The sequence below is a fragment of the Panthera onca genome, chromosome A3 (genome assembly GCF_046562875.1).
Source record: "Panthera onca isolate mPanOnc1 chromosome A3, mPanOnc1 haplotype 2, whole genome shotgun sequence".
In the NCBI taxonomy this organism is placed as follows: Eukaryota; Metazoa; Chordata; class Mammalia; order Carnivora; family Felidae; genus Panthera; species Panthera onca.
Window position 1 is genome coordinate 89,162,214 of NC_138341.1, and position 144,179 is coordinate 89,306,392.

At 38.3% G+C, this 144,179-nt stretch overlaps 2 protein-coding genes across 5 annotated transcripts; one reads left to right on the forward strand and one right to left on the reverse strand.

Annotated features, from left to right (window-relative positions):
* Nucleotides 1-7,665: 7,665 nt before the first annotated feature.
* On the reverse strand, nucleotides 7,666-79,894 carry SEPTIN10 (septin 10). 4 transcript variants are annotated; one of them, XM_078444323.1, is made up of 12 exons: nucleotides 79,370-79,894; nucleotides 53,482-53,550; nucleotides 47,622-47,742; nucleotides 47,022-47,217; nucleotides 42,267-42,453; nucleotides 38,805-38,966; nucleotides 37,127-37,223; nucleotides 35,770-35,938; nucleotides 22,973-23,105; nucleotides 17,443-17,630; nucleotides 16,845-16,927; nucleotides 14,438-15,674 (listed from the first exon to the last, which is right to left on the reverse strand). In XM_078444323.1, exons 1-12 carry the CDS (start codon nucleotides 79,664-79,666, stop codon nucleotides 15,511-15,513), a joined length of 1,866 nt encoding a protein of 621 aa, XP_078300449.1. In that variant the 5' UTR covers nucleotides 79,667-79,894; the 3' UTR covers nucleotides 14,438-15,510. The 4 variants fall into 4 exon arrangements, with proteins under 4 accessions (XP_078300452.1, XP_078300449.1, XP_078300450.1 ...); XM_078444324.1 differs by having other exon boundaries at nucleotides 15,590-15,674; nucleotides 16,770-16,927; nucleotides 79,370-79,891; XM_078444326.1 differs by lacking the exons at nucleotides 14,438-15,674; nucleotides 16,845-16,927 and adding an exon at nucleotides 7,666-14,311 and having other exon boundaries at nucleotides 79,370-79,889.
* A 119-nt stretch (nucleotides 79,895-80,013) lies between these two features.
* SOWAHC (sosondowah ankyrin repeat domain family member C) lies at nucleotides 80,014-84,500 on the forward strand. The gene has a single exon (XM_060610467.2). The coding sequence runs from the start codon at nucleotides 80,196-80,198 to the stop codon at nucleotides 81,834-81,836; it is 1,641 nt and encodes a 546-aa protein (XP_060466450.2). The 5' UTR covers nucleotides 80,014-80,195; the 3' UTR covers nucleotides 81,837-84,500.
* Nucleotides 84,501-144,179: the final 59,679 nt, after the last annotated feature.

Here is a 144,179-nt window from a genome sequence, read left to right on the forward strand (position 1 = left end):
ATGAGATCATGACCTGAGCCAAAGTCGCCCACTTAACCCACTGAGCCACCCAGGCCCCTAGATGTAAAAATTCTTGACAAAATGTTAGCAAACTGAATCCAACAGCACATTAAAAGGATTACATGCCATGACCAAATGCAATTTATCTCTGGGATACAACATATGCAAATTAATAACTGTGGAATACCACATTAATGGAATGAAAGATAAAAATCCTGTGATCACCTAAATGGGATGCAGATAAAGGATTTAGCAAAATACAACATCCTTTCATGATTAAAAACTCTCAACAAATTGGACACAGAAACATACTTCAACATAACAAAGGCCATGTATGACAAACCTACAGTAACATTATATTCAACAGTGAAGTGTTGAAAACTTTTTCCCTAAGATCAGGCACAAGATAAGGGTGCCCACTCTCACCACTCCTATTCAGAGTAGTCTGGAGGTAGAGCTGGAAGTCCTCCAGAGCAATTAGACAGGGCAGAGATAAAAGACAACTAAACTGGAAAGGAAGAAGTAAAATTGTCATTATTTGTAAATGATATAATCTCATATGTAGAAAATTCTAAATATGCAACCAAAAAAGGAAACTGTTAGAACTAATCAACAAATTCAGTAAAAGTGTAGGAATTAAAATCATTATACAAAATTAGTTGTGTTTCTATGCACTGAAAATGACACTGAAAAAGATATAAAGAAAACTATCCCATTTGCACTAGTTTCAAAAAACCAAAATACTTAGGAATAAATTTAACCAAGAAAGTGAAAGAGAAAGAATTGGATGAAGGGGGTCAAAATGTACAAAGTTCTAGTTATGAGATAAACAATTACTGGGCGTGTAATGTATAGCATGATGAGTACAGTTAACACTGATGTACGGTGTTTTTGAAAGTTAAGAGTGAATCCTAAGGGTTCCCACCACAAGGGGGAGAGAGAAAAGCATTGTGTGTGTGTGTGTGTGTGTGTGTGTGTGTGTCTATGAGATGATAGATGTTAACTAAACTTATTGTGGTAATCACTCCACAATATATGAAGGTTAAATCATGATGCTGCTCACCTTAAACTTACACAGTGCTGTATGTCAATTGTATCTCTGTAAAACTGGGGAAAAAGGGAAATATCTAAATAATGAAAACTACAAGACTTTGATGAAAGAAAGTGAAGATACAAATGAAATTTATCATGTGTTCATGGACTGCAATAATTTATATTGTTAAAATGTCCATACTATCTAAAGCCATCTATAGATTCAATAAAATCCCTACCAAAGTTCCAATGGCATTTTTCATGGAAACAGAAAAAACAATTCTAAAATTTGTGTGGAACCGCAGAAGACTCTAAGTAGCTAAAGCAGTCATGAGAAAGAATACAGCTGAGGCATCACGCTTCCTGACTTCAAACTATACTACAAAGCTATAGTAATTAAAATAGTAAAGTACTGGTACAAAAATAGACACAAAGACCAATGAAACAGAATACAGCGCTCAGAAACAAATCCCTGAATTTACTAACATATGACAAGAAGCCAAGAACATTCAGTGGGGAAAGGATACCTTTTTTGATAAATGGTGTTGAAAAACTGGATAACCACATGCCGAAAAATGAAATTGGACACCTATCTTTCCCCACTCAAAAAATTAACTCAAAACTGATTAAAGATTTAAACATAACACCTGAAACAATAAAACTCCTAGACGAAAACATAAGGAAGAAGCTCCTTGAAATTGGTTTTGGCTGTTATATTTTAAGATATGACACCAAAAGCAAGGTAGCAACAGCAAAAACCAACCAGTGGGGCCACATCAAACTTTAAAACTTACACACAGCAAAAGAAACGATCAACAAAACGAAAAGTCAGCCTCTGGAATAGGAGAAAATATTTGCAAACCAAATATGGATAATATCCAAAGTATATAAGGAACTCCTACAACTCAATAACAAAAAATCAAAAAATACAATTAAAGATGGGCAATAGAAATAGATATTTTTCCAAAGAAGACCAAATGGCCAACCAACAGGTACATGAAAAAAATGTCAATATCACTAATCAGCAAGGAAATGCAAATCAAAACCACAATGAGATATCCCCTCACACCTGTTAAATGGCTACTTATCAAGAAAACAAGAGATCACAAGTGTTGGTGAAGGTGTGGCCATAAGGGAATCCTTGTACAGAATTGGGAATGTAAATTGGTTTCAGCCATTACAGAAAACATTATGGAGCTTCCTCAAATAGTTAAAAAGAGATCTACCATATGATCCAGCAAAAACAGAACTGTCATATGATCCAGCAATTCTATTTCTGGGTATACATTCACAGGAAATGAAAAGAGAATATTGAAGAGATATCTGCAATCCCATGTTCACTGCAGCATTATTCACAATAATCAAGATATGGAAATAGCTTAAGTACCAATGGATGAATAGATAAAGAAGATGTGGTGTATGCATATATATAATGGGAATATTATTCAGCCATGAGAAAGAAAGAAATCCTACCATTTGTGACAACATGAATGGACCTTGAGGGCATTATGCTAACTAAGTGAGATAAGTCAGAAAGAGAAAGACAAATAGTGTATGATATCACTTATATGTGGAATCTGAAAAAAGCTGTGACCTTCTAAAAACAGAAGGTAGAATGGTGGTTACCAGGGGCTAGGGACTAGGGGAACTGGGGAGATGTTGGTTTAAGATGCAAACATGCAACTAATAGATGAGTTAAGTCCTGGAGATCTAATGCACAGCATAGAGATTATTGAGAACATTACTGTATTATAAACTTCAAAGTTGCTAGAAGACTAGTCTTAATTGTTCCCACAAAAAAGAAATGATAATTATGTGATGTGACAGAGGTGTTAGGTAACACTACAGTGAAATTTATGTCACAGTGTATAAACATATCAGATCAATACATTGTATACCTTAAACAACTTACACTATGTCAATTATATCTCAATAAAAATACATTTAAAAACTAGGTTAAAAGGGGAAAAAATGATCATTTCAATAAAGAAAGCATTGAACAAAATCCAGCATCCATTCCTGATCAAAACAAAACAAGGCTAAACCAGCATCCTTTAGGCCTTTGGCCTTAGGCCTTTGAGGCCCCACCAAGTCCAAACTGGGCATGCCATTTACAATCTTCAGTAGCATCCTGAGCTTCCTCCATCAGAGTCCTCAAGCAACAGAGCTCTGAGCTCTACCTTCTGGCTGAGTCATCATGCCTCAAACTTCAGCCTGCTATGTGGCTCAAAGGAGCTACACAGATATCTGGAAGCTGAATAAATGGATAAATTTATAGGCTAAGATTTACAAAATATTCCTTAAAGAAGAATAAAAAATAATTAGAAGACCTGTTTCTTACATGTGCTTATTTAAAATGTATGATCTACCAAATTCAAAAACAAAAAGAGATAGAATAAGATTTATAGTAAAAACACATACACATGTAAACATAGAAGTTAATTTTTTAAGCTGTTGGAAACCTTACAGTTAAAGCAGGGAGATAAGTGTACCAGGAATTAAGGACAAGCTTATTACTCCAATGAGGCACTACATTGAACTTTGAGCTCCCTAGTATCCAAAGCAAAAACAGGAATATATCAGAGGTGACTGTAGAATTCTTACTGGCTCATAAAGGAAGGCAGTGCCTGATGAGCAGCAGAAACAAGCTGCTTACAGAGATAAAAAGTTACTCAGGGAAGAATTATATGATTGCCATGCCAACAATTGGGAACCTTTCAGATAGTAATACTACCTACAGATATATGCTTGCTAAATTGATCTGTGCATTCAGCAAGCCCCCCACTGAGCCTGACAAGAAGAGTTTGAGTTGCACAGCCATGGATACCCATAAGGAATGGGTAGAATGGGTAGAAGACTGTGTGGAATGTTGATTTTAAAATGGGCTCTGGAGGCCGATGGGAGAGACTTGATGTGTGGTCTGTTGACCACAGAAGATCCACTACCTAGACAAGGCAAGGCAGGGTTTGAGGAGCTGCCATATTCCCCCAAGAGCAGCAGGTAGGATGGCCTCTGAACTGCATACAGTAGGGGTGCATCCCAGCTAGGTCAGGGAGCCACAGGTAGAGGAAGACCAAAGCACAAGAAACTTGTCTCATAGAGGAAGGATGTCAAGGATTAGGTCAGGTCAGTTCTTCTGAAAGTAAATAGGTAAATAACAACCTAGTTAATAGATCTTGTGTACTTACTGTTTAAATAATATATACTGTGCCAACTCTCAATATACTCTCTCTCAACTTCAAATTCACCCTTCATCACCTACTCATGAAAATTAAGATGGGCCCTTTAAATATTTTTTCTTTGCCAGCTGGCACAATATTAAGTTTTGTCAGTTGAGAGCACTGGGAAAAGGCGTTCTCCTTCCAAGTTCCAGCAGGCTCCTACAGCACTTAGGTGTCTGTGTAATGGAGACACCTCCCTGAGAACAGCCTTCCTGGCCCCTCTAAGGTGGATTTCCAGCAGGTTTCCCATGGTGGCACCACAGAAACCATGCTGTGAGCCCTGCAAGGACTGTGGGCCCAGGGCGCTCCTTCTCAGCCCCAGCAGTAGTAGCTGCTCCTTGTAGCTGCTATTGCTATAGACTCTGGCATTTTCTCTGCTTCTTACTATCCAAATTCTCTTTAATTCTATTACAGTTGGTAATTCTTCATATTAAAATTTCCCTATTCATTGTGTAGTTTCTCTCTCCTGACTACTTCTGGCTGATATAGCATCTGTTAGAAACATTTTCTCCAGCTATTAAAAAAAGTCTTGTATGGAGCTCACAAACACCATTTTTAATGCCCACAGATTGACATCATCCATCCAGCTGACAGCTGAGTGGACTGTGTGCCAGACTCTGAAGGACACAGACCCTAACCTGAAGGATTTTGTGATGTAATGAAAAGCTCAAGCACATAAACCAACAATAAACCATCTAGGCACTCTGATGTAGGAATATATTTTGTGGGAGCTCCAAGAAGGGAGTCCTGTCAACATCAGGACCCTGCTGGTCCAGCTATTCTGTCTCTCCCCCAACCCCAGCCAGCACACCTGCTCAATGCCCAGCACTGTATACTTTGACCCCTGCATTGGGGGTCAGCCACCCCCTCTCCACAGGATGAGAAGAGCTCAGGCCCAACTGGCTCCCAGAACCTCTGCAAATCTCTGTCTTTGGTTCAATCTCCCAGGACAGCCCAGGTCCCTAGGAGTAAGCTGAGGGTTGGACAAGGAACATTTGTGTGTGCATGCAGAGGGGATGAGGGGCAAGTTGGGGCTGTTGGGCAAAAGATCCACAGTCCTGTGCATATAGGACCCTTGGTCTGAATAGAAACAGGAAGGCACTGGTGTCCATTTGTGCTCCTGCCAAAGGCACCAAATCATCCTGAGCCTCTCCCTAAATCCTTATACCCACAGCACTGACTGCTCTCACATCTCCCTGCCTTACATATGGTTGATATGTCCTGCCTCTGTCTCCCACCTGGGAAATTCTTCTCCCCTGCTCCACCTCCCTACCCCAGTAAGATATCAAATAAAAAAATTAAAAAAAACAAATACATGCTTAGTAAGGAAAGACTTTATTCCAAGGATTGTTGCAAGAACTGGAGATAGAGACTGTTGCAATAGGGAGAATGTTCTGTTCATGACATCTGTGTAGCTCAGGGTTAGGCAAAAAGGGCAACAACCCCAAGGACCAGGGAACCCATGTGGAAGCCTCTGGAGATAGGTTTGAGCAACTGGACAGATAGTGTTCCATCAGCCAGACAAGGGTACCCAGGAGGAGGAGTGGGAAGTGGACACGAGGAGGCCCATTTGGGACTGCTGAAAAGTTGGTACCTGTGGGCCACATAGGCAGTATTTCCAGCAGATGGTTAGAAATATGGGTCTGGTGCTTGGTTGAGAGATGAAGGCCACAATACAGATATGGCACCACCGACATGTGGCTGAAGTGAGCACACACAGGGGGACTGAGGAGGGGAAGGGGAAGGAAAGCTGAGGATAGAACACTGGTGACATCATCTTTCAAGTGATTAAGGGAGCAGGTCCAGTGCAGGAGTGGAAGAGAAATAGGTGAGAACAGGGCTTAATCTTCCTGACTTTGTCTCAGCATCTTGAGAGAGATGATAGAAACAACTACCTTTTGGAGCATTCTAAGGATCGATGAAACAATTATGGCAACATAATGCACCTGGATAGTGTCTCACACTTCATTACATTAAGTAACACACAGGTCCAAGGCTCAAGAAAAGCAGGGATTTCTGCTCATTCATTACTGTTACTCCTAAAGGCACTATATAGACAATAGAGCCTCAGGAAGATCTGAATGGATGGCTTCTTCCTTATCTGGATGTGGGCCTGGAGTAAACCATTTGGCAAACGGGTCACAGTCCTGTCATCCAAAAGGAGAGATGCTAATCTGTCCATCTTAAGTCATCAGAGAAAACTATCAAGATCAACAATTTATCTAAAGCTAGAGATTATTTTTATGGTTGGTCTGTCATTGCTTTTGCTTATGCACGCCAGGCACTATTTATTCATGTATTTATTTAAAGTTTATTTATTTTGAGGGGGAGGGGCAGAGAGAGAGAGAGAATCCCAAGCTGACAGCACAGAGCTCAACAGTAGGCTTGATCCCATGAACTGAACCGTGAGATAATGACCGGAGTCGAGATCAAGAGTTGGATGCTTAACCAATTAAGCCACTTAGCTAACCCCCACAAGGCACTATTTAAGGTCATATGTGGCACTGAAGTATAAAGTAATCACACATCTTGTTTTTACCCAAATGATAGATTTCTAAAAGAGATGGAAAATTTTCCTTAAGTCAGTCATCTCTGAGAATATCCTATTATACTTAGGCACACTCTTTAAAACCTCCCAAGTATTTTCTGGACAGTCTCAAATGATTTGCTAGATCTTCACCTCTTTTAAGTTGTCATTACCTACTTTGACACTGGGTAACCCCTACCTTTATTCAGAAATTAGCACAAAACTATTGCTGCTCATTAAGAAGACAGCCATCCTAAGAGCATGACCAAGACACACCGCCACATGCAACTCACAGTGATTATTTAGCAGCACCTGCTGGTGGGAATCATAAACACCCTGGATTTGAAATGGAAATTTTTTTAGTTATGGCAAACTGTATATACTCTCACTAGGAACAATCTAGCACTGAAGGAAGATTTTATTTTTTGTTATTGTTGAATGTGGAGGGGCAAAAAAATGGCCCACGTTTAAATGGATGGTTCTAAGATGGAAGGATTTGAAAACTCGATAGACCAATGTACACTGTGAAGTGTGTGCAAACGTGTGAACTGGGGTCCACAAAATGAATGGCAATACAGTGACCTATCCTATTTGTTATTGTGCTATTCTTCGTATCTTTAAAAGAAATATTAGACACATTTTTCCTCTTGGAAAATACAGTTGAGTTTTATTTGCATCTGCTAGTCAAAAACAGAAAAAACATCTATCTTCTAAAGCAGAAATTTTGATGTGGAAATATTGAAAATATTGATCAAACCATGTACCAAGGCTGTCCAATGGGATGAAATGGGTGTGACATAATGTCTGCATTCCAGTGATATTCTCCACTCAATGTCACATTCACTTATTTTTTTTTACAGAACAGCTTTAAAAACATTTTTTAAAAAGAAGCTCTTAGCAAATAGAAATTGATAAGTATTAGAGTGATACAGTGTCATAGGAACTATGAATTCACTAAATTCATGCAAACACAAGTTCTAACCCCTACCATAAAACACCCTTTACTATGACCAAATTAGAGAAAAGGAGATCCTGAGAGGAGCTTTCAAAAATTTCCCATGTACTGGTATTCCTGAAATCCCATCAAACTTGTTCGAATCTTGAAGAGTTTTGTTCTTTACGCTTCTTTTTAAAGTTAATATTTTTGTCTATGTGGGGTAACACTGTTAAAACACTGAAATTAACAACTCTGCAATAAGAAACCAGGAATGAACAGAAATAAGTGAGGAATACAGTGTAAGCCCTGAAGAATATTACCTGGCTTTGGCAGGGGGAGATAATCTGCCCTCTTTCTTTAGGTGTCTAACCTAAGGGACATTATAAGTGGTTTTCAGTTTCCAGATGCCCAAAAAGAAATTACCCTCAGCTCACTTCTTCCTGGAGACATTCTATTGACAAAGCTGTGTTGGTGTGTAAGACTGTCAGAGCCAAGTCTTGTGGGAAAGACTTAGAAATGCCTGTTGTTGTTGTTGTTGTTGTTGTTGTTGTTGTTGTTTTGTGTTTTATCCTGGAGCAGACGCGTGTTACAGCAGGAGACAAGGAGGGTCAGTAACACCTTTCCACCTGCTTCCTTAGTCAAATAGGCATACAGACATTAGAGCAGTCTGAAAATTACTAAGTGCTTTAAAAGCAACTGAGAGCTCAGAGGGCACCCGAATAAGCAACTGTATGGACCAGTGCACTGAAATGTCTAGGACCAAAAGTTTCTTGTTTTTGTGTTTTACCTGATTGAAGTCAGGTGAGTTGGTAGTAGATATAATTCTGAAAAGACCTGCACACATCAGCACTGCTTGGGGTGGGGTGCGGAGGTGGTGATTCTCCCTAATTCTGGGATTCATTTAACAAGCTCATCTGGCTCTCACATTTAGTCTTTGTCAGCAATAAAGGTGACATTTTGGCCTCCAGCTGCCAGTTTTACTTTTCAATTTCTTTCAGAACTCAGGTGAGGAAAATGGGGGGCTATTTATCAGGCCTCAGAATGTGCTACTTTCCCTCCCTCCCTCCCTTCTTTCTAAACACTTGAAGTACTGCAGAAAGCGTACATATAAATGCACAGCCTGACAAATTTTCACAAAACAGTAGCACCCATGTAACAAACACCAAGATCAAGAAACTTACCAGGACCCTGGAATGTTCCCCCAGGCCCTCCCCCGTCACCATCCTTACCTGGAATAACCGCTATTTGGACTTCTAGCTACACAGATTCAATATGGGTGGGTGTTGTGGCTTGGTGTCTTGTGGGTTTGTTTAGCTGTGCACTTGGCTTTACACTTCTAGACTTGGCAGAATTTAAGATTTAGGGAGCCTGCTGCTTTTAATTTGTGGGTAACAGCTACTTGTAGCTAAGAGAGGCAGGAATTTCAGCAAGGGTCAGAAGTCTCACTTGGGTCTCATGGGGCTAAAATCAAAGAATTAAATCAAAATCAAAGCACAGCTGAGTTCCTCCTGAAGGCTCTAGGAGAGAATCCGTTTCCTTACTTTTCCCAGCTTCTGCAGGTGCCCTGTGCTCTTTGGCTGTGACCCCTTCCTCTGTCATCAGAGCCAAGAGTGGCACTTCTCTCTGACCTGTTTCAGTGGTCACATCTCTCTCCGACTACAGCCAGGAAAGGCCCTCAGCTCTAAAGAACTAAGTGATTAGACTAGGCCCACCTAGTCTGGAGAATCCAGGACCATCACCGCTACTCAAGGTTGTACATCTATTGTCTCTTTTGCCAGCTCAGGCTACATATTCCCAGGTTTGGAACATTAGGGCACAGACATCATTGGTGGTGGGGTTGGGGGCGGGGGGGAGAGGGAAACACTGTTCTATTTACCACAGGGAGAGAAGTGAAAGAATGCTTTCCTCTTTAAATGTCTGGTAGGATTCTAGGGTGAAGCTATCTTGGCCTAAACTTCATGAAGATTTTAATTATGGATTATTTCTTATTATGAAATTTCCTATTAATTTTTTATCAGTAAGCTATTTTTAAAATGAATTTATCATTTCTTCTGTATTTTCAAATTTATTGATGACACTTTAATGCCTAACAGGATCTGTAGTGACATCTTCATTTCCATTGCTTTTGCCTTTAACTTTTTAAGAAAAAATATCAGGCTTATTGAGGTATATGGAATATTTCCACCACTCTAAGAGATTTCCTTGTGTGCATTTGAAGTCAATCTTCCTCCCTCAGCAGGCCCAGCAACCACAGCTGATTTCTGTCCCTATGGTTTTGCTTTGACAAAAATGTCACATAAATGTAGTCATATAGCCGTTTGTGTCTGGTTTGACTTAGCAAAGTACTTCTGGATTTATTCATGTATCTACATGTATCAGTGTGCCCCTTTTCATTGTATGATGAACTACAACTTGTTTATACATTTATCAGTTGATGGACATTTGAGTTGTTACAAGTTTGGTAGATTATGGAAAAAACTGCTATAAACATTTAAGTACAGGTCTTTGTATGGACAAATATTTTCATCTATCTTGAATACATTTTTTAGGACTGGAATTGCTGGGTTTTATGGCATGGCAGGTAGAACAATGTCCTCCTAGAGATCTGAATCCCCAGAACCTTTGAATGTTAGGTTGCATGGCAGAAGGAAACTAAGGTTGCTAGCCAGCAGATGGGGAAATGCTGCTAGTGGGCCCCATGTAATCACCAAAGTTTCTTAAGGTGGAAGAGGGAGGAAGAGAAAAAGGTCAGACTGAGGCCATGTGAGGATTCAACTCACCACTGCTGACTCTGAAGATGGGGGAAGCAATCATGAGCCAAGGAATATGGGCAGCTTCTAGAAGCAGGAAAAGGCAGAGGATTCTCCCCTAGGGCCTCCAGAAGGAACAGATCCCTGGCCACACCTTGATTTTAGCCCTGTGAACCCCATGTCAGCCTTCCAGCCTGCAAGAATGTAATACAGTGTTTTTTAAGTCAATAAGTTTGTGGCAATTTGTTAGAGCAGTTGTAGAAAACTAACACATATGGTGAGGGAACAGGAAGCTGGCCGACTTTCCAAAATGACTGAACCATTTTGCATTCCCACCAGCAATGCAGTGTTCTAGTCATTCCACAACTCCCCACCTTCATTTTCATAATGTCAGGTTTGTTGTTTTCAACTCTAGCCATTCCAAGCCTCTTTCCTTTCTTCTTGGTTGTTCTTCCCTTGGTTTTTTAATCTTAATATATCTTTTAAAAATGTAAGAAATTTGGATTTTTTTTCTATTTCATTAATTCCTGTTTTCATCTTTATTATTTTGCTTTGGGTTTAATTTACTATTCTTTTCCTAACTTCTTGAGATGAATGTGTACAACATTGGTTTTCAGCCTTTTTTCCCTCCTAATACTAGCATTTAGGATTATAAGTTTTAGCCTTTTTTCTCTTCTAATGCTAGCATGGAGAATTATAAATTTTGAGCCTAAGCATAACTTTAGCTGTTTCTCACAAGTTATGATATAGGTTTTCATTATCATTCAGCTCAAAATATTTTTCAAATTTCCTTTTTGATTTCTTCTCTGACCCATGGGTTACTTAGAAGTTTATTTGCTAGTTTCCAAATATATGGGAATTTTTGTTACTACTGATTTCTATCTTAATTATATGATGATCAGTCTACATGTAACTCCTTCAGAAGGTACTCAGGCTCACTTTGTAGTCAAATGTCCTGGTCAGTTTTCATAAATCTTCCCAGTGGGCCTGAAAGCAGTGCGTGTTCTGTGATTTGGGGTATACTGCTCTATAATTAATTGTTCTCCAGGCCAATGTGGTTGAATGTTTTCTTCAAGGCTCCCATATTTGTACTAATATTGGTCCGCTTGGTCTATCATATACAAAAGGTGTATGGAAATCTCCCAGAGTATGGATTTGCACACTTCTCCACATATTCTCATCAATTTTTGCTTTAAATATGCTCACAGAGGCTGTAAGGTACATACAAATTTGTTGTTATATATTCTTGTATTTGAAGGTCTATCTCCAACAATACCTTTGCGTTAAAGTTTTTTTTTTTTTAATATATAGAAAATATAGCTACACATTAGCTTTTGGCTAGAGTCTGCATGATGTACCTTTTCCTATCTTCTGTCTATGAAGACAGAGAAAGTTTCAGGCCTCTCATAAAATGATTATAGCTGATTTTTAAAGACTTTGTCTAAAAAAATTACAGCATGTAATCAATGTGATAACATATTTACTTGGGTCTACATCTATCCCATTTTTAAATGTTTTCTGGTTGTCATACCTGTTTTATTTTCTTTGCTTTCTTTTGAATTATCATTTATTAGACTAGTGTTCCCTCTGCCAGTTTGAAAGTTACACACTTTACTGTGTTTACGTGCACTCTTATGAAGTCTCATGTTACTGGGTTGACTGGGACTCATTCTCCTCCCAGTTAATGGAAGAACCTTAGATGACTTGATTTATCCCACTCCCCCAATTTACATGCCACTCTAGTCTTGTGTTTTAGTTTTCTGTATATTTCCAACTCTTTAAGACATTATCATTGTTTTGCAGTCATTATTCATTTAGATTTATCCATTTGGTTACCACTTCCATTACCATATATACCTTTCTGCATCCGTATTTTTTTAACTACTTATTTATTCTATTACACAAGAACTGCTCACCTGTTTTCAGTATGGAGGTTCCTCAAAAAATTAAAAATAGAATTACCCTATGACCCAGCAATTGTACTACTAGGTGTTTGCCCAAAGGATACAAAAATACTGATTCGAAGGGGCACATGCACCCCAACATTTATAGCAGCATTATCAACAATAGCCAAATTATGGAAAGAGCCCAAATGTCCATCGACTGACGAATGGATAAAGAAGATATGGTATAGAATACTACTTGGTGATGAAAAGGAATGAAATCTTGCATTTGCAACAACATGGATGGAACTAGAGAGTATTATGCTATAAAAAATAAGTCAGTCAGAGAAAGACATACATTATTCCACTCATATGTGGAATTTGAGAAACTCAACAGATGAACACAGGGATAGGGAAGGAAAAAAATAAGAAAAACAGAGGGAGGCAAACCATAAGAGATTCTTAATACAGAGAACAAACTGAGGGTTGCTGAAAGGGAGTTGGGTGGGAGGGAGGATGTGTTAAATGGGCTCTGGGCATTCAGGAGGGCACTTCTGGGATGAACACTGGATGTCATATTTAAGAGTTCAGGTTCTACTCCGGAAACCAAGACTACACTGTAGTCTTGAATTAAAAAAAAAACTTTAATTAAAAAAAAAAAAAAAGAACTGCTCACCTGGACTGCAGTCTCTCTACTGAGTCACCCTGCCCAAGCCAGTTCCAGCTCCTCCAATACATCTTTTCTGCTAACTCTGGAGGAATATCTGACCATGTGAGGTCAAATCTTTCTATGGCTCCTACTGCCTGTGGGATTGGGTTTATAAACTCTTTCTTGATCTGTCCCCTAATTCTAAAATTTCATCCTCACTCTTTTTCCACATCTCCCCTATACTCTCTACTCATAGTTAGCTATTTTCTAGAGTACACAGATATTATCAAAAACATGCTATTCCTTGTACCTGAATTATGGTTCTCCATTCACGTATCTAAAAAACTGCTTCCAATCCTTCAAGACCCAGTCACTTCCTTGAGTGCTTTCTTGTGTTCTGTGGGTGAGATAAAAGCCCTTCTGAGACTACTCTATGCGTAAATTTGCTCTCTTGTCTTGTTACTGTTCTCGTTGCTCCATTAGGGCATGGCTAGCCTTAACCATGTGTATGCCTATTTCCTAGCCCAATAGGAAAATGGGGCCTAAATTGAGTTCTTCTTCAAAAAGGGGATAATAGTCCCTGTAATGTTTTTTTCCCCCTTTGTGTTTTTCTGAAGCTGAAATCATAGTCTATGTGAAAAAGCTTTAAAGATCAGACAAGTATGTAAAGATTAATGGTTGATAATGAGGTAATTGTTTCACATGCTTTATGGAAAACAAATTACCAAAACATGTCTAGCTTTATTTTGTTCCCAGGGAATTTATTAATTCAAGCTTCATTGGATCATAACTCACTTTGTAACCCTGCACCTGGATAGTGAAGAATAAATCAGGTTTGTAAGAAGAACATGAACATTATAGTATATTTGTTCTCAAAACTTTTGAATCTCAAATGAATGAAATAAATTAAAGATCACATTGTCAGTTGAAGCACATGTGGTGAGTCTTGCTTACAGCAGAGTCAGTAGTAGTAATAAATGATTACCCTTCTGCTAAGTTCAGAGTCTTGGGCAGGTTTCCATAATCTTTTCAACTAGAAAATTGAATAATTTTTTTTAACATTGCCAACAACCAATCTGGCATTTAAACTTACTTTATTAAAGTTGAGGATAGCTGTTTAATACATAGTTTGATATAATAAAACTACAGATGACCAGCACTCACATCACATAATTGAGTTTCCAGGATGACACTCCCCTCAGCTAACGCTCAGTGCTGTGGCAGTGGATGGGCTCTGTACGACAGGCTACCTGCCCTCAGGGACTCAGAGGCTCTCTTGCTCCCACCTTCCAGAACTTGGGCATTACTGATCCTGAGAAGAAAGTTCAGAGCTTTTTCTGTGATACTTATAACTTACTTTACTAATGTTTTAAAAGGCTAAGAGACATTTGTGAATTTCAAATGCAAAACTGGAATTTAAGGTGTTTGTTCTGATAAATTATGCTATGAAATGAAAGGTTTTATTTGCAACTTATACAATTTCATGAAAATATACACTGCTCAGAATCTGACATAGGCTAAGTAAAACATTTTGTTTTCTGAAAAATACTGGTAATATACACCTCTGTCTTAAAATAATTCAAACACATGATTAAATGAACTAATTTTGACAAAATGTTTCTTTAAGATGACAGTTTGCAAAAAGAAAAGTTAAAGTAATTTTAAACCAATTTTAGTAAATACGTAGATATATTTTATTTGTCAAGAGGATATTTTATTTAGGATATTCAAGTACAAAAGTGAAAAATTATATACCTATGACTGTTAAGAAAAAGTTAGAAGGCATCCAATTGTTCTAAGAATACTATGAAGGCACTGAATTCAAATATCTCAATATATGAGTTATCTAAATTTTTATATCTTTAATATTCAGATGCTGACAGATATTTTCTTAAGAAGTATTTTTAATAAGACAATTCAACCTTATGATTTTTTTTCCCTGGAAGACAGTTTTAAACATATAAAATATCCTAATGAAATAGAGTGGCAACACCCCAGATTCAAAGGTACTCATCACTAGAAAAGGGATTTATACCTGGATGTTATTACTTTCAAACATATCTTGCTCCATCACAACAATACTTCAACCACAATAAGGTATAGTGAAGCATAGAAGGCCATCATGTTACATAATTTCATACAAAAGCGTAGGATCATGTTATCAATTGGATAATGGTACAAAAATTAAAAACTTCTATAAAACTATTAAGAGATTAGAGCTTCAGGTATATAATACATTTTAAAACATATTTCCCAAATTTTACCTTTGGTATGTACAAAAAAGGAGTTCCTCTTGGAATATAAATGCAATCAGATAGCCATACAATGAATGAGTTCTGTATTTTCAATGTCATTGACACTTTGCTCCATGGTACAATGCATGTAAGTGACAATAACCAGGCAGCAGGAAAAATGATCTACATTCATCACAAACCAGCAACTTGAAAACCTCTAACAACAGTGAATATATAAGTGATATCATTCACTGTGGCTTATATATTAACTTTATACTTAAAAGCATTTAAGTGCCATTTGTGGCCATTTGCCAGATATAGAATAAGTGATACAGAAAATAAAAACAGCAAGAAAATCAGAGCATACTTCTAACATTTTAATAACTTTTGCTTGTGATGACCTTCTATGATCTGGAACCTTTGTTTTACATAAAATTGGAGCTGGAAAGAGAAAAAAAAACCTTTTGATTGGTACAATAAAAAACTATATAGGAAATAAAAATTACTAAAATCATTAGTTTTACAAAGCTTTTACAGAAAGAGCAAATATACATCTAATATACTATAGGATATTTAGCTATGGGACTTTGGAAAAGAAAAAATAAAAATACCTCATCAAACTCTATTTTCTTGAATATTAATTCTTCTGAGCTCTCAAAAAACTATGGGCTTTGCCCTTACTTTATAAACAAGAACACATACTAATGGTTGCTAAGTGGAGCAGGGTGACAATTTTTACAAAGCAAATGTAAGCTGTCTTTCATACATGGAATAAACTTGGGGAATCCAATTTTAGTAACACTGGATTAAGATGAAAGGATGAGAAGGTAAAAGGTCCCTTAACTGTACAATTCGAAGCATATCTGAAAGCGGTAATAAACTATATTTATAGCTTATCTTTTGAAATTCAATTATTGAATAAAAATAGCTATTAAAAATCATATACATTTTTTTGACAAGTAATTGCATGCCCACTATATAGCAGGCACTGTTATAGGCTCTAGACATGGATGCATCAATGAACAAAACAAAGATCCATGCCCTTGTAAAGTTTATATGGAAGGATCACACATGAGAATTCCTTCCTTCTTTCTTTCTTCTCCCCAAACTATAAAATCCACAGGTCGGCTAAATCCACCAAAACCCTGTGGATTTACTTCTCCATAGTTTAAAAATTGGAAAGTCCCCATGGTCCAATGTTAGGTTTCCCTAATTATTTGAAGTAAGTCACAATATTCTGAAAATGCTGGGTTTGAAATAAGATATGATGATAAAATTAAATCAGAAATGTTGCTCTGTGAGGAACATAAGGAGAGCTGGATGCTGCCAAAACAGAGGCAGCTGGAATAAACTAAGGCAAAGAGTCACAGAAAAGCACTCTCAACAGAACAGGTTAATGATGAATTTCAAGAGGAGTCAACTAGGCAAAATGACAAGGGCATTTTAAGTAGGAGAAATAAAGGACATAAAATATAGAAAAGAAAAAAAAAACAACTTATTTTCTAAAATGTTGGTAACTTTGATTTTAACACATACCCCAAACCTATAAGCCTTGAGATTATCATCCAAATGCTACTCATGGCCACCCCATTGTACAGGGGCCCTCTCTACCTTCCTCTGCATCTTTACGTCCACCATTGATTTCACAAGCTCTGACATCAAAGCACAGGAGTTCAAATCGATAGCCTGGATCCCTTATTAAAATAAAAATTCTCACAAAATCATTATCAGTAGAATTTATAAAATAAAAAAAGAGAACCTAAGAATTTGGTCTTTTATCAAGTATTACTTTACTTCTATGATTCCCCAACAAAGTATATACATGAAATTCAAAATAAATATAACCAACGGTAGGTAAGTCAGCAGTTATTAGAAATACAGGCTAGGTGACAAAATAAGAGCAACCATTCTTCCCCCCAGGTAGCTGACCCTTTCTACATTATGATACTTTTTTTTCACTCATTCATTTGCTCAGTTTGGCAAATATTTACTGAGTACCTAATATGTACCAGGTGCTATTCTAGATGCTGCACAAACAGCAGTGAAGAAAAGGGATAGGTCTCTGCTCTCAAGGAGCTGATATTTTAATCACAAGAGGTTGACAAGGAATAAGGAAACTGGTAAGTTCAATGAAGATCAAACAGGGCAATGAGAAAGAAAGTAATGGAGGAATGGGGCCACCAGAGTCAGGGAGTTGGGGATGGCTTACTTCTTACGGTCTTTGTCCTTCTTCAGGTTGCTGCCTGATGCCATGTAGGACTGGTTCTGGTATATCTCTGAAGTAGCTTTCTTTTTTGAGAAAGCGATTATTTCTTCTTCCAAGAGTCTTCTCTTTTCTTCAAGCTTCATTCTCTCTTCTTGGTGAACTCTTTTAAGGTGCTCAAATTTAGCCTGTAGCTGTGAAAGAAAGGTGCAGTTCCCATCAACAACACATTGTGGCAGCACATGCACAGGAATGTTCTCCGGCTTAGCAACAATTTCTAACACTAACCTACACAGCAATCTACAAGTTTTCCTGATGTCTCGAAAGTTCATGCTTTAAGTAAAAATGTACATATGGAACTGCCTTGGTAACTTTAATTATAAATGAGTTCCCATGCAAAAGATGCATGAACAAAAACACATAATAAAAAAAATACAGTCTCATGTAAAATCCTGTTTTTTTTATTCTAATTTTATTTTTTCATTTTTTTTTAAACATAATTGATTATCAATTTAGCTAACATACAGTGTATACAGTGTGTTCTTGGCTTCGGGAGTAGATTCCCATGTTTTTAAAACATTTGACCTTTTCTTAGAGTTTTCATTTTCTTGCTCTATATATTTCCCTGCAAAGCCTCTTCAAATAAAACTCTCTAAAATCCATGCTTAATAAAAGTGAGGGACACAAATTACAAAAGCAAGTTATTTTCCAAATAAAGTTACCAAATATAGTGAAACTGTTAAAAGTTCTATTGGTAATCTTGCTTGGAAAGTGTCAATTGTCAATTTAAATCAAGAACCTTAAAAATCTATTACATTTTCCCACAGTCATTCACCTTCTTGAAATCTAAGCTAAATCAAGAAATCCTAAATTGAGTAAGTTTTATTCATAAAAATAATCACTGTAGTTGAGTTTACAGCATAATGGAAAACATAGCCCACATCTAATAAAGTCAAAAACTAAATTTGTGCTAAATACACTCAATGCAACCATTAAAATCAGTTTGTAAAAGTTTATAACATTATAACATGATATTTCCTTGGTTTGTTTATCTAGAAAAAAGAATCTAGGGACTTTAGTGGATCCTATATCAATCAGCCGCGTGTCTTGCCTGCCAAGAACACACGCACAGCATCCAAAATCTAGATAAAAAAGGTAACTTTTTGAATTCCCTGGTCTAGTTAGATAATGTTTAGTATTTTCAGTTCTGGGTAGCATTCATATAAAAAAGTAGGACTTGGTTTCTAGAAAAGATGGCATATAAGAAACTGAAGAGCTAAACTCCATCCTAATAAAAATTCACTGTTCCAAATATGGAAGAGGTTGTCTTGTGTGCCAGTAAATCCTGACAGGAGATGTATTTAAAAGGAGACAGAACAGGATTGAAACAGATTAAGTAAAATTCTTCTTCCCTAAAATGATTTTATTCCTGAGGATGGCATTTCAGAGAAGCATCAGTTCCTTAGTATTTGCTTATTTCATAGTTCCTGCTTTTACAAAAATTTATGTGTGTGTGTGCATGTGTATTTAAAAAGTGGGGTTCATCTAGTTGTCATTCAAATCAATGGTATACATAGAGTCACAACTGAGTATGTGTGTTTCTCCTATAAATGTGGGAGAGGAGCTGAGTAAAGCCTGGAAAGACAGGATACAGGAGTGGATTTAGATTATGTGTATAGGAGTAGATTTAGATGACATGTACAAAGACATCTCTGATTACTTAAATGTAGGCTGTATACTCTATATGCATAAATATCTTGAAAGGTTATAGACTACTTCATAGATCATTCATGAAGTTGACTAAAAATTGCAGAAATACTTACAAAAAGAAAAGTGTTTTTAAAAGGGAGGCAGAGATAGGTATGACTATTATTTACATAATGTGGAATTCATAACTTTTGACAGCAGCAGTCTATTCCATGTACATAAAGCACTCACTTACGGTTCCACTATTTAATTCAAACATATTTCAAATACTCAGAAGCAGTGTTTACAAAAGATATAGCATATTGGTGATACTGTCTTAAGGGCATTGGTGAGAAGTTATCAACAGCACAAAAGGTCTCCTGTTTTCTTGACCCTGAGTCTAAAGTATTAATGATACTGGCTTTACAGTATTAAAACTAGCCATGAAGTACCTTGTAACATTAATAAGAGAGGCCCAGAATCTACTGCCTATAATGCTATATAGTTAAAAATTTAGGGAGCACCTGGGTGGCTCAGTCAGTTAAGCATCCAACTTCAGCTCAGGTCATAATCTCATGGCTCTTGAGTTCAAACCCCGTGTGGGGCTCTGTGCTGACAGCTCAGAGCCTGGAGCCTGCTTCGAATTCTGTGTCTCCCTTTCTCTGTACCTCCCCCACTTACACTCTGTCTCTCTCTCAAAACTAAATCAACAGTATGGAGGTTCCTAAAAAAATTAAAAAATAGATATACCCTATGATCCAGCAATAGCACTGCTAGGAATTTACCCAAGGGGTACAGGAGTGCTGATGCATAGAGGCACATGTATCCCAATGTTTATAGCAGCACTTTCAACAACAGCCAAATTATGGAAAGAGCCTAAATGTCCATCAACTGATGAATGGATAAAGAAGATGTGGTTTATATATACAATGGAATTCTACTTGGCAATGAGAAAGAATGAATTCTTGCCATTTGCAGCAATGTGGATGGAACTGGAAGGTATTATGCTGAGTGAAATAAGTCAGAGAAGGACAGATATCCTACGTTTTCACTCATGTGGATCTTGAGAAACTTAACAGAAGTCCATCGGGGAGGGGAAGGGGAAAAAAAAAGTTACAGAGAGGGAGAGAGGCAAACCATAAGACACTTTTAAATACTGAGAACAAACTGAGGGTTGATGGGGGGGGGGGAGGGGAAAGTGGGTGATAGGCATGGAGGAGGGCACCTGTTGGGATGAACACTGGGTATTGCATGGAAACCAATATGACAATAAATTGTATTAAAAAAATAATAAATAAATAAATAAATAAACATTAAAAAATTAAAAATAAAAGTCTATAAAGGATCTACTGACAAACGGTCTTTCTCTTTTTCTTTCAACCATGTGATTTGAAATTCAACCCTGAATTTTCAATTTCCTTTTAAATAACACACATTTAAACAAGATAATCTTGTGTCGGATTTTAAAAATTAAAAACTCAACTATAGGGGCGCCTGGGTGGCTCAGTCAGCTAAGCATCCAACTCTTGATATCAGCTCAGGTCATGATCTCAGGGGTCATGAGACTGAGCGCCACGTCAATGTGGAGCCTTCTTAAGATTCTCTCTCTCCCTCTACCACTCATGCTCACTCTCTCTGTCTCTGTCTCTCTCTCTCTCTCTGAAAAAAAAAAAAAAAAGAAAAAGAAAGGAACAACTCAACTGTAAACCACTTCTACATCTTTTCTCCTCACTGGAAAAACTAAGAATCATGACATATGAGAATTAAACTCTTAAATAGTTTCACTCTACTTCTATCTTAAAGATGAATCTACTAATGAAAAAAAAGTCAGCATCCTCATTTCCTGCTCATTACAATTCTTTCTTCAATTTTTATACTTAAAAATAACTCAAAACTAGGGAACTATTCTTGGACAAAAGAGACTAAACAAACAGAATACCCGAATGTGATATGAGACCTACAACTGAATTCCAGTTCAAAAATAAAAAACTAAAAAATCTGTAAACAAATAAAAGAAAAAAAAACAATAAAAGACCATCTTGGACAACTGGGGAAATGTGACTGTGGACAGGAGATCAGGTGAGATTATGGCATTCCCATTAATTTTCTTAGGTGTAATACTAGTACAATGGTTATGGAAGAAAATGTGCCTAACTTCAGAGATGCACACTGAAGTGCCTAGGGATAAAGTGTCATAATGTCTACAACCAGCTTTCAGATGACCAGGGAAAAATGGACACCCCTCTCTCCCAGATGCATACACACACACACACACACACACACACACACACACATACATATATATGTATATATAAAATAAAGGTGGCAAAACACTCATTGCTAAATCTAGGTGTGGGGAGGGACATAGGTAGGTACCCTTACTTTCACTTTCCTGTTTGAACTTTTTCAAAATAAAAAGTTCAAATTCAAATTATAAACAAGATATATTAGACTATTAATTTTATAAAACTACTTACAAGTATACTTGAAAAAATAAATTTGTAAAATTATAAATAATTCAGAAAATCTTGTATTATCAAGTTCACTTGTATTAACATTTTTGTCTTAGAAATTCCTTTTTGAACTCATCCTTTTTGACTCTCATCTTGAATGTGGCCATTTACTTAAAAGTAGCCATTGTAGTTAGGTCTATAGAAAATAGTTTAACTCAAATAAAACTAGTTGCTTGAAGAACTAGAAGCAAACAAAACTATGGAAATAACTGCAATGTTTGTGTGTGCATGTGCACATGTGTGCCAAGGTTATCCAAAAGTGATTTGACCACCTGACTGGTCTAGAAAGCCTGAGTTCAAACTCAGAAGAGTTACTTAATTGTTTTCATAGTTACCTGTTTCATGGCATCAACCCCAACAGCTCTCAAGAACTCTCAAGAAAGGTTTTATTAAGCCACGGCTAAAACATTTCTGGTTCAAAGTTAAGGTATTTATTCTATTAGACATTCTTTCCTGCTTTGCTGAAGATTAGTTGACCATAATTTTACTATTAGGTATTTACCCAAAGGATACAAAAATACTGATTCAAAGGGGTACATGTTCATAGCAGTGCTATCAACAACAGCCAAACTATGGAGAGAGCCCAAATGTCCATTGACTGATGAATGGATAAAGAAGCTGTGGTATGTGTATACACACACACACACACACACACACACACACACACACAGCCTCAAAAAGAATGAAATCTTGCCATTTGCAACAATGTGGATGGAACTAGAATGCATCTACTAAACAGCGAAATAAGTCAATGAGAGAAAGTCAAAAAGCATACCATATGATTTCACTCATAAGTAGAATTTAAGAAACAAAACAGATGAACATATGGGAAGGAGGGGGAAGAAAAAGAGCCGGAAACAAACAACAAGAAACTCCTAACAACAGAGAACAAACTAAGAGTTGATGGAAGTGGGTGGGAGATGGCTAGATGGGTGATGGGTATTAAGGAGGGGACTTGGTGTGATGAGCACTGGGTGTTGTATTTAAGTAATGAATCACTGAAATCTACTCCTAAACCAATAATTGCACTGTATATTAACTAAAGCATAAATAAATAAATAAATAAATAAATAAATAAATAAATAACAAAGTTAAGATACTTAAAACACCTATTAGTGACCTAGTCCCCTTGGAGAACCATTTGTAATGGAAGACGATTTGCTCAAAACTATTTGATTTCAGATTTTTAAAAGTCTGTATCCAAAGACTATGTGTTAAAATAGCTACTTTTTAAAGAACAATAAGTACTCTCCAAAAGCATCTCAGCTAAATTCTTGAGATAAATCTCTCAAACACCTAAAAAACAAATGCAGATCACATCAAACCAGTGTACTTGCCTCTCTTTCAGCTTCTTTCAATATGGCTTCTTTCTCCTTTACTCGCTGCACAAACATCTGCTTCATTTCTTCTTCCTTCCTCTGACGTTCACCATAAAATTCATGTCTTTTGGCTTCATAGGTCTCTTGAAGACTACAAAGTTATTTGTGGTACTCTCATGTTAAAAAACGATGTAGGAAACTTTCAAACAGTCAAACATCTTGGATTAATCCTCATAAGTATACCATACTTTCCAATACCCTCTTACACACAGCAACCCAAAACATGATATTTCCTATAGCAATGAGACATAAAAAGCCACCAGTGACACAGCTAACAGAGAGTACTGGACTTCTGAAATCTCTGCTTTTTATAAGCCCTTTACAAGAAGTATTCTAATTTTACCCCAACTGAATTCCTCTTTCAGTCTTTGTTAATTGGCATCACTGTGTCTGAAAACCTTGAAGTCTTGAAGTCATCCTTGACTCTACCCTTACCTTATCTGATCACCAAAGTCTGGGAGTTCAGTCTGTGCTCCTGACATCATTTCATTCCAATCTTCTGATTTTTACAGATATCCTAGCTCAATCTTGGTCATTTTCTGCTTTCACTATTGCAATATCATAACTGATTTCTGGGCTTTTAGTTCCTCTTTCACTTTCTTCTTTCTTTTCACTCCTAAGATTTTCCAAAAAGTCCCACAAATCTCATCTTTTTTTCCATTGCACTAGTTCTGTTATCTACAGAATAAGGTCCCACCTCCTTTAAATAGCACTCAAGAAACTTCACAAGCTGGCCTAATTCTACCTTTCCAGATTCATTTCTTTTAAAACAAAAAAAACTTTATTTATTTATTTTGAGAGAGAGAGAGAAAGAGACAGAGACAGAAAAAGAGAGAGATGGGGGAAGGGAGAGAGAGAGAAAGGGAGAGAGAATCCCAAGCAGGTTCCCTGCTGTCAGCACAGAGCCAGACGAGGGGATTATGAGATCATGACCTGAGCTGAAATCAAGAGTTGGATGCTTAACCAATGGAGCCACCCCAGATGCCTCTCCAGATTTGTCTCTTAACAAACAAATCCAATGCCCTAAGGTTCCAGTCATAACAGCCTACTCATTGTTCCTAAAACACACCACAAATTTCATGCTTTAGCTTATGCGTCTCCTGTGCTTCCCATGTTATTGCCCACCTCTCAATCCTCATTCTACCCATCTAATCTTCTACTTCTCAAGGTCAAATTCAAATGCAACTTCCTCTCTAAAGCCTCCCCTAGTCTCCCCCATTGGAACTAACTGTGCCTTTGAAGCATTCTCATGGCACTTTGTACCTTTTCCTTGGCATTTATATCCTATCTGCCTCTCTCTTCCAATAGATCATTATCTTTGTAACGTGACTATACAGCAAAGCTCTCTAGACATTTCAGTCTCTTAATAAATGTTCATTTGGTGACAGAAATTGGCAGAAAGTAGAGCCAGATTTAACCAACCAGAGAAAGGACTGTATTGGAACACTATGCCTAGCTGCTCTTTCTTACTTATAGCATTTCAGATGTACTTCTTATACATCAGAAATGCCAAGCCCTTCCATTTCAACTCACTATGAGACTATCCTAAAGATTTAACAGGGAACACAAATGCACCTTCCAGCTGTGTTGCAGTTAGAAATTTCTACTGCTTGGGGCGCCTGGGTGGCGCAGTCGGTTAAGCGTCCGACTTCAGCCAGGTCACGATCTCGCGGTCCGTGAGTTCGAGCCCCGCGTCAGGCTCTGGGCTGATGGCTCGGAGCCTGGAGCCTGTTTCCGATTCTGTGTCTCCCTCTCTCTCTGTCCCTCCCCCGTTCATGCTCTGTCTCTCTCTGTCCCAAAAATAAAAAAAAAAAAAAAAAAAAAAGTTGAAGAAAAAAAAGAAATTTCTACTGCTTACAAAAAAAAAAAAAACTTTACATCTAAATAGATATAAAATGTGATAAATTAAGGCATTTTACAATCTTAAATGTTGTAACTGGAGAAATAAATCTTCCAAGTATAGAATTTTAAAAGTTCATGAAGAAATAGAGTAAGAAATGTTGCATAACAGCTATTATGGCTTATTGTGTGTGGTATGCAAAGCAGGTGTTCTGAGGAGGAAAAGATCCTAAACACTTCCTTTAAAAGCAAAATGTACAAACTGCCCTAGATAAGCACATAAATGTCCCAGATCTCAAGAACATTTTGCTTTTTACCAGGCTTTTTGCTTTTCTGTGGTTGTTCTCATCTTATTTTTGTTCTTTAAACATTTTTTTAATTTTTATTTATTTTTTTAAATTTACATCTAAGTTAGTTAGCATACAGTGCAACAATGATTTCAGGAGTAGGTTCCTTAATGCTCCTTACCCATTTAGCCCATCCCCTCCTCCCACAACCCCTCCAGCAACCCTCTGTTTGTTCTTCGTTTTTAAGAGCCTCTTATGTTTTTGTCCCCCTCCCTGTTTTTATATTATTTTTGCTTCCATTCTCTTATGTTCATCTGTTTCGTATCTTAAAGTCCTCATACGAGTGAAGTTGTATGACATTTGTCTTTCTCTGACTAATTTCGCTTAGCATAATACCCTCTAGTTCTATCCACGTAGTTGCGAATGGCAAGATTTCATTCTTTACTCATTCATTACTCCTCATTACTTGCGGAATAATTAATGAATTATTCTTTATTATTTCATTACTCCGCATTACTTCTGGAGTAATACTCCACTGTACATATATACTCATTGTGGTTTTGATTTGTATTTCCCTGATGATGAGTGATGTTGAGCATTTTTTCATGTGTCGGTTGGCCATCTGGATGTCTTCTTTGGAGAAGGGTCTATTCATGTCTTTTGCCCATTTCTTCACGGGATTATTTGTTTTTGGGGTGTTCAGTTTGATAAGTTGTTTATAGATTTTGGATACTAACCCTTTATCTGATATGTCATTTGCAAATATCTTCCCCCATTCCATCAGTTGCCTTTTAGTTTTGCTGATTGTTTCCTTTGCTGTGCAGAAGCTTTTTATTTTGATGAGGTCCCAATAGTTCTTTTTTGCTTTTGTTTCCCTTGCCTCTGGAGTCATGTTGAGTAAGGAGTTGCTGTGGCCAACGTCAAAGAGGTTTTTGCCTGCTTTCTCCTCGAGGATTTTGATGGCTTCCTGTCTAACATTTAGCTCTTCATTCCATTTTGAGTTTATTTTTGTGGATGGTGTAAGAAAGTGGTCCAGGTTCATTTTTCTGCATGTTGCTGTCCAGTTTTCCGAGCACCACTTGCTGAAGAGACTGTCTTTATTCCATTGGATATTTTCCTGCTTTGTCAAAGACTAGTTGGCCATATGTTTGTGGGTCCATTTCTGGGTTCTCTATTCTGTTTCACTGATCTGAGTGTCTGTTTTTGTGCCAATACCATACTGTCTTGATGATTACAGTTTTGTAATACAACTTGAAGTCTGCGATTATGATGCCTCCTGCTTTAGTTTTCTTCTTCAAGATTACTTTGGCTATTTGGGGTCTTTTCTGGTTCCATTCAAATTTTTGGATTGTTTGTTCCAGCTCTGTGAAGACTGCTGGTGTTATTTTGATAGGTATTGCATTGAATATGTAGATTGCTTTGGGTAGTATTGACATTTTAACAATATTTGTTCTTCCTATCCAGGAGCATGGAATATTTTTCCATTTTTTGGTATCTTCTTCAATTCCTTTCATAAGCTTTCCATAGTTTTCAGTGTATAGACTTTTCACCTCTTTGGTTAGATTTCTTCCTGGGTATTTTATGGTTTTTGGTGCAATTGGGACTGATCCCTTGATTTCTCTTTCTGTTGCTTCATTGTTGGTGTATAGGAATGCAACTGATTTCTGTGCATTGATTTTATATCCTGCCACTTTGCTGAATTCATGGATCACTTCTAGCAGTTTTTTGGTGGAATCTTTTGGGTTTTCTGTATACAGTATCATGTCATCTGCGAAGAGTGAAAGTTTGACCTCATCCTGGCCGATTTGGATGCTTCTATTTCTTTGTGTTGTCTGATGGCTGAGGCTAAGACTTCCAATTCTATGTTGAATCACCGTGATGAGTGGATATCCCTGTTGTGTTCCTGACCTTAGGGGAAAAGCTCTCTGTTTTTCCCCATTGAGGATGATATTAGCGTTGGTCTTTCACATATGTCTCTTATGATCTCAAGGTATAATCCTTCTATCCCTACTTTCTTCAGAGTTTTTATCAAGAAAAGATGTTGTATTTTGTCAAAGGCTGTCTCTGCATCTATTGAGAGGATCATGTGGTTCTTGTTCTTTCTTTTATTGATGTGATAAATCACATTGTTTTGTGGATATTGAACCAGCCCTGCATCCCAGGTATAAATCCCACTTGGTTGCGGTGAATAATTTCTTTAATGTATTGTTGGATCCAGTTGGCTAACATCTTGTTGAGGATTTCTGCACCCATGTTCATGAGGGAAATTGGTCTATAGTTCTCCTTTTTAGTGGGGTCTCTGTCTGGTTCTGGAATCAAGGTAATGCTGGCTTCAGAGAATGAGTTTGGAAGTTTTCCTTTCATTTCTATTTTTTGGAACAGCTTCAAGAGAATAGGTGTTAACTCTTCCTTAAATGTTTGGTAGAATTCCCCTGGAGAGCCATCTGGCCCTAGACTCTTGTTTGGGGGGAGTGTTTTTATTACTAATTCAATTTCTTTACTGGTTTGGATCTGTTCAAATTTTTTATTTTTTCCTGTTCCGTTTTGGTAGTTTATATGTTTCTAGGAATTTGTCCATTTCTTCCAGATTGCCCATTTTGTTGGCATATAATTGCCCATAATATTCTCTTACTGTTTTTATTTCTGCTGTGTTGGTTGTGATCTTTCTTCTTTCATTCTTGATTTTATTTATTCGGGTCCTTTCCTTTTTCTTTTTGATCAAACTGGCTAGGGGCTTATCAATTTTGTTAATTCTTTCAAAGAACAAGCTTCTGGTTTCATCGATCTGTTCTACTGATTTTTTGGCTTCAATAGCATTGATTTCTGCTTTAATCTTTATTATTTCCTGTCTTCTTCTGGTTTGGGGCTTTAGTTGCTGTTTTTTTTCCAGCTCTTTAAGGTTTAAGGTTAGGTTGTGTATCTGAGACCTTTCTTCCTTCTTTAGGAAGGTCTGGATTGCTATATACTTCCCCCTTATGACCACCTTTGCTGCATCCCAAAGGTTTTGGGCTGTGGTGTTATCATTTTTATTGGCTTCCATGTACTTTTTAATTTCCTCTTTAACTTCTTGGTTAGCCCATTCATTCTTTAGTAGGATGTTCTTTAGTCTCCAAGTATTTGCTGTCTTTCCAAATTTTTTCTCGTGGTTGATTTTGAGTTTCAGTGTTATGATCTGAAAATATGATCTCAGTCTTTTTGTACTTGTTGAGGGCTCATTTGTGTCCCAGTATGTGATCTATTCTGGAGAACGTTCCATGTGCACTGGAGAAGAATATACATTCTGCTGATTTAGGATGAAATGTTCTGAATATATCTGTTAGGTCCATCTGGTCTAGTGTGTCATTCAAAGTCATTGCTTCCTTGTTGACTTTCTATTTAGATGATCTGTCCATTGCTGTAAGTGAAGTGTTGAAGTCCCCTACTATTATGGTATTATTATCAATGAGTTTCTTTATGTTTGTGATTAATTGATTTTTATATTTGGGTGCTCCCACATTTGCAGCATATATGTTTACAATTGTTAGGTCTTCTTGGTGGATAGACCCCTTAATTATGATATAATTCCCTTCTTCATCTCTTGTTACAGTCTTTATTTTGAAGTCTAGATTGTCTGATATAAGTATGGCTACTCCGGCTTTCTTTTGTTGACATTAGCTAGATGCTACTCCATCCCCTTACTTTCAATCTGAAGGTGTCTTTAGGTCTAAAGTGGGTCTCTTGTAAACAGCATACAGATGGATCTTGTTTTCTTATCCAGTCTGTTACCCTATGTCTTTTGATTGGAACATTTAGTCTATTGACATTTAGAGTGAGTACTGAAAGATACGAGTTTATTGCTATTGTGTTTCTTGTAGAGTTGGAGTTTCTGGTGGTGTTCTCTGGTCCTTTCTAATCTTTGTTGCTTCTGGTATTTTTTTTGTCTTTTCTCCCCTCAGAGAGTCCCCCTTAAAATTTCTTTCAGGGCTGGTCTAGTGATCACAAATTCCTTTAATTGTTGTTTGGGAAACTTTTAATCTTTCCTTCTATTTTGAATGACAGCCTTGCTGGATAAAGAATTTTTGGCTGCATATTTTTCCAATTCAGCACATTGAATATATTCTGCCACTCCTTTCTGGCCTGCCAAGTTTCTGTGGATAGGTCTGCTGCAAACCTGATCTGTCTTCCCTTGTAGGTTAAGGATTTTTTTCCCTTGATGCTTTCATGATCCTCTCCTTTCCTGAGTATTTTGTGAATTTGACTATGATATGCCTTGTTGATGGTCAGTTTTTGTTGAATCTGATGGGAGTCTTCTGTGCTTCCTGGGTTTTGATTTCTGTGTCTTTCCCCAGGTTAGCAAAGTTTTCCACTATGATTTGCTCACATAACCCTTCTACCCCTTTTTCTCTATATATATATTCTGGGACCCCTATGATTCTGATGTTTTTCCTTTTTAATGAGTCACTGATTTCTCTCATTCTTAAATCGTGCTCATTGCCTTAGTTTCCCTCTTTTTTTCTGCTTCATCATTCTCCATAAGTTTGTCCTCTATATCACTGATTCGCTGTTCTGCCTCATCCATCCTTGCCACCATGGCATTCGAGATTGCAGCTCAGTTATGACATTTTTTTATTTCATCCTGACTAGTTTTTACTTCTTTTATCTCTTCAGGGAGGGATTCTAATCTATTTTTGACCCCAGCTAGTATTCTTACTATCGTGATTCTAAATTCTGGTTCAGACATCTTGCTTTTATCTGTGTTGATTAAGTCTCTGGCTGTTGTTTCTTTCTGCTCTTTCTTATGGGGTGAATTCCTGCTGAGTTCTGTGGCTCAGGTTGTGCAGATTGTTGTGTTAATCCTCCAATCAGTTTTCTAGGGGTGCAGGATGGTTTAGTGTTGATCTGGCTGTATTTCATGGATGTGAGATGCAAAAAGACTTCCATGCTGTTCCGTAATCTTGGCTCCTCCCTGTTTTGGTCTTATTTTAAAGAAGCCTCTAAATCTATCAGGCTACCTTCACCATTGTCAGAAACCTCACTACATTTCACCAGCCCCATATTGGATTTGATAGTCTTTGATGACAAACTTGATTTAAATAATATGTGGAATTTAAGTGAATTTTAAAATGTTTTCAAAAGTTCTCATTATCTGTTCATACATAAGCACTTGAGTTGCTTAGGAGGAAAATAAATCTACCTGGTAAAGAGAAAAGACCTAACATTTGTTGAATAGCTGCTAACAGCAAGGTAATTTTCTGGTAATTCCCGTATCTATCTAATTCCCATACCATCTGTGAAGATCAAGCACTAATACTCTGTTTTACAGATAAGAAAACTAAAGCTCAGAAAGGTAAAGTAATCTGCCCAAAGCAACATAGTTGGTAAGTAGAAAGTTGGAAATTGAACCAGGTCAGATTTTTGGTTTTTTTTAAAGATAAAAATGTACTACTCCTGCATATTTTCCACCATGTCATATGGTTTTTCAACTTTGACAACCAAAAGCCAATTGTAAGTAAAGAAACCTGCACTATCTTTCAAAAAGTCATAAAGAAACTCTTAGAAAATCTGTAAGGGAATGATTTATTAGTTAGTGTTGTAAAACTAAGACAACCACTGTTTACTATCATGGATTTATTCATTAAATGAAAATGAAAAAATGGTTTTCTTGCTATTTTAATATAAAATTCTTGCTTTTTCTAATATAAAAGTAGCTTGCTGTGAATATTCAATGCAACATATTACTATACTTAAAGTATCACTGTTGAAAACCAAAGAAGAAAAAAAATTCTCAGAAATTCATTTTCATCAAGAAAATCACTGCAGTCCCTTCACTTGGGATTTCTTTGTGTTTCATATACAGTTCTAATAAACCTGCTGAACTTTCTCCATTTCTGCTGTAGACTAAATGCAAAAGTTATTTATTTCTTGAGAATTCCAAAGACACAAATTTTGTAACACAAAAAAAATCATGCCAAACACTTAAGCAACTCTAAAATACTACAAAAATCTTCTTTTCAAAACTATAGGTCCCTCAAATCTATAGGTCCCTTCTATTCTCTAATGTTAAAGATGATTAATTTGGGGAATAAGAGTGGTTATGTTAATCTAAAATAACTTGGGGATTTAAGGAGCTTTATAAGCATGTCTGATCTAGCTTAAATAACTAAAGATCAGTTAATTAAGACTAGAGGAGAGTATAATGCCATTTACTGGGACCTCATGATAAGCACCTGAACAGTGTTGGGAGATTAGGATGCTAACTATGACTCAGCATAACTGTTCACAATAAAATGTAAGTGGAAAACAAGCTGACGGTATGGCAGTGAAGAATAAAGGTCATCCTAACAGGTTCACAGAACTATTTTTTATTGATAGATATAATAGGGATGGATTTCATATGCCAACCAAATCACAGTGACTATTTTTACATACACCCCAAATTAAATGGAAAACATTGCCCAGAAAATAGAATACAACGTCTTGAAGCTGTAAAACCTTCCTAAGACATCAGGCTATACTGAATTATAGAAGCTTTATCAGATAATTCATTCACAAATGAGAAAACACCAAGAGAAGAAACATCTGCCATGCCTGACTCAAGAAATCCAGTAAGAAATTTCTTCTCTCTTAAGGATGGCAGAGGACCCATGCAGGCAGAGGTCTTCCTTACACTGAGATCTAGTTCCCCATCTTTTCTTGCTTGTTCCCTATCCAATCTGAAATCTGGCATAAATTGAAGAACCTCCTTTGCCAATTTTCCATTCTTCTTCTGATTTGTGAGCGGATGTTTCCCAGACTGAAGATATGCTCAAAAAAAAAAAAAAGATGTTCTAAGCACTCTTTGATTCCGACTGCCCACCATCTATCTATACCTCCTTTTGGTATTGTTACCTGATTACCTTTTGGAGAGCTACCTCTCCCCACTGGGGATATCGTATGATGGGACAATTAATTAGATTCATGCCCACTCTGGCCAAGACGAGGCAAGACGTCCTAAGGTAGGCCTTTGGACACTCTCTCCTGGGCTATAAATTGTCAAGCAGAGAATTAAAAGTCTGGAAATGGTTTCAATTCATTCACTCCACTTCCAGTATAGAATGAAACTGGTTTCTACCTGTTCTAAGCCTTCCCTTTGAATCTGTAAGTCTTGGCCAATGTAGTCTTCCAACTATTGCCCTTTTTGTTTTAGACGGAGTGGTTTTCATTTTCAAAGAGCTGTAAAGGAAGCAACTGGATTGTATTACACTGCTATACTTCTACAGCAAGAACTTGATCCTCAGCTTCAACACAGCTGACCTCTTCCTTCCTGAAACCCTCTTCATTTGGCTGCCAAGACATGACACTGCTGGCTTTCCTGCCCAAGCCTTCTCAATCTCTTCTATCTGCTTCTCTGGCTGAAAAATATTAGAGTGACTCAAGTCTGTTTCCAAGGTACCTTGCTTTCCAGATATACTTCTCTCTCCAGGCAATCTCATCCACACCCATACATTCAAATAAACATCTAAGTGCTGATAACTCTTAAGTTTATTCCTTTGGCCCAGCCCTCTCCTCTGAGCTCCAGAGAAGTACCCAAAGTGCCTATCAACATTGTTATTTGGATTTTTGAGGGGAAACTCATGTCAGCAGGTCCCAAACCAAGCTTTTGATCTCCATCATGGCCATCACTGCTGCTCCACAAAAAAAGCCAGTTCTTCCAGAGATAACTATCTCAATGAAAGCAACAACCATCTGCCTAGCCAATGAAACCATAATACTAGGAAACCAGAAGTCTTTTTTTTAGCATCTTCTGACATCTCTTGCTTCTTTACCTCATTACACCCAAACAATCACTAAGTTCTTTCAATTTCATCTTCTAGATATCTTGCAAGCACATCTAGTTCTATTTTCATTGCTTTTACTCTCCCACTGGTCTCTCCAAAGTAGCTTTGCACACCCCTTTAATACCTTCTTTGCATTATAGCTAAAAGTGATATTTCAAATGCAAATATGATATAACTCCTTGAATGGTTTTGCCTTTCCCTTGGGACAAAGCCCAAATCCTTACCAGGTCCTCCCCAGTTTGACTCCTATCTACCTCTTCTCTCAATCTTATACCCCCCAACTTGTCTGTTCTCCAGCTACACTGACCTTCCTACAAACTTCAAAATGTTATTCTCTCTGCTTACACAGTCTTTTCATGTCTTTCTCTTATTTCCCCAAATTATTAGCTCAAAACAGTAACTGCCTCAAGAAAGTCTCTAATTTTCCACATTAAATCAGGATACCCCCCCCCCCAATATAACATCTCTCCCTTAGTGTGTATTTCACAACTGTGATTGTGGAATTAGTTATTGATTTTGGCCTCCCCTACAAGAATGTAAACTCCATGACAGCCATGTCTACAGGATCTTATTCAGTATTATATCCCCAGCACTTAGCCCAGAGCCTTGCAAAGAGTAAACACCTTTACAATATTTATGATTTTACATAATGTTATTCACTGTTGATTCCCAAATTATTATCTCAGCATTAACTTCTAAGCACTAGATTCATTTATGCAAGGACCTACTGAAACTCTTCACTGTAATATTTAATAAGCAATTTAAATTTAACATGTCCCAAACCTCTCAATTATCAACCATAACTCCTAAATTGACCCTTTCCCCAGCCTTGCTCATATTAGTAAACATCACCACCATTCAGCCATTTCTCAGGTCAACCACAGTGACTAGAGTTATCCTTGATTCCTCTGTCCTCTACATCCCATATCTGAAACATCAATGAGTCCTATTAACTTTACCTTCAAATTAGATGTCCTAAATGTGTTTCTGACTACCTCTACATTACCACCCTAATCCAAGCCTCTCTGGTCTCACCAGGACTACTACAGCAGTCATCCTGACTCTATTTTCCACACAGGGCCAGAATACCCTCCTCCCACCTCTACCCCAGAAACTCTGTAAGGCAGGGTTTCTGTTTAATCCCACAGTGCATACATATCCATTGACTAGCACTGTGTGGGGCAGATGGGAGACAAAGAGTAAATATCTACTAAATGACTGAATGATAATTTTAACTTAAATGTAGATCCTTTGGCCCATCCCTGGAAATTCTGAACCTGTCTTTCTTAATCTTTCACAGATGCCTGATGACTGACCCACCAGACAACCTGAATCCCTCTTTTCAGAGTATTTCAATGCTGTCCCACTTGCTCTCACTCAGGATCCATGTCTTAGTAATGTACATTGAGACCTCTGAATTTTTTTCATGTTTATTTATGTACTTTGAGAGAGAGAGAGAGAGAGAGAATGTGTATGCAAGTGGGAGAGGGGCAAAGAAAGGGGGAGAGAAAGAATCCTAAGCAGGCTCCATGCTTAGCGAGGAGCCTGATGTGAGGCTTGATCTCACAACACTGAGATCATGATCTGAGCTGAAATCAAGAGTCAAATTTGATTGACTGAACCACCAGCTTGGTGACTGAACCACCCAGGCGCCCCAATGAGACCTCTGAATTGACCCTTAGACTTGAAAGAATAAGAAGTAAAGTCTCATCTGGGAAACAGTGGCAAAGCCAGATCTTCAATAGAGAAAATAATTTTATCAGAACTGACCCATAACCAGAAGCACAGCATGCCTGAAATTGGTGAGGAGGGGTTAAGTACATATAATTCTTAATTTATCATGCTACTAAAGCTAAAACAGTAATTAAATCCATAGATAGAAAAAAAATTGAAAATTTAACCTCATCTATTAAATCTTCCCAAAGGTCATATGCAATAGCAGCATTGATTTAACATTCTCCTCCTCCTTCCTTTTGTGTTTACTCTAGTGCAAATAGGAACAGCCAGGGAAATGACAGAAATGCAAATAATGAAATGAAAAAGGAATCCTTAGTCCCATAACAGAGTTTGAAAGAGTGTTTGTCTTAAAGATCTCATGCTTTCCTCCATGCAAAAACTGTTCTGGAATGCTACATCAAATCAAATTTGATGTAGTAGGTTAAGGATTAGAGTTTCATGTTTACATATCTTAATAAGAAAAAAAAAAGTGAGGAATGTGGCAGCATATAAAATTACCCAGCAAGTTTACTATAACATTGAATGCTATAATCACTGAGCAAGAAGGTCATCAGGCTCTAAAATTCTTATAACTATACTGAAATATTTTAAGAAACAAGTCTAATCTCTGACTTCCTGCAAGCACGTTTATTTTTCCTTTACAAGATAGTTCCCTAAGTTTAAGTCATTCCAAACTTTCATCAGGAGGAAAACCAAGTGGTTTTTTTTTTTGTTTGTTTTACTATGATGCACATTCTAACTTTCTTTTAGAAGAAAGGATAAATATACTTTCATCTTTTTCAGAAAAATACAAACATAGAACCAAATAATGAGAGTTCTTTCCTTTAGTTATTCATTTCAGCATGTACTGAGATAGTGGGCTTTTGCCCCATGTTCTTTCTTAAACACTTCAAGTCAGATGAGGTCTTAGAGACCCTTCAAAAGCAAGAAGGCCTCAACTAATCTGAGAAGCACAATAATTAATCATTAGGAAATGATTCTACTTCATGGTTTGCCTGATTTCTGAAAACCACATTCTCCAACATCCTGGATATATAACATAGTATAGTTCTAACTTCCTCTTTGGTTGGCTTCTCAGAGAAATCCCCCCCCTTACCTGAGCGGCTTATTCTCTGGACCCACATCTGTAAAGCCCATTTCCTCCAGTTTGCAACGCCTGTAAAGTTCATAATGCCTAGTATGGGTCTGTTCTCGCAGATCCTCCATGTTTGTACAAATAAGCATTTCTCGGAGCTTTACAAAGTCAGAGTGGTTTTCATTTTCCACTAGTCCGAAAAACAAGAAAATAGCAACACCAATTTTTAATTCCTGGCACACAGTTAGCATTTGTTGAATGAATGAATGTATAAAAACACATTTGAAATAACAGTAAAATGATCAGTTACCTACAACTATTTTATATAAATAACCAAGGAAGAAACTCTTGAAATATATACACTGAATTACAGGCATGTAAATTAACAGACTGGGAGATTGCTTTAAATTTAGTAGGCAATAGATAAACAGGAAAGAAATACATTACGTTATGTTACCATATGCTCCAGTTATTTCACTAATATTTTGTTAGCAATTTACAAAACCATCCTCAGGACATTTCACAAAGTGCTTAAAAAGAGTCTATAACATTATTATACTAAAACTTCAAAGTACTCAAGATACCACCTATACATGCTATAATTATCAAATTCTTTTTATACAATGTCACATTTATGATGCTATGTTTGACACGATACAGAATTAATGAATAAATACACTGAGTCCTCCTTACATGGTCCTTCATCTATTTACAGTGGCTCAAAGACTACAAATAAATGTGTTACTGAAACGAATAGTTTTAAGTACAATTACTATTTGTATATTTTTTTACACATTAAAAATGTTAAGTTTTGTCAATATTTTTATTAATTACAAATTTGTCAATTTAAAAAAGAAGCAGCACTGGGAAATCAGTACTAGTAGAGGTAATCCATTCCCCATTAATTAGCACCACAAGTAAATGAACCAGATAGTACTAATTACTTATTCATTATAATGCTAGATAAATCCTAAAGTTTCTTAATTGCCTGACTCGTTTGTTTTAGAAATAGTAATACTTTGATGAGTGAAAATATGTAAATGTACAAGATGGTTTACTGTGCCTAGAATTACCTAGTAATTAGTTTATGTATCATGTTCAAACACTAGTGTTTACCCTCAAATTCTGTTCAAAGGACCTGACCAGTGCTTTCTACCATCTGAATGTCTTGGCACACCAGACACGAAATGTGTGTGGGATCATGCAGAAAATAGAGAAGCTCTGCCAGCCTCTACAGAGTTGGCTAAAATAAAACACATTCCACACTCCTGATAAACAAATCATAACCCAAAATAAATAATACCTCAGAATATACTGAATGCTACTTTCAGACTGTTAGGTGACATACATATTCCTAGTCATCATTCATCTCATTTACCTTGTACAACACCCCAAGGGTATTGGCGAGCTTTGACCATCTTATTTCCAATTTTTACCTCATCCATACTTCCTACAACAGCAAATGGCAAATGTCCCTGGAAAGGAACCATGATATCAATCATATCTCATATTACTGTGATAAATGCCTAACTAAAACAAGTTTTATAAAAATAACAGATTAGAGAAAATTTACTAAATAATGAAGTTATTAAAATCAAATGACCTGCTATGCCTCCAATTTTAAAACTTGGCAGTGAATATGTGCCAATTGTTCTCTAAGAGTAAATTTTAGGCCCTATAAAGAAAATTATTTATTGAGCATCCCCCACATGCAAGGTATTACGTAACAGGAATACAAAAAAAAATTCTAGTATTAGTATAATTTCCCTCAACATTATCTTGGTTCTAAAAAACAATGTTTAGGAAATTGCACAAGTACATATACTCACACACACACAAAATACATAACTAAAACATATGTCTATATTTAGTGTGTGCACAGATATATGATAATATGAAGCAATATTTAAGTCCAAAACTAATGCTAAATGCAATAAATGCTACATAAACTTAGAAGAGTGAGGGATTATTGTAAGCAAGAAGATGCAACCTAAACCAGAGATGGATCAAGGAGAGTAAGAACTAACTCTGGCAAGGGGAAGATTTTGAACAAAGACATAAATAGTTAGATTTAGGAAACGGTGAATAGACTGGTCTATCTGAAACTGAGGATTAATACAGGGGAAGAGTCTAATATAAAACGTATTAAGTGTTTTGTTTAATATTTAATAACTGACAGTGTCTTAATTGGGCCTTTCTGGAAAATTATTCCAAGTGGGCACAAAAAATAAAATTGGATTGGAAGACAATATAACACATAGGTATTGAGATCACTTCATTTACATAGTCAGCTTTTTATATATTTAAAGTATCTGAATGAAAAATCAGAAAAGGAAAAGGAGAAATAGCCTGCAGGGTTACTGAATGTCAATGTGTTAGGCAGTGAACAAGGACTGTCTCCTCACAACAACACATACAATAGGTATTAACCCAATTTTGTAGGTAAGTTAACAGTCTCAGGGAGGTTAATAACTCCCAGAAGAACATATGGTTAAGTCTATATAACTCCAAAACCCATGACCCTTCAAAATATAACCAGATATGTAAGAAATTTAGTAGCTTGGAGAAAGTAACACAAAGAAATTAGCCACATTTGGTTATATTAAATTAAAAGTTATATGAATGTTTAATATGTACATGTAACACCGTAAGGGAGAATGAGCTTAAATACCAGATTAGAAACATATCATTAAAGGTTTTAAGATTCTAAAGCATTCCAAGGGAGAGTATAAAGACTTCACATGTTTTTAAAGACAGGATAGAAAGGCATCTTCCTAAGGCAATTAGGAAGTATAGTGCCACAAAAGGAGAACCCTAGCCTCGCTAATGTATCATTCTATTTAGGTAAAAGTAAAGAAAATATGCTCAAAAATATATTCTCTTTATATTTTTCCCAACTCTAGAAAATAAAACATTTTTCTATACTGAACATTTGAAAATTCACCTTGTGTGAAGTCTTTTGAGAAGACGCAAGTGAAAGTGTGTTAGTAGGAATGTCATTTATACATTACTCTTTTCACATGTAAAACAGAATTAACATTCAACTAGGAGCTTACATTCATTGAAGCATTGATTTTAGCAATAGTTTCATCATCTGTTGGGAATTGGTATATCTGGACACCACTGCTAACCAATTCACTCATGAGCTTGATCTTAAACTTCTGTAATTCAGCTTTAGAAATTATATCTGCTTTGGCAATCACTGGTATAATGTTCACCTACCAACAATAAAGAAAAAACAAAATCTCACAATTGAGGATTTATTTTTTTAATTCTATGTTTTTTGCATTCAAAACCACTCAGTCTCGACAAACTTTTAACCTAAATCAGATGAACAAACTATGGTCCAGCTCATTGCCTGTTGATATAAAGAAAGATTTACTGGAACACAGCCAGGCTCACTCATTTACATATTATCCATGACCACTTTCATGCTACAATAGCAGAAATGAGCAATTAACTCAGAGACCATATGGCCTGTAAAGCCTAAAATATTATTTACTACTTGGCCCTTCATAGAAAAAGCTTGCCAACTCCTAACCTAGAAAATCTCTGGCTTGTCATTGTCACCATATTCCCCTATACAATCATTCCTACAGATGCTGGCCTTAATAGTAACTCCTTTTAAAATGCAGAGTTCTTATAAGATTAATCTTACACCTGAATTTAGGGTTATAAATTTTACATTTTCTTTTTCAACGTCTCTTATAATTCTATCACATACAAAATGTAAGCAGGAAGCTGAGACCATCTGCTTAATTCACTAAGAATTTTTTATTTCTTAATAATCTAAGCACTAAATAATAAGAGTAATTGGGGCGCCTGGGTGGCTCAGTCAGTTGAGCGGCCAACTTCAGCTCAGGTCATGATCTCACAGTCCGTGAGTTCAAGCCCCACGTCGGGCTCTGTGCTGACAGCTCAGAGCCTGGAGCCTGTTTCAGATTCTGTGTCTCCCTCTCTCTGACCCTCCCCCGTTCATGCTCTGTCTCTCTCTGTCTCAAAAATAAATAAACGTTAAAAAAAAAAAAAAATAATAAGAGTAATTGATCCCTTGGCAAAACTATGAAGCAGGTGAGTTTCTCCTTCCGCCCCTCATTTCAGCAGGTCCTCTCCCCAATCAATACATCCTATCTGAACCCTGTTGTTAGAGACTCCTACCTAGATGTTGAAGGAAGGAAATTTTATGAATATTAACTGAAAGTTTTCATGACTCAAAGGAATAACACTCTTAGCATTAAAGCCCTATCACTGGCCAAAGAGGAAGAAATCTGGGGTTGTGAAGACGGACTAACTTTACAACATTAGTCCCACAAAAGACTAATGTCTCCACAAATCTAAGGGTTTATAGGGTTTTTGTTTTTTGGTTATTTAGTTGGTTTTAGAGAAAAACTTCAGGCTAACTAATCATATGTATCAAGAGAGTGAGATATCAATGTAATTTTCAGAATGAAAAGTAAAAGTCATAATTCGTACTCTATTCGTAAATTTCTTGCTCTTCTCCAATTTCACAGTGACTTACTATGTATATTCAGATTTATTAGTCTTAATATGCTCCACAGAAGATAAAGATTTTTTCATCTACCCATGAAAACTTTCCAGCAATTATGGGCAAACAGCTTTCATGCTAAATTAATCAAAGTACATAAAAATTTGATGCCAAGTTCTTGGTTTCAATATTGTATACTTAGATTGTCAATAAATTATGCCAAGTTAATAACTTATAATTGCTTCCACAGTAAATAGCAGAAGCATGCTCTAATGTAAGTGCCTAACGTTAAGCTTTTGATTGCCAAGATACTCATTTCAAAGACATCCACGTTGAATAAACATATTGCCAAGTGTATGACACAGCTACTAGCAAAACTGAATAAAGCACAAAGCCACCCCCACCCATGAAGCTCCCCTTTTAGAAAACCTGGGTGACTTACCCAGGTAACTGACCACTTGAGTGAGCCCACTTCTCCCTCCCCGTGCCCTAATTCCACTCTTATCCTTTAAATTTGCCAGGAGTGAACCCGCAAAACCCTAGACACCCGACCCTAAACCCTAATAAAAGCAGAGCCCAGGTTCACTGTCAACTTTATTGTGTGGCCCTCCTACATGTTGTGTACCCTCCAGGACCTGTGAGTAATAGATCTTGTTCTTCAAAGTTCCCTGATGGTATCTGGCTGAAGTGCATCCTGAAATCATAGTAAAAGAGCTATAAGGGCCGGCTCAGCCATGACACTGGTCCTGGGAAGGATATCTGTGGGGCATGCTATGAGTAATATAGTTGGGGGAGTACCTCAGACATTCCTAGCCAAGAATATCACTCTAATTAGACTGGGAGGGTATATCACAGACTGAATGCTACATATCCATTTATTTGTATGTCGCTGGGAGGGAAAGAGATTTTACACTGTTTGCATAAGATAACTTTCCATGTCAAGCTTAGGAATAAAAGACAAGATATCAGTTTAATTAACCCTCACATCTGTCCCTTGAGGTAGGTATTTTTCTCCTTAAATTTTTATTTTAGAGGTGAGGAAACTGAGACTCAGGGGGCTAAACAAACTTGCCAAAAACCACAAAGCTATTAAGGGACAGACCCAGTATTTAAAACCGGCCTCTACTGACACCAAATTCTATAATGTTTATACAGATTACATCATGTTGCTTCTGTCTAGCTAAGACAAACTGGCACATGCTTGATTTTATGAGTTTCCATATAATCAGACTCAACTATTAAAATACTGGGTAAATGGTTACAACATCTAATCAGATGAATAGACTATCATGTAAGCTTCATCAAATTTTTGCTAAATCCAGGGGACTGTGCAACTAGTCAAAAATCAATCAATCTATGTACCATGACCTCACTGGCAGCTTTATGCTTTCCACACGGATTTCTACATAGAGAGTAGTACTGGACAGAATGCCCTTTTCCCTGAATCCTATTTCATAAAATCATTAGGCAGGATAATGAAAACTGCATTTCTCACACCATCAAAGGTTATGGGAAAACTCTGGAGTTTTTTTAGAATAAGATAGTAGTCTTCAACCATCTTCTACGCAGATTAAAAAAAATGAATTAAAAAAACCCCAAAGTGAGTTAATTTGTGGATATTATTTTTATAGCTCCCTGAATTTATATACCACTTCTTTGCTCAGATGTTCAAAACTAGCTTTTCTTGGTATGGTTCAAATTAAAACATAATTACTATAACACATGATGAAACATTAGATCTCAACCTTTGTCAATGAACTTCTTCTCAATAGCATCATTAAGTAAAATCAGTGTCAAATTCTGGCATGCAATTTAATCACTAAAAAAAGGACTAAAGTTTTATGTTAACATATTTTTCTTTGCAGTTCATCTTCCAAATTGAATTTCCCTGGAAAATAACCTAAGATTGAAATTTATCAAATGTTTTTAAAATGCACAGAATAAAAGTTAAGATATATATACATATCACAAAGATATTTTAATAGTTCAAAATAAATATTAAAGCATAAGCTGATTCCTTTTCTAAGCCCACCTTGCTGTCAAGGCTCTTCATTGTTAAGAGATCCAGTGTCTTCAGAGAGTGACCTGTAGGTGAGATGAAGTAGAGGCACACATGGATGCGAGAATCGTGGTAATTAAAGAGAGAACGCTTGATCTTTAGCTCTTCTTGGAGATAGGCCTCAAACTGAGCATCTATGTAGTCAACTACTGGTTGGTAGCTGAAAAAATTAACATTTAAATATTTAATACAGCATATTCATGCTACCGTAATAAGATATTTATGTAATTCTCAAGTGTAAGATGTGTATTTTCACCAATTAATAAACAGCTACTATCTATGCTAAACAGAGAACTTTAGTAATAAAACAAATTGTGCAGAACATGCATATACAAAGGTAGTACTTTAAAACCATCAGTATACCCTGTGCTTTACAGAAATAGAATGAATATACAGACTCACTCTCACCTTCATTTGCACACTGCACGTCTGACAAGGATTCCCACACTTGCCAGACTGCTGAATGAGGACAGGCATCTAACTATAACCAAACTGGACATGACACATTATTTGACTGATAAAAGGTATGAGTACTAATACCTTAAAAGATATCTAAGTCAAATTCTATGATTTCTTCCTTCTTAAATAAGACCCATAAGGCATGAAGAATAGCAACATAATAAGGAGGAAATGCATATATAAAATGAACGTAACCAGTAATGCAGGCATAATTTTATTTTTAATTCTAAAAGCGCATCATACTCTATGCTGAGTCCTTGCCCAAATAAATTCTCCTCTAGCTATTTCATTCTATGCATCCTTCAAGATGCAAATCATATTACGTTGCATGTGCACCAGCATTCACATTAGTTTGTGACTGTTCCACTTCATTCTGATATGCTAAATCACTGTCTACTCAACTCAACTTTCTACTCTTAACCATTCTAGTTAAGTAAATCTGGGTTTCCAAGTGAAAATAACAGCAAATAGTTCCTCTGTCAAATTCCCTGGATACCTTATTAATTATCTTTGTAGTGCAAATGGAGTGGTACTTCATACAGCTGAGATACTCAATACATGTGCACAGAACTGAATTCTTCCATGAAGTTGCCTGACGTTTTTAGTCCTTTAGGATCATCACCTCTTTTAATCTCATAGAATACCTTGTTCTTCCCACACAGATGGTAAACAATGTGAGGACAGAGACAGTATCTTCTATGTTCTCCACAACACTTAGTACAATACTTTGAACATTATCAGAGAGACTACTAGGAACACCAGTATTCACTATCAGGAACACTACACTTGGAAAACTTGTCTAAATGTGACGCAACATGATTTCCTCCCCCAAATAATAAAATACTAAAAATTAATTTGTTAAATACATATTTAACATAAAAAAATCCAAAGCTTTTATTAATGACTTGAAGGAGATGAGTAATATGACCTATTTTATGCCCTAATAGCCATAAATGGTCCTCTACCTGACTGTGTTGCGTTATGCTTGTCAAAATGTAAACCAAAACATTTTCTGCTAAATAGTCTACCATTAGGTGTTCTTCCATAGTAATTTGCTTTAGGTTTCCATTTCCAATACACTGCATACTCATTCTTCCAGTGAAACAAAAGACAATGGCTTAAAATACAAAAATAACCTCCTTGAAAACTTCCAAATATTCATAAAATGGTAAGGAATTAACCAGGTCAAAATTGAAGAGAGTGGAACCTGAGAGAGGTGAGCAGAGGACTTAGAGGAGAGGTAGTAAATGGGCCAAGTCCAGACGATGCTTGTATATTATAAGTTTCACTGAAACACAGCCCTGTTCACTGGTATATGTAATGCCTATGGCTGCTTTTGTGTTACAGTGGCTGAGTTGAGTAGTTTGGACAGAGACCATATGTCCCGCAAAGTCTGGAATATTGACTATCTGGCACTTTGCAGAAAAATTTTACTAACCCCTGCACTAAAAGCATCAGTGCTAGTTTTGTCCTGAGGTCACTTGTCAATCTAGTTCTTGAGCTTTAGTTCTGAAGGACTCACAGGACAAGAAAGAAGAAATCAAAGCCCAGGACCCACACAAAGTGGCAATCTATTAAGAGACTGCCTCCCCACATTGAGCTGAGATCCTGAGAGCCTACACCCTCAGGGTTAAGAATGAACTAGAAGTTAACCTACAATTCCTCCTCTCCCCCCAAGTTGTTGCAGGGAAGGTTGCCCTGGCAGTAAATGAAGTAGGGAAAATAAAAGGAAAGAAGAAAAAAAGTCTTTGAGAACTTGAGGCCACAGGGTCTGCCCTCACATATATCCACAGCCCAGGTTCACAGCCTCTTTGATACTGAAAACCTCTAGCCATGAAACGGATTTAAGGATCCTCAGAGTATTAATGCCACAGGGGCATAACATAAGCAAATCTAAATCTGTTCAAAGGAAGGCATCTTCATCTTAGACCTCAAAGTATCTCTGCAAATAATTTTTCAAAGACCATGATACCTACAATAAAAAATAACCAAGCATATGAGAAAAAAAAAAACACAATGAATAAGACCCAAAGTAAAAAAACAAACATCGGTAAAATAATTTATAATCTTAAGTATGCAAAATGGTATTTAAGATTTCAAGGCTAATTTACCAATGAAAAATCAGTTACTAAAATTCACCTTGCTACAGATTAAACAAGAGAAAGTAAATTCTTTTCTACAGAATGAATAAACAAAATAATATCTGATAATATTTATTCATGAGAAAAAAAAGCCCTTACCAGTAATACAATGAAACTTCCTTACTACAACTAAAATGTTTAAAAAAGCAGGGAAGCATAATACGTGGTAAAAATCAAGCTTTCCCTTTGCATCAGGACAAGGCAAAGATACCCACTAATACTACTGGCTATCCAATATAATACTGTACATTCTATCCAGTGCAGTCAGGTTTTAAAAATGGAAGAAAAAAAAATAAAAACTCTCTGCAGCCATGATGAAGTAACTGGGACTGGATTTACTCTCCCACCCTAAACAATTAGAAACTTGGATAAAATACACGAAAAAGGCTCTCAAGACATGGGACAACACACCGTATAAAACTGTGTTCATTCAGAAGGGAAATAAATGAGAAAAACTTTATAATTCCCTCAGCTTACTCCCTGGATATAAGTTTCCAGGGCACAGCACAAGAGAGCCAGAGCCTGGTGGGCTCACCAAGTTGAGGAGACAGAAACAGGAGTTCAGGGAGGCCAAGGCAAATAAAATTTGTAGGCAAAAACACTAAACAGAAGACAGCTGCACCAACAAAAGTGCTAATGATCTGGACAGCAGTTCCCTCCAGTCTTTGGTGAAGCACTAATCTGCATATATGTCTGAGGAAAGAACCCAAGACTATAGATATATCCTATATTATAGTCCTGGTGGTGGTTATGAAACCATGTATGTGTAAAAATTAACTGAATTGTACACTTAAAAAAATCAGTGCATTTTATTTATGCTATATAAATTATACATCAATAAAATTTATTTTAAAAGGAACAAAAAAAACTGAAAAAAAAGATATATAAATGTCATTATTTGGAAATTACACATTACATACATAGAAAATCTACACAAATTTAGAGATGAATTTTTGGAATTAATCAGAGAATTTACAAATGTCCCTATATGCAAAATCGATTATATTTCTATACACCAAATAGAAAGTGAAGTATTTCTAAAAGATATCATCTATGAAAGCATCAAAATGCCAAATATTTAAGAATAAATTTGAATAAAGCTGTATAAGATGTCTACATAGAAAATTATAAAAAAATTATGAAGATTTAAAGCAACATGTCACAGGCCTTTGACTCTACCACTAATCTTCTTCCTCTAGAAAACCCACATAAATGTGCTGATAGGCTAACATAAGTCACATAAAGGGAGCCAATTATGCAAAATATTTCTCCTCTCAAGCAAACTTTAGGAAACTAAAAAATTACCTCTAATAATGAAAATATATGCATTTTGAAAAGGAAAGAGAACAAAATGTTATTGCTTTACTCCAATCTATTTCCCTATTTCATACTTTAAATTTCATATAGATTCTATAATCATTCTTTATAGTATCATAGGAGAAATAATGATATCCTATAAAATATAAGTAATAATTTATTTATATCAGACCTTTCCTGCAATGCTTAATAATGTACCTGGCTGATTTGGTTAGAATTTCACACACAAAAAATTCAAGCACCATGGATTGGGCCATTATATATCTGCCACTGTATGTCTTGTTATTTTACCCTCAACAAAATAATTTCCTGCCTGAAAATTAGTACAAATCACTTATTATATACCAAATTGGCATATGAATAATTAAAATAATTTTTGCTGAAATACACATTTCAATAATGTGATTCAAATTATTCTAAAAAAATTAAACTGGATAGAAAATGTCAATTTGTTAAGAACAAAATATAGCTGAATTATTAAAAAAATTAAAGTCTGGGAGGAAGGGTTTGAATTTCCATAGTAGAAAACCAAATCATGGCACAAGACAAATGTCTTTTTTTTTAATGTTTTTACTAATTTTTAAGAGAGAAAGATAGAGCGTGAGTGGGGGAATGGCACAGAGAGAGGGAGACACAGAATCTGAAGCAGGCTCCAGGCAGTCAGCTGTCAGCACAGAGCCTGACACAGGGCTTTAACTTGCAAACTGTGAGATTATGACCTGAGCCGAAGTCAGATGCTTAATGCACGCACCTCAGACAATTGTCTTAAAATAAGAAAAAACTTATTTCATTACAATAAGAAAACACATACCTTTCTTCTTTGTTTATTTGGTCACCAAATCCTACTGTATTCACAATGGTCAATTTCAATCGAACATTACTTTCATGGAGTTCATATGTCTGAGCTTTAAGTCTAACATGTGGGAAAAAATGTGAGGATTCATGGTCTGCAAAATTAGTATTAAACAGTGTGTCAATCAATGTTGACTTTCCAATTCCAGTTTCCCCTGAAAGAAACAAAGGTATATCTTCACAGGTGCATTAAGACAAATGAGAAAAAAATAGAACTCCCAGAGTGGTTTCAAGGGATCCCAAATATTTCAAACATTTCAAAGGCTGAGTTGTCTATGAAAGACATACATATAAAGGCTGGTCCACTGAGTCATTAGCAGAACATAAAAGTAAGTATGTATGCTAAGTTACTCAGAACTCTGAAGAAAGTACTGAAATATTTAAAGAACAAAAAAAATTTAAAGCAGAAAAGCTAAGAAAAAACTAATAGAATTTAAATAACTGAAAAAATCTGCGATCATGATATCAAATTAATGACATGAGCATCATACTCTTTGCAAGAATGAAGAGAACACAAGGAATATAAAGGAATAATATAGAAGAAGAGTTTGGCCCTTACCCACACAGAGAATATTAAAACAGAAGCCTTGCTGAATGGATCTATTAACCAGCTGATCAGGCAAACTCTCAAAACCAACATGGCCAGACATAGTTAAAGAACGAGTATTTTCTCTTTTTTGCTGAAAGAAAACAAACACAATGGCAATAATTTAAAAAAAAAAACCTTTTACTAAAATAGGATATAAGCACATTTCAAATGATAAATATAATTTATCAAAGAAACTAAAGATTTTATGATCATTATACCTTCACCAAGATATAAATGTGTTAAGCAAATTTGTGAGAAATCTGTGTCCAGACCCTCAAAACACATCTGCATTTCTTATTTTCTTCATACAATGAGAGTCCAGCATTGTTTATCACGAATATTTGATTTCCAAAAAATAGGAAAATAATCATGTAAACTATGGCATATTCATTCATAAAATGGAATGTTTAAAGTGATTAAATATGTTTATGATAAATATTTAGCAATTTAAATTTTAATTTAAATGTTACATGAATAAAGTACAATACAAAATTATACAGTTTTAGCTCCCAGCAATGGGACAGCAAACTTATGTCACACTAATGTTCCTACTAATTAACAATTATAATCAATTCTTCCAAGTTGCTGAAGTGCAACCAAAGGCCAATAGACACTAGAGGGAATGAGACTTTTGGGAACAGGAGACCATGTAGGGTGAGATGTACATTTTCTAGGTCTTTCCGAGGGCACAACCTAGTCACTGCTACACAAAGAAGATAGACCTCAAGATGGAAGTAGTAGTCTTACTGGGTTGAGTAGTCAGTTGGAAACAAGAGCAGGTAGATCAGCTGAAAATTGAAGAAGAAAATTCCAGAAAGGAAGAAGATTTTGGACTAAAATCTACAAATACACTCCTCTTAAAACTCAGGCTGACTGCTGAACTTGAGTATAAGGGGAGCACAAAGAGCCTAAAGGGGGGAGGGGGATGGAAATTGGAAGGAGCTATATAGAGTTTTCAAGAATGCCATCCTGGGGAGCATAAATTTTAAGTCTATAAGTTAAAGGGGCTCAGTAAACACTTCAGGCTTTCCATTGAAAAACTATATGGACTACATTTTAGGAGTAAGGATCACATCCCAGAAATCAGAAATGTTCCCTAATACACAGCTGAAATAGACCTGCCCTAAAAAAGCCTATAACCAAGGTTCAACATGAACAATGCAACAACCTAGCAATTTACTGCCTGCTAGAACAAAGGTCAACACTCTTCAGAAGAAGAAAACAAAATCCAACACCTCCACAATGTACTATCCACAGTATCTAACATATAATAAAAAATTACTAGAGGAAGAAGTAGAAAAATGTGATTCACAGTCAAGGGGGGAAAAAGCACAGAAAGAGATCCACAAATGAACCAGATGTTGAATCAGCTGATAAGAACTTTAAAATAACTATGATAAATATGCTGAAGAAGAAAACTATACTCTTTTTCTACAGGAAAAAGAGATGGATATAGTGGCTAACATGACAGAATTACAAGAGAGATATAGAAGCTCTCAACAACAAAAGTCAGCAAATGGAATTCCTGGAAGGAAAAATACAACATCTGAATAAAAAACTTACTGAACCATATTAACAGCAGATCAAACAATGGAAGGAAAGATTTCTTCAATAGTTATCATCCAAGCTAAATACCTTTATTTCTCCAAGCTAAAAGTCTCTCATAGAAAAGATAAAACTGCAATAGAGCTCCAAAAACTGTGGAATGATATCAAATGGTCTAACATACCTGTAACTGGAGTATCATATAGAACAGATGGGGAGAGACTGGAGGAGGATGGAAAGAAATATATTAGTAACAGTGACTGAAATTTTTCCAATATTCTAAACATGAACTCAGAGATCCAAGAATTTCAGCAAACTACAAACAGGAAAAATCCAGAGGAACCCACAACTAGCCATATCAGAACAAAATGTTTCAACAAGAGGATAAAGAAAAATTTTATGAACAACCAGATGTGGGGAGACATATTACACACAAATAATACATAAAATGACTACAGTTTTCTCACAAAAAAACAATGCAAAGCATAAGACCACAGAAAATAATCAATAAAATGACAAAAGAAAAAAATGACATGTAAATGTGTGTAAAATAACTTTTCGTTTTAATTTCTTGAAAATATTATCATTTAAAGCAACAACAATATATTGCAGAATTTGGAATCATGGAGAAATAGAATGTATGATAATGACAACACAACAGAGGGAATTGACAGTTATGGTTGTAAGGTTTCTGTATTATACATGAAGTATTATAATATTGTTGGAAGATATGTGTAATAAATTAAAGCGTACATCAACTACTATTTAAAAAAAAATAAAAGACCAAAGAGGTATAGGTAAGAAGTCAATAGTAAAGATGAAATGCAATAAAAAAAACGAATCCAAAAAAAAGGCAGAAAAAGAAGAAAAATGAAAGAACAAATGGGACAAAGAGAAAACAAACAGCAGCAAATTGGCAGACTTAAACCTAGCTATACCTACAGTTAAATTAAATGTAAATGATCTAAACCAACGGTATCTGATAGAATGAACTTCCTGTAATGGTGGAAGTGTTCTGTATCTGATCTATGCAACAGGTAGCCACCAGCCACATGCAGATATTGAACACTTCAAATGGGACTAGTGCAACTGAGGAACTGGTTTTTACATTTTATTTAACTAATTTAAATTTAAATAGCCACATGTGGCTAGTGGCTACCATAATGGACAGTGAATATATAAACATTTCAGTTAAAAGAAGGAAATTGTCAGATTGGATAAAAGAATGACTCAACTCCATGCTGTCAATATAGTAACTGACAAGATCATTCTAAAATTTATATGGAAATGCAGATGATTTAGAATAGCTAAAACAATTATGGAAAAGAACAAAGCTAAAGGATTTATACTATCTAATCATAAAGTTACAATCACCAGGAAGTGTGGTATTGGGATAATCTTATTATTTATATTTTTCTACCTTATCAATATTAAAAACTTGTGATCATCAAGGAATATGTAAGTCACAGACTGGAAGAAAATATTATATATATGACATATATATATGACAAAGCACATACACTCAGAATACATATGATTCAATAATAACAATCTATTTTTTTAATGGGTAAAAGACATGAACAGAGATAACAAAATAGCCAATCAGTGAATGAAAGAGTGCGCAACATTATCAGGCAAATGTGAATTAAAACTACAGTAAGATACCACTGAATAACCACTAAAATGTCTAAAATTTAGCAGGCATATAATGTCATGCATTAGAGATTCTGAAGAACAAATGGAACTCTGATAAATTTTCTGGTACAAAAGCAAAACAGTACAGCCACTTTGGATAACAGTTGAGTACTTTCTTATAAAGTTAAATACACATTACTATACATAACCAAAAATCCCTAACTGAAGGTATCCAAGATAAATAAAAACATGCATCCACACACATGAATGTTCATGGAAGCTTTGGTCCAAATAGTCAAAAACTAGAAACAACCCAAATATCCAACAATTGTTGAATGGGTAAATAAAATGTAGTATATCCATACAACGGAATACTAAACTACTGATACATGCCACAACATGGTTAAGTCTCAAAAACTAAGTGACTTTTTTTTTACTGTGATTTGACTAAGAAAAAAAAGTATTATTTTTTTCATATTTTCTCATATATATGAATATGGATGAAAATGTCCATGAGAGTGGTTATTAATGGAGAATGGATTTGCAGGTTGAGGGAGTGGTCTTGGAGGTGGAGGTGAGAAAGATTCACTTGTTACTGTATATGGTAGGTAGAATTCCAAGATGGACCCCAGGATTCATGGCCTCTGGTGTACTCACAACCTTCTATTTTTTCAACCCAACAGCAAACTATCTGCTGCTATGAAGGGATTTTGCAGATGTAATTAAGGTCCCAAATCAGTTAATCTAAGAAAGGGAGATTATCCTTGGTGGGTCTGAACTAATCAGGTGAGCCCTTAAAATGCACTGGGATCTTTCAGGTGAAAGGGATTTGAAACCTGATTTGACATTAGTTCTCCCCTGTTGTATGAATGACAGAGAAGCATATGGCAAGGACATAAGAATGTTCTCTAGGAGCTGACAGCAACCAGCCAGCAAGAAACTAAATTCTGCCAACAACCTGAAAGAGTCTGAAGGGGAGCTTCAAATAAGAACCCAGCCAGCCAACATCTTAAGTGAGACCCTGAGCAGAGAAGCAAGCTATGCCAACCTAGTCTTATAACCTACAGAACTATGAGCTAATAAATAGGTGTCGTTTTAAGAAGCTGAATTCACGGCAATTTGTTATGGGGCAATAGAAAACTAGTATACTATATTCTCATTTCTGCCCTTTAGATCCCTTTTAGTCACATAAGTATGTTATCTTTATCATTAAGAAAAAGAAAGTAAAGTGGCACCTGGGTGCCTCAGTCAGGTTAAGCGTCCGACTTCGGCTTAGGTCATGATCTTGCCATTCTTGAGTTCCAGCCCTGCATTGGGCTCTGTGCTAACAGCTCAGAGCTGGGAGCCTGCTTCGGATTCTGTGTCTCCCTCTCTCTGTGCCTCTCCCCTGCTCACACTCTGTCTCTCTCTCTCTCTTCCTCAAAAATAAATTTCACATTAAAAGAAATAATAAAATAAAAAAATAAAAACAAAAAGCTTTAAACTTTAAAAAATATATATAATTTTGATATGTCAATCATACTTCCTTAAAAAATATTTAAAATAAATAAATAAACATTAAAAAATTTAAAAAAAAAAGAGAAAGTGAAGAAACACTGTGCTTCCCAGTAATGAAAGTATTCAAGATTAGATACTTGTTAGAGTTTTTACTTGATTAGCACATGCTTATCAGATAAAACTTGAAGTAAATGGCCTGTAGAATCCCTTCTCGTTCTACAGCTGTAAGACTGTTAGGTCATGAAAATAACAGAAGCTTCTCAAAAATGTGCCAGTGGTCACCATAATTTAACGAAGAACAGGGACCAGAGAAAATGAGGACTAAGCAATCCACTCAGTGCATTCATCACTAAAGGATTACTAGTGACTATTGACAGCAGTTTCAGCAAAGCAATGTGTTAGAAGGCAGATAAAGAGTAATTCTAAAAGTTTGCAAGTTGATAAAATAAAGATGGAGCAGACCATTATTACCAATGAGAGAAAAAAGATAAAAAGGATGGTAGTTTGGTGGTCAAACTATAATTTATCAAAACCATGGGGAACTTAGCATTTGTGAAGGAAGAGAGAAAAGCAAGAAGAGGCTTAATGGGCACAGAACTAAAGGAAATAATTTAATCTTACTGAATTACCTGTGCTTGTTTTTGCCATTTTCTATTTAAAAACTCATCAACTCACCTCTTTCACCAAGTTAAACATACTCCCTCTTTTTTAATATATATTTTAATATGAATTACTAAAGCACATCCCTCTTATGCAGGCACACTTAGAAGAATGTTGGAAGCATTAAGAGCTTGATCTCACACTCAGGAAGGCATCTGCAGGTCCACCTGGAGACTTCCTACACCCTGTCATTAAAGGAGTTCTCTATACCCACCAAGTTCTGTAAGCATGCCCAGCAAAAGCAGTGCTAGTCCTCCTACTGAATGCTCTGGAAGCAGTCAAGAGTTTTAATTTGTTTCAAGTCCCATACATCAGTAAGAGACACTGAAAACATTCAACAATTATTCAATCTATTACTGATTTTCAATTTCAATCAACATAAAAGTTAATTTACATTCAAGGTACAAACAAAATGTCAGGTCTCTGAGCAGTTATTTTGAAATCCTATAGGTATGTGGAGTACAATATGGCTCTATTTGAAAGATATACTCACTTTCTGTTCATCATCAGATACTTGTGAGGATGGACAAGTTGTTTTTGTTGGCATGTGAGACTGAAAGAGCTAAAAAAAGAAAAAAATATATTAAAAAAAATATTACTCTAAAAAACCCTATATCTAAATAATATATCCATGTTAAAAAGGAATTTAAAAATTTTCATTATCATCAAGTTGTCACTTGTAATCTACACACTTGACTCATGTTTAAAACCATGGTTTCCTTGCTGGATAAATATATGCAATATATAATATATATTAAAACATTTACCCACATATGCAAAAATATTATAAAAGAGTAAACTCCCATTTACATCCAGGAAAACAAAGAACATTACTTTTACTTAAAAGACTTTACAGGATTAAAAAGGGAAAATAAGCTATTTCACTAAAAAAATACTCTAAGAGCCAAGGAGATATTCAAAATTAGGTACTTGCCACAGAAGCATGCCAGAGTAAATACAATTGTTAACGATCCAATTTTAGTACATTTAAGAAAGCAGTGATTTAAAAATCTGAACAAGTCCTGGGGCATCTGGGTGGCTCAGTCAATCATCCAACTTCGGCGCAGGTCATGATCTCACTGTTCATGGGCTCAAGCCCCACATTGGGCTCTGTGCTGATGGCTCAAAGCCTGGAGCCTGCTTTGGATTCTGTGTGTGTGTGTGTGTGTGTGTGTGTGTGTGTGTGTGTGTGTCTCTGCCCGTCCTCTGCTCGCACTATGTCACTCTCTCTCTCAAAAATAAATAAACATAAATGAATTAAAAAAAACTTAAACAAGTCCTTTAGTTATCCAACTAAAATAGAAATAATTATCATTTATAGAATTCCTATTATATGTCTATCACTATGCAGCTCATTAAGTATATTTTCTTATTTAACTATGTTTATTATTTTCTGAGCTATACATATTCAAGGCTTCTATAAAATTAAATAAATTACTCCAAATCATAAAAGCCAGTATGCTGTAGACATAGGTCTGATCTGCCTGCAAAGCAGATATTCCTTCTACTACTGTCCCAAGTTGTAAACCAAACACATATTCACTGTTTGCAACAGTGAGGAATGGGGGGAAAAAGGTACAAGAGAAGTTGTGGGAATTTCAAATCCATACTACCTCAAAAACTGCTATCCTACTTTTGACTACACAAGATACTAAGGAAATGTGGCATTTTTAAAAAAGCAGTAAAATGGATTATAGTAAGAAAAATGCAAACAGTGCCAATAAGAAAACTGCAAAATAAGTTCCCTTCCTACCCTTGACTTGCTAGTACTTCAGCAAACCTGTGTATACTTCCAGAGACAGACCATACATGTATGAACATAAGTGAATATGCAGGTGTCTTTGTTTATATAAATGGTAGTGGTCTATTGCTCTGCATTGTGATTTTTTTTCCCTTAATCTCTCCTGAAAACTGCTTCTAGTATGTAGATCTACTACATTCATTCTGTGGTATAGTATTCTGTTTTGTATATGACAATATATGATGAAAGGGAGAAGAACCTTACCACTGTAGCAAGAAAATAGTGTTTCTGGCACCATGCACACCCATACACACACCCGCCCCCATACACACACACACTGGGATTGTGAATGCAATCTCACAGATAGACAGGTATATATCATAACTGGATTTTACAGAAAGCTAACAACAATCTACCTCTGTACATTCTGGGTAACAGAAGCTTTTGAAGGCTGGCCTTGTGACTTAACCACTACACATACAACTGAACACATTGTTCCAACATGAAATGACTCCTGTAAGTTGGAAGATGTCCTTATATAAAAGCACACAACAAAAGCTCTGTGATGAACACTTACAGATAATAGCCATATTTTCACAATTTAAAAAGTGAAAATTACATAATGATACAAAGCACATCAAATTGGCCTAAGGTTTTGTTTTTTAATTATATATATACTTCACCTTACTCCCTCCATCCAGCTGTCTCACCTCTGGTCATTGTGTGGCATGTAGGCAGTAGCTCATGTCCCTCTCCTATGCCAGAACAGAAAAGTAAGAAAGAACTAAGGGAAAGAGCAATGGTAGTTACAGACATGTGGAGAAAGAGATCATTAAAGGCCAAAGCAGTTTTCAGAGAAGACAATAATATTGAAATGAGTCAGGAAAGTGGTATATATACCAAGAGAGAAGGTGGCATTTAGGGTAGAAAAAAATCCCTAAGCACTGGAGCGAGGTAAAATTTTGTATTTGGGGAAAGTAAATCATGAGTACAGTAGTTTGGTACAGGGAAAAAAAAAGTTCATTGTCTCCTTTTGCAATTATGAATGAGGTTATGAAGGAGGATGAGAAACAGATTAGAGACAAGAGATGAGTAGCTGACTGAGGAATTTTGAAGAGTCTATCTCAAGAGTCTCACTTGTTGGTAAAGGCAAAGAAGTACCACAGAACACAACTGTTTGGGGACCCTGTTGAGAGCCTTGCCTTAGATAAATCGAGTAAAAGTGTAGAACATCCCATGCTGAATGCTACTTCCTGATGTAAAAAAAAATATGGTAAGAAAGTAGCTTTAGGGTTTTAATGTAATGAATAGCATATTTTTGTTAAATGCTTGCTTAGTAAGCAATTCGGTTGATAAGTAAAATTTGCTTAAAAAAACAGGATAAGTTTTGTACTAGTTCATCATTAAATTCTGACTAATAAAACCTAGGTTATTTTTCTGTCATTTATGTAAGCTCATTTCAAAGATCTGCTTTTGATTATTCACTTCCTGTGTTTCTGAATACCTGCCAAAAAGTCTACTTAATATCTCTGTGGATAAAAGTTTTGATCAGGAAGTATGAATGAGTCACATAAAAATATTATAAATAGTTGTTTTTAATATTTTCCACTGCTGCTACCTGACTAGTCAAATTTCCAAAACAAGTTTTAGAATAAAAAGGTTTTAATAAATTAACAGGACATTATTGAAGGTAAAATAAGAAGGGGACAAGAGCTGACCAAGTCCTTCTAGTGGCAAAACCTAAATTAAAACAAAACAAAACAAAACAACAAACTGGAAGTGAAATTCCAGTCTGCAATATCAATGATCACTTACTATGTGTAAATCACTGTGCTGGGTACCAGGGTCTCAAGAGGAGTAAGACACAGCCCTGACCTTAAGAACTTACCTCTGAGAAACACAAACTCATGACAGGCAATCACAGTCTCATCCTAAGTTAGACTAATGAAACCACTACCTACACTTGATTATGCAGTTTGCTTTTACACTTTGTTTTAAATACATATATACATCATACATTCACAAACACATATATATTTAAATCTATACATACACTACCTAGAAGTAAAAAACATATAGTACCTTTAATTCCTGGCAAAGTCTAACACACTTTTTTTTAAGTTATAATATATAATGAATCATGGGAAAAAAAGTACCAAAACATTGAGATAGCTGAAGGAAATTTCTTCAAAATTTCACTTTGGGGAGTATCGGCAATACAACAGAGGTGGCACACAATTGTTCTGGGTCCCTAGGGAGACATATAGTAGATGACCTTTTTCCTATCAGCCAATTATGGGGAAACATTTGCTGATTCTTTCACAAAATACATTAGATAACAAGTTTCCTTACTTGTAAACATTCTTGAAACTGCCCCTTTCTCTAGGTATAACAATGAGCCTTAGAGGAAAAGAAATGTGACTTGGTTTTAATAGCTTCATTTTAATTTTATTTTCCCACAATTTTTATCTTTATAAAATTAATCAAAGTCTCAGGATACAAAATCAATGTACAGAAATTAGTTGCATTCTTATACACTAATAATGAAGCAACAGAAAGACAAATAAAGAAACTGATCCCATCCACAATTGCACCAAGAACCATAAAATACCTAGGAATTAACCTAACCAAAGATGTAAAAGATCTGTATGCTGAAAACTATAGAAAGCTTATGAAGGAAATTGAAGAAGCTATAAAGAAATGGAAAAACATTCTGTGCTCATGGATTGGAAGAACAAATATTGTTAAAATGTCAATACTACCCAAAGCAATCTACACATTTAATGCAATCCCAATCAAAATTGTACCAGCATTCTTCTCGAAGCTAGAACAAGCAATCTTAAAACTTGCATGGAACCACAAAAGGCCCCGAATAGCTAAAGTAATTTTGAAGAAGACCAAAGCAGGGGGCATCACAATCCCAGCCTTTAGCCTCTACTACAAAGCTGTAATCATCAAGATAGCATGGTATTGGCACAAAAACAGGCACATAGACCAAGGAATAGAATAGAGACTCCAGAATTGGACCCACAAAAGTATGGCCAGCTAATCTTTGACAAAGCAGGAAAGAAAATCCAATGGAAAAAAGACAGTCTCTTTAACAAATAGTGCTGGGAGAACTGGACAGCAACACGCAGAAGAATGAAACTAGACCATTTTCTTACACCATTCACAAAAATAAACTCAAAATGGATGAAGGACCTGAATGTGAGACAGGAAACCATCAAAACCCTAGAGAAGAAGCAGGAAAAAACATCTCTGACCTCAGCTGCAGCAATTTCTTACTTGACACATCCCCAAAGGCAAGGGAATTAAAAGCAAAAATGAACTATTAGGACCTCATGAAGATAAAAAGCTTCTGCACTGCAAAGGAAACAATCAACAAAACTAAAAGGCAACCGCAGGAATGGGAAAAGATATTTGCAAATAACATTATCTGACAAAGGACTAGTATCCAAAATTTATAAAGAACTCACCAAACTCCGCACCCGAAAAAAAAAATTATCCAGTGAAGAAATGGGCAGAAGACATGAATAGACACTTCTCTAAAGAAAACATCCAGATGGCCAACAGGCACATGAAAAGATGCTCAACATCACGCCTCATCAGGGAAATACAAATCAAAACCACACTGAGATTACCACCTCGTGCTGGTCAGAGTGGCTAAAATGAACAAATCAGGAGACTATAGATGCTGGAGAGGATGTGGAGAAACGGGAACCCTCTTGCACTGTTGGTGGAAATGAAAACTGGTGCAGCTGCTCTAGAAAACACTGTGGAGGTTCCTCAAAAAATTAAAAATAGATCTACCCTATGACCCAGCAATAGCACTGCTAGGAATTTACCCAAGGGATACAGGAGTGCTGATGCATAGGGGCACTTGTACCCCAATGTTTACAGCAGCACTTTCAACAATAGCCAAATTATGGAAAGAGCCTAAATGTCCATCAACTGATGAATGGATAAAGGAATTGTGCTTTATATATACAATGGAATACTACGTGGCAATGAGAAAGAATGAAATATGGCCTTTTGTAGCAACATGGATGGAACTGGAGAGTGTTATGCTAAGTGAAATAAGCCATACACGGAAAGACGATACCATATGTTTTCACTCTTATGTGGATCCTGAGAAACTTACCAGAAACCCATGGGGGAGTGGAAGGAAAAAAAAAAAAGGTTAGAGAGGGAGAGCCAAACCATAAGAGACTCTTAAAAACTGAGAACAATCTGAGGGTTGATGGGGGGTAGGAGGGAGGGGAGGGTGGGTGATGGGCATTGAGGAGGGCATCTTTTCGGATGAGCACTGGGTGTTGTATAGAATCCAATTTGACAATAAATTTCATATTAAAAAGAAATTAATCAAAGAACCAAAGTTTTCAAACTGTCCCCTGGTGTGTTTCTTGGAGTCCTTTAGGACCAAAAAAAAAAAAAAAAAAAGTAAGAGACAACGAAAAGCAGAGAGTGGTCAAAATAATTACCTAGGCCTATTGTATGGCTTAGAGTTCTTTGAAAGATTCCACAGACTCATTGATTAAAATCATTTTATTAAATCTTCAGGTTAAGGAAACTTTAAAATAAACTTAAGAGTGTTGATCTAAAATTTTCCTAAAAACAAGTGCTAACATTACCTGATTCTAGAAGTGGATGCTAATTACACCCCAGGGGAAAAAGAAAGAATTCAACTGAAACCAGTGAGACTGGGCAGTGTAAGGCAAAGCAACACATTGGCCTCCTATGTGCACACCTGGATCTCCTCCAGGGCAGTCTCAGTTTAAGGCAGTTTGGGGTGGTCTAAATCCCATCAAAATATCACCTCAATTTTATCATCATCTCCAGTAAATATAAAAGTTAGAGGGTAAATACAAAGTCTAATATTCAGCCTCAAAAGATCAAGACATGTAAATTCTTGATAGTAGTTCATGTGATAAAAAATTAGGGGTATCAAGGTTAACAAAAGTTTACAGTAATACATGGCTGCTTAAAATAATAAATGTAATCTTATCTTGAAGTTACCTTCCTACTCTTAATTAGAAATGGGAGTACTTTATGTTTATTATAGGAAAAAATAGCATTTCTAATCATGTCATTTTAATAACACTGCAATGAACATCCATTTTGTGGTATAGTACTTACATCTCCCTTCCAGCAAGAACTAGCCCTTTGGCTACAAAGAATGCAGTTGGCTGATAGCTTCCAGCTTTAGAGCCTTCAGGATGCACAGTATTCCACCCAAGACCACTCCTTCCTGGCAGCCCCTAGCCCAGGACTGAGCACAAAGAGCGTGTCAGGGCCTGGCCCCTTCTGCACTAGGTGAGCCCCCCCTAACAGGCAGTCAGAGTGGTCTCCACTGGGTTGGCCCAGACTGCCAGACCTGAATATCCTCTGAGGCTCTCTCTGCCAAGTTCTGCTTCAGCTTCTTTCCTTTCACAGCTGTCAAAATCTGCATCAGAGCCTGAAGCCTTTTCCTTTCCAGTACTGCTTCCTCCCTGTCTCCTACAGGCATTACCTCCCCTCCCTGCTTCTCACTCCCAATCTATTTCTAACACTCTTAACTTCAGCATCTGCTTCCCAGAGGACCCAAGGGGACACACCTGTATAAACATCAATCATTTTGTACATCTGATAATTTCCTCATGATAAATTCCTAGTATCAAAGGTATGAACATATTGTCCTGATCAAAGGTATGAACATATTGTCAAACTCCTCCTCAAAAAGGCTATATACCTGCTCACATTTCCAAAATTAGTATGTTCAAAAAAAAAACCAAAAAATAAAATTTGTATGTTCATTTCACTATGAAGTCATCAATACAGTATATTAACACTTTTTAAGTGTTTGTCAAGTTCACAGGCAAACACTGACATCTTAATTTGACGTCCACTATTTTGAGTATTTTTTTCAGAATATTTTCATAAATCTTAAATTCATGTTTTCCCCCATTTGCCCATCGGGGTATCCCCTTTTTTGTTCCTCTTATTAACAAAAGCTGTTAGATATAACTGTGCTTCTCATGTGTATTACAAATATCTTTTCCTGATTTGTCACTGACTCTTTCAATTTTCATAGAGTCCAATCCATGTTTTCCTTTCTGGTTTCTTCCTTAAATGTGAAGCTTAAAAAATCTTTTCATACCCTGAGGTTCAAAAAAATCCATCTGAATTTTTTCCAAGTTCTTTAAGGGTTTCATGTCTTACACATAAGTTTTTAAGCCTTCTAAAAATTATTTTCTAGCACTGCGTGAGTCAAGGCAATCCGAATTTTTCCCAACATTCTTAGCCTATTGCTCTATCAAGGGATAGCAAAGTATATTCAAACATCTCTATAGTCTGTTTTAGGGAAATGAGTTCCCAAGGGAAAACTTAGGATGCATGAATGGACTAGAGAGGTCAATCTGACACAGTGAAGAGAAATTACTGAATGACTAGAGCTGCCTAGCAAGAGTGGAATGGGCTGTCCCCATAAGGATTCAGTTAGTGGCCCGGGGGGGGGGGGGGGGGGGGAGTTTAAACAGTGACACAGTCATCAACTGGACACACAGAGCCAATTCCTTCACTGAGTGAGAAGCAAAAATAATGAACTTCTAAGGTCTCTTTCAACTCAGATTTTATGACTGTATAACTATAAGCAAGCAGTGAGGAAAAAGTATGTGATATGGAGAATGAAGAATGAGCCATGGAAACTGCATGCTCAGACAAGGGGAAGTAAGGACAGGCATGACATAATTGCATCTAGTTGATGTGAAAAGGCTTTTTGGAACTAAATCTCAAAGGCTATTAAAATGAAATGTAGACAGCTTGAATTCCTGGGAGAGGGAGCATGTTCCATGTAGACTCATGAAAAAAAGCCAGTCAAATTTGAAAAGTAAATGGGAAAAGCAAGCAAATGGGAAAAGGAGCTGAAGAAGGGGGGAAGGCAGAAGAAATTCATTAGAAGGACTTAGGGGCACCTGGGTGGCTCAGTTGGTTGACAGTATGACTCTTGATTTCAGTTCAGATCATGATTCCAGGGACATGAGACTGAGCCCCACGTCGGGCTCTGAGCTGAATGGGGAGCCTGCTTAAGATTCTCTTTCTTTCTCTTTTTGTCCCTCTCCTGGGCTTGTGTGCACTCTCTCTAAAAAGTAAAAAAATAGGGGTTCAGTCAGTTAAGTGTCTGACTTCAGCTAAGGTCATGATCTCAAGATTCGTGGGTTTGAGCCCAGCCACCCAAGCCTACAGCCTGTTTTGGATTCTGTGTCTCCCTCTCTCTCTGCCCCTCCTCCACTTGCATTCTGTCTCTCTCTCTAAAATAAATAGACATAAAAAAATAAATTAAATTAAATTAAATTAAATTAAAAGACTTAAAATTGACATGGAATATCTGGGAAAAAAGAATACTGAGGAGTCAGTATGAAGACTATCAATATACTGCTTTTTATTTATTCCACAAATGTACACAATACTTACTAAAAGGTTTTCCATCTTCAGGACAGAATAACAAAGGTGAATAAGCCAATATCCTTGCAATTTAAATTTTAGTACTGTGGGGAGACATGCATTCAACTTATAAACACCACAGTAGCTCGGGGTATACTGAACCCTGCATGGTCAGAGAAGGTACTGCCAAGAAAAGCCTTGAGCAAAGACTTGAAGGAGAAATAGGAATATTCCTAGCAAATGGGAAAAGAAAGTAGAGGAATCAATGTGTGCAAAAGCATGCAAGTATACTAGGAAAGCTAGGAAAACTGCAGTAAGCTCATTATCATTCAAGCCTAAGGAGGCTTAAGGTTAAGTGCAAGGTGGACAGAAGAGGTAAGCCTGGACAAGGAAACAGGGGGCTGGACATCCACTCTGCCTTAGAGTGAAGCCATGCCCACCTTCAAAGGTGGTAATTTGGTAGATGTTACTGTGAGGCAGGAAAGAAAATGAGATAAATCAGCACTGGTTTGATGCAATTTTGGAAATACTGAGTTTAAGGTTTTCATGAGCGCTCTGGATCCCTCAAGGAGATTCTACATAACCACTGAAGTCTTCAGTCAAGTGTATAATTAATCTAGGGTAACTTTTACATGATTATTAAAAATAAATACAGTGGTGGGACACCTGGGTAGCTCAGTCAGTTAAGCATCCAACTTTGGCTCAAGTCATGATCTTGCAGTTCGTTGAGTTCAAGCCCCACGTTGGGCTCTATGCTGACAGCTCAGAGCCTGGAGCCTGCTTCGGATTCTGTGACTCCCTCTCTCTCTGCTCCTCCCCCACTCATGTTCTCTCTCTGTCTCTCTCTCAAAAATAAACATTAACAATAAATAAATAAATAAATAAATAAATAAATAAATACAGTGATAATTCCCATTTCTCTTGAAGTTGCCACTGATTCCCTAAGACTGGAATTCATCCATATTGGTAATTCTTCCACATTTTAGAGCACTAAAAATTTAACCTAACTCACTAAGCCAGTCAGTCTTGATTTTTAGACTGAACATAGTTAATGCTATATATTACTAGTAACAGGCTGCAGTTTAGAAAGTATTATCCTATTTTTACAAGTCAGAAAAAGATAAATCTTTTTTAAAAAAAGGAAGAAGTTCCATATAAGTCTATGTTGAAATACTTTTTTTTACAAAAAATTGGAAATGATAGTTATGAAAATTAAGGTTAATGACATGATGTGATATTAAGTAGCAAAATAAGAATATAAAACTGTATTGACACCATGGTTACAGATTATTTATGCATATGGACAAACACCTGGAGTCTGATTCTTAGAGGGAAGAGAATACTACCTTTTCTTCTTGATAACCATTAATATTATCATTTATGTGAATTTAACAGAGACTAATAGAATATAAGTATTTTTCAAATATCTATAAAAATGCATTTATTCAAAAGGTATGTATTGAATGACTACTATGTTCCAGGAACAATCCTAGGTATGGGGGAAGTATAACTGAGCAAAACAGAAAAAAGTCCTGGCCATCAGGGAGCTTCCATTCCAGTTAGGGAAAGACAGGCATAAAGCAGACACTGCTAATAAAAGAGAATAATAAACACAATAAAGAAAAATAAGACAAGAAAGGGGGACAGGAAATGTGGAGGTGGCATGAGTGAGGAGAGATCATTTTGGTTTTGTTTTTAAAGATTTTACTTTTTTTAAGTAATCTCTATATCCAACGTTGGCTCAAACTCGAAACCCTGAGATCAAGAGTTGCATGCTCTACTGACTGAGCCAGCCAGGTGCCCTGAGGTTAGAGAAGGCCTAACTGGAAAGGTGGTAAGTATGTCCTGAAGACGTAGGAGTTAGGGGACCTGAAGGAGTTAAGGGAGGAGAGCAGATGAAGGGGCTATCTGGAGGAAGAGCATTCCAGGCAGAAGGAATTAAACCATTGCAAGGATCCTGAGGCAGATGTTGCTGTTGGTATGAGGAACATCAAGGAGGCCAATGTGGCTGGTGGCTGCAGGGGAGGAAGGGAGATGCAGAGGGGTCAGAGAGAAATGAGAGCCAAATTATGTAAGGACTGGCTTTGAAGAGTTTTTAGCATAAGAAAGACATGATTTCTCTTTGTATTAAATAGTTCGCTACAGCTACTATGTTGAGAGTAGACTAAAGAATGGCAAGGCAAATGGAACTAGAGTGTATTATGCTAAGTGAAGTAAGTCAGTCAGAGAAAGATAAATATATGATTTCACTCATATGTGGAATTTAAGAAACAAAACAGATGAACATAGGGGAAGGGAAGGAAAAATAAGATAAAAAGAGGGAGGCAAACTGTAGAGACTCTTAAATTCAGAGAACAAATTGAGGCTGGCTGGAGGGGTGTTGGGTAGGGGGAATGAGCTAAATGGGTGATGGGCACTAAGGAGAGTACTTGTTGGGATGAGGACTGGGTGTTATATGCAAGTGATAAATCACTAAATCCTACTCCTGAAATTAATATACTATATGTTAACTAACTTGGATTTAAATAAAATTTAAAAATTCAAAAAAATAATGGCAACACAGAAACAGGTAGACTGGTTAAGAAGCTACTATGTTAATTCAAGAAAAGAGATCATGGCAGAATGTGAATGATGTAAGAGGTAAGACATGGTTAAATTCTGGATCTACCTCAAAAGTAGAACTTGTTGAGAGGCACCTGGCTGGTCAGTAGGTTAAGACTTCGACTTTGGCTCAGGTTATGATCTCACCATTTGTGAATTCGAGCCCCACATTGGGATCTGTGCTGACAGCTCAGAGCCTGGAGCCTGGTTTGGATTCTGTGTGTGTGTCTCTCTCTGCTCCTCCCCAACGTGAGCTCTGTCTCAGTCTCTCTCAAAAATAAACAAACATTAAAAAAAAATTAGAACTTGTTGAATGTTCAATGTGGGATGTAAAGAGATATAGAGAATGGTTTCCAAGTTTTTTATTTGAGCAACATGGAGGAGGGAGCTTCCACTTACTGGAACTGGGAAGACAATAGAATGAGGACTGTGGAAGGTCAGGAGTTCTCTCTGAAACATATTAAATTGGAAATGCCTATTAGATGCTGAAGTGGAGGTACTAGGTAGGTAGCTGGATAGACAAGTTGAGAGTGAAGGATCTCTAGATCACAGGTGAAAATTCTGAAGTCATCAGTACATGGCAAGTAGTCAATGCTACAGGAAGAGATGAAATCACCCACGGAGTAAAAGGTATTTAGAAAAGAAAAGGGATCACAGAAGTGAACGCTGGGGGAACTCCAACATTTAAAGGCTGGGGAACTGAGGAGCAACCAGTCTGAGTGACTGAGAAAGATCAGCCAAAGAGGGTGAAAGAAATCCAGATATATGTGGAATCCTGGAAGACAGGTAAAGAAAGCCTTTGGGGGAGGAGAGAGTATGCCACTATCATTCCTTTACATATTGTGTGTGGTTGTTTTCAGGCCACAACAGAGTTGCATAGTTGTGAGAGACCATCTGGCTTACAACGCTGAAAATACTATTTGACCCTATAAAGAAAACCCTTAATCTAGAAGATCCTTAATCTAGAAGAATTAGAGGGCAAATAAATGAAGAAAATGTGGTACAATTTTCAGGCAGCACCAAGGCCTCCGGAGTCCAGTGGTCATGACTTAAGAGTGAGACCATTCAGCATGATTACCCTCAATCTTATTCAGCTGTGAGGCTGCATGAGCAGAGTCTGGAGATAGTATAATTTCACTGTGTGTGGCTTTTGCCAGTGGAGAATGATGAAGCAAGGAAGGGAACTGAGACACGCAAGGAAATGACTATAAATGTTATGAGGAAGGACTTACAACTGGGCAAAAAGGGGAAAGAGCATGGAAGACATGAAGGAAGGGAAAAGGTAGTAGGAACAACAGGTCAGGTCAAAGAATTGTGGGACTTGGTACCACAGGGAGTAAACAGAAAAGGTAGGAGGTGTGGCTGAGTGGACTGCCTGGAGGGGCCGCATTTACAGGGAATAACAAGGTCAAGATATTAACCACAAGAAGGACAGGTGAAAGCAGGGAACAGAATACAAGACATTGAAGGAGAAGAGGCCAAAAACTGAAAGGCAGGGTACTGAAAGGATAATCCATGTGGATACTGAAATCCCATAGAATTACCACAGATCTAATGTTGGAGAATCACAGGGAGCCAGTACCTACACCATCAAGCATGGAGGCAGATAAGTTTCAGAGATGAATGTAACAGAGAGATAGTGAGTATACAGTGGGATAGCTGATTGAAAGTCACGAGAGAATGTTTAGGGAGGAGAGGAGAATGATCTGGAAGTGGCAATGAGGAGTAAAGGGTCAACCAGGCCATCTCCAGGTTTTGTGCTACAAGAGGTATCCATTAGTGACAGGAATCCTTGAAACGTAGCTCTCGCAAATCTCCTCTGGGAAAAGTTTAGTCACATGTAAATTTAGTAAAACATTACTATATTCTGACTAAAATAACCAATACGTAAGGAAGGCTTAATCCATTTTAACCCAAGAAAAGCAGTGGGCAGAACTCTTTAGGGAGCTGTGAAACATGACACAGGTAATAAATAAATGAAATTTTTTATTGCCGCTCTTTTATACACTTTGGCAAAAAGGAGTATCGCAGTGTGATGATGCCCTGTTCCCTCTCTATGCCAATCCTTTTGTCCTAGACCATAGTCTCCTTTGGTACTATGGCCTCACTAAGGCCCTACAGGATTTGACCACCATCTATTTCTGCAGCTTCATGTTGTTTTTGATGACCCCTTTTGGCATGTTTTCAGACATGCCAAATTTCTACCCCAGCAATTATCATTACCTCTGCTTGGATACCCTTTCTATCCTTGGTCCCATACAAAACCTCCTCCTCTCAAGGAGCTTAATGAAGAGGAGGCAGTTAAACAAGAAAGCAAAGTGTGGTCAATATCATGAAGGAAAGAGAGTGATGTGAGCCAGAGCAGTCAAAGGAGAGGGGGAGGTAGATTTCCAACAAGGTGCAAATGCAATTCAATGTGGAAAGGATAGTGTTTTTTAAAAATGGTACCAGAGGGACGCCTGGGTGGCTCAGTTAGTTAAGCATCAGATTTGAGTTCAGGTCATGATATCGAAGTCCATGAATTCAAGCCCCACATCAGGCTCTGCACTGACAGCTCAGAGTCTGGAGTCTGCTTTGGATTCTCTCTCTCTCTCTCTCTCTCTCTCTCTCTCTCTGCCCCTCGCTCACTTGCACTCTGTCTCTGTCTCTCAAAAAAAAATAAACATTAAAAAAAAAATTTTTAAATGGTGCCAGAATAATTAAGATTCCAATATCTCCCCCCAAAAAACAAAAACAAAAACAAAAAAGGAACCTGGTAACATATACAAAAATTAACTCAAAACAGATTGTATACATAAAACCTTGTGGCCTTAGGTTAGACAAAAACTTCTTAGCTACCACACCAAAAGCATGATCCATAAAAGAAAAAAATGATAAATTGAACCTAATAAACCAAAAAAGCTTCTGCTCTTCAAGACACTGTTAAGAGAATGAAAACTCAAGACACATACTTTGATTGATAAAACATTTGTAAATTATTTATATCATAAAGGAATATGAAAAACGTATCTTTTTAAAACTTGTACAACTCAATAATTATACAATAACTTAATTTTAAAAATGGGAAAATATTTGAACAGATACTTCACCAGGAATACAGAGATGGCAAATAAGCAAATGACAGTAGCTCAACATCATCACTCATTAGATAAAGCCAAATAAATTACAAGATATGACTATATACCTATAAAAATGACTTTTTAAAAAACTAACAATACTGGCAAAGATGCAGAGCAACAAGGGTTCTCAGTCATTAATGTTAGGAAGGCAAATTGGTACAAACATTTCGGAAAACAGTTTGACAGCTTCTTAAATACATACCTACCATTCTACTCAGCAATCTTACTCCTAGATATCAACCCAGATGAAGTAAAAAACTTATATTCACATAAAAGCCTGTATGTGAATGTACACAGTGATTTTATTCAAAACTGTTAAAAACTGGAAACAGCCCAAGTATTCCTCAAATAAAGAATGAACAAACTCAACTGTGATACATCCATACAATGGAGTACTACTCAGCAATAAAAAGGAACATGCAACAACATGGACAAATCTCAAAAGTATTGCTTTCAGTGAAAGAAGCCAGCTCAAGGCTACAATAATTCCATATGTAGGACACTTTGGTAAAGGCAAAACAACAGGAGCAGAAAACTGATCAGTGATTGTCAGAGATGGAGGAGGACTACAAAGAAGCACAAAGGAGTAACAGGGGATGGAAATGGTGATAGAAATGTTCTATATCTTTGATTATAGTTGTAGTTACACACAACTATATGTGTTCATCAAAACTCCTAAGACTTTATAATAAAAAAGGGTAAATTTCACTACACATAAATTATACCTCAATAAAAAAGCTTAATTTATGAAGATATAACAAAATTTTCTAACTAAACATAAGTAATCAATTCACGAGAAAGCAGAAGCTAACAAAAACTTAGAATATGTGAGGATAAACTAGGTCATTGAGACAACAAATGATAATTTGTAAGCAGCAATAAAAAAGTAAATATACACCAAAATAAGCAAATGCAAAAGGAGATTAAAATATTTTCTCCAATTGCTCAAATTACAATTCAGTATGAAGTTCTTTTGGCTCTCAGAGTTAGGTGGAAACTGCAAATTAGATTTCTTTTCTATACAACAGAATCTCTGTTACCATATGACAAGCAGCCTGTCTTCTCCCAAAACAGAGATCCCCTAGAAATGATCTCAATGGCCCATGTCACAGTAGAGAAGAATTGACATGACATCAGTATAAATGTATGGCTTAAGAAGGCTGTTAGAATTAATTGCTTATGGTGGCAACAGACGCAAACTGTTGGAGCACTAAATAACTGCCAAAGCCATGTAGGAGGGCCTGGGACAAGGAGGTACAACAACAACATAAACAAAACAAGACTTCTCAGCAAAATTTGAGAAAGTTAAGCCTCATCCCTCCAAAATGAAAATAACAGTTCTGAGCTCCTAGGGTTGGGAAGATAAATGTGATATTACAACTAAAGTACTTGTCACAGTGAATGCACTTTAGCATTTGGTATTATCCAATTACCCCAGTGGATTTACTCAAAGCAGCAAAGGAGAAAACCATATAAAAATGTATCTTGAATACTTTAACTTTTGCAAAGATCTTTAAAGATTACTAGACCACTAAAAAAAGTAAAAGTATGTACAAAGAAATTGAAAATAATGGGTAAAGTTCACTTTAGTTTTTAAAAAAAAAAAAACCTTAAAAAATTTTAAGTGAATTTTCTCTTGATTGGTAAATACAATTAAAAGGCATCTCATGTTCAGGCATCTGGGTGGCTTAGTTGGTTAAGCATCCAAGTCTTGATTTTGGCTCAGGTCATGATCTCACAGTTCGTGAGCCCTCCCTCGGGCTCCACACTGTCAGTGCAGAGCCTGCTTGGGATTCTTCCTCCCTCTCTCTCTGCCCCTCCCCCCACTCGCTCTCACTCTCTCTCAAAATAAATAAATAAACATTTAAAAAAAAACAACAAAGATATCTTTTTATTTTCAAAACTGATTCAATCATCTCTGGCTTAATCCGCAGTGCAAAGTAACATTCCAGCTAAAAGGTATACATTCAACTAAGGAAAATATTGCTGTGCACATTTTATATTCATCTATGAAAAAAACAGCATACAGATGACTCACAAAATACCTTTCTACACATATCATAATAAACAGAATAACAGGACTCTTTGCTGTCTCTATAAGCATAGCTCACACAGAAGGTAGGATAAACTTGACCTAGTTCTTAAGAGGAGAGGTAAAAGGAGATCAGAGAAGATGTCTCATGGTTCTCCCATCTTCTCTTTGGTAAATCCCTGGGTCATATGACAATAGGCTGTCTGAAACTAGTTTGAAGGGGCTAGAGCACCCATTATGCCTGGCAAGGACCTGCAGGGCCAGATCATCCTCCTGGTCTTACCCCACATCCAAATCTCAAACACAATTAACTTTTCTTTCCCAATGGTAGCCCCTTCTTCTTCCTATGTATATATTACTTTGTTCAACATATGGCATTATTTTAGTTTATTTTTCAATTTAATACATTACTCAAGTCTGATATTCCAGCAAATAATCCTGTGTCTCCTATCTAATTTCTACGTCTGGTCATAAGCATTTCTGGGACCTATCTTTTGTTAACTAAATGATGACTATGCAATCTCTAAAATACTGCCATATATTTACTTTTTTACATCTGTCAGTTGTCTCAGGTTTAGTATCAGATTATGTAGGATTCCTTAAATGGAAAAAGACCTGGGACAGCATTAAATGGAACTTGGCTGAGAGGGTATATCTTTATCCCTCTCCCCTAATAGAGGTTCTACAGCCTTAGCTCTCCCATGTTCCTATCACAGAAACTACCACTTCCTGTCACTTCAGTTTTCAAGCATCTTCCCCTATAAGAGAAAGACGTAGAAGTGAAATTCTAAAGCCTAGGGTCCTTCTCCTCAGCTTGTATCTCCCTTAGGATACATTTCAAAAATCTTTCACATGCTGTTTGCCTTTACCTTCCTTTCTAGCCTCAATACCCAGTTCACTTTTTAAAATTTGCCCCAACAATTTATTTACTCTGTAACTTAAAATGATCTAGTGTCTGAAAAAACAGACTGAAAGAAACTGAAAATTCTAGAATTCCCAATGTAATCAATTCATGGTTACTGAGAGAATATGGTAACCATGTTTCTTCAAACCAAGGTCTAAAGGGATCATGTACTAAGACACCTGGCACTGTTCCAGGACTCAAGACTTCTCTAGGTAAAACTGTAATCACACACCTTCATTTGTCTATGATAATATGGTTTATAGGGAGCCAAAGGGAAACCTGTACATCTGACGTAACATTATTTAAATTGAACAAAACAGAGAAGGAAAAGGGGGCTGCCAAAATATAATACTGAACAACTTTAAGACTGGCAAACAAGGGAGGGGTGCCTGAGTGGCTCAGTCAGTTGAGCATCCAACTCTTGATTTCGGCTGAGGTTGTGATCCCAGGGTCATGGGATATAGCCCTGACTGGGGCTCTGAGCTGAACATGGAGCCCACTTGAGATTCTCTCTCTCCCTCTGCCCCTCTCCTCAGCTCGTGCTTGCTCTCTCTCCCTCTCTCTCTCTCTAAAAAAAAAAAAGACTGGCAAACAAAATTCACCTTTAAAAGAAGCAATGGAATAATACTGGGCAATGAGAAAGAATGAAATATGGCCTCTTGTAGCAACATGGATGGAACTAGAGAGTGTTATGCTAAGTGAAATAAGTCATACAGAGAAAGACAGATACCATATGTTTTCACTCATATGTGGATCCTGAGAAACTTAACAGAAGACCATGGGGGAAGGGGAAGGAAAAAAAAAAAGTTAGAAGGGAGGGAGCCAAACCATAAGAGACTCTTAAAAACTGAGGGTTGATGGGGGGGGTAGGAAGGAGGGGAAAGTGGGTGATGGGCATTGAGGAGGGCACCTGTTGGGATGAGCACTGGGTGTTGTATGGAAACCAATTTGACAATAAATTTCATATATAAAAATAAATAAATAAATAAATAAATAAATAAATAAATAAAATTTAAAACATAAGGAAATAATTTTTTTAAAAAAGAAAACAGAAAGAAAATCCTACAGTTACGACATCTTGAAGGGGGAGGAATTGTTTTAAAGAAGGGACCAGCAACAAGAAATTCTGAAATATTAAATAACTAATAAAATGTGTCCATTAAATTTAGCAATAAAGACGTCTTCCTAAGAAAAAAAAAGAAGAAGATGTTCTGGAATGAACTTTGAGTTCTACTATACTTAAACTATTTTAGCTAAATCCTCAATGAAAAATCTCTAGACTGGGGTACCTGGGTGGCTCATTCCATTAAGCGTTCGACTCTTGATTTTGGCTCAGGTCATGATCTTGCATTTTTGGGTTTAAGCCCCTCATCAGGCTCTGAGCTATCAATGTGGAGCCTGCTTGGGATCCTCCCCCTCTATCTCTGCCCCTCACCCACGCATGGCCCCCCTTTCTCAAAATAAAAAAAAACTTAAAAAAAAAAGAAAAATCTCTATACTTGCTAAGAAATGCAAAAAAGAGCAGTTAATTTCAAATAAGTGTAACTGCCAAAGACAAATTTTCAAAAATGGGAAGAATATTAGAGCACAACATGCATATTTACTAAAGGTAATACTAACAAAATCTAAATGCTATATCCCAGTCTACTACATCATAATATTTATTTTAAAGGTATTTAAAATGAGTTTTTAATCTTTTATTTATGTTATTGAGACTATAAATGTGATTCCTACTTCCCTGATCTTCAAACCAGTAGTAGATACATATCTTACAAGGTGTTAAGTAAATTTTTAAAATACAGCACCATCTAAATCAAATTTCCTTCCAATAAATGACAAGAAATTGTAAAAATTAAAGTTCCCAGTAAAAGAGCTTTTAGAATCAGGTATTTTATATTAGGAATACTTAAAATCTTAAGCAGAGAAAGCTATATTTAATATGATTAAAAATGAGGTCTGATACATATTCCTAAAGAGAGAAAATCTATTTGTAGTAAAATATAAAATTTTAAAAGCACCCTTCTTCTTCCTCCTCTTCCACACACTGAAATACATACATACATACCAGTACAAATAGGTATAGTCTGGGACTATGTTAGGATCAAAATCAGTCTGGAAATACCTAAAAGATATGACACTATCTGTGTCCAGCCTGGATGAAGGTGGAGCTTCATGAAAGCATAAATGTAGACTAAGAAATAGCTCCTGGCTACCTACAAGAATTCATAATTTAAGCATTTAACATTGAACAAGAATAAAATGATTCAAGGTGAACTTATTTTCCATATAAAATGTAATCAACATCTGTCCTAAACAATATAAAATCATGGTATGAAGGATACAAAGAATATTACAGGCTCTCTTCCTGAAGACAGATCATTTAATAGAGGGGGAAAATGCAAGGCTCATTAAAATTTAATTGATGCAAAAAGTTAAGTAACAATACAAACATAAGTTAGGAAGTATTACAAGGTAGCATGTGACTAAGTGGCAAACAAGTAGTATGACAGATTGTCGAGGATTAGAATTCTCTGGAAAAGTTTTAGAGAAGGTGAGAAAGGAACTTGGTCTTTCATTATCCCATAATGATTATAGGATATGGATCAGTAGGAAAGAAGTCTCTCCAGATGACGAAATGAAAATACATCAAGGCACTGAGGTGGTCATTAATTCCAAGACGTGAAAGTAAAGAATTAAGAATCACAACTTTGAAATGGAAAATAAAATGAGCCTCTAAGATACAAACATCCTCACTGAAAGATAACTAAAAAAGAAACATAAGAGTTCTGAAGCATTGCAGCTGAAAGAGGAAATGACAAATACAGATAAGAACTGAAAAAATATGGATACCATTTAAAAGTTTTCGTAAGTGGGAATTTATAGGTGCTTTTCTCAGGAGAAAGGAAAAGGTAGTTAATGTTATTTCAAGATCTATTATCGCAGTCAGCAATATATAACTATATAGTCAAGATCTTTTGAAATAAAACTTATGCAATTACTAATAAGGGGCATCCTGGAGACTGGCAGAAACAATATGCCAAGAGCAGATCTCACCATCACCAGCTATGATTCCATCAGCAAAATACAAAACTTTCAGAGTCTTGATGTCCTCTTCTCTTAAAAAAAACAAAACAAAAAAAACCTGGAAACCTGAGTATCAAGCGAGATTTAATATAACTCTTTAAATAATAAAGGTAGAATGAAAATGAAAATAAAACATACCCAAATTTGTGGGACACAGCTAAAGCCATGCTGTGAGGAAAGTTCACACCATCAAGTCCATATATTAGAAACGAGGAAGTCTCAAATCAATGATCTGAGGTCTGCCGTAAAAACTTAGAAAAAGAGCAAAATAAACCGAAAACAAGCAAATGAAAGGAAATAAAGATCATAAATCAGTTATATTTAAAACAGAAAAACAAGGGCACCTGGGTGGCTCAGTTAAGCATCAGACTTCCGCTCAGGTTATGATCTAACGGTTTGTGATATCAAGCCCTGCATCAGGCACAGAGCCTGCTTCAGATCCTCTGTCTCCCTCTCTCTCTCTGCCCTCCCCTGCTCCTGCTCTCTCTCTCTCTCTCAAAATAAACTTTAAAATAAATGAATAAATAAATAAAATAGAAAAACAACAGAGAAAAATCAATGAAACAAAGCAGGTTCTTTGAAAAGATGAATGAAATTGACAAACTTCTAACAAGACTGACCAAGAAAGGCAGAAGACACAATATAACCCTATTAGGAATGGAACAGGGAGGGATGCCTGGGTGGCTCAGGTGGTTAAGTGTCTGACTTGGCTCAGGTCAAGACCTCACACTCTGAGTTCAGGCCCAGCATCCAGGCTCTCTGCTGACAGTGCAGAGCCAGCTTCAGATCCTCTGTCCCCACTCCACCCCCTTCTCTCTGCCCCTCCCCTCCACCCACATCCTTTCTCTCTCACACAAATAAAACATTAAAATTCAAAAAAAAAAAAAGAAATGGAACAGGGAATATTATTACAGGCCCCAAAGACATCAATATAAGGGAATATTATTAACAACTTCATACACATAAAAATAACAACTTAGAAGGAATGGATCACAAAACCACCCACTACCACAACTCACCCAATATGAAATAATATTAATAGCCACATAACAACTAAGGAAATTAAATTTGTAATTTTAAAACTATAAAAAAGAAATCTCCACGCCCAGATGGTTTCACTAAAGAAGTCTATCAAACATTTAAGGAAGAATTAACACCAATACTATACATACAGTCTCTTCCAGAAAAAGGAGGGAACACTTCCCAATTAATTTTATGAAACTATTATTACCCTGATACCAAACTAAATAAAGACAATACAAAAACCTACAGACCAAAATCCCTCGTGAATTTGATAGAACATCTACAAAAAAATCTACATCTGTGATAAAAGACTGAATGTTTTCCCCCCATCACAAACAAAGCAAGTATGTCTGTTCTCACCACTCTTATTCAAATAATGTTACAAGTCCTAACCAGCATAAATAAGGCAGCAAGAGGCAAACAGACTAGAAAGAAAGAAATAAAACTGTCTCTATGTGTAAATGACAAGATTTTCTATGAAGAAAATCCCAAGGAATCTAGGAGGAATCCCAGTTCCTAGAATAAATGAATTCAGTAAGGTCAAAGGATACAAGATAAACATACAAAAATCAACTGTATTTCCACATGTTAACACTGAATATGTGGACAATAAAATTAAAAATGCAATACAATTTACAATTGCTTAAAAAATGAAATGGGTTTAAATCTAGTAAAACATACAGGACTTGTATGCTGAAAACTACATAATGCTGATGAAAGAAATGAAAGAAAATATAAAGAAATTGGAAGAGATACCATGTCTATAAATTGGAAGATTCAACATAGTAGAGACTTCAATTCTCCCTAAATTGATATACAGATTTAATACAATTCCTATCAAAATCCTACCAAAATTCTCTGTAGATATAGACAAGACTATTCTAAAACTTATAATGAAAGGCACAGTAACTAGAATAGCCAAAATAATTTCTGAAAAAATAAGAATAAAGTGAGAGGAATAAGTCTACTCTATTTCAAAACTTACATAGCTACAAGAATCAAGACTATGTGCTAGTGCTAATAGGGAACCCAGAAATAGATCCACACAGGTATGTTCAAATGGTTTTTTGGCAAAGGGCAAAAGCAATTCAATAGAGGATAGACAACATTTTCAATAAACGGTATTGGAGCATCCATAGGCCAAAAAGTTACACTTGATCTAAGTCTTATACCTTATACAAAAATTAACTCAAAATGGGTCATGGGCTTAAATGTAAAACACAAACCACAAAACTTTTAGGAGAAAAATAAGAAAACGTTTGAGATCTAGGGTTAGGCAATGAGCTCTTAGACTTGACACCAAAAGTATAATCCATAGGAGGAAAAACATAAAATAGATTTAATCGAAATTGAAAATTTTTGCTCTGCAAAAGACTCTGTTAAGAGGATGAAACAACAACAACAACAACAACAACAACACAACAGACTGAGAAAACATTTGCAAACTATGTATCAAGAAAGGACTAGCATCCAGAACATATTTAAAAAGAAAACTCTAAAATCAACAGTAAACAAAATCCAATTCAAAAATGGGCTAAAGAAATGAAGAGACATTTCACTTGAGAATATGCAGATGACAAGCCCATGAAAAGATGCTAATATCATTAGCCACTAGGGAAATGCAAATTAAAACCACATACCTGTGATACATACATACATATATACCTATCAGAACGTCTAAATAAAAAATAGGAACACTAAATGCTGATGATCCCTCATAACATCTCTGGTGGGAATGGAAAACAGTACAGAAACTCTGGGAAACAGTTTAGCAGTTTCTCATTAAAACTAAACATGCAACTGCCATGTGACCCAGCAACTACACTCCTGGCAATTTATCCCAGAGGATTGAAGACTTATGTTTTCTTTTTTTATATATATACTAAATATAATTTATTGTCAGATTGGTTTCCATACAACACCCAGTGCTCATCCCAACAGGTGCCCTCCTCAATGCCCATCCCCTACTTTCCCCACTCAGCCCTCAGCTTGTTCTCAATATTTAAGAGTCTCTTATGGTTTGCCTCCCTCCCTCCCTCTAACTTTTTTTTTCCCCTTCCCCTCCCTCATGGTCTTCTGTTAAGTAGTGAAAACATATGGTATCTGTCTTTCTCTGCCTTACTTACTTCACTTAGCATAATACCCTCCAGTTCCATCCACTGAAGACTTATGTTTTCATTAGGTGACATTATATATTACTATACTGGAATGTTTATAGAAGCCTCCTTCATAGTAGCCCAACAATGGAACTACCAGATGTCCTTCAAACAAAGGTGGTATATCCATACCATGGAATACTACTCAGCAATTAAAAGGAGCAACTCAATGACACATCCAACAACCTGGATGAAAGCTCCAGAGAATTTTGCTCCATGAAAAAAAATCCAATTCCAAAAGGTTATATACTATATGAGTCCATTATATAACAGTCTTGAAATGAGAAAATTATAGAAATTAAAAAGAGATTAGTGGTTGTCACGGGTTAAGGAGGAAGTGAGGTGGAAATGAAGTGGATGTGGTATAAAAGGGAAACCTGTGGGATGCTGTGATGATGGAAATTTACCTTCACAGTATCAATGGCAACGTCCTGGTTGTGGTCTTGTACTATGGTTTTACAAGATGTTATTATTAAAAAAAAACTGGATAAATGGTACAGAGGATCTCATTATCTCTTAACTGCAAGACTGCACCTGAATCTTCAATTACTTCAAAATAAAAAGTTTAATTAGAAAATAAAAGTACACTTACTATTGCAAAATAAGTACAGCAGTTGACAAGCAATCCAACACCAATTAAATGAAGTGATCTCTTCAGCTCAAGTTTAATTCTGAAGATGACTGTGAATGAGTTTATAAAATATTTTCCTCACCCACACATGCACACAAAGCAACTGTAATGCAGTTCAGACAGAAAAACTGATATTTCTCTAAACATGTGACTAGAGTGTCCAGAGACCTGGGCTGAATCAGGGAGAAAAATCCTTGTCCAGGATGTATCAAAGAAACTGGCTGTGTAACCTTCCACACATCACCTAATCTCTCAGGCTACAATCTGAACTCTGTTTCTACAATCTAATTTAAGAGCTTAGACCAGTAATTCCCAAACTTTTTGGTCTCGGGCCCACATAGAGCTTTTGCTTACCTGGCTTACAACCATTAATATTTACAGTGTTATTAATTAAAACAGAAATTTCTTATTTTTTTAAGTTTATTTATTTTGAGAGAGAAACAAAAACAGCAAGCAGGGGAGGGGAAGAGAGAGACAGAATCCGAAGCAGGGTCCATGCTGTCAGTGCAGAGCCCAACACGGAAGGGGGGGTGGGGGGGGGGGTGGGGGGGGGGGTGGGGCGGACAACCATGAGATCATGACCTGAGATGAAACCAAGAGTCCCAGAGACTGAGCCACCCAGGCACCTCTAAACAAAATTTTTTTAAAGGACAAGTATACACATTAGCCCTCAGAATGGTGAGGTCATTCCACATCATGTAGCCTCTGGAAAACTCGTTTTACACTCATAACAGCAAGAGTGTGAAAAAGGCAAATAACAGCTTGGTATTGTTACAAAAATAATTGTGACCACACTTTGGGAACCACTGGCTTACTATATCAAGTGAGGTAAATATATAAGTGATTTTAAAAGTATAAAATATTGTGGGTGCCTGGGTGGCTCAGTGGTTGAGCATGCCACTCTTCCTCTCTGGTCATGATTCCAGGGTCCTGGAATCCAGTTCTGCCTCGGGCCAGAGCTGAGCAGGGTGTCTGGGTAAGATTCTCTCTCCCTGCTCCTCTCCCCTGCTCTCTCTCCCTCTAAAGTAAAAAAAAAAAAAAAAAAAAAAAAAAGTATAAAACATTGAACAAATTTGTCACATACATCATTTTAAGGTTCAAGGGTGCCAAAGCAAAAAAACAAAAACAAAAAAAGGCTCAAATCGTAAAGACTAAGGGAAGAGTATACAGATGTAAAATATTACACTACTATTGCATTAATCTGTGCCTCCAAAACCGTTACAAAAATGATGGATCCACATCCGCTGTTTCAGATTTAACTTTTGGCTAGACAGAGAAGCCGTGCAAAAAACTCCCAGCCACTCCAGCAACGTGGGGTCGGGAGGCTGGGGAGTCCGCCCTGTGCCCCCGCTTCTGGCAGCGGGAACAGCCCCGCTCCCTGCCTCCCGCGCTAAGAGAGAATCCCTTCTCCCAGCAGGGTCGGATCATCCGACCTCGGGAGCCTGGGGATGACCGGCCGAGAGGGCAATGGGAGCTGAGGAGCGGCGCGGCTCACAATCCCGGCCACGACTGGACGGGGCCTGACTGTGTTAAGGGGGCCCCAAGCTCCGGACTGAGGAAGTTACGCTGGGACCCTGGGAAAGGCGGGGCGGCGGCCCGGGGAGTCGGGCCCAGGGTGGAGGGGGCAGCGCTTGGCAGCGGAGGGGTCGTGAGGAGTCGACAGGGACTCACCAGATGCCGCGCCACCTCAGAGGTCATGGTCCCGAGCGGGAGCTGAGCGGAGGCTGGGGTCTCAGCGAAGTGGGGTTTCAGCCCGGGTCCCCGAGCGTAGCGTCCCGACCGCGAAGGGAGCAAAGGGGCGCCGGGAAGAGTTGAACGCGCGGGGCGCGTAACGGGCGAGGCCAGCCTCCGCGGGAGAGGGGGGGTAGGGGTGTCCGGGGAAAGGGGAGGGGCCAAGTCTAGTGGCCTCAGTGACGCGAGGGCAGAAAGCCAGAGGGCTAAGGCCCCGCCAGGCAGGGCGCGCGACATTAATTAACCGCGCCAAATAGTTGCGCGCGTGCGCGAAGGGAGCCTCTCTCAGGAGTATCCCCTCGACGCCTCAGAAGACGACAAACCAGAGCGGAGGGAGAGTGACTGGAAGAGATTCAGGACCTTAGGAGAAGACGCGCGGAAAAATACTCAGCCAGCAGGCGGCGAGTGGGTGCAGTGATTGCCGGCCCGCGCTAAGGCCGGAAGTGGGCGGGCCATGGGACGGGGGGCGTGCCCGCCGACGGCCGGCCTGAAGCAGCGCTAGCGGCCAGCGCAGGGACCGGAAGTGGGCGGTCTTGGGGGGGCGGGGTGAAGCCGTAGGGGCGGGGTTGTCGGGGGGGGGGGGGGTGTTCCCCAGGGGCGCGGCCCCAGTGAGGCGGTGGCGGCGTCTCCTGACGAGGACGCTCTGGCAAGAATCCACTGGAGCCAGGCGATTGGACTCTACGTCCCTCAGAAGCCAGTGTTTTCAAGCGGGCCGTGATGGGGCCGGGTTGAGCCACCCGCCGCGGGAGGAGCAGGGCGGCCACGGATGGAGGGGCCCGTGGAGCTCAGCCCAGAGGCCGTGCTGCGTTTCCTCGCGGAGCGCGGGGGCCGGGCCCGACACGCCGAGCTGGTGCAGCACTTCAGAGGTTCTCTGGGCGGCGAGCCGGAGCAGCGCGCCCGCGCCCGCGCTCTCTTCAAGGAACTGGTCAATGCCGTGGCCACGGTGCGCACCGACCCTGCTGACGGCTCTAAGTACGTGCACCTTAAAAAGAGGTTCTGCGAGGGACCCCCCCAGTCAGAAGCTGCGCCCTCGCGTGACCTGCCCAGCATCTCGGTGACCGTAGAGCCAGAGTCCAGTAGCGGCGCCCCAAGGACGCCCGACGGCCGGGTCGAGACCCAGGAAGGCGGCTTGTGCCCAGAGGTGGCGTCTCCCGAGGCGTCCTCGGGTCCAGACTGCGAGCAGAGCCATGGGGAGACACCGGCTGCCGCGCTTGGGCCGCCAAGCCTCACTGGCGACACCCTGAGCGGGCCGCCACTGAGCGGCGGGGCCCGGAGGAAAAGCTCTCAGCGCGAGGTCCAGCCTTCCCCCCGGGGACCGGACCCCGGGCCCAGCGAGGACCTAGAGCCCCCACCCCATGGCTGCGAGGAGACGGACGCGGGCAGCTCCCCCGGCGGTGGCGTCACCACCCCAAAATCTACGCGCCAGAACCTTAGGGACCTTGTGATGGGCAGCTCACCGCAGCTGAAGAGGAGCGTCTGTCCTGGGGGCAGCAGCGCGGGGACCTCCTCTGGGGGAGGACGCGGCAAAGGCGGGGGCGACTCAGACAGCGCATCCGTCGCTTCGTCGTCGGCAGAGGAGGAGAGCAGCGGTGGCGGCTCCGTGACGCTGGACCCTCTGGAACACGCCTGGATGCTCTCAGCCTCTGACTGCAAGTGGGATAGCCTGGAAGGGTTGCTCACCTGTGAGCCCGGCCTGCTGGCCAAGAGGGACTTCATAACTGGCTTCACCTGCCTGCACTGGGCCGCCAAACATGGCAGACAGGAGCTCCTGGCCATGCTGGTCAACTTCGCTAACAAACACCAGCTGCCAGTGAACATTAACGCCAGGACGAGCGGAGGTTACACTGCCCTGCACTTAGCTGCCATGCACGGGCACGTGGAGGTGGTGAAGTTGCTGGTGGGGGCTTACGACGCAGACGTGGACATTAGGGACTACAGTGGGAAAAAGGCCTCTCAATACCTGAGTCAGAGCATCGCTGAGGAGATCAAGAACCTGGTGGGAGCCCTGGATGAGGATGATGGAGAGAGTGCCACTGGCAGCGGGGGTGGGCGATGGAGGCTTTCAAAGGTGCTGCCTTCACACCTCATCACCTACAAACTCTCACATGTCTTAGAGGATGGAGGGGATCATCACCATCACCATCACCACCACCACCACCACTTGACTGAGGGATGGGCTGGAGGCAAAGCAAAGGATCCAGGTCGCAAGGCCTCCGGCAGCTCTAGTGGACGAATAAAACCCAGACTCAACAAAATCCGCTTCCGAACCCAGATCATCCACACTACACCCTCTTTCAGAGACCCAGAGCAGCTACTGGAGGAAGGAGAGGAGGAAGAGGAGGACCGGGCTCTTAAAAGCCACTCATCTTCATTCAAATTGAGACCAAAGTCCAATGTATTTGGGTAAAAAATAATTTCTTTTAGAAAATTCTAGGTTTATTTGTTTTCAGGAATAGAATACTAGGAGTAGGCAAGAAAGTAAGACCAGATAAGAGGTTAAATTCTGCATTCTGGCTTGGGAAGTTGGAATGGGTGGGAGGAATTACCATAACCTAGCATTCTGGGTGAAGTAAATTTCCAAGTGATTTCATCAAACCTTGCCCTAGGCCTCTTTTCCATATGCCACCCCTCTGCCCTGGAGTCCCTGTTTCTGAGGACTGGAAATGTATTTAAATTGGGTGTACAGAATTGATGATTAAGGGATCCTTTGATTTTACCATTACTGGATGCCATGCAAAGTAAGGAATGTTACACTTTTATGTTTCTGTTTTTAAAAGTGGTTACTCTTCCAAGAGTGACAAGAAATGCAAATTGTAATGAAATTTTAAGTGTGAACAAAACTACATACTGCCCTGATTTTTGTTTTTTGTTTTTTACTAATTGCATTTGCCTTTAGAGTAGATACAGTAGAGATACTACTGAAGGTCAGGTCAAAGTTGAAATACAAAAAGCTATTTACAGAATAATGTGAGTAAAAATGGTATCCTGTTTGTATTAGGTAGTGCTCAGCTATTTTTTAAATAGCAATTTCAACTTTAATTACTGAACTAAAGAAATAGGCAGCATTCACTTTTAAGTTAATCTGTACTCTGGTTTTCTTTTAACTGTCTCTAAGACCACTGCACTTAGTGTTAAGGTACATTATTAATAACTACACAAAATTTTATTTAAAGAAAACACTTGATGACCTATGGTACTTTTAAGTAAAATGTTGCCTCTGGTTCTGATTCTCAGTAATTTGTTTTGCTAGTCTAACAGTCTAAATTTGTCAGAGTTTTTATTCTGGGGATCATTTGTTCTATTTGACATGACCCTATTTGGTGGTGCTTAGAGTTGAATTGCCTACAGAAGCTGTTTCTGGTTTAGAGGACTAGCAAAAATTGGTATAAATGCTAGTCAGCTTATGCTTCTGTGAAGTAATTATTAAATCAACTTAATGATTCTCACATAAGGTACACTTTTTATTTTATTCATAAAATACATTCATAGTCTGTGCTTTGTAGCAATGTTTGCAAATATTTCTAATACTAAGGACTTTGAATTTTTCAGTGTTTCCTTGAATCTATTAGAGACATACAGTGAAGTTACTGAAAAGCTGGATAGTAAATCTACCCAGTTAAAAATAGCACTTTATAAAAGGGAAAAGAGAAGAGATGGAACTATATCTTTATTTAAATGCTGCTGGCTATTGAATTCCTTTGTATGTAAATGAAAAATGCCTTTCATTAAAATTAAGGGTGTAGTCCTTAATTACATTTCATTCAAATTTGTTAGAGTAAATGTCTTTATAATTATTATAAAATTTAACTCACAAGCATATTAAATCAATTTGTAACTAGATTCAAAACTATTTTGTGGGAGACTAATTCTAACAAGTCCTTCTCCCTTAGTCTTTTTGGTCTCATAATTGCTGAAACAATTGCTGCAGCCTCTAGAGATTAAGGAGTGAGTTAACAGCTTGCAGAGTGAGTGAACCAGTATATGAATCAAACTGAATTGCAGAGTTTAGAGAGTTCTTAGATCTTTACTTTCCCAAGTCAAAGAAATTTGTACCAAGTTTGTTACACCTCTCTAGATAGCAATTGAATTTGTTTAAAGGTGTATCAAAAATATTCACATAAAACATATAAACTATTATCCATTTGTGTGCCTGTTTTGTTTTAGGATTATGGAAATGGACTGTGTACATTTGACAAGCACTTTTATGCATACATGTGGGTAAAAACAGTCTAATTTTGTATAAATTAAAAGGGGGCTCTTTGAAGGTGAAAAGCAGCCATTTGTTCTGAATCATATACATATTACCTGTAGTTAGTGCCTCTCAAGCTTTATAACTTCCCACTGAGGAATCTTACATTTCATTGACATGTGTAGTTAAAGTGAACTATAAAAAGTAGATACTTCAGAACCATCTAAATGTTCTATTGAAATCAGTATTAATCTTGAAATGTGTATGTTAGTAACTAATTGCACAAAATCTATAATTTACTGGATCTTTAGAGATTGAGTCAACACTTCATTTAACCTGATTTTCACACTAAGGATATTAGCTTCTCAATAAAATATACTTTAAATTTTCAAATTCATTCCTGAGGGGAACAACTTCTAGCATTCCTTGTCATGATGTGCTTGTGTGCCATAAGTATAACATTTTCAGCTACTTAACTATACATTCCTCTAATTTTTCAGTTTCCAAGTTGAGATTATTAAAAGCAAATTATTCATATAATTTGATTTTGTGGAGTTGTGTCTGCCATTAATGGAAATATATATGTCAATTACTTAGATATTTGTTAATAGGAAGCTGTGTGGTTAAAAAACCCAAGTTGCCCACGTGTCTTATAGGTACATTTGAAACTAGTGAATGCTTGTCACAATTCTTTTCACTTTTATGGTATGTAAAATGCAACTAGCTTATATAAATTGAAAATCTGGTACTGTTTTATTCATGCCTGAAATCTTGGGAGTCCAGGATGCCTCATCTCTTATATTTTAAATGAGTGAAACTTGGGAGTTTAGAGTGTATAATTTGTAAAAATTTGTTTTGTCAAAATAAAAGGTTCACACTAGACTTTTTCTCTGAATTGTCTAAATCTTTGTAGTCCTTTATAGTTCATACAATGCTTTTTGAAGTTCACATTTATTTGATCCCTTTCCTGTCCCTTAAAATTGAAAAGGGAATGAAAGCCGATGACTGTTCAGGGTCACGAAGTAAATAGCAGTTAGTAAGATTTTAAGATTCAGTGCTGTTCCACATTATATTTTCTGCACTTCCAATTGCCTAATTTTGGCAAAACTATTGTAGTTTGTCTTCAATGATAGAGGAATCCACTTGGACAGAAGGTAGTACTTTTACTACTACCTTAAAAAAAAACAACGCTATAGTTCATGCACACACCAGCTAACTATGAGCCCTTCCTACCCAGACCAGATCTTAGGAAAGATATGGGAATACCTTTTTCAATTTTCTTCAATATCCATTAATCTTTGGACATTAATGAGCCCATTTCCTCACCAAGGAAATACTTTGATCTTCATTTTAACGAAATTCACCTCTGTTCTGATGGCAAAGGGATGCATCAGAAACCTTGATGTAATTGTCAGCCATGGCTCACTTGGGAAGATCCCATTATGATTGGTTTTGGAGATTTTTGTTGTTGCTCTTGCTTTATGACAACTTATAAAATATTTTTCAGTGCCACTGAAGAACTGAAGTCTAGTTTCTGTTTCTGGAATGACTTCTTTCCTTAGAAATAGGCATCTTAAAAGGATTCATTGAATAGTCCACTTGAAGATCTCTGCAATTAATCCTGGTGAAAACCTTTTTTTTTTAATTTTGCTAAAGGAAGGCAATTATTTGGAGTTTCTTAGAATTTATTCCTAAAAATAAATACTCTGGGAATTTTCTGCAAAGCATTGTTCCTTCAGTGATTAGCCAGATTTTCGTGAAATAACGTTAGAAGTTAAGCAGGAAGATGACAGTTTGTGAACTCATTTTTCAAGATTCAGCAGTAGAGTTGTTTGCATCTTTTTCAATTATTTTTCTCTGTAGAGTATCACTTTCATGTTATACTTAAAAAAATTTTTTTAAATGTTTATTTATCTTTAAGAGACAGAGAGAGACAGAGCACAAGCAGGGGAGGGGCAGAGCAAGAGGGAGACACAAAATCTGAAGCAGGCTCCAGGCTCTGAGGTGTCAGCACAGAGCCCAACGTGGGGCCCGAGCCCACGAACCGCGAGACCATGACCTGAGCAGAAGCCGGACGGCCAACTGACTGAGCCACCCTGGCGCCCCTCATGTTATACTTTTTTCTCCTTAATCTTCTCTTTAAATCTCATTTTCATCTCAGGAGAGGCTTCCCCATTCAGTTAAAAAAGGTGTCTATTTTTCCACATTTATTGGTGAGGAATATGAGACAAGTTCCAACTCTTGCACAATACCTAGTATATTGAAGATGATAAGTGGGTCTTTTAAAAATAGAAAACGCTAAAGAAATATTTCATAATGTTGCGTCATATGGATAAGTTCAGAGATATGCCCTTCTGCCAAATGAATAAAGGTAAGTATTTTTCATAGGATCTGGCTCCTAAATACCAGTCAACTACCTCATTTGCAGACCAGCCAAAAGAACAGTATTCCAACCCAGGAGGTAAAATAGGCTTTAATAGGATTTTACTTTGTGAGCAACTTAGAAGATTTTCATGAGTAAATTTCATTATAAGAAAGTTTTACCTTACAAGTTGATCCAAGTACATAATCCCTAGGAGAATCTACTTTAACTGGCTTTAAATATTCTAAGTATTAATTATGTATACAAATGACTACTTTGTGAAACCCCAAAAAGCAAAAGAATAGAGATGAAATTTAGTTTAGCTTAGAGAAATTTCTAATAGTCACTTTAAACATGATGTGGACTGTCTTAGGAGGTAGAACATAGCCCTTGGAAATAATTGATCAGAGGTTACATGAGCACCTGAGAAGTTAAAATAGATTTAAGGCATCCTTGTGCCTGATTCTGTCTTGATAAACCTTGCTCTAGGCCATATCTATTCTGACCAAAGGTTTAGCCAAAACTGACCTGACTTTGAATGAAGTAAGTTATCCAGCAAAGTAGCACTATATAATTTTTTAACCCAAATTTATGGTGCTCTAATGAAAGAACCTGGAAGTACCTGTTAGAATACTCTTACAGGTCTCTCAGAAGCTTTGGATTTAATTTCTATAAATATAATTGAGTATTCCTGAGATCTGTCCAGAAGTTTCCAATATTAATAAACGTGATCTTTGAGTTTTGTTTTAGTCCATGCAGGCTGCTATAACAGAATACCATAGATTGGGTGGTTTATAACAGACATTTATTTTTCATAGTTATGGAGGCTGGGAAGTTCAAGACCAAGGCACTGGCAGATTCCATGTCTGGTGAGAACTTGTTTCCTGGTCATAGACAGTAGTATATTCCATGTGCCCTCACATAACAAAAGAGCAAGGGAGCTCTCTGGGGTTTCTTTTACAAGGGCATTAATTCCATTCATGAGGGATCTATCTTTATGACCGAATCATCTCCCAAAGGCCTTACCTCCTAATACCATCACACTGGGGATTAGGTTTCAACATATGAATTTGGGGAGGACACAAACATTGAGTCCATAACAAGTATGCATTCAAGAGGCAATGATTTGGTTTTGGTCAGCAGTTCAATCCTATGGTTGCATGCTGAGTCTGCACTGAGGAGATTCCAAACCCAGCTAAGGGTTCTCTTTGGCTGTATGAAAACAGTTAATACTTCCAGGAAGCTTACTGTGCATGCCAGGCAAGGTTTTAAGCACTTTATAAAAAGTAAGCTGCTGGAGCGACTGGATGGCTCGCTCACTCGGTTAAGTGGCTGACTTTTGATTTCGGCTTAGGTCATGATCATGATCTCACAGTTCGTGAGTTGGAGCCCCATGTGGGGGTCTGCACTGGCAGTGTGGAGCCTACTTGGGATTCTCTCTTTCATCCTCTCTCTGTCCCTCTCCTGCTTGTGCATGTCTCTCCCTCCCTCTCTCTCTCTCTCTCTCAAAATAAATAAATAAACTTAAGAAAAATGTAAGCTGTTTAATTCTCCCATCTCCCTCCCCATTCGGTTCCAGTCTCTCCATTTCACTGATGAGGAACTGAAGGGCAGAAACTGGCTATTTGTCCAAGTTCACAAAGCTAGTTGGTAGTAGACCTGGGCCTAGGGTTTGTGGTAAGCAACAGACTATATGAGACCCTAGGCCTGGACTTAGGGTTTGTGGTAAGCAACAGACTATACTACTTCTCAGGGAACAGAAGTTATAGTCAACTGGCCATAAGTTCACAAGGCTACCACCTAGTGATGTAGAAATGATGTAGAAAATTCATAGTCCCTGTGTAAAAGACCAAACAAAAATCACAACCACGCACTGATGATTGAGACAAATACTGACATTAATACCCTAATATTACTACACAGGAATAAGATTAAAACTAGATTTTTAGGTGTTTAGATTTTTCTGTCTCACCTAGGATAAAATTCATTTGGGTTGGGAAAGAACATTTTCTTAGCTCAGAATGGTGGAGTTCCTAAAAGTATAGGGTGTGGTTATATTTCTTTGGTCAGCCTCCCCTCCCCTCTTCCTAGTCTCTCCTCCCACCTTGTCTGAGCACTAAGCTTTAATGAAAGGATTTGGGCCACTTATACACAATCTTAAGATTGATGATCAACCTGGAAGAAAACCAACAATACATCATCCATTTTCCTTGACATAAATTTAACCAATAAATCTGAACTTTGATAACCCATTTTGGAATAGGCAGACACTTGCCTTTGCTGTATTGAAAAGGGTGACAGTTGAGTGTTTTAAAGAAGAGAATCTTTAAAGATGCACCTGGTTTGCAAACTGCTCTTAACAATGAATCGTTTTTCAAAAAAAAAAAGAGAGAGAGACAGAGAAAGTGGGAGGCAAACAATAAGAAACTCCTATCCATAGAGAATAAACTGAGAGTTACTAGAAGGGTAAGTGGGCAGGGGATGGGCTAAATGAATGATGGACATTAAGGAGGGTACTTGTGATAAGCACTGGGTGTTTTATGTAAGTGATGAATCAATAAATTCCACTCCTGAAACTATTACACTGTATGTTAACTTTCATTTTTATTGAAATTAACTTAGTTAACATACAGCGTAGTCTTGGCTTCAGGAGTAGAACCTAGTGATTCATCTCTTAAACATTACACTCAGTGCTCATCCCAACCAGTGCCCTCTTTAATGCCCAACACCCATTTAGCCCATCCCCTACCCAACTCCCCTACAGCAACCCTCAGTTTGTTCTCTGTATTTAAGTCTCTTATTGTTTGCTTCCCTCTCTGTTTTTATCTTATTTTTTCTTCCCTTCCCCTATGTTCATCTGTTGTGTTTCTCAAATTCCACATATGAGTGAAACCATATGATATCTGTCTTTCTCTGACTGACTTATTTCGCTTAGCATAATACATTCTAGTTCCATCCACGTTGTTGCAAATGACAAGATTTTATTCTTTTTCATCACCAAGTAGTATTCCATTGTGTATATCTAAACTTCTTTATCCATTCATCAATCAATGGACATTTGGGCTCTTTCCATAATTTGCCTATTGTTTATAGCAATGCTATAAACATTGGGGTACATGTTCTCCTTCGAAACAGCACTCCCGTATGTATCCTTTGGATAAATACCTAGTTGTGCAATAACTGGGTCATAGGGTAGTTCTACTTTTAAGTTTCTGAGGAACCTCCATACTGTTTTCCAGAGTGGCTGCACCAGTTTGCATTCCCACCAACAGTGCAAAAGCCTTCTTTTTCTGCATACTTGCCAATATCTGTTGTTTCCTCAGATGTTAATTTTAGCCATTCTGACAGGTGTGAAGTGATATATTATTGTGGTTTTGATTTATATTTCCCTGATGATGAGTGATGTTGAGGATGTCTTCCTTGGAAAAATGCCTTTTCATGTCTTCTGTCCATTTCTTCACCGGATTATTTGTTTTTTGGGTATTCACTTTGATAAGTTCTTTAAAGATTTTGTATACTAACCCTTTATGTGATGTCATTTGCAAATATCTTCTCTCATTCCGTCTGTTGCCTTTAGTTTTGTTGATTGTTTCCTTCACCGTGCAGAAGTTTTGTTGTTGTTGTTGTTTTTCTCTTGATGAGGTCCCAATACTTCATTTTTGCTTTTATTTTCCTTGCCTCCAGAGACATGTCAAGTAAGAAGTTGCTATGGCCTAGTTAAATTCTAGTTAAATTCTGACTAGAATTTAAATAAAAACTTGAAACCAAAAAAAAAAAAGTCATTTCCTAAAACTTTGATACCCAATTAACTACATATATACTTCAAATGAATAAAAATGTCTTGCTTTAGGAAAGAATATCCAATGGAAAAAAAAAACAGCCTCTTCAACAAATGGTGTTGGGAAAACTGGACAGCAACATGCAGAAGAATGAAATTGGACTACTTTGATACACCATACAAAAAAATAAATTTAAAATGGATGAAACACCTAAATGTGAGACAGGAAACCATCAAAATTCTAGAAGAGAACACAGGCAGCAACCTCTTTGACCTCAGCTGGAACAACTTCTTAGTAGACACGTTGTTGGAAGCAAGGAAAATAAAAGCAAAAATGAACTATTAGGACTTCATCAAGATAAAAAGCTTCTGCACAGCCATGGAGACATTTGACAATATTAAGAGAAAGCCTACAGAATGGGAGAAGATATTTACAAATGACATACCTGATAAAGGGTTAGTACCCAAAATCTTTAAAGAACTTATCAAAATCAATACCCAAAAAACAAATAATCCAGTAAAGAAATGGGCAGAAGACATGAATAGGCATTTTTCCAAAGAAGACATCCAGATGGCTAACAGACACATGAAAAGATGCTCAACATCACTCATGATCAGGGAAATACAAATCAAACCACAACAATATACCACTTCACACCTGTCAGAAGGCTAAAATGAACAACTCAGGCAATGACAGATATTAGCGAGGATGCAGAGAAGGGAACCCTTTTGCTCTGCTGGTGGGAATGCAAACTGGTACAGTATGGAGGGTCCTCAAAAACTTAAAAATAGAACTACCCTACAACCCAGAAATAGCACTGCTAAGTATTTACCCAAAGGATACAAAAATATGGATTCAGAGAGGTACATGCATCTTGATGTTTATAGCAGCATTAACAATAGCCAAACTATGCAAAGCACTCAAATGTCCACCGACTAATGAATAGATAAAGAAGATGTAGATATACGGGGTGCCTGGGTGGCTCAGTCAGTTGAGCATCCGACTTTGGCTCAGGTCATGATCTCATGGTTCATGAGTTCAAGCCCCACATTGGGCTCTGTGCTGACAGCTCAGGGCCTGGAGCCTGCTTCAGATTCTGTGTCTCCCTCTCTCTCTGCTCCTCACCTGCTCACACTCTGTCTCTCTCTCAAAAATAAGTAAAGATTAAAAAAAAAATTTTAAAGAAGATGTAGATATAGAAGATGTGTGTGTATACATATATATATATATATATATATATATATATATATATATATATACAATAGAATATTACTCAGTCATCAAAAAGAATAAAATTTTGCCATTTGCAACAATGTGGATGAAGCTAGAGTGTATTTATGCTAAATGAAATAAGTCAATCAGAGAAAGACAAATATCATATTATTTAATATGATTCCACTCATATGTGGAATTTAATAAACAAAACAGATGAACATACCGGAAGGAAAAAAGAGAAAGAGGGGGAAGCAAACATGAGACTCCGAATGACAGAAATTAAACTGAGGGTTGATGGAGAGAGGTAGGTAGGGGTGGGCTACATGGGTGATGGGCATTAATGAGGGCAATGGTTGGGATGAGACCTGGGTGTTATACGTAAGTGATGATTCATTAAATTCTACTTCTGAAACCAATACTACATTACTTGTTAGCTACCTTGAATTTAAATGAAAATTTGAAAAAAATGCCTTGCTTTAATTTATTAATGATTTTTATATAAAAAAATGTGATGTGTGCTCATGGATTTCAACAAATGACAAGATAGAAGCAGATAGGGCAAAAAGTATTCATTTTTCCTATTTACATTCCCCAGAATAACTCCAACTTAATGGTTCCTTCTATACTTTAAGATATTTGACTTTTCTTTAATTCAGACTGGAATCTCTCCTTGGTTTAAAATAATTTATTCAGGGGGCACCTGGGTGGCTCAGTTGGTTGAGTGACCGACTTTGGCTCAGGTCATGATCTCATGGTTTGTGAGTTTGAGCGCCGCGTCAGGCTTTGTGCTGCCAGCTCAGAGCCTGGAGTCTGCTTCGGATTCTGTGTCTCCCTCTCTCTCTACCCCTCCCCCACTCATGCTCTGTCTCTGTCTGTTTCAGAAATAAATGAAAACATTAAAAAATAAATAAAATAATTTATTCAGTTTTTATTGGATTATACCTAATACAGATATTGAAGGAGTGAAAAAAGCTATTGTTTTAAAAAGTAGCTTCACACTCAGTGGGGAGCCCAGTGTGGGGCTTGAACTCAACTCTGAGATCAAGACCTGAGCTGAGAACAAGAGTCCCATGCTCAACTGACAGCGACCCAGGTGCCCTCCCAAAGCTAATATTCAGACTCTCACCGTGGACACCTTAACTACAAGGCTTCTGGGACGACAATAGGACTTGTTACAGTTTGGGTATCACAGGAAGTTTCATTCAGGGACTTGTTCCAGCTCCTCTGCCAGTCCAAGGCACCCTTTCCAAAGGGAGATTTGCAAATGAACATCTGACCATGCCATCCCTGGCTTTGGACTTACAAGGGTTTTACAATCTCCCAGAGTCTACTTTCAACTTTATGTCTTCATCTTCTGCTACTCCCCTCACTGCCTCTCCACCTCACCATGATAATATGCTTTCATCCACTTTGCCAGTTTTATAAACATTATTTACAAATATTTCAAATTTACAGTCTCTTAGACTGTTACTTCAGGTGTCCATCTGAAGTTAGCTGCAAGTTGCCTGGGGAATGTTACTTGAGGTCTGCTCTTCTTTTCTTTGCCTTCTGGGGAGGGGAGTTAATGAGTATAGTCTAGATATGTATAATTCTTATGCTGACTGCTCAGATTAGCTCTCTCCCTGTGTTCTTCCATACATCTCTCACTGTCTCTTGGGCATACACAGAAAATCTTTTCATATTTAGGCTGCATTGAAATTAAGCTCTTAGCTAATTATGAAGTCATATTTTTGTAAGCAAACAAATAGAATAAATGAGTATTTAAGGGAAAGATTGCTAGGTGAAGACTATAAACCACCATCATGTGTGCCTTTCATTTGAGGCTAATACTACCATTAGTGTAGGATATTGAAGAGAGAATTCTTGCAATGAGTAGAAAGTTGGACAGGATAAACTTTGAGAACATTTTAACCAAAAGATTCTGTGATTACAGATGCTTATTCTCATGCCTCAGCATAGAGGCAGGTCACTCCCAGCATTCATTAACACTGGGAACTATGTTGAAGCAGAAATTTTTCAGCCTAGTTTGATTTTATAAATAGAAATTAATTTCACTTATGACATCTTAAAATTCATATTTTTCATCAATTCATGTTGATCTGACCCCCAATCAGTATTGTTTATCGTACTATAAAATATTTATTTAGATATAATTTTTTATATGTTTAGTAACCAATGTGTTTTAAGTTTACTTATTTATTTTGAGAGAGAGAAAGAGCAGGGGAGGGGCAGAGAGAGAGAGAGAGAGAGAAACCCAAGCAGGCTCTGCGCCAGCAGTGCAGAACCTGATGCAGCGCTCGATCTCATGAAATGTGAGATCATGCACTGAGCCAAAATCAGGAGCCGGGCACTTAACCGACTGAGCCACCCAAGTGCCCTGGAAGTGACCACTATTCATTTAAGAAACCAAACAAATGAGGAAAAGAGAGACAGACAAACCAAGAAACAGACTCCTACTGATGGTTACTTTAGAAAGAAGATGGGTGGGGAGATGGGTGAAATAGGAGATGGGGATTAAGGAGTACACTTATGATGAGCACTGGGTGTTGTATGGAAGTATTGAATCAGTATATCGTACACCCAAAACTAACATAATACTGTATATTAGCTAACTGGAATTAAAATTTAAAAAAATAAATCGATCAGTAATTCTTGGTCACTAGAAAATTTATCTGCCACTTATGTGCCATTTAAACTCAGGCAAGCACTGTATTTTGAGTTTCAGTAATCTTCATCTATAAATTGGAGATGATATATCATATAACATATCACACATAGTTGTTTTGAGATTCAAATGATATATCATGTGGATTGCTTCAAATCTGTAAAGTATTGAACACATAACATGTGGAATTAAAGAAGTCCAGTATCAAGGTTCCTTTTTCCTCTTCTCTCACTGAATCAGGCAGTTCCCTCATTTATTAAAGTTTATTTATTGGGGCGCCTGGGTGGCTCAGTTGGTTGAGCCTCCAACTTCGGCTCAGTGCATGATCTCACAGTTTGTGGGTTCAAGCCCCACATCGGGCTCTGTGCTGACAATCCAGAGCCTAGAGCCTGCTTCAGATTCTGTGTCTCCTTCTCTCTCCGCCCTTCCCCCACTCATGCTCTGTCTCTATCAAAAAATGAATAAACGTTAAAAAAAACTTTTTAAAAGCTTATTTACTTTGAGAGAGAGAGAGAGAGAGAAGGGTGAGGGACAGAGAGAGAGGGAGAGAGAGAATCCCAAGTAGGCTTCAAGCTGTCAGCATGAGCCTGTTGCAGGCTTGATCTCAAGAACCTCAAGATCGAGTGCCGGAAGATGGCGGCGTAGGAGGACCCGGGGCTCACAGCGCGTCCTGCCGATCACTTAGATTCCACCTACACCTGCCTAAAGAACCCAGAAAACCGCCAGAGGATTAGCAGAAGGGAGTCTCCGGAGTCAAGCGCAGACGAGAGGCCCACGGAAGAGGGTAGGAAGGGCGGCGAGGCGGTGCGCGCTCCACGGACTGGCGGGAGGGAGCCGGGGCGGAGGGGCGGCTCGCCGGCCAAGCGGAGCCCCCGAGTCTGGCTGGCAAAAGCGGAGGGGCCGGACGGACTGTGTTCCGACAGCAAGCGCGACTTAGCGTCTGGGAGGTCATAAGTTAACAGCTCTGCTCGGAAAGCGGGAAGGCTGGAGGACAAAGGGAGGGAGAGCTGCTGAGCCCCCGGACGGCAGAGCTCAGCTTGGCGGGGAACAAAGGCGCCAGCGCCATCTCCCCCGCCCATCCCCCAGCCAAAATCCCAAAGGGAACCGGTTCCTGCCAGAGAACTTGCTCGCTCCGCGCAAACACCCAACTCTGTGCTTCTGCGGAGCCAAACCTCCGGCAGCGGATCTGACTCCCTCCCGCTGCCACAGGGCTCCTCCTGAAGTGGACCACCTAAGGAGAAGCGAGCTAAGCCTGCCCCTCCCGCCCCCGTGCACCTTGCCTACCCACCCCAGCTAATACGCCAGATCCCCAGCAACACAAGCCTGGCAGTGTGCAAGTAGCCCAGACGGGACACGCCACCCCACAGTGAATCCCGCCCCTAGGAGAGGGGAAGAGAAGGCACACACCAGTCTGACTGTGGCCCCAGCAGTGGGCTGGGGGCAGACATCAGGTCGGACTGCAGCCCCGCCCACTAACTCCAGTTATACACCACAGCACAGGGGAAGTGCCCTGCAGGTCCTCACCACGCCAGGGACTCTCCAAAATGACCAAACGGAAGAATTCCCCTCAGAAGAATCTCCAGGAAATAACAACAGCTAATGAACTGATCAAAAAGGATTTAAATAATATAACAGAAAGTGAATTTAGAATAATAGTCATAAAATTAATCGCTGGGCTTGAAAACAGTATACAGGACAGCAGAGAATCTCTTGCCACAAAGATCGAGGGACTAAGGAACAGTCACGAGGAGTTGAAAAACGCTTTAAACGAAATGCAAAACAAAATGGAATCCACGATGGCTCGGCTTGAAGAGGCAGAGGAGAGAATAGGTGAACTAGAAGATAAAGTTATGGAGAAAGAGGAAGCTGAAAGAAAGAGAGATAAAAAAATCCAGGAGTATGAGGGGAAAATTAGAGAACTAAGTGATACACTAAAAAAAAATAATATACGCATAATTGGTATCCCAGAGGAGGAAGAGAGAGGGAAGGGTGCTGAAGGGGTACTTGAACAAATTATAGCTGAGAACTTCCCTGAACTGGGGAAGGAAAAAGGCATTGAAATCCAAGAGGCACAGAGAACTCCCTTCAGACGTAACTTGAATCGATCTTCTGCACGACATATCATAGTGAAACTGGCAAAATACAAGGATAAAGAGAAAATTCTGAAAGCAGCAAGGGATAAACGTGCCCTCACATATAAAGGGAGACCTATAAGACTCGTGACTGATCTCTCCTTTGAAACTTGGCAGGCCAGAAAGGCTTGGCACGATATCTACAGTGTGCTAAATAGAAAAAATATGCAGCCGAGAATCCTTTATCCAGCAAGTCTGTCATTTAGAATAGAAGGAGAGATAAAGGTCTTCCCAAACAAACAAAAACTGAAGGAATTTGTCACCACGAAACCAGCCCTACAAGAGATCCTAAGGGGGATCCTGTGAGACAAAGTACCAGAGACATCACTACAAGCATAAAACATACAGACATCACAATGACTCTAAACCCATATCTTTCTATAATAACACTGAATGTAAATGGATTAAATGCGCCAACTAAAAGACATAGGGTATCAGAATGGATAAAAAAACAAGACCCATCTATTTGCTGTCTACAAGAGACTCATTTTAGATCTGAGGACACCTTTAGATTGAGAGTGAGGGGATGGAGAACTATTTATCATGCTCCTGGAAGCCAAAAGAAAGCTGGAGTAGCCATACTTCTATCAGACAAACTAGACTTTAAATTAAAGGCTGTAACAAGAGATGAAGAAGGGCATTATATAATAATCACAGGGTCTATCCACCAGGAAGAGCTAACTATTATAAATGTCTATGCGCCAAATACCCGAGCCCCCAGATATATAAAACAATTACTCATAAACATAAGCAACCTTATTGATAAGAATGTGGTCATTGCAGGGGACTTTAACACCCCACTTACAGAAATGGATAGATCATCTAGACACACAGTCAATAAAGAAACAAGGGCCCTGAATGATACATTGGATCAGATGGACTTGACAGATATATTTAGAACTCTGCATCCCAAAGCAACAGAATATACTTTCTTCTCGAGTGCACATGGAACATTCTCCAAGATAGATCATATACTGGGTCACAAAACAGCCCTTCATAAGTTTACAAGAATTGAAATTATACCATGCATACTTTCAGACCACAATGCTATGAAGCTTGAAATCAACCACAGGAAAAAGTCTGGAAAACCTCCAAAAGCATGGAGGTTAAAGAACACCCTACTAACGAATGAGTGGGTCAACCAGGCAATTAGAGAAGAAATTAAAACATATATGGAAACAAACGAAAATGAAAATACAACAATCCAAACGCTCTGGGATGCAGCGAAGGCAGTCCTGAGAGGAAAATACATTGCAATCCAGGCCTATCTCAAGAAACAAGAAAAATCCCAAATACAAAATCTAACAGCACACCTAAAGGAAATAGAAGCAGAACAGCAAAGGCAGCCTAAACCCAGCAGAAGAAGAGAAATAATAAAGATCAGAGCAGAAATAAACAATATAGAATCTAAAAAAACTGTAGAGCAGATCAACGAAACCAAGAGTTGGTTTTTTGAAAAAATAAACAAAATTGACAAACCTCTAGCCAGGCTTCTCAAAAAGAAAAGGGAGATGACCCAAATAGATAAAATCATGAATGAAAATGGAATGATTACAACCAATCCCTCAGAGATACAAACAATTATCAGGGAATACTATGAAAAATTATATGCCAGCAAATTGGACAACCTGGAAGAAATGGACAAATTTCTAAACACCCACACTCTTCCAAAACTCAATCAGGAGGAAATAGAAAGCTTGAACAGACCCATAACCAGCGAAGAAATTGAATCGGTTATCAAAAATCTCCCAACAAATAAGAGTCCAGGACCAGATGGCTTCCCAGGGGAGTTCTACCAGACATTTAAAGCAGAGATAATACCTATCCTTCTCAAGCTATTCCAAGAAATAGAAAGGGAAGGAAAACTTCCAGACTCATTCTATGAAGCCAGTATTACTTTGATTCCTAAACCAGACAGAGACCCAGTAAAAAAAGAGAACTACAGGCCAATATCCCTGATGAATATTGATGCAAAAATTCTTAATAAGATACTAGCAAATCGAATTCAACAGCATATAAAAAGAATTATTCACCATGATCAAGTGGGATTCATTCCTGGGATGCAGGGCTGGTTCAACATTCGCAAATCGATCAACGTGATACATCACATTAGCAAAAAAAAAGAGAAGAACCATATGATCCTGTCAATCGATGCAGAAAAGGCCTTTGACAAAATCCAGCACCCTTTCTTAATAAAAACCCTTGAGAAAGTCGGGATAGAAGGAACATACTTAAAGATCATAAAGGCCATTTATGAAAAGCCCACAGCTAACATCATCCTCAACGGGGAAAAACTGAGAGCTTTTTCCCTGAGATCAGGAACACGACAGGGATGCCCACTGTCACCGCTGCTGTTTAATATAGTGCTGGAAGTTCTAGCCTCAGCAATCAGACAACAAAAGGAAATCAAAGGCATCAAAATTGGCAAAGATGAAGTCAAGCTTTCGCTTTTTGCAGATGACATGATATTATACATGGAAAATCCGATAGACTCCACCAAAAGTCTGCTAGAACTGATACATGAATTCAGCAAAGTTGCAGGATACAAAATCAATGTGCAGAAATCAGTTGCATTCTTATACACTAACAATGAAGCAACAGAAAGACAAATGAAGAAACTGATCCCATTCACAATTGCACCAAGAAGCATAAAATACCTAGGAATAAATCTAACCAAAGATGTAAAAGATCTGTATGCTGAACTATAGAAAGCTTATGCAGGTAATTGAAGAAGATATAAAGAGATGGAAAGACATTCCCTGCTCATGGATTGGAAGAATAAATATTGTCAAAATGTCAATACTACCCAAAGCTATCTACACATTCAATGCAATCCCAATCAAAATTGCACCAGCATTCTTCTCGAAACTAGAACAAGCAATCCTAAAATTCATATGGAACCACAAAAGGCCCCGAATAGCCAAAGTAATTTTGAAGAAGAAGACCAAAGCAGGAGGCATCACAATCCCAGACTTTAGCCTCTACTACAAAGCTGTCATCATCAAGACAGCATGGTATTGGCATAAAAACAGACACATAGACCAATGGAATAGAATAGAAACCCCAGAACTAGACCCACAAACGTATGGCCAACTCATCTTTGACAAAGCAGGAAAGAACATCCAATGGAAAAAAGACAGTCTCTTTAACAAATGGTGCTGGGAGAACTGGACAGCAACATGCAGAAGGTTGAAACTAGACCACTTTCTCACACCATTCACAAAAATAAACTCAAAATGGATAAAGGACCTGAATGTGAGACAGGAAACCATCAAAACCTTAGAGGAGAAAGCAGGAAAAGACCTCTCTGACCTCAGCCGTAGCAATCTCTTACTCGGCACATCCCCAAAGGCAAGGGAATTAAAAGCAAAAGTGAATTACTGGGACCTTATGAAGATAAAAAGCTTCTGCACAGCAAAGGAAACAACCAACAAAACTAAAAGGCAACCAACGGAATGGGAAAAGATATTTGCAAATGACACATCGGACAAAGGGCTAGTATCCAAAATCTATAAAGAGCTCATCAAACTCCACACCCGAAAAACAAATAACCCAGTGAAGAAATGGGCAAAAAACATGAATAGACACTTCTCTAAAGAAGACATCCGGATGGCCAACAGGCACATGAAAAGATGTTCAACGTCGCTCCTTATCAGGGAAATACAAATCAAAACCACACTCAGATACCACCTCACGCCAGTCAGAGTGGCCAAAATGAAGAAATCAGGAGACTATAGATGCTGGAGAGGATGTGGAGAAACAGGAACCCTCTTGCACTGTTGGTGGGAATGCAAATTGGTGCAGCCGCTCTGGAAAGCAGTGTGGAGGTTCCTCAGAAAATTAAAAATAGACCTACCCTATGACCCAGCAATAGCACTGCTAGGAATTTATCCAAGGGATACAGGAGTACTGATGCATAGGGGCACCTGTACCCCAATGTTTATAGCGGCACTCTCAACAATAGCCAAATTATGGAAAGAGCCTAAATGTCCATCAACTGATGAATGGATAAAGAAATTGTGGTTTATATACACAATGGAATACTACGTGGCAATGAGAAAAAATGAAATATGGCCTTTTGTAGCAACATGGATGGAACTGGAGAGTGTGATGCTAAGTGAAATAAGCCATACAGAGAAAGACAGATACCATATGGTTTCACTCTTATGTGGATCCTGAGAAACATAACAGAAACCCATGGGGGAGGGGAAGGAAAAAAAAAAAAAAAAAAAAAAAAAAGAGGTTAGAGTGGGAGAGAGCCAAAGCATTAGAGACTGTTAAAAACTGAGAACAAACTGAGGGTTGATGGGGGGTGGGAGGGAGGGCAGGGTGGGAGGGAGGGCAGGGTGGGTGATGGGTATTGAGGAGGGCACTTTTTGGGATGAGCACTGGGTGTTGTATGGAAACCAATTTGACAGTAAATTTCATATATTAAAAAATAAAAAAAAAATAAAAAAAAAAAAAAGAACCTCAAGATCGTGACCTGAGCTGAAATCAAGAGTTGATGGCCTAACCAAACTGAACTACCCAGGCACCTTGGATGTTTCTTTAAAATCATGATTATATACTCAAAGCTTCCCCTGAGTAAAGTTAAAAGTATGCAGATTTCAAAGAGAAAGTGATAAATTAGAGCAAAATATTTAAAATGCCTTTCAGAGACTGAGAGTTCATGCATCCCAAATGCTAGAAATGATGTAGAATATATGAATAACTACTTAATATATTTATAAATGAACACTGTGCCTAACAAATGGTAGGTATGTATCTGTGTGTACTATGGACACAGAAAATTTTACAAGCATTGATCATTTACAAGTCACAAAAGGAAGTTACAACAAATTGTTTTTAAGTTTATTTTTTGAGAGGAAGAGAGAGCATGAGTGGGGGAGGGGCAGAGAAAGAAAATCCCAAGCAGACTCCACACTGTTAGTGTGGAGCCGGATGAGGGGCTCAGTCCCATGAACTGTGAGATCATGGTCTGAGCCAAAATCAAGCATTGGACACTTAACTGGCTGAGCCAGCCAGGTGCCCGGCAACAAATTTTAAAGAATCAATATCACACAAACCAATTCACTTACCACAGTGCAATTAAATTACCTCAACAATAATCATTTTATAAATAATTTCTTTGGAAACCTAAAATTATGTTCCTAAAATTCTAATGAGTTTAAAAAAATTGCATCTGAAATGACAATATATTGGGCCTAGAAGTGAACTACATTGAAAGTACTATTGATATATCAAGATTTGTATGATGCATCTAATGGGATATTTGAGCCAAGTTTATAGCCTTAAAGAAACTCATTTAGAAAAAGATTGAAACTAGGTCAATCACTCAAATCAAACTAGAAATACATTAAACTTAAAGATGATGGTATGAAATTATTCAAAAACAATGTAGTAACTTTATAGTAACAATTTGAGAAATAATATTAAATAGGTCATGTTTTAGGGGAAGAAGTCTTAAAAAGCAATAGAAAATTCTTTAAAAAACAAATAAGCATTCAATAAATTTAGTTATTAATTAAAAGTCATCTTTCCCCAAACACTGTAATCTCTTAAAACAAATAAAATGTATCAACAGCAGATACTTCCTGCCATATATTGTTTCAGATAATGTAAAAAGAAATGCTCTATGAATTTAATGTAATCTTGTTACCAAAATCAGACTGGTAGATTACAAGAAAAGAAAATTATAGCTCAATTTCACTTATTAACTTAGATTTAAAAATCCTTAATAATAACTTATCAAATTCATCAAATTCAAGTAAGGTCCTCCCTTCAGCAGTGAAAAGCTGGTTCCAAATGAGAAAACCTGTTTGATATAACATACCACAATCAGGTGTGGAGAAAAACTGTATAATCATCGAAACAACTTTATATTCTTATAATACCAAGTGTTAGTTAAAATGTAGAGCAAAGGGAACTGGAGAGTAATTTGGAAAAATGTAATGAAGTTGAAGATACATATACCCGTTAAGCCAATAATTCCACTTCTGAATACATACCCTACTCAGCAGGTGGCCTTCGGACCAACAGCATCAGTATCACTTTGGAGCTTATTAGAAATCCAGAACCTCAGGCCCCACCCAAGACTTCCTGAATCAGAATTCGCATTTTAACAAGATCCCAGGAATTGGCAAGCATAAGTTCTAGGGATTTCAAGCAGGGGTACATGTATGTTTGCTGTAGCATTGTTTCTAATAACAACCAAAAAAGGAACAACCCAAATTTCCAACACAAGGAGAACAGATACATTGTAGTACTGCCATATAATGACATATTATAAAGTAGTTAAAAATAAATGAAGTAAAACCATATATAACAACATGGATTAAATTCAAAATTGTAGTGTTAAGTGAACAAAAAAAGCAAATTGCAGACTGAAATGTAGAGTATGATATACTTTATATGATATGAAAATAAAATAATATTCTGTTTCATTTGTGGTACAAAAAGAAGCATGGGATGATATATACCAAATTCAATATGGTTGTTATGTCTGCATGAGAAGGAGAATGAAGTGGATAAATAACTATATCCATGGTGTTCTTTTTCTTAAAAGAAACTCAGAATCAAACATAGCAAGATGTTTAAATATGGTACAGCTTGTTGATAGGTATATATTTGTTTACCATTTTTAAAATATGTTTGAGATAGATATTGCACGAGGAAAAAAAGTACAAAAAAAAAAGACTTTGGTCTCCTGTCACAACTTTTCCATTCTTCCTTATTTTGTTGTTTATCTGAACTCATTCACAATATAATTTAAAGGATAAAATATAGTTTCTGAGAAAGAGTGTCAAGCTGTTAACAGACTAGGCAGAATTAAACTAAAGAGGGAAATATCAAAGACATCAGCTAGTGGATGGGAAAGTGAGACTGATTTGCAGACTGGTCACACAACTCTATTCCAGCCCTCTGTCCTTGCCTCACTCTGAAAACTGGCACATTTCAGACTTGCAGCTATACCTCTTAGACCCTCAAATTTGAGAATTTTTATTTAGACTGGTTTCCATCAAATTGCTGCCTTGCAGATTAGGAAGGTCAAGGTGAGATGCAGGAGCTTCTATGTCTGTCATTCCACAGACAAGCTGGGGATGGAGATCCTTCCTGGGAGTAGAGGCCTAGTTTGGTCCTTAGATTCATGAAAGTCTAGAGCAGTGTGAAGGCATCCAATTTGCTGGTGTGCACTGGGGCTTTGGGGGCCTAGGTCCATATTTGAGGCAGTGGCTTAAAAAAGTATTTTATGGAAGTATATAAAATATTCCATAGATTAATTTTGACTTTGTATAAAAATGGAACTATACAGTATGTACTCTTTGTGTCTGACTTTTTTTTTTTTTGCTGAACAGTGTTAGTAAGATTCGTCCATATTATTGATTGCAGATTGGTTGTTTATTCTCATTGCTATATAGTTGTGTGACTATAACACAATTTATGTCTTCTGTTGATGGTCAATTGAGTAGTTTCACTTTGAAGCTATTATGAATGTACTATGAACATCCTAATGAAAGGATTTTGGTAAGCATAGCTGGGTGGCACAGCATACAAATGTTTAAATGTGGTCTATCTGGGACAGTGACTTGCTTCTCTATCTTCCAGATAGAAACAGAGGTGGCAGCTCCAGTAGTCCTCTTCTGTGGTGGTATTCTGGGAAGGTATTAGAAGCCCAGCTGATAGCCTCTCTCTAACTCTTACAAAGATGTTCCAGACACCTAAGAGACTGCAATAAATCCTCCTTTCCTGGTTTCTGTTATGAACAACTGATCATGACCATTAAAGAATATATTTCCCATTATTCCCATTATAGCCACATTCAGTTTACTAGGGTAGACCCCTCTCCTCCATATGCTTATTTATATTCTCATGCTTTTTAGGTGGATGCATTTTTCTGCTTCCAAAGCTGTCTGCTTGTTTTATATATTTTAAAATCTATCCACATTTCATTTCAAGGCATTTCACCAATATGATGACCTTTTCAAGGCAACTCATCTCAGGTAGTACATTTAATGGGTTTATTTTATTTATTTTATTTATTTATTTTTTAATTTTTTAGAGAAAGAGAGCATGAGCAGAGGAGAGGGCCAGAGGGAGAGAGAAAGAGAATCTTTAGAAGGCTCTACTCTTGGTGTAAATGCCAACATGGGGCTCCATCCCTCAACCCTGGGATTATGACCTGAGCCAAAATCAGACTCAAATGTTCAACCAACTGAGCCATCCAGGCAACCCTTTTTATTTTATTTTTTTATGTTTATTTATTTTTGAGAGAGAGAGAGACAGACAGAGTGTGACTAGGGAGGGGCAGAGAGAGAGGAAGACACAGAATCCAAAGCAGACTCCAGGGTCTGAGCTGTCAGCACAGAGCCCCAAGTGAGGCTTGAGCTCATGGACCGTGAGATCATGACCTGAGCCGAAGTCAGATGCTTAACTGACTGAGCCACCCAGGCGCCCCATAGGCAGCCTTTTAAAAAAGTATCTATCTATCTATATTTATTTATCTATCTATCTATCTATCTATCTATCTATCTATTATTTGTTTTTCAATGTTTATTTATTTTGAAAGAGAGAGAGACAGAGTGAGCAGAGGAGGGGCAGAAAGAGAGAGGGAGAGAGAGAATCCCAAGCAGGCTCTACACCGTTAGCACTGAGCCCAATGTGGGGCTCAATCTCAGCAACCGTGAGATCATGACCTGAGCTGAAATCAGGAGTTAAGGCACTTAACCTTTATTTTTTAATTTTTTTTAGAGACAGTATGCAAGCTGCGAAGCAGAGCAGAGGGAGAGAGAAAAAGAATAATTTACACTTAAATGGCAGATTTTGTTAACCTTACAAAAGTACTTATGTAGTTCTGGGTGTTATCCCCCCCTTTTTTTTTCTTTTGAAGAAACTCATGTTTTTGGCAAATACACTGGCAATCATTTAATTGTAAGCATCTGGCTAAATAAAAAATACTACCAAACGGATAAATACTACTGAATAGCCACCAGCAAAGTACAACTATTACTTGGCCTAAAAGTAGTTTTTTCTTTAATAAATTATAGTGATTTTTCATTTTGGGGGGACTTAATTCCACAAACTTGAAAAATGAAAGATCTCTACCTTAATATAAAAATTAGCTTTATAAATATTTGCTAAATTAAGAATTGATTTTTAAATCTCAATTACCATACCTAATGGTAGAAAGTTTCTAAGTTTAAAGCTTGAAAAATATGTACTAAAAATATTGTAAGAGTGTTAGTTATTTGAAGCTTAAATACACATGATGCCATCATTGTGTGAACTGGCAGTTGACTTGTGGCAGGCCTACGATGGCAGATGCCATCTTGTCCAGCTCTTGGTGTTATATCGAGTGCAGCAGAGATAAGGCAAGAGTAACATTGTGGCTGAGCTAGGACTTGAATCTAAGCCTACAGAGTCTCAGTACTATTGCCTTCACTTAGACTATTTTCTATGGTTTAGGTGAATTATATGTTCTTAAAATAGGATATTTTGAAAATAAGTCTTATTCATAGTCCCAAATCTTTTTGGAAATTGAGCTAAGTATGTAGATATCAATTCATAAGTTTAATGACAACATCTGTCATAACTTGCCAAATCCTTAATTTGGGAAACTCTAGTTGTAAATAACGTTTAAACCTAAGTTATATGCTGATTTTTGTCCTTCGTCCCTTCTCAATACTAATATGAAGCTCGAAAATCCTGTGCTCTGGGAAAGCTACCAGTTCATTAAGCCATCTTATGATCATTGTGTATAATAAAGAATGTTTCCGGTCTTTGTCTTAGATTCCTGGCAAGGAGACTCTAAAATGTCTTGGAATTTCCTGATAGCTGTATCTTTGTTATGCTAATGATTGACTCAAGATAGGTCCCTAGATAGCTTCAGGATGGGGGCTGGTCACCAAAAAAGCCAACATGCATTTAGAAGGTTGGGACTTTAAACTATACCTTTGGGGAGGGACATGGGACTGGAAGTTGAGTTCAGTTATGTGGCCAGTGATTTAATCAGCCATGCCCATGTAATGAAGTCCCAGTAGTGACATACCCTGATTCCACAGGGAGAAGGCACAGAAATTCTGCATTTGGGACCCTCCCAGATCTTGCCCTATGTGTAACTTTTACAATAAAACTATACTCCTAAGTATAGCATTTTCCTGACTTCTGTTTGTTGTTCTAGTGAAGTATCAAACCCAAGGGGGTCATGAGAAACCCTGAATTGTAGCCAACCAGTGAGAAGTGCAGGTGGCCTGGGGACCCTCTGAGGTTTAGGGCTGCCATCTAAAGTGAGGGCAGCCTGTAGAGGACTCTACCCTCAACCTGTGGGGTCTGCACTAACTTCAGGTCGTTAGTGTTGGAATTGAATTACAGTGTACCCAATTGGTGTCAGATCAGTTTTGGTGGAAACAATTCCATATTATCTATTCAATACTTGATGTCCAAGATGAAATGCACAATTATCATGTGACATTTCTTTCCCTTTGAATTCCTTTTTGCCTCCAAAATCTTATACATTACCATAAATGTTGTTACTCCCCTTTTCCTGTGCTCATGCTGTATGAGAAATGATTTTGGGAAACTGTATTAGGCAGAGTGATGATGGGAAACAAAAGGCATGTTCAGCTGGAATTTTTAAAAAGACATTTGAATGAAGGAACTCTCAACAAAAATTCTTGGAATGCAAAGATTTGGTCAGAGGGAAGAGGAAGATTTATCGCCATGCAGTTTACAAACTGGGGAGACACAGCCTCTGTTACAAACCAAAAATATGCTTCAAGAGGGAAAGTTTAGGCCCAGAGTTAAATCAGTGAAAACTGGAAGTTCTGTGCCCTTTATCGAAATTGGTCAGAGTCAAGGTGCCAAACTGCACACTTTCAGAGCAGAGTGGACCAGAAGGATACAGCTTGTGATTTCTGGTAGCAGTTTCAGGATGTGGCAAAAGTCTCTAAAGAGCATGATAAGATATGTTGCAGTGGTCTTCCTGCAAATTTGATGAATTTTGTGCAAGCCTGTCACCTTAGCGCTGTTTTTTTTTTTTTTTAATGTTTATTTACTTTTGAGAGAGAGAGAGCACAAGCGGGGAAAGGGCAGAGAGACAGGGAGACACAGAATCCAAAGCAGTCTCCAGGCTCCTAGTTGTCAGCACAGAGCCCAAACCAGGCTCAAACTCACAGACTGTGAGATCATGATCTGAGCCGAAGTCTGAAGCTTAACCAGCTGAGTCATCCAGGTGCCGCAGTGGTGACTAATTTTGTTTCTTATAGCTGTTCAGCCCGATTAAAATTTTATTTTTTTCTCTTGACATAAGGGAACTCATCTTGTCTGTTAGCTGTTGCTGTCTAATTATTGGGGTGTCTTGTTCTTAGAAAAATTTTATTTTTTTAATGTTTATTTATTTTTGATAGAGAGAAAGAGAGAGTGCAAGCTGGGGAGGGGCAGAGAGGGAGAGGGAGACAGAGGTCTAAAGCAGACTCCACACTGTCAGCATAGAGCCCAATGCAGGGCTCAAGCTCACAAACAGTGAGATCATGACTGGAGTCAAAGTCAGATGTTTAACCAACTGAGCCACCCAGGCACCCTCTCAAAACAATTTAAAAAAGAAAAGACAGGATTAAGAACCAGCCGGGAGGGCTGAGGCACCCAGGAAGCTGTTACCACCTTCAAGCCTGAGATGTTACCAGCACCTGTTGAGAGAGCTGGAGAAAGGGGCTGTCCAGCAAGTCCTGTCATCCTGGGAAGGATGCGGCCACTGCTAAACCACAGCCAAGGGCAAGGAGTGAATCAGTCCCCCTCTTCCAGTGCTTGTCAGCAGTTGGATAGAACTGAAACAAAATTAAACCTAGATGATCTGTCCCCCAGGTAGAGAATTAATCTAGGGTTGAAAGGATGATATTGAGCACAGAAAATGAGTGTAGGAATCAAAATAAGAGATTGCTAGATTCCAGGACTGTTACAGATTGGTTGATTTTCAAAAAGTCAGTGGATATTTGTTTTCTCTGGTAGCATGGAATTGATTCTATTTAACTCTGTTAAAATCTAACTTATGCAACAGTTGGTATCATGTGAATGTTGTTGCTCAAGAGAAATATGGATTAACTGGTAACTTCACTTGCAATTCATAGTTAGTCATTTTCTTCAAGAAAACTTTGACAAGTTGATACATTTACATGTTGTGTGCTCCCTGTTGCACTTTCTCTTATGATGTTGTAATTTAGTTTTTCTACCTAACTATTACCCATACTATGTGGTGAGCTTTTTCAGGGCATGGATTTTTTTCTTATTCCTTTCTGAACGCTCAGTACAAAAATGTGAGCAGCTAATGAGAGACTATAAGTTCAATAAGCTTATTTGAAAAAAAACTAAACAAAATTTTATAAATAAAATGTATAGTAATTTAAATTTAAAATAAAAAAAACTTAGTGGATAGCCTTACACCACATTAGACATTTCAGAGGAAGAAAAAAAATCAACTGGAAGATACATTTGAAGAAATTATCTAGATGGAACTCAGACAGATTTTTTTAATAGAAAAAAAGAAGTTAAGACACATAAAGAATAGGATGAGACCCAACATACATGCATTTAGTAGGAGATAATGAAATAACGGTGAAATTTTCCCCAACTGATGAAAAATACCAATCATTGATCAGGAAGTCCAACAAATCATAAGCAGAATATATATTATAGTTAGACTGAAGAACACCAAGTACAAAGAGAGGACATTAAAATAAACCAGAGAGAAAAGGCACATTATCTCTCAAAAATGGACAGCTAGGCTGAGGGCCAATCTCTCAATAGCAATAAGAGCCACAAGGCCAGGGGTATGATGGCTTCTATGCACTGGCAAAAATAATAGTCAGCTATAATTGAAGATGAAGCTAAGAGGTCTTTGAAGACTGAGGGCACAATAAAGATATTTTCAGATAAGTAAAAATTGAGAGACTTTGCTGCCAACATAATTTCTCATTAAAGAACTATATTCAGAAAAAGCTAAAGTAATCCTAGATGGAAGTTCTGAGACATATGTGGTTATGTGTACATTAATGTGCATATGTGGGCAAATCAAAAGTCTAGTGACTGCATAATACAATAATGACAATCACTTGCAGTGTTAAAAATTAAGAGAGAACTAACATAGGAAGGAATTTAGATCTGCATACAAAAAAAGATCAATGTTGGCGATAATACTAATTTGCATATAATATGAAGTCAAACCCAAATGAGTATCTATGAAAAAATTAAAGCCTGGTAAACAATTATGATCTTCTTTTTCTAATTAAATATCCCATTGCTGACATGTTTACTTATTTCATCTGCCAGCAACCACTAACACATAGGCTATGGCAAGAGCCTAAATGCTGAGTGTTAACACCAATTTATGGGGAAACCTGAAATTGATGATACTAACATTTTCTGTAAATTGCAAAAAGAAAAGTTTCTGAATGTGAAATTCCAGTGTTTAGCAGAAGTGAGAGAATTACTTGGCATATTATATTTTAAACATGTTTTATTTAGTGATCCAATATTCTCAAACATTGAAGTGAGTGGCATTTTTTTTTTTTTACCACTCTGAGCTCCCAAGGGGAGGCATATATCATGTCTAAGAGGGAGCTGTATCCAAACTGGGCTACTGTCTGACTCTGTCTAAATTGAGGTAGAAGCCAAGGTTGAGGAGATACAGAGCAGAAACCAAGAGTAAAGATGATTTGTAAAGACGAAGTGAGTGCTCTCCTCTTCAAAAATAATTCATTATGTATTATTGAGTGCAATTAGATGTCATGCACTTTTCTGGCTGCTAAATTGTAAATATGAATAAGAGATGATCTACACTTTTCTCACTGCTGGAAAGTGATAAAATGAACATAGAATTGTACTACAGTTATTAAGAATTTGATGATGGTTTAGAATTGTCCTGTGTTTTTTCCCATTGAGAAGAGCATACCAAGATATAGTTTTTCTATGAAAAATTATTATGCATTAACATAATATGCCTCCTGATATGAGGCACTGAAAAGAATACATTACTTCTATGAAATCTCTACCAAAAGCATGTAACCTGAATGGAATAATTAGGAAACATCTGACAAGCCCAAATGGAGGAATTTCTATAAAATATAGTTAACATGTCTTCAAAAACATCAATATCAAAAAAGACAAAGAGAGTCAAAGGAGCTATTCCAGATTAAAGGAGACTCAAGAAATATGACAACCACAGGCAACACATGATCCAGACTTTCTTTTGCTGTGAAGGACATTCTTAAGATGATTGACAAAATCCGAATAAGGTCTGTAGATTATAATGGTATTGTTTTGATGCTAATTTCATGATTTTGATCATTATAGTTATGTAAAAGAATGTCTTTCCTTCCAGGAAATACACACTATCTGGGCTAAGGAGCATCATGTCTGGAACTTACTCTTCAATGGTTCAGGAAAAAAATTAGCAAAAGAGAAAGTTAAAGCACATGTGGCAAAATGTTAACATTTGGGGAATTAGGACAAAAGAAATTTGTCCTAATTCTTTGTGGAAATTCTTTGTGCTCTTATTTCAACTTACATTAAAAATTAGGTAATTCTTTGTTTTGGAAATTCTTTGTGCTCTTATTTCAACTTACATTAAAAATTAGGTAAAAGCCTAAATGTCCATCAACTGATGAATGGATAAAGAAATTGTGGTTTATATACACAATGGAATACTACGTGGCAATGAGAAAGAATGAAATATGGCCTTTTGTAGCAACATGGATGGAACTGGAGAGTGTGATGCTAAGTGAAATAAGCCGTACAGAGAAAGACAGATACCATATGGTTTCACTCTTATGTGGATCCTGAGAAACTTAACAGAAACCCATGGGGGAGGGGAAGAAAAAAAAAAAAAAGAGGTTAGAGTGGAAGAGAGCCAAAGCATAAGAGACTGTTAAAAACTGAGAAGAAACTGAGGGTTGATGGGGGGTGGGAGGGAGGGCAGGGTGGGTGATGGGTATTGAGGAGGGCACCTTTTGGGATGAGCACTGGGTGTTGTATGGAAACCAATTTGACAATAGATTTCATATATTAAATAATAAAAAAAAAGAGTCAGATGCTCAACCGAAAAAAAAAAAATTAGGTAAAAGAACAAACTATTGTGCAAGAGTTAACAGTTAAGATGTAGCATTCACTAGAACCAAATTAAGTTCATATAAAGATGTGGTAAACACAAGGTTTGCTCTCTGAAAAATTTTTTTTCTGAAACTTTCATCTTTATGTTCTATAAAAACAAACCAAAGTTCCAAATTCTCCCCAAGGTATGCATATTACATGTTTGGATCAGCGTGTGCTGTTCTTGTTTGTCCTGAACCTGGTTTTGAAGTTGACTTCCAAGAGTGGGACTGAGCCATCTACAAAAAGATAATAGTGATTTAATTGCTGGTCTTCTGTGTGACATCTTTCGATTGACCAGCTTAAAAATCAATCCAGTTCAATTTAGCTTTCATACATACATACAAAATCAACTTCTGATTCCCCATATAATATATAGTAATACACAGTAATACAGAGTAGGTTTGCACAGTGCTAAAAAAAATTTTTTTAAATGGAGCCTCAGCAACAGGGCTCTCATCATTCTTCTAAAAATTCTTTTAAAATAATTTTTATTTATTTTTAATTTAAATATATTTGATAAACACATTTTATAAATTTAAGGTATACATGTTAACTTGATGCATTTTATAGATAGATAGGTGATAGAAAGATATAGACAGATACAGATAGATATAGATATATAGTTTATTTAAAAAATTTTTTTAATGTTTATTTATTTTTGAGACAGAGAGAGACAGAGCATGAATGGGGGAGGGTCAGAGAGAGAGGGAGACACAGAATCTGAAACAGGCTCCAGGCTCTGAGCTGTCAGCACAGAGCCTGAAGCGGGGCTCGAACTCACGGACCGCGAGATCATGACCTGAGCCGAAGTCGGCCACTTAACCGACTGAGCCACCCAGGCACCCCTATGGTTTATTTTTTAGAAAGAGAGAGTGTGAGTGGGGGAGAAGGAAAGAGGGAGAAAGAAAGTGAATCCTGAGCAGGCTCCACACTCAGTGCAGAGCCAATGTGGGGCTCAATCCCATGACCCTGGGATCATGACCTGAGCCAAAGTCAAGAGCCAGAGGCTCAACCAAATGAGATACCCAGGCACCCTGATACATTTATATATTGTAATATTGCCGTTGTAGCAATAATTAGCGCCTCTATCATATTACATAATTATCCTTTCTTTTTAGAGGTTGGAATCATTAAATTCTAATCTCTTAAGATTAATGATTATAGTACAATATTGTTCTCTTTTAGATTCTTTTAATGGCTCACTCAAGGTGTCTTGATCTCAGCTACTAGGACTGGCTCTCCTGAAAACACTAAACTGTTAAAAACCATTAAAAACAACTAAAACTGTTGAAAAGCAGTTTCAAATGCCTAGGAAATTGCATTGTTGAGATGATGTTCTTATAAGACTCCCTGCTTCTTCTGCCAACACCAAGATGATGTTTCTTGAAACAGAGCTTGGAGAATTTTTTCTACCTTCAGGAGAGTTCTGGCCATGCTCCCAAACAGAGCCTGGACCCAGCAGACGTTGCTACTGGCCAAATCCCTTTATGGCAAACATGGAGCAATCTAAAAGAAGTGTCACCTGGCTTTTCTAGCCAATAATCTTAGAGAGTAGGAGCTAGTTTCCCTAATGCTTAGAATGTTTTTTGTTGTCAAATAGGGCTTTCTTCATATGTCAAAGTAGTTTGATCTGCAGCACTTCCTCATTTGCAGAGATTCACTGAGATTTTTTTCAAGTGCTTTTATTGTCTACTTTCTGAATTGAGGAGTAGTAATGGATTTAAACATTAGGCCAAATTTATGCTAAGAAAATGAAGCATATGTTTCTCCATCTCAGTGGATGGGAGTAAAGAGAATCCCTCCGGAATTCTGCAGGTTTTAATTAAGTAGTTATTTGACTCTAGAAATCATGTGAGGAAATTGATTATAATCTAGAGGCTTTGACATGCCTTTTACAAAAGGTTATTACAGGTCACTCATGTTTTCTAACAGTACTAGATTAGAAAAGAACCCATGGAAATTTCCGCTCAGAAAGGTACTGGGGATATTCTCTCTCTCTCATTTTTTTTTTTTTTTTTGGCCTTCTATTTTTTTTCTGAAAGAGTATATTAACCATAGTAGAGGATTCACACAGTTAGGAATTATGATTTCTTTTTTTTCAAAGCCCAACTCTCTTAATATTTAATATTTATTCACATGGCTCTGAAGCATGAACAATAAAGATCCCTTTTCTAAAAGCTGGCAAACTCAAACCAGGGAAGGGCAAAGTTGATTAGTCACTGAGGGCCACAGCCAATGCTTCATTACCATAGTATGTCACTGCAATCCTTAACTCTGGGTTGCCAGCTTCCTGCTCCCATGAATCACAGTCACACTCAGCCCTTTCTTGATAGGAGGTTCAAATTCCTGGGCTCTGTTTTTACCCTGTCCGACTGCTGTTTACTGAACAGTCATTCCAAATCCTCAAGCCTGGAGATTGAAGCATCTGTTATTCTAAATTAGGCCCAGGTGTAGCCGGAAGGACTGAATCAGATGTCTCAGCATCCATCCATATCCGCCTGGCTGCTGCTTCCAAATCAACTCCAACAATCTTCTGGCACTTAAAGGCTGTTGCTTTTATATGAGGCTTACCAGAGGCTAGAAATTGAAGATAAATCTCCTAGAATTACTTAAAAAATAAGAGAAGAAAGAAGGGAGATATCCAGGATGCCTAAGAAGTATAACTGCAAATAATGGCTTTCAAACATGGATTGGGCTGGGCATATACCCAAAACAATGGAAAAGTAGGACTTGAACAGATATTTGTATGCCAACGTTTATAGTGGGATTATGCACAATAGTTAAAAGGTAGAAACACCCCAAATGACATTGATAGATGAATGGGTAAACAGATGTGGTATATTCATACAATGGAATATTATTCCACCTAAAAATGAGGGAAATTCTGACACATGCTACAACCTGGATTAATCTTGAAGATATTATGCTAAGCAAAATAAGCCGACACAGACAAATACTGTATAATTCTACTTATATGAAGTACCTAGAGTCAAATTCATAGAGACAGAAAGTAGAATGGTGGCTGTGAGATGATTGGGGGATAGAGAATGGGGAGTTAGTAGTTAATGGGTATAGAGTTTCGGTTTTGCAAGATGAAAAAGTTCTGGAGATGAATGAGATGAATGGTAGTGATAGTTGCACAGCAAGAGAATGTATTTAATGACTTAATTGATCTAAAAATGGCTAAAATGGTAAATTTTATGTTATGTATATTTGCTACATTAAAAAAAATGGATTGGGGAAAAAGGGATAGTATCCTAGCCAGTCATGTAAATGGTAGAGACAGGCTCTCTGTTTCTCAAATAATCTTTCCTTATTTTCTTTTGGCTATTTGAAATACATTTTAAAAAGAAATTAGGATTAATAAAAGGAACTGACTAATGTCCACTTAATGCATGGTTCAGGGTGTTTCAGCCAGATTGTGTACTTTGGCAACTGAACATTTGGGACAGACAGAAGTTTTATGCTGTCAGCAGGAAATAAAAGTCCCTTGTGTGTGAACAAAATGATGCTTTACTTAAAGCTTGAGTAAATCTGCTAATATTATCTGCTAAGGTCATAAGACAAAATCTTCCCATACTGAGACCAAAGTATTCAGAAGGCTGTCACCAGGTAATTTTTTTCTCTTCTGGACAGATTGCTTCACTTCTAGCTTTTCTTTTTCCCAACTTTGCTTTCAAATATCACTATCTTTTTCTTTTCAAAGTTCTACCTCTAGCATCTAAGTCATTACAGCCATTTAACTAACTCATATTTATTTAATCATTTACTATTGACCATAGTGCTAAGTCTTCTACCAATAAGTAGAATACAAGGTTTTGGGTCTCAGGAACTTATCCTAGATAGGGAAGAAAGTCACATACATATAGAAAGGTAACTAACAATGTCAGTGCTAAAGGAGAGATATGCATACTAATGTGTTACTGATGTTCCAAGAGGTGAAAACATATTGTAAAATGGGAAGCATTAAAGGAGACAGACTGAGGAACCATGTACTTGGAGTGATGATGGAGGGTTGGTCCCAGCAACAGGACAATATAATGCATGTCCTCAGTGTCTGGGGTCTGCACCTCACATTGGGAAACAATGAATAATTCACTTTGGCTAGAACAAGGTGTACTTCCAAGAAGTAGAACATAAGGTAGGAAATAGGAATTGCTATTGAAAGACTGTGGGTCCTAAGAAACAAGATATTATCTTGAGGGAAATGGTTAGCTTTTGTTGTTGTTACTAACTTTTCATTTTGGAACATGTCAAAAATATGGAAGAGTATATATGAGCCCTAATTAACTCACAAATCAGGCTCCACAGTTATCAGCATTTTGTCAAATCTTCTTTCATCTATTTTCCTACCCACTTTCCCTTGTCTCATGTTTTTTTTGAAGCAAATCCCAGACATCAGAAATGGTGGAGCTCATACATATTGTTGAGATGCTTAAAACTGCTGCTGGTAATTTAGGAATATAAATTTTGAAATCTAAATGGCTGTTTTCAAAGAATTTTAAAAATAGAGGAAACTCTTTGTGCTGGCAAGTTGAACATCATCAGGTGTGTGCACAGTGAAGTATATGGACATGTTTAATGCAGGAGGGTGTTGTGTCCAGGAAGCCTTCCCAGTCTCCTCCAAAATATTTAGATTTTTAAATTCTTAATAAAACTCAAGATTAAAAAAATGTTTGTGTCCCTAAAAGGTAAATGTGTGTACCACATGCATACACACAATCACATAATCACAATACCATTATCACACCTAAAATATTGGCAATAATTCCTTTACACCATCAAATATTCAGAGTGTTCAAATTTCCCCCATTTTCTCAGGTTTCTAAACAGTTTTTTTTTCCTTTTGTCTTAAAAAAATTTTTTTAATGTTTATTTATTTTTGACAGAGAGGGATAGAAAGAGAGAGAGAGCACAAGCAGGGGAGGGGCAAAGAAAGAGAAGGAGACACGGAATCCAAAGTAGGCTCCAGGCTCCAAGCTGTCAGCACAGAGCCCAATGGGGGCACTCAAACCCATGAACTGTGAGACCCTGACCTGGATTGAAGTCGGATGCTTAACCCACTGAGCCACCCAGGTGCACTGATAGATCATTTTTTTTTTCAAAACAGAGTCCAAATTAGGTTCATGTATTTCAATTGGTCAATATGTCTTAAGTCTCTTAATTGATATGTTTCTCCTCCAATTACTCCATCAACATTTTTCTTTATAGTTTCTATTTATTTGTTGAAGAAACTGGGTCATTTTTCCTGCAGAGTTCCCATAGACTAGATCTTGCCAACTGCATCCTTATGGTGTCATTTAGCATGTTCTTCCATCCCTTATTTCCTGGAAATTGGTATTCATATCTACAGGCTTGATTATATTCAGTTTCCATTTTGCCAAGAATACTTCATAAGTGGCATTGTGTACTTTTATCAGGAAACCCAAGATAACTGTTGTTTGTATGTATAAATGTGAAGTTAGTGGTATTGAAGATTGGTGCCCAGATTCACTATTTCATTAAGGGTTGTCAAATGATGATCTTCTAATTCTATCATTCCTTCTTCAATTATTAGGTGGAATACTTCTGTAAGGAGAAACTTCTTCTCATCAGCTATTCAGTTACATTAAGATATAGTTCATATAGGAAAAGAAGGACAAATGCATGGGCTTTACCCATTTAGCTGTCAATTTTCCAAATAATAAAATGGTTTCCTAGAATCTCCCAAAGGTGGCCAGTGAGTTGGAATTTTAAAGATAACTTTATGAACTGTGAGCTCTAACATATTTAACATGTTTCAACCCTCTCCAATTACTTTTTGATGCTCTATTTTCATAGCCAATGTAAGAGGGTCTTTCTGACCTTTGGTTGGCTCTCAGGTTGGCTAATAATTCATTGTGACATAACTCAAGGACTCTGTTACTTCTTTGCTTTCTAATATGACAATATGTTCCAAGTTCATTTTGTACATTTTCTTCACCATACCTGGAATTGGACATTTCTCTAAAGAAGCCTAGGTGTTTTTTGTTTGTTTGTTTATTTGTTTGTTTATTTTTAGTGAGAAATGCTATTGAGACATCTAGAGTGCTATTGAGTTTATCATTGCTATTGGGTCTATCATTGTTTCTAGGTCTTTCAGAGGACAGTGCTATAAAATCCATTTAAAAGAATAAAACAGAGGTGCCTGGGAGCTCAGTCGATTGAGTGTCTGACTTCGGCTCAGGTCATGATCTTGCATTCATGGATTCAAGCCCCACATCAGGCTCTGTGCTGACAGCTCAGAGCCTGGAACCTGCTTCTGATTCTGTGTTTCCCACTCTCTCGGCCCCTCCCCTGCTCATGCTCTATCTCTCTCTCTCTCAAAAATAAATAAACATTAAAAAAATTTAAAAAAATAAAACATATTACTAGCTGTGAGACTTAGATCAATTTGATTCACTTCTCTGAGCCCAAGCTTTCTTATCAGCAAAATAAAGATGAATAATAGCAACCATTTCATAAGCTTGTTAGGGGAATTCAACAAGACAGTATATGCTAAATTTAACTAGATGTCCTTCTACACAGTTTGAAATGCAATTTATAAGGGTGCTTGGGTAGCTCAGTTGGTTGAGCATTGGACTTCAACCCAGGTCATGATTCCACAGTTTGTGGGTTTGAGCCCTGCATCAGGCTTTGCACTGAAAGCATGGAGCCGGCTTGAAACTCTCTGTCTCCCTCTGTCTCTGCCCCTCCCCTGCTCATGCTCTCTCTCTCTTTCTTTCTCAAAAATAAATAAACATTAAAAAAGAAAGAAGTGCAATTCATAGACCCTCTCGATCTTAGAGCAATTATATGCTATTGGGAGGTGGCAGACTGAAAGTCTAGTCTGTTCCCTTCCAAAACACTATCCCTTCCTCTTGATACACACAGGATATCCCCCATAATAATAGGGGTCATTAGGGAACATATCTTTGACCCATCTTCTTTTGGGGCACAGCCTGCAGTGGATAGATGGGGTGCATGTTAAGAAGACACTAAGGGGGCGCCTGGGTGGCGCAGTCGGTTAAGCGTCCGACTTCAGCCAGGTCACGATCTCGCGGTCCGTGAGTTCGAGCCCCGCGTCAGGCTCTGTGCTGACAGCTCGGAGCCTGGAGCCTGTTTCCGATTCTGTGTCTCCCTCTCTCTCGGCCCCTCCCCCTTTCATGCTCTGTCTCTCTCTGTCCCAAAAATAAATTAAAAAAAAAAAAAACGTTGAAAAAAAAAAAAATTTAAGAAGACACTAAAGCTGAAAAGACTTACTCTAGCATCTGCCACTTCCTAAACCTGCAACTGACAGCTCCTCCCATCCTCAATTTCTTTCTTTCTTTTTTTAATCCATTTTTGAGAGAGAAAGAAGGCACAAGTGGGACAGGGGCAGAGAGAGAGGGAGAGAATCCCAAGAAGGCTCTGCACTGTCAGCATGGAGCCCAACGTGGAGCTTGATCCCACAAACCATGAGACCATGACCTGGGTCAAAATCAAGAATCAGATGTGGAAATGACTTAGCCACCCACGTGCCCCTCAACTTCTTGCTGACTAAGTTCTTTCAATAAATTTTTCTTAAACTCTCAGAACTCAAAACATCTTGTTTCATCATTCTTCTAATACATTCAAGAGATGACTGGCCCACTCTTAGCCTGAGTATTTTTAGTACTGACTATGCTACGAAGTAGCTGGCATTTTCTCTTTAAAGGAGAAAGCAAAAAAATCAATGTAATATCAGCAAAGGCCCCTTTCTGGCAAAACACCCTGCTCCATGCGTCCAGACAGAACAGAGGGCTGGTAGGGTAGAGGTGAGTGTCTGGAAGAAAAAGATCAAGTCAAGGTCAAGAGCCCATCTCAGGTTGACATCATTCAGTATCTGATCCCAGTGGTGAGACAGGTGGCCTGAGATTTTGGGATGCCTTACTGTCATGTCCTTATCCCTTATTTTCAACCAGTCCCAACTAATCACGTTGTTCCATTTCTCCCACCTACTATGTAGACTCTAGGTTTGGATCACCAAATAGAATTCCCACATAATTTTTAAAATTATAGCTCCATTTCATTAATTTTGACCAAAGGGATTCTCAACTGTAGCCTATATAAAAATAAGTCAGACACTTGAACCCACAGTCAGTCATAAATGCACTAAAACTGGAACTGTAGACATTATACCTCCTGATATGATGCAGGAAGTTTTCAGCACCACTTATGTAGTGCTTGCCATAAAATTGTAACCAAAACTTAATCAAACCTGTATAACTAGTTACTACCTTTCTTACAGGAAATAGCAGGGAACAGTGAAACAATTTAAGTGACATTATGGGGATGTTATAAATTAATCAATCCAGAATGTGGAAAACTCCACAGGACAAATGACCAGGACCCCCCCAAATTAATGTCATAAAAAGGGAGAGGAAGGATGATTATAAAAGAGATTTAAGGAACAAATTAGCCAAATACAATATGTGGAATTTGTTTGGATCTTGATTCCACCAAAACACTTGTAAAAAGTATGTTTTAAAACAATATGTACAGTATGAAAGGAGTACTGCTAATTTTGTTAGATATGATAATACTATGGTGGTTATATTTCTTAAAAATTTTTTATCAGTTACAGATGCATACTGCAGTATTTACAGAAAAAAAGTAGCAGGATATAAGAGATTTGCTTTTAAAATTTCTGAAGTTAAACAAAATATCAATGTTTGTACAAAAAAAGATAAAAATGATATGAGCAAAATGTTGATATTTTAAAGCTAGGTGATGGGTTTATGGAGGTTATTATATTATTCTCTTTAGTTTTTGTATATTTAAAATTTTGCAAAATAAAGAGTTCTTTAAAACATAATTAAGTAAAAATGAATAAGTGAGAGAGAAGGAAGAAGGAAACTTTCACGAAGTAATCTAGGTGAGAGGTGAAGGTGTCTGGTACTCTGGTTCTGTTAGTGAGATTGTAAGAACTGAATGATTAGGTTATATTTTGGGGGAGTAGAGAACTGTTTTCTAGTAGTATTAGGAAAGGGGTACCAATTATGATTTCTAGGTTTTTGGTTTTGAGCAACTGGAAGGATGACTATGAACTTGTTGAGAAGAAAACTGAGAGAGGCAGAACTCAGAAGTTCAGATTTGGCCATACTGAGTTTGAGGTGGCGATTAGAAGTGTCAGTCCATAGTTGGATATCCAGCTCTGGGGCTCAGCGGAGATGGAGCTGGTGCTACACAACAGGAATCATCAACCAATGGATGGTATTTAAGGACAAAGAATTGAATAAGGTCACTTGGGGAGAGAGTGTGATTGAAGGAAAGTAGTCTGTGTTTCAGTTAGAATGTTCCAGAGTCTAAGATGAGTACTAAGAAATCATCTGCAAAATTTCTGTGAAGCGAGAAAATAGAAATCAGACTTTTGAAGTAACCACATTTGAGCTGTGAATTGGCTCCAGTGTCTCTTTATCCCCAAGAGTATCTAGAACACTGTTGCTGGGGAAGTTGCAGCAATGCTGCCTCAGTGCAGCCTTGGGCTGGGATTTAAAGCTGCCAGCCAGCATTCCACTTTCCAAAGAAATGGAGCTGTCATCCAAACCTGGACTCTGTTTCCTGCCCTGCTTCCTTAGCTGCTTGTCAATATTTGATTTCCAGATCACAGGACCCCATCCACTGCCAAGCCCCAGGGCCTGACACTTAGAACAAACAGAAGAGGAAGTCAGCAGAAACCACTGGGCTCACACTGTCTACTTTTAGGGACTTCCCCCCCTCTCCCATTGGTTTGTTCCTGCTCTTCCCCACCCCCAGGAATAGCAATGCAATGCTAACTCTGAGCAGTTTTTGTTTGCTTCCCAAACAACAATGCCTCAATTCACAAGCAAGTGAGATCCTAAATGTTACAGTGAATGCTAGCAGCAAAGTTAGTCTTCAGTCCACTTGCAAAATTCTTCCACTGGCATTTTATTGGTAATGCACACTTTCATGGGCTCAATGAGTTTAATTCCTTACACATTGTTTTTGAGCTTCTATTGCCAACAGAGTGCAGGGTAATCTTTCAAGACAAAGGACTTTAGAAACAGATAGGAGGAAGGCAGTGGGGTGGGACTGGCATTGCAAATCCTCACTAATCCACTAGGTAATTTCAGCTACCTGTCTTATAGCAACAAATAGTCTGAATTGGCAAGTGGGCACCCAGTCTCTTCTGGCCAAATCTCTGATGGGAGGTGCCTGAAATGCACCCTTTTAGCCTGAGATTTTTGTTCTTTGTGTAAAGCCAAGTGTTGCTGCCATTAGTAAATGAGCCCATGCCTTATTAACATAAACCCAGGTCCTCCCAAGTTTATACCTGAAAGGAGACTTTCCAGGTGAGGATTACACTGTAAGTCTCCAAGGGTCCGTGTGGATAGATGGGAGAACATTGTGTTTCTGTGCCTGGAGTCTATAGGAAGGCCAGGGTGAGTGTTATAATTATTTTTTATGGCTAGCTCCCAGAGAAGCACAGTTCCCATTTTAAACTCTCTGCTCTCAGTGTAAATAAAGTTCTTATTTCCTCTTAGCACAGCCAAGAGAGGCTGCAACATTCACAAAATCTTCACTAAGACATAAGGAGAACTAAAGGGATCTAAAGTGAAAGGAAATCTGAAACCTGATACCAGCTGAGTAGGGCTCTAGGGGATATGGTGAGATGGGTCTGGCACCCCATTCAGGTGACTTCCTACTTCTTGACCTCTGACTTTCCTTCCTCAGTCACCTTGCTCTTCTGAGGAAGACCACACTGTGCACACTCCCTAGGTTATTTTCTGTTATACTTCTGGTCTCCTTTCAGGTGACTTGACCCTCATATTTCACTCAGGTATCAGGGTGAGGCACACACCTTGGGCACAAACTGCAAGGGGAGCAGTGCCAGAAAACTCAGTCATCCAGATAAATAATAGTTTGATTTAATATTTTAAAAGGTCACATGAATGCAAAGCATTCATGATGAACAAAGTATTAAAAATTTAAATGAAGACAGAATCCAAGCAATAGTGAAGCCTGAGGTAAAGGGAATAATGTGCTTCCCCATATTCATGTTTTTATGTTTTTTAAATGGCTAACGATTTTGATAAAACATTATTAAAGAGGTTATTTCCATCAAAGCCTGGAAAGTAAAATGATAATTCTATTTTGAGTATAAGTAAAATATTTAAACTTAAAATAATGCTGGGAGTTTTAATAAGCTTATGTTTCAAATTTTTCAGTACGTTTTAACTATTTCAATATTCTGGGACAAAAAAAATCCTTACAAAATACATAAAACTCTGAAGAGTCATGCACCTTTCAACCCTTTGCCTCAGACTCCAATATGGCTGGTCAGCAGGACCCTGGGCTTGCCTTCCATGTCTAGTGATCTATGAATATGTGTGTGTGCTTGGGGAGGCATAAGCCCAACCAATGGCTTTATCTATCTATCTATCTATCTATCTATTTATATTTTAATTTATTTTTTTATTTTTAGCCTCTCCTTACTTAAAAATTGTTCCTTCACCCCCAGAAGTGATCCATTCAGGTCATTTATTCCAGGTAAAATGAATAAAGTTTTACACCTAAGATGGCCTACAGGACTAAAACAAGCTCTGGTCTCTAGCTTAGAGACCCCTCTTCCAGGTTCTTCTTGCCCTGTTTGCCACCCAGGCATGTGAAAACCGGCCACAGATATGGAAGCTGACAACTATAAATTACCCTTCTCCCTCTTCATCTGGAGCTCAGATTTTTGGAGAAACAGTCTCCTCTGAGCTCACCGGTGTTAAATAAATCTCTGATCCACCAAGATCTCCAAGTGCTGCTTGGTTTTTCTGCCAGTGTTCCAGCCTGTTTCCATAACATATTTGGTTTCCTGACCTGGAAAACCAATTGCGCTGGCCCATTGTTGCCATTGGTTTGGGAAAATGGTGAGGTGGTGAAGGATCAAGGAATTGCAAGGGAGAAGGTGTGCCCTGCCTGAATTTCAGCAGTCTCCCCCTTGGTCGCCTGAGGCCAGCCCCAGTTCTGCCATTCCCACCAGACTCAGGAGACTCGGTAGGTGAAGACCTGGACCCAACATTGGAATTGGTAAGGCTGGGGCCCAATCTAGTCAGGCCCACTTGCGAGAGCAGAAGGGGAACTTGATCACTCCCCAGAGACCTCAGAAGTCTCACAGGTAGGAATTCTGTGGGAGGGAATATAATAACGTCTGGTGTGTATGTGAGTGTGAATGTGTGACTCAGTCTAGCTTGCCTGCTGAGTTTGATTCTGTGGCTCCATGGATGGGCACCCTTAAGGTCCCCAAAAGCCCATGGAGTCTGAGTGGGCCTGTCTGCCACTCCATGGTGAATGGCACACAGTCTATGGTGGCATCAGAATAGCTTCTGATCGTAAGTCACAAAGCTGAGACTGCTACAGCTTAGTGTCACCTAAGTTCCTTTGGGACATGGCCAGACAGGCATCTGACTGGTCTCCTCATTAGAGGGGATAGAGGGCACCCCTATCCCTCTGTCTGTCTTTGTGACTCTGCCTCATGGGAACATTATGGGGTCAGGACAGAGCAAAGAAGCAGTTTTTGGGAGACTATGGAATTAAGATAACTCCCGGCACATTAAGGACCCTATGTGAGTTAGAATGGCCCACTTTTGGTGTAGGAGGGCCCTCTGAGGGAACTTTGGATGTCCCAGTGGTCTGCTTCATCTGGCACGTTGTCTCCTGAGACCCAGGTCACCCTGATCAATTTCCACACATCGACTTCTGGCTTGAAATTGCCTGAAATCCTCCACCTTGGGTGTGATTCATCCATAGCAAGCAGAGCCAGGCAAAGGTTTTAGCCGCTTTATCTGGAGACTCACCCAGGGAGCCAAAAAAGCAACCCACTGCTTCCCTAGTGTTTGCGGGAGACCTGGAGGAAGATCCTGTCTTTTTGCTACCTTATGACTCACCAAGCTCCCTCCCTGCTCCCCCTGAGTTTGAAACTCCTCCCCCATCTGTCTCTCTGCTGCAGCTGCAGTCCGAGCAGTCAGCGCTGCCGCCATAGTCACTGGGGCAGTGGCCGCCACCACAGTTACCACTGCAGCCGCCACCATGGCCACAGTTGCCATGGCAGTGGGCGCTGCCCATCTCCCCTCCTCTCTCAGACCCAGAGAACCCTCCCCCACAAGGGCCAGCAGCCAGACTGTGCCCCAGACCCAGATCTAATGCTCTCCAAATACCTGTAAGGGAGATGAGAGAGCCTGAAAGACAGAATAAAGATGGAACAGTCCAGCCCAGCCATTCCATGATGTATTATCAACCTTTCTCTACAGCCAACCTCCTCAATTGGAAACACAACACTCCATCATACTCTGAAAAGCCACAAGCAATGGTCGACTTGATGGAGTCCCTCTTCCAGACCCACCGACCGAGTTGGGAAGATTGTAAACAGTTACTCCATACTCTGTTTAATACAGAGGAAAGAAGAAGAAGAATGAGAGAAACAAGACAGTATCTAGATTACACACCTCCAGGGATCAATGACCCTGCTGTCTGGGCTCAAGCTGCTGCACCTGCAGAACACCCAACATGGGATTTCACCACAGAAGAAGGGCAAGCCCACATCCGATGATACCAGGAAGCCATCCTTCTGGGAATTCGAGCTGGAGCCAAAAAGCCCATGAACATGACTAAAATATCGTCAGTCACACAGCAGCCTGGGGAGTCTCCCAGAGGCTACTATGAAAGACTATGCATACCATGTATACACCCCATTTGACCCCGAGGCACCAGAAAGTCAACAAATGGTAAATACCTCTTTTGTGGCACAGGCTGCCCCAGATATCAGAAGAAAACTCCAGAAGTTGGAGGGCTTTGCCAGGATGAATATCACTCAGCTGATAGAGGCCGCCAGTAAGTTTTCATGAACAGAGAAGTAGCCAAAAGAGAAGCAGGGAGAAGACTAAAAAAGAAGGTCACCTTTCTTTCACTAAAAGAAATAGACATTGCTAAGACAGGAAGACCCCAACCACCAAAAGGGGAGATGCCCAAAGCCCCCTTAGCAAAAGACCAATGTGCATACTGCAAACAGAAGGGACACTGGAAGAATAAATGTCCCATCCAGGGAAAGTCCCAGAAACCCAGCTGATATCAGGAGGAACCCTGAGAAGGGGACCTTATTGGTCTGGCCAAGATAGAATCAGACTGAAGGCGACACTGACTCTCTTTCCCTGTTCCTCTGCCTAATAGATGTGAGGGATTCTCCCTCATTTCCCAGGTTAACAGCTATAATTGGAGCCAACTGTGGTTAGTCTACCTCAGGATGGGGACTTTAAGGAATGTTCCCAAGCAGTTGCTGAAACTCCATTTGTTTCAGGGAAATTCCCAGTCTTCTCTGGCCTGATGTGGACTCCATATTTCCACTTTGGTGGAAAAAACATGGTGTCTGCTCCTCTGTCTGAGTTAAGGTTTTGAATTAGGTTTTCCTTCTCTGCCTTCTACTGCCACCTTGCCTCTTCTGCCTTCTGCTCCCCCTGCTGTTTCTGCACCAACTTGTGTGTGGTCTACATAACTGGTTCCTATACCCTCCTCAGTGGCTCCTCCTCCCATCCTCAAGGTCAAGGAGTAAAGTGCACCCCCTTGGACATCTAGGTCTTTTCCAAATAGAATGAATTGCTAAAGCTTTGATTACTGAACATAGGTTTGTGTTTTTAACTTCTTATCGCAGAGAAATTAAGGCTATTTGGACCTATTGGAAAACATGCTTTGTACTTAATTGGTTCATGAATTTGCCATCTAAAAAAAGTCTGGTGTAAACACCTCTCAATTGGTTACTAAGTCCTCAATTGGAGACTAAAGTTTCCTAAGAGTTAAAATTCTGCTAAGTGTACTTAAGACTGATGGAAATAAGGAAAGCAATCCTGTATGTAGGAAAGTAGGAGGTATGTAAGAAAGATATAAGGAATGGAAAAACATTTTTGTTGAGCTTAGAAGGAAGTAATTTTGTCCTAAATGAGACTGGTTATTTGGAGAGAAATGGCTTTGAGACAAAGTTTGAAGGCAAAGGAAAGCTGTAGAAGGTTCATGAAGGGAAATCTTTGGAAAGGAATTTTATGCGTGCTCAGGATTGACTAAGATTGAGATTAATGGAATTTTAAAAGTACACTGGTATAAGGTTGAAATTCTGCTTTTCTCTCTGTTCAAATGACAAAGTTTTCTTGGACTGTTGATCTACTCTTGATAAGACAATGCAAACAAAGGTTTGTCTTCTGGGAAAACCAAAGTTTTAGGTTTCATCTTTATCAGGTCTTTGATTACTTAGTTAAAACTTCTCAATGTTAAAGGACCTAGGTTTTTGGTAACTATATAATGCTATACATTCACCTTTAGGATCTTTTATTGCCAGCTTGGTTGAATAAATAAAGTTTTAAGATTTTTAATGATCTATAATCCTATTTAGGATATACTTATAACTTCCTAAGGTTTAACAAACTTCCCAGGATTTAAATAGTAAATGAAGTCTTTTTGACCAATTAGGGCCTTTTATTTGGGATGATAAGTTACTTGGAAAAGCACTGTCATACAATAGTAAACCTTAGGTTGTATTGCACAGGTGAATGCTGTATATGCAATTCCTAAAGTTTTAATGTTTTGGTATAAGGTCATCACTTAATATTCTGATTACTTGAAGTGTTATGTGTCACAGAAATAACCGAATTTCTTTATCACTTGCATCATAATGAACTCTCATCAGATCTTTAACAATGTCTATTTCTGAGATTTTGTCATTTATAATTGTTCTTATTCTCTCACAAAACGTGTTTCTTTTTCAAGGAGATTTATAAGAAGGACTTTGGAGACAAATACAGGTATTTGACATCTTTAAGATTAATACTAAAATGGGTAAGAATTTCCAGAACTAAAAAGCTGCATTGAAACTGAACAAAAATTAGGAACATGGGATTAAATGAATTGAGGAAGATTATAGTTCTGTGATTCTTGTCAAAAATATTGCTGGTTCTCTAATGTTTGCTCTTCCAGATTAAGGAAACTTGCTCCTAAGATATCTATGAAATACAGAAATGTCATAAAGTATTCATTTGTAAACTGAAGCATTTATCTTTTCTCTCTAAAGAACTCCCCTGAAATTAAAAAACTCTCAGTGAATATTCTTTCTTTCATGGCAGTTACAATTGTTTGCATAAGTTCAGTAAGAATCTGTTCATCTTGTAACAGGTCACCATTGGAAATACTGGTTATTTTTCCAAGGCTTTGACTGGACTGTCATATTTGAAAATGACATTCATAGACTCAGATATGACCAGACAGCTTTCAGGAACTAAGGTTGGCTTTATGAAACATGGAGCCATAAAGCCCCTTGGAAATGTTGGCCTGATACTTTGCTTACAGAGTTCCCAGAAGCCTCACCTGGTGAGTAAAGAAGGTCACTTTCTGGCAGGTGTAAGAACCTCAGGATATCTTGAGGACCTCATGAAGAGGAATTTGCCCAATTCTACAGGTATTGTAGGCCTGTCTCATGGCAAGTATTTGGCTTGGCTTCTGGTCTGGAGAGGCTACTAAAAGTTCAACTGGGAGATTCCTTATAAAAGTTTCCAGCAAAGCAAACTTTAAAAGATCCTCATGATCAATCGCTATTCTTGCTGAGCTTTTGTAAATAATTAGGCCAGGTTTGTTAAGACTGGACTTATTCTACAAATGTATTGGTGTCAATTTGGCTGTCTCTGGAAAGGGGAGTTTTTAGAGAGAAAAACTATGTTTCAACAATGCACCGTTATGGATGTTAAATTCTAGTTATGATTGTCTTTAAATGTTGTTTGCCTAAACTAGACAACTTGAGGTAAACTTCAGAAAAATTGTCACAGTATTTCATGTATAGACAATCTTCTGTGCTTGTTATTCTGTGGGAATAATAATAAGACCCCATGGGCATATGATCATTTAAACAATTGGAAAACAGGATGGATACCTAAATATGCAAACCATATCTTCCCTAACCCTGATCTTACAATTACCAGAAACATGCCCCTTTCGAAGGCTTGGAGGTGGACTTTACAGATATACCACCAAATAGAGGATTCCATTTCAGGTATAACCCCATGGGTCCATCACTCCAGAGTTAAGAAGGCCAACTCAGAGGAACTCTCAACCTGGCGAAGTGATCCAGATCTAGTCAACCTGCTTAAAACTGACCTTCAAAAAGACACTGGCCCCTGAGATCTCCAGTCCTACTCCAGCCATACCCTGGTAGCTGGCTGATCTGTGCATGGCAGAAGCTTGAGGAATCAACATGTGGACGGAGCCCAGGGGTTTGGATGCAACTCTGCCAGCCCTTGCCCCTTACTGGTGTCATAGCCCTGATCTTGCTTCTTGTTGTTGGGCTAATAGAGACTGCATCAACAAACTGGACATGGAATGGATAGCAGACTCCCTGACAATCTTACAAAGCCAAATAAACTCCCTGGCAGTGGTGTCCCTCCAAACTAGGTAAGCTCTCGACCTCCACACTTCAGGAAAAGGAGGGACTTGTATCTTTCCTGGGAGGAATGCTGCTATTTTGTAATCCAATCAGGAATAATCAGGACTAAGGTTAAGGAACTCAAGGAAAGAATTCAAAGTAGACAACAGGAAAATATCAGTCAATGGAGAAGATGGGATCTCACAGACTGGGCATCCTGGTTCCCCTGGCAGGGCCCCTCCTTTCCATAATTTTACTTGTGACCATTGGCCCATGTATACTAAATACCCTGGTACGTTTTATTGAAAGCACTGTTGCTTGCTAAACTGCAGCACGTACCTTAGCCCTCCGAGGGTACCAACCCCTAGAGCTAAAAAGCGATGCCTAATAAAAGATTTTAAAAGGCATCAAAGGGGGGAATGTTGGGAAAATGAATAAAGTTTTACACCATAAGATGGCCTATGGGACTAAAACAAGCTCTGGTCTCTAGCTTAGAGACCCCTCTTCCAGGTTCTTCTTGTCCTGTTTGCCACGCGTGTGCGCAAATACCTGCCACAGATATGGAAGCTGGCAACTATAAACTAACCTTCCCCCCTTCATTCGGAGCTCAGATCTTTGGAGAAACGGTCTCCTCTGAGCCCGCTGGTGTTAAATAAATCTCTGATCCACCGAGATCTCCAAGTGCTGCTTGGTTTTTCTGCCAGCGTTCCAGCCTGGTTCCTTAACAGTGGCCCTCCCAGGCACGCATCTGAAAGCATGACCAAAACTACACCAAGCACAATAGATCTTGATTGAGAATTGAGAACTGGGATGCAGAAAAGCCAGCCTGTGCTGGCCAATTCATGGGGACATGCTAGCCTGGAGACCAGGGGACAGTTGTAGCTGTGTATGCAAAGAGTGAAGGGCCCTCAGAAAAAGAAAGATGAGACTTACTTTTTGTGACACAAAAGTCCTTTTAGGCCCCCAGCTATTTTCCAAGATCTATATGCCCTATGTACCTGCTCTACTTTGCCCTAGCACATTTCTTGGGAAACTTCCTAGGTGCAGAATTACAAAAAAATGTAAAAACCTCAGTAGTTAAAGATTTTAAGGTAACAAAGGGAGTGCAAAAACACTCTACTAGGCCAGAAAATAAGCCTAACCATATCAGAGACAATAAATCAGTACTAAAACCGCTAGTGCTATTTCAAAAGTTAAGCAAAGGTCTTGCATTCCTTACAGAGATAAGGGGACATAGACCCCATCCAGTGTATATAGGTACTCTCTGGAGCATGCTCATAGCCCCTTCCCCTTGCCAAATGGTTACCTCTGCCTCATTATAGTGTTAAAGTCTCCACCCTGTGCTCCCCTGAGGTGCAAAAGCTTCATTAACGTATATATGCGTGCATGTGTAGGCTTATTTTCTAAGTAGGCCTTTGCAACTTTATGCCTGCCTTTACCTGCGATGACAAAGCTCCCTTCTCTGAATATTTATCCTAAATCCTAAATAAAAAGAACCCCTGCTCAGACAGTCACAGCTTTGGAAGTTATTCCCTGTTATCTCCTTATTTGCTGCAAATTACATTTACTTTGCGTGACAGCTCCACCTGGAGTAGTTGCTACTTTTAACTCACCAAGGAGTAAACTCATGTTTGGTGATAACTGGTCATGTAAACAGTCTGCAAAGACAGACAATGGGCGATGTGCAGATGGAAATGGAGACAAGTGACCATGGGGCTGGGAGCAGGACTTGGAAACAACCTCCTAGGTCCTGACTGTTTCTTCATGAAGCTGCAGTGGGTTTCATGATCATCTACATGCATGTCCTTATAATCCAGTCCTTTTTAAACTCTTGAGCTAGTGTAGATGGATTTCCATTATTTAGAATAAGAAACTCCTTGAAGCACATTTAACAAGTCAAATAGGATAGCAGAGGCCTAGTAACATGGTTACTCTTTGCACGGCTGTCATTGGCAATACCCATAGATTCATAAAGATAATGTATGAGAAAGGTCAAAGAGGGAAGATAATATCAACAAACCAATTAACTGGTGTAAAGTAATACAGGGCAGTTCCAGGAGTGGCTATTTCAAGCAACTGCAGAAAGTCTGACAGCTAACCTTCAGGTTTCAGTTTAAACACCACCTCTTCAGAGAGTATTTCCCTGACCCCTACTCAGCTAAGTCCTTCAAAAATTATGTAATAAAATATCTGTAAGAATGTTTTAGTGTCTGTCTTCTCTTCTAGAATGTAAACTTCCTGGGAGCAGGGGTCTACATCTGTCTGGTCACCATTCTGTCCCCAGGACCTGGTACAGTGGGTGACAATGCCATGTGCTTACCTCTAGTTGACTGAGGTAAACAAACACATACTTTGGGTAAAACTGTATCTTATTGTTATATCATGACCTAAAGCCACCCTAGAACTTACAAATGCATGGTTACAAGTGACTTCCATTCTTCACGAGTAAATATTTTTCTTAGAAACAATACTCACAACCCATGCTTAAGTAGTGCTTGTTCTCTACCAGTGCTATTAGCAGCACTTACCTAGAGTTACCATTTTACTCCTAACAACACTTTTAAGTGGCAGTTCAGGGGAGGGCTGGGCTTTGAATCAGCCCTCCAGCCTCAAGGCTACCCTCTTTGGAATTGAATGAGTGAATGGTGAGACAGAAATGATTCCATCTCAGTGTCATTAGAAACTCATATCTTATGAATAGAACACTTAAGAAAATATAACAGGGAGACCCGAAGAGGATTAGAAGACCTTAGCACCTAGAGGAGGGAGGCATATAGAAGTTGTTTGCATAGAAAGCAAGGAAATACACAGCTCACCCAGATTTGCAACATTAGAACCTAAGGACAAACTAGACTTGCTTTTATGCCTTTCCTTCCTGAAAGGCTTTAGAGGTCACACCTGTGCTGGCCAGGTGTAACTGAGACCTTGAGAATAAGTATCATTCTACAAACCCTCCTTGGTCACCTTACTGCACTCCATCCCCCATGCAAAGCCCTGTGACCAGTGACAAGTGACCTCTATCCCTGCCCTGGAGTTGCTTACAGTCTTGTTGGGGGAGGCAGACAATAAGGAACTAAATGGACAACTAAGCAGAATCACACATCAGAAGAGTCTTAGGGAAGAAGCACAGAGGATGAAATAACAGAGTGACCAGGGCTGGTTTCTGAAGGAAGGCTAGCAGGAATCAATGAACTATATTCTCCATGTATGGGAAGCCTCTGGAAGATTTTAAGTAACAGAATGACACTGTCTAATTTACATCTTTTAAAAGCATATTGCTGGCTGCGTTGCGGAGAATGGACTAGTGAGTTGGAGGACAAGAGGTAGAGGTGGAACATGAGGTAACCATCCTAGCAACAACGGAGCTCTGGTGTGGAGGCCAAGAGCAAGGCCTAAACTGGAAAACTGTTTTGGAGTTAGCATCCTCAGGACTTACTAATGGAATGAATGGAGAAGGCTAGGGAAGACTCAAGAATGAATCCCAGTTACATTTTCAAAAAGAGTTCCTATCTTTTAGACATATATACTAAAATATATTTGGGTGAAATGGTATTATATCTGTCTGCCTGAGATTGTAGAAGTAGATGGAGATGTCTTAATGAAAAAAGACCAGCCATGTGTTGATAATCACTGGTCTGGTTTTGGGTGTATGGGGTTAAGTATGCCATTCCTTCTTCCTTTGTATATGAATGAAACTTTTCATAAAGCTTTTTTTTTTAAAAGAAAAAGCTAATGTTATATGACACTTGATCCTGCCAGACACCATTCTGAATGTGCACTTCTGCATTTGAATGCTATATTTATCATCACCATGCCCATTTTATAGATGGGGAAGCTGAGACACAATTTAAAACTTAAGTGATAGAACCAGGGCTCAAACTCAGGCAGCTTGGAAGAAGAGCCACCACATCACATCAATTTCTGTCCAGTCTGAAGAATTAGGTTCCAAGCAATTTTACATGACATTCTAATATTTTTGAGACAAACATAGAAAAATTAACATGTAACAATCTCAAAGAATATTAAAATAAACTTTAAAAATAACATACAAAATAGAAGAGTAACATATAAATGTAAGGTAATACTAATACCAACATATTTCAAAGGAGGCAAAGCAATATTCTTGGGCCTGTCTGCTCTTCTGACAGTAGAGTATGGGGTCAGTTACTGCTGCTCAGTGAACCATTACAATGTGAACACACTGGGTGACCACTACCCAGACCAAGACAGAAAACCTCATCACCTCCCAGAGCTTTTTTGTGCCCCTCTCAGTCCCTGCCCCACCCACCTCCTCAGAGGGAGCCACTGGCTTGTGTTCCAACATGGTCAGTTAATTTTTGTCTGGTTTGGAGTATATAAAAAAAACAAAAGATTCCAGTTTCTGACTTGAACAATGTGGTATCTTTATTGAGATGATGAACCTGTGGAAGGAAAAAGTTTTAGGGGAAAACCGAAGTTTATATTTTGGGATGGGTTAAATTTGAGATGCTTATCTAAGTTGAAAGGTGAGGCAGCCAGTTGGAAATAAGAGCCTAAGAGTGCCTGTTTGATTCAGTTGGTTGAGCATCCTACTTTGACTCAGGTCATGATCTCAGGGTTCATGAGTTCGAGCCCTGCATTGGGCTTGCTTCTGTTAGCACGGAGCCTGCTTCGGATCCTCTTTTCCTCTCTGCTCTTCCTGGTGCATGCACTCTCTCTCTCTCTCTCTCTCAAAAAAATAACTATTTAAAAAAAAGAACCTGGCAAGTGTCTGGGTCAGACCAAAGAGCTCATAGATGACATGGAAAGCCAGGCTGAGCTCACCTGGGCTGGGGTGCTGTCACTAGGTCAGACCACACCCTCAGGCCCTCCTGCAGGTATAACCTGGGGAGGTCGGTGGTAATACAACTAGGAAAGTATGTCCTTTGCTCTCACTGGCAGTAACTGCATGTCACCTGCAAATGCTTGGAATGGTCAGGCTGTCATAGGTCACCATTTCCTGGGGGCAGATAGGTGTGTTACAAAGGCAAGCCCCTCAAGAACTCAGAGATATACATAGTCCCACTCCTGTAGAGTGGCTCTTGTCCTAACCAGAACACCCTCTCCATCTCAGAACCAATTTCAGAAGATAGAGGAATGAGTACTTCTCTCCCTCAAGCTAACCCCCTAACTTAGCAGATAAGTAGTGATTGTGACCATGTACGTTGACAAATAATGAAGGAACCTACAGATGCAAGGCAATATTGATAAACTGGCCACAGGGCAAAGCCTGTGCTTTTTCATTGTGAGTAGCAGGGCTACTCTATTATTATCAGTTTTAAGTTCTAAAAAATCCCAACCAAGTTGTCTAAGGAGGAGTGTTTATTATCTCTTATCACATGACCTTCCAAAGATGTGATGGTCATTTCATGATGTCATCAGGGACTCAGGTTCATTCCATCACTATGCCCTATGCTCTGCCATTCTTAGACTTCTATGCTCAGCTGAATCCCCTCCATGGCTGCAGATGTGGGGCCCCATCACTGAGAGACTCAGTTTCACCCTGGAGCTTCCTTTTAAGAGTAAGGGAATTTTTCTCAAAGGCCCACTGTCCCCACATGTCTCAGCCCAAATTGGGTCAGTGAGTCCTGGTTTGGGGAGGAGCCTTTATGGAGGCTGACATATAATGTATTTAATAGTTAACTTGAGTCCCTAGTAAGGGAGGGCACACAGGACAGCTTCTGATCACAACCACTGAGGAAACCAGGCCTGTTGTGCCCTTGGGCCCTCTCTGTTCAGGCTGGCTGCTTAAATCAGAGGGCCTGCTCTTCAGGCATCTTAGGGACCTCCATCAGATTGGGTCTGTTTTTCTGCTTACCATTCTTTCTATCAGTGCAATAAGAGATAATCACACAAAGTGAAAAGTGCTTCGCCAGTGTGCTAAGGAAGAACACACAGGATTCCACAGCCTGGCCTTCCTGGACCTGCATGTCTGCGATTGCCTCCAACAAACTACTGGCCCATAGCCATTGAGGATGGGGGTAAAACCAAGAAGAGGAAATAGAAGCATTTCTAATGTCCCTCCCACACCCACACCCAACCTGGCCTGGAGAAAAGATGAATAGCTGATTTCTGGTCCTGTGGATTTGGAGAATATCATTCGCTATAACAGAGTCATGAAAATTGTTTCATCTGGGCTCAGGTCCACCTTTGAGGTGGCAGCCTCCCCAAGTGCTGGCTCTTACCTCCCCAGAAAGCAGGAGGTTGTGGGTCTTGGGGGGTACACAGCTGGGGGAAAATGGGGCATTCCCCTCCCCTCACACTACTTTGTTTGCCATATCCACCCTTTTTGACTGGCCCAGATGACTCCCCTGTGCACACTGATACCTGATCACCTTACTTTTTGTAGTAAGCACCTTTCTTTTTCCCACTTATGCCCAGTAATCCACTGTTTGGGAATGTGACCTTTCCTCAGTGTAGAAATCTTGGTCAGTCTTAGCCCATTGCCAGACTTGTTGCCTAGACATGCAAGTTCCCCAAGGGCTAACAATTTACCCTGGCTAACAGTATGTTGGGGAGGCTGCTGGAGAGCTCTGGGAAAGGGTCCCTCATTCTTTAAGGAAGGAACACACAGGCCTTCAGCTGACCAGGGTCTACGCAAGGCTGGGATAGGGATGCCTGTCTAAGATGGTGCTTGGTTGAGAATGAAGCAGGAGGGAATGGATGTCTGCTGTGGTCACTTCAGGTTTCTGAAGAACTATAGGTGGCCTCTATACTTGCAGGATTTGGGGAGAAGAAAAGACACATTGATGCAAAATAAGCCATGAACCCTCCTTGTCCAGTCACTACCCTAGGGCCTGAAGGGACCAGAACTGCTTTCTGTTCTTCCTTTAGAGCTATGTCCTTCCCAAGATAGTCAGTGCTGGAACCCAGACTCAAGACTCAACAGTCTGTGTGTGCTTACCCACAACTACTTTACTTTTTTTATTGCTTCTCTAAAAACCTTTATACCACAGAACCGTGCTTCCCAAATTTGAAGGTGAATGTGAACGAACTGGGAACCGTGTTGAAATTCGAATTTCTGACTCAGTAGGTCTGGGTGAGGTTAGAGATCATGTTCCTAAGCAGAGCCCAGAGGATGCTGGTCCACAAACCAAGAGTAAAGTGACCAGGCCAGGTCACCTTGGACCTATGACTCATCTGTACCCTATTTAGAGCTTCTGTGATTTCTCCTTAGTACAGTGCTTGTTAACTACTACCTTCACACCATAAAACAAAAAAGTAAGACTTGGTGCTTACTAAAAATTAAAATGTTACAGTTTTTGTTAAGAATTAGAAAATAAAAACCTGACTAAGACAAACTTTGAAAACAAGAAAAAGAAAAACAAAAAGCCAGTTTCGTATAAGCTGAGAAATTGAAAATTAGACATTACTTAGAAAGCAAGAATGATTTAATTGTCTCCATGTCTAGGCCTGCATGCCAAATGAAGGGAGCGAAGTTGAAGCTTTTTAATGAGATATGTTCCTGAAAATATTTTTAAATGCATTACACGGATTTAGTGTTTAAAGGTATTATGAATTTTATGCTTTCCTAAAATAACCAATATTTTTATAATGCATCTGATTAATTCCTCATTTCTCTATTTTAAAATTCCAAGTTTTTTATATTCCATTTTCTTAAGAGGTGATTTCTAGAACACAACTTTCCTTTAAGAAAGTTTCCCCTACTGTGTGTTTAAAGGAAATGAATAACTACTTAGGCAGAGATGAACTTAGAAGACCCATCACACTGATAATTAGCCCCTTGGAGCACATGGCCTCTCCCTCATCAGCATGTCATACTAGACATGATTAAAGGATGATTCTAGGATGCAGCTGTTTGTTGCAAAACAGTTGTGACCTTTTCTTTGAGCAGAGCTGCAGTGGTCCTAAAGCTTCCCAGAGTAAGCTCAGTTCTGGATGTTCTTTGCAAGGCACTGATGTGTGTGAATTTGATTTTTTAAGTGATTCACAAACACATGTGCTCATTTGGATTTCGTGGGAAAGAAAAGTCAAGCAGATGATAGAAATTCATAAGACTTAACACAGTACCTTCTAGTGATGTGACAGCACACAGAGTAGTAATTAGGTTTGGGAAACATAGCCTAAACCACACAGATCAACAGCAGGAATTTAATCTGGGGAACTAGGAGCAATGTGTAAAGAAACTGACAGAGCACAGTGGAAGGTAAGGTATCCCAGACATTAGTAATTTCAGGAAGCTACTACCTCCCTAGGGCGGAAAGGACAAATAAAGGAGGTAAAGCATGGAGTCCAAAAGCCAGAACCACCTGTGTGAGCTGAAGCTGGGGCTATGGGAGAGAAGCCACCTAGTCAGAGCTGAGGGACAGAAGAGACACAGCTAGAGACACTGTAAGACCAGGGAGAATGGGGAGGGATTACTTTGCTTCTCTCTTTTTCCTTCCTGCCAATCTCTTGCTAGTTTCTACCATTGGCCAATCCTAATTGGAGGTTGGCAAGGAAGTCTGGGAAATGAAGTCTGAGAGAACACAGCAGGCTGAGGGCTGGGAAGCTATGAGAGCAGATGGCAAATAACTGGCACAACCACTTCTTTTGTGGCTCTATTTATTCTCATATATTTAGACATATTTAACTCTCATTCGATAATATTACTGAGTCAACTACAAGGATCAGATCTCCTTTAAGATATCCTCTCCCTTCAGAGAGAGAGACATAAAGTCCCAGCAATCTCTGGCTCCATCTCAAAGTGTATACATAGTTCTCTCTGTCAGATCCAGATTTGGCTTCACATGTGGTATATGAACTATACCGGTTAAGTACCACCAATTCTCCTTGTCTAAAATAATAGGCAACAGGTAAAATGGATGTGTGTGTGTGTAATCTAAAAACTTATTTATATATTTTGTATTTTTATTTCCATTTATTTCTATTTTACATTATATTGTATTATTGAAAACTACTACAGTTCTCATTTCTGTAACTGTCATTAGGTTGATATTATCACCTTTTTTCCCCCACTACCCTTTCCAAATTCCCTTTGCCATCACTTCGTTGGCATTCTTTACTTTGGTAAAATGACACAAACCTTTATTTCTGAGTCGTGTGAGTCCTCAGGGGTCCTGACTTGAATGGATAGCTGTAGTTTCTATTAGATTTTACTTTTGGACATGGGAGTACTAAGAAGAGCCCACTAAATCCTCTGGGTGCCAGACCTGGTCCTCTCTTGTCCCCCACTATATAACACCAACTTAATATCCCCTTGGAAATCAGGATGTATTACCCAGCCAGCTCATTAAGTCCTCTTTCCTATCTGCCTGTTGGTACGAGGTAGTGGTATAAGGCGGCCCCAAATTGCCATGTCTCAATATGTGAGTCAGTGGGAACATTGTACATCACCTGAGACAGTATTCCCTGGTGACAGACAAAAACTCTAAACCTCCAGACCAAGTTTTCAAGGATGGTGATGGTGAGAGGGTTATTTAACACTTCTACCCCTTGATCCTTGGACTTGTGAATTCATGCTATGGGAGAAAATGGCACCATATATTGCTCCCCAGCTGAAAGCATTCTGAAAGGTAGCTTCCCCCTCCTGATGTTGTTTCCCTGCTGGTTTGATAGCTACATATGTATAAGATTGGGCTCAAGAAGAACCAGAAGGTAGTCTCATGATACCTCTTCCTGCTGCATTGCTCCCTTCACTTCCTCCAAACTCAAGCCTCATAGGAGCTCTTTATGACCATATGAGAGGGACATAAAAACTTATATCTGGTTTACAGATGCATCTACACAACATAGTGGCACTAACAAGAAATAGACTGCCATTATATTCAGCCCCTTTCAAGATGGCCCTGAAGGACAGTGGTGAAGAGAAATTTTCCTGATGGTCAGAACTTTGAGCACTTTGCTCAGCAGGAGAGGTAGCCAGAGGTAAGGATCATTAGACAATGGCTAATGGTTTTGCTGGTTGATTGAGGACTTAAAATAGATTGGAAGATTTATGACAAAGAAATCTAGGGAAAAGGTATGACCTCTCAGAATGGATGGAACATGATAATATTTATGTCTCATCTGATAACCAATGGCCTCCACTGCAGAGGAGACTTTCAAAAGTCAGATGGACATAATGATATTAATATGTGAATATTAGGTTTCTCCTCAGCTTGCTCAGTGGTCCATGTAAAAAGTAACCATAGCAATAGGGAGGATGGCTCAACAATATGGACTATCCCTTACCAAGGTTGATCTGGATATTTGCCATTGCTGAGCACCCAATTTGCTGATGGCATAAGCCAACACTTCTTCCCTAATAGGGAACCATTTCCAAGAGGGGGTTGGTAACAGGCAAGCTATGTGGTGGTATGTTGATTACATTAAATCCCTTTCCATTATGGAAGGGGAAGCAACTTGTTCTCTCTACAACAGACACCTATTCTGGATGTGGACTTGCTTTCCTTGCCTGCGATATTTCTGTTAGCCCCACTATTCACGGACTCAAAAAATGCTTTATTTACTATCATGGTGTCTTGTAAAACCTTACTCTGACCAAGGAACTCTTTACATATCAAAGGAAGTAAGGCATTTCTCACTTGATAATGAATTCCTGCTGTGTGTGCACAGCCATATGACTTGATGGGTCAGATATCATCCAGTTCATGATGGCAAGTTGTGCTGCCTACTAATCTGATGTCCCATGGTCAAACTTTCAGTCTCTACCAGAGTTCAATAGGAAACTAACAGCTGTTTCTCAAAAACATAAATTACAGTTGTCAGTAGAATATGCTATAGATTTGCTCTGAGTGGTAGATGGTAGAACACAGGGTAGATGGTAGAATGGTAGAACAGGTAGATGGTAGAACACAGAATGGTAGAACACAGGGATGTTTGGGCTTTCCAGAGATTTATATCAACATCTGTTTAGTGCTTAGTAAGACCTCAAAATTTTCATTGTTTCTCTTTTCCAGATACTTAGTCACCCTGGGGTCCTTTGCGGATGGCTTGGAGGAAGATTTATATATTTCTGACAGCGCTAAAATTTCCTTCCTAAGGAGATGCAGTCTTCTCTTCATCAAATAATTGGGACTCCTTTGAGTTGGCAAAGGTCTTGGAATTGAAAGAAAAATAATTTCCTTTTGTGATTACTCAAATCATGTTTCTGCTGACCTAGAATTTTTCTGCTTATGTAAAATAATGGTTTAGTAGGGTACCCATGCTTCTTTTCAAAGGTGACTGTGTGATCCCAGCAGTTCAAACCTAAAACTGTCTTCACCCCTTTTGCACATTATAGTAATTGCACCCATCTTGTCCGCTGGTTCAACACTATCTGTTGGACTCATTGCTCCAGGACCCCATCATTCCCACTGAACCAGAAATCCCATTTCATTGTAAATTCTCCCACTGTCATTCTCAAAGGGCTGTCCAAGGCTCTGGTCTTGTCTTTACTATAACATTTTTCAAATCCTTAATAAAGGTCAGTCTCTGGCTTCTCCTGGGAGACATAGTCTGGTGGTGGGTAAGCGGGTTGCACAAAATAATTTCCTTTCAGCTTTCTCATATTATTAAGTCTTTGACATTATCCTAGGGAAGTTCTAGCCTCTCTGCTTTATTAAATATAGACTTCTGTTGGGCCAACAGTCAACCAACAGTCAACCAGCCAACCAAATTGTTAGAGCTACTTCCAGCTCTTCAAACTAGCGCATGAAGTCCAGAATCTTGGATGATAATACATGTAGTCCAGTCCAGTATTTTTCCGTCTCAGGTTCTTATGGATATAAATTTAGCAAAATCTTGCTGTTGTTTTGGTATATAAACTATCTCTAGGGTTAGACTGAGGACTCATGGATCAGACTATAACTATGGGTTTGGAAGTAAGGAGCAGAGTGATGGCAAATTTTCAGAATAGGCTTTTTCTTGAAAGCCTATTACCTCAAGTGAGTGGCCTCAGATGGTATGTAAGGATGTGTTTGTATTGGTAAGAAAGTCTCAGTAGATTTGGGGTGCAAGGTTCTCAGATTTTGCAAACCCATCCAAATGTCTTCACCTCAATTTCAAGGCCCCACATACCATATTAACATAACATAACCTCAACATAAGACACTTGGCATTGCTGAAAGTTGCACTTGTGTTGTAATTCAGAAGTCTGTACAACCAGATTTTGATCTGGTCCTTAGCCTATGATATAAAAATAGGAAGTTCTGTTAGCATCATCATGGAAGTTCTCTATTTCTTTGACCATGCGCTGACTTGAGCCAAGAGGTTGAATCCCTGGGCTTAGAACTTTCTTCTAAATAAGCTCTCCAGTGCCAGATGAAGAAACAGGCCCTTCTTCATTACTATCATAATCATCATTATTACTATAACTATCAAGTGCAGTAGCTCCTTTATGTCCAAAAGTCTTGCTTTCCAATGGCCTTTCACCTCAAGTCAGCACAGATGATATTATAAGCTTGTGATATCATAGAATTGGTAGAGCTCATAACTGCTTTCAAGATGAAATAGGTAAGCATTCTCAGAATTCTTGAATCTCTAAATTCCTGGGACTACTTCTGGGATCAGTCAGGAACTAGCCAGGGCAAGGAATATATCTCTGTCTTACCACACTCTGCTAAATGGCCATGAACCATATGTCTCTACTTCTGCTGCTTCTAACCACAGTTCTTTGGAACTAGGAGGACATCCAATCAGCAGCTTATAAATGATGGTCAATGAAGGGCTCTGCCCAGAAAGAACTGCTCTAATCAAGTCTCTTATTTTAAAAGTAAAATGGATAAGACCTGGAAGCCCCTCAAGTTTGGGAAAGTTTGAAGGCCATGGATAAACTGATAAAGAAGCAAAGGTAACTCCTTCATAGGAGGAAAAACAGAGCAAACTGGGAGGGACAGACTAGGGAGACTTTAAGGAGAGAGTGAGGGCAGACCTTCATTAGGGGTCAGTGCCTATCCCAGCATGCATAAGGTTCTGTTTATTTCCTCACTTGGGTTCTTCGAGAGGCCCCTATATCTTTATTTTAGAATTAATTTTTTTAATGTTTATTTATTTTTGAGAGACAGAGAGAGACAGCATCAGCAGGGAGGGGCAGGGAAAGAGGGAGACATAGAACCTGAAGCAGGCTCCAGGCTCTGAGCTGTCAGCACAGAGCCCGACGCGGGGCTCGAACTCACGAGCCATGAGATCATGACCTGAGCCGAAGTCAGATGCTTAACAGACTGAGCCACCCAGGCGCCCCTGTATCTTTATTTTAAAACAAATGAGCAAAAGCATATCGAACAAAACAAAACCCTCCCTTTCACTTGAATTATTTGAATGGTCTCTCTTCCTTAAAACCAAAAGATCCTGGCCTGAGGAAAAAAGAATATCTTTAATACACTGTTGTATTAAATGAAGTAATTTGAGCGAAAGCCTGGATGTACTGGGAAAAAAATTGTTTTCAGAATCAGCTCAGAGTTCAAATTCTGGACCCACTACTTTATTTATTTATTTATTTATTTATTTATTTATTTATTTATTTTTGAGTGACAAATCATATTTTTTACTTGTTTACTTTGAACCTTTAATGCTCTTAGGAACAATACTGTTGTTAACCCAAATTATAAAGCATCCTACTATTCAACAGATCTGTATACTGCTAAATAGTGACATCATAAAATTTTTTAACTAATTAATTTATTTTAATTTACATCCAAGTTAGTTAGCATATAGTGCAATAATTATTTCAGGAGTAGAATCCAGTGATTCATCACCTACATATAATACCCATTGCTCATCCCAACAAGTGTCCTCCTTGATGCCCCTTGCCCAATTAGCCCATCCCCCCACCCCAAACCCTCCAGCAACCCTCAGTTTGTTCCTCTACATTTAAGAGTCTCTTACTCTTAAGGACTGAGAACAAACTAAGGGTAGTTGGGGGGTGGGGGAGAGGGGAAAGTGGGTGATGGGCAGGGAGGAGGGGACTTGTTGGGATGAGCTCTGGGTGTTGTAGGGAAACCAATTTGACAATAAATTATATTTAAAAAAGGGTCTCTTATGGTTTGTCCCCTGCCTATTTTTATATTTTTGCTTCCCTTCCCACATATTCATCTGTTTTGTATCTTAAATTACACATATAAGTGAAGTCATAAGATATTTGTCTTTTTCTGACTGGCTAATAAGCTTAGCATAATACACTCTAGTTCCATCCATGTTGTCATGTTGCAAGATTTCATTCTTTTTGGTCATCGAGTAGTATTCCATTATATATATACACACACACACACACACACACACACATACCATATCTTCTTTATCCATTCATCAGTCGATGGACATTTGTCTATTGTCAATAGCCCTGCTGTAAACATGGAGGTGCATATATGTATTCCTTCAAAACAGCACTCCTGTATCCATCCTTTGGATAAATACCAAGTAGTGCAATTTCTGGGTCAAGGGTAGTTCTATTTTTAACTTTTTGAGGAATCTCCATACTGTTTCCCAGAGTGGCTGTACCAGTTTGCATGCCCACCAGAAGTGCAAAAGGATTCCTCTTTCTTCACATCCTCACCAACATCTGTTGTTGCCTCAGTTGTTCATTTTAGCCATTCTAGTCAGTGTGAGGTAGTATCTCATTGTGGTTTTGATTTGAATTTCCCTGATGATGAGTGATGTTGAGCATTTTATCATGTGTCTATTAGCCATCTGGATGTCTTCTTTGGAAAAGTGTCTATTTGTGTCTTCTGTTCATTTCTTCACTGGATTATTTGTTTTTTGGGTGTTGAGTTTGATAAGTTCTTTTTAGATTTTGGATACTAACTCTTTATCTGATATGTCATTTGCAAATATCTTCCCCCATAACATTGGTGGCCTTTTAGTTTTGCTGATTGTTTCCTTTGTCATGCAGAAGCTTTTACTTGATGAGGTCCCAATAGTTCATTTTTGTTTTTGTCTCCCTTGTCTCCAGAGAAATGTCAAGTAAGAAGTTGCTGTTGCTGAGGTCAAAGAGGTTTTTGCCTGCCTTCTCTTCTAGGATTTTTATGGCTTCCTGTCTTACATTTAGGTCTTTCATCCATTTTGAGTTTATGTTTGTGTATGGTGTAGGAAAGTGGTCCAGATTCACTCTTGTGCATGTCTCTGTCCAATTTTCTCAATACCATTTTCTGAAGAGACTGTCTTTATTCCATTGGATATTCTTTCCTGATTTGTCAAAGACTAGTTGGCCATACATTAGTGGATCCATTTCTGGGTTCTCTATTCTGTTCTATTGATCTATGTGTCTGTTTTTGTGCCAGTAGCATACTGTCTTGATGATTACAAGCTTTGTAACATAGCTTGAAGCCTGGAATTGTGATACTTCTAGTTTTGGTTTTCTTTTTCTTTTCTTTTCCTTTAAATGTTTTTTTTTTTATTTTGAGAGAGACAGAGACAGAGGGTGAGTGGAGGAGGAGCAGGGAAAGGGAGACACAGAGTCTGAAGCAGGCTCCAGATTCTGAGCTGTCAGCACAGAGCCCAATGCAGGACTCGAACTCACAAACCGTGAGATCACGACCTGAGCTAAAGTCAGATGCTTCACTGACTAAGCCACCCAGGTGCCCCTGGTTTTCTTTTTCAAGATTGCTTTGGCTATTCAGGGTCTTTTCTGGTTCCATACAAATTTTAGGATTGATTGTACTAACTCTATGAAGAATGCTGGTGTTATTTTTATAAGGATTGCATTGAATATGTCCATTGCTTTGGATAGTATTGGCATTTTAACAATATTTGTTCTTTCAATCCAGGATCATGGAATGTTTTTCCATTTTTTTGTGTCTTCTTCAATTTCTTTCATAAGTTTTCTATACTTTTCAGTGTATAGATTTTCACCTCTTTTGTTAGGTTTATTCCTAGGTATTTTGGGTTTTGGTGCA

What these genes read in the sequence shown, in the direction of transcription:
- SEPTIN10 (XM_078444323.1), bottom strand. Translation starts at nt 79,666, where the DNA reads ATGTCGCGCGCCCTGCCTGGCGGGGCCTTAGCCCTCTGGCTTTCTGCC. An exon ending in CCCTTGGGGTGTTGTACAAG is followed by an intron (nt 35,939 to 37,126) that starts GTAAATGAGATG and finishes TTTTCGGACTAG; the next exon opens with TGGAAAATGAAAACCACTCT. An exon ending in ACGTAAAGATGCAGAGGAAG is followed by an intron (nt 15,675 to 16,844) that starts GTAGAGAGGGCC and finishes TTCTCTTTCCAG; the next exon opens with CTCCAATTTTATGTAAAACA.
- SOWAHC (XM_060610467.2), top strand. Translation starts at nt 80,196, where the DNA reads ATGGAGGGGCCCGTGGAGCTCAGCCCAGAGGCCGTGCTGCGTTTCCTC.